The sequence below is a fragment of the Aythya marila genome (genome assembly GCF_965140915.1).
Source record: "Aythya marila genome assembly, chromosome: 1".
Taxonomy (NCBI): domain Eukaryota; kingdom Metazoa; phylum Chordata; class Aves; order Anseriformes; family Anatidae; genus Aythya; species Aythya marila.
Genome location: NC_139042.1, coordinates 25,517,440 through 25,661,618, shown reverse-complemented (window position 1 = coordinate 25,661,618; position 144,179 = coordinate 25,517,440). Strand labels below are relative to the sequence as shown.

Below are 144,179 nucleotides of genomic sequence, written 5' to 3'. Positions count from 1 at the left end.
CTAAGAATATACTCACCAATGCTCACCAATTCTGACAATCTCGAGGAACACTGTACTTGTCTTGAAAGGGTTATAACTGCAAATTGAACATTATATGAAGTCTAGAGAGGCAGATAAACTACAGATTCAAGCAGATCTTTCACTTGCTTTCAGCAGTGGCTGGCAGGGAAACTGCCCAGTGTGCTCAGTGCACCCAATGAGGATGGAGGCACAATAAAAAGGGAAGCTCTGAAGAATGGATTAAAAACTGGGAAAATCTTAATTTCTGGGCAGATTATCCTCACATATATGTGTGTGTGTGCATGTGTGCTTAGGATAAAAGTAAAATACAAAGATTACATAGGAGATAAGTTTTTGACAGGCTTACAGCTAAGACACCAGTCCTATGAAAGTGGAACATTAAAAGGCTCTTGAAATGACAGATTATCCTGGCTCTTAACCAAAATGTCCTTGTAAAATTACCAAGGAAGGGCATTCAATACTAAAAATAGCCAATTACAAGAACATGCATAAAGGATACAAAGTAATGTCAGGAAAGATGTCCACCTTCTATGGATACCTGGAAATTTGGGAGGCAGAAGCTGAAAACGATTCACAAGCTATTCCTGCTCCAGTAAGACCAAATTGCTTGTGACCAGTAAGGGTGCTGCCAATGGTGTAGCTCATTGAACACAATTGCTGAAGCAACGAAGAGACAGATGAAGACACGGGCAGGCACAAGCTGTGTTAGAGCAGCTTAAAGGGTTGCTCTACTACATTTGTTATAATTTCTGAGTTTGACTTAACCATGTGCCAGTTCTTTCAAAAGCAAGGTCATGTTTCTCTGCATGTGGTTTTCTCCATGTTTCCAGCGACACACTGGTGCTAAACAAAAACATGTGGAGTGGTAACTAAGTGCAGGCTACAGCCGGTGAACAGTAAGAAGTTTTTATTACCTTACTTTAGCATATAATTTCATTTCTTTTTAATTCAAATCAGTGCTAAACATCAGGACCTTGGCCTCCATTTCCTAAGAATATATGAAAAATTGGACATGCCTCACTGATGTCCTCCGAGTGTGGAAGCCCACCTCCAGCACTGGATCCAGAGTTGCAGAGTGCACCTGTCTCCTTCAGAGGGAGCATGTGAGTGCACATGCACGTCAGTGTGAAGCCGTAACTTGCTAATAGTAAAAATCAGACTTGGCACTAATACATTCGTCTGGTGATACTGGATGAAGCAATGGGATAAAGAGGCAATGGACATAATTGTCAAGTTCTGGTAGGAGCTGAAGGAGGGACTGAAAAGGAGAAAGAAGAGGGAAAAATGTAGAATCATAGAATGGTTTGGGTTGAAAGGGACCTTAAAGACCATCTAATTCCAATACCCCTACATTGGGCAGTGATCCCCAAGACAGCATCAGAGAATGAGGGTGAAGCCATACCTGGAACAGGGTAGAGATAAGGAAGGAAAGAAGAGACGATGAAGAGATGCTCACTAAGTGCTAAGGGATATACTGAACTTGAGAGAAACACTAATGCAGCCCCTATGCAACACATCATTAAGAAAAAAATGTTTATGAGTATTTGAGGAAGGAGTTACAGTATACAGATATCTACTTATCACTGTATGCATCCAAATGACCCCAGATTTAGAGATTTAACTATGGCTAATACTTTTTCTTAAAACCACAAAGTGAGTTCTGGCCATTCCCAGTAGGCTATCACAAGGAAAGCTGAAAAATGTAGTAGTGATACATACTATAGTATGTATTTGCATTTGCATTTCATGCTAACATTATATGCAATGCTAACATTTGCATTACATCTCATTTGATAGGCAAGTCATCCTCGGAGGGAAAAAAAAAAAATAAAGACAAAGAGCAATAAATACTTCTTTTATTATAACAGCAGCAACATGACCATGAAAACTTCAGGCAACAGAACTCTTAAGAAGCTCAATTTTCCAACTACCCCAGTGAGTGAAGTTCACAGGGGTGCTATGGAAAGATAAATGTGTTATTTTGCAGGGATAGATCCAGGCCCACACTATCTGCTTCAGGGTAGCAGTTATCTTCCAGCAGTGCTGTTGAGGGCTCATATCATGCAGGACTAGGGTGGTTCCTCCTCCCCCAGCACCACCTGTGCTCTTTGCTCAGATGCAGGACCAAGTGCTCAGCTGCCTCCCTCCCTGACCAGGACCCCCTGGCCCACCACATGCCAGGTCAGCCCTGTTTGTACAGTTCCGAGCACAGTGACTCACCGCTGTGAGAGCGCTCCAAGTCATTCATCACAGAGGAATTGAGACTCAGCTGGCACCTTCTTACAGCATAACTGCCAGTAGTGTTTGTGTTCTCAGATTATAATACTATGACCTTAAGTGTTCATAACGTTATATCTTTCCCCTGTGCTTTGCAAGACTCAACATATTCTTTTATAGCTTTCCTCTCCAGTTTCAGTAAGGACTGTGATTATTAGAAAATTTTGCAGTGTCCCTGTTTACCCTTCATTCATGCAATGCTATTGCAATGGTGCAGCTGCTACAGGTTTGGAGAGCTTTGAACCCATTTAAGAACAGGTTCCAATTTTAGTCTTTACTGTATGCAGAAGATTTACAAATTTCTTGTTTAAAATATTTCCTTCAAGTGTTCTTTTCAAATGTTTCTTTTGAGTGCTGACTCTTCATAACTCCTGGATTGTCCAGAGGTACAACACAGGGAGCAAATAGGTGATGTTATCTAAATACTTTAGGTGACTTAACTGCAAGACAGAGTACCAAAATGAGGAATCCAGGCGAGATGGATGTCATCCTGGCAGGGAGCAGAAAATAAAGAGCATCTAGGTCAGATACCTACACCAACATTGAAATCTTCCCTTCCCATGTATTTCATTGTGCATGCTTCAGTCCTGACTTTTCTTTGCTGGTGCCTGTCTTGTATTCTCTTTTGACTATCACCTACAGTCATTGCTATCTCTCACACACAGTAACCTCATTTTTATAAGTTGTTGTGCTATGCCTGTCACCAAGGGTTCAATGAGAAGTATTCTCAAGAAAACCTTGTCATTTCTCTGGCTTGTTTAATGCCCATAAGTCAGAACAACACACTTTGTCAAAGAAACCCGCTAGAGGTTGGTCACTATTAATGCTCATAGTCTGTACATTGACCTCACAACCTATAGCAGCAAATTCCCACACAAGCCCTGACTAATCTAGTTAGCAATAAAACTAGCCACTTTCCTCAGGTAAAGGAGAGGATACAAGCATCCATCACCATGCTTTGGCAAGAAGAAGCAACCCATGAGAACTAGAGCCTTTTACACTCATGTGTTTTCACTTTGCAAGGCATTTGTTAAGGATTATGTCTCCTACATATCTTTTAACATTATGTTTTCTATGTTTCAGCAAGTTCAGCTCACTGATGATGATTGAGTAGACTGGATGTTTTTGATGTGGTGTCACTAATGGGTGTTCCCCCTTGGGAAGTTTCCAAGAGAACATTTTTTCAGTGGAGTTTGCTGTTCTATCATGACCTGATGGAAACCGTGCCATTTCAACAAGACCCATCAGGTATGTCCTGAACACTCCCCCTGGCAGGGTGCTGCACTCCTACACAAGCAGCCCACAGTCCCAGGGCAAGCAGCAGCCAGCTGCACCACTGTGCAACAATAATTCTCCCTGAAGGGTATTGAAAATAGGAAACCCAATTTGGGGATTTCTGGAATTCAAGCAAAATCCATTTGTGAAGTTTCAAAATTTTCCATACAAAAAGGTTACATTGTCCCTGGGAACCTTGTGCAGTAGTCCCAGGGCAACTTCCAGATTCTCAATCAAATAATAACAATATGTTATAAATTTGAATATCATATTCAAATGTGGGAGACATTTCTAAATTTGTTTATTCATCCCTGCCTGCACTGAAGTCATGAAGACATACCTGTAAAGATAGTCCAAGCACAATACAGTCTTTTAAAAACCTTTATTTCCCCAGTTCTGCTTCTTTCTACTGCTTCTTAGAGATGTTCTATCTTACCTGCTACTGACCCTATTTTCTCTTTGCTCTGAACTTTTATTTTATTCCAGGTTTTTCCTTGGTGTAACTATTTCTGACATTTCATGCTGCAGTTTTCAAGGCCACATAAATAGGAATCAAGTATCACTATTGTAGTTCCCAATGGCTTCTCTGCCTCTGCTGGCTCTTCCCCACATACCATCTGTAGGAATTAGAAACTGCTCAGATGGGGAAGCAAGCAGAAGCAGTGAAATACGTGCACTGCTAAATGAGAAAAGGCTGGGGACACAGCTTGACACCGGCTGTCCACACAGCTATATTTTTAGCTTGTTCCACAGTATGTTCCAGCTAGCTCTCTTCCAAGCTCTGGGGATAGTTCAAGGATCCCTCCAAAAGGCAATATGGAAATCACTACATCAGATTTCGTACCCCACACACTCCCATGCTCCCCCTCCCCAGGACATTCAATGTATAATCTCCATTTCAGGTTATGAAAAGAAAACACTATTTGGTGGTTCTGTTTTAGATACCATGAACTGAAGCAGACACGCACACTCATTAAATCTTAGGGTTATCATACAAAGCCTATTAAACCCAGGACAATGAATTACACATGTGATGTGACTGGAATGTTTTGCCCAAACTTAAGCAGAAAATCCATAGTAGGCCAGACAGTCAAACCCAGCTCCCCCAAGACACAGGTTATAGAGTATAACTACCAAATCCTCCTTCCGTACTAAGAAGGAACCTCAACCTCTCTACCTTCCTTTTAGTCCTTTCTGCTGGTCACACAGATATCCCCTGACACTAACTCTTACTTTCCAGGAGTATGGTCACAATGCAGTGAGAATGAAGATGCCACAGACAAATTCCCCACATCTATTTTTATCTCTTCCAGGTTCTCCTTTTCAGGAGGCAATTGTCTGCAGCCTATCCTAGGGTTTTGCACGTGTCTGCCTTCACCCCACAAAGGAGCAAAGCTATTGAACTTTTATGATTGCAGCTCCAGCAGCCTGATCACTGCTCCTAACAGCTGATGTGCAAACCTCATCTCCAGCAGCATCAGATCGTGCCAGACATGAGGTGTCTCATTACATCTCGCTCCCAGTGCTCAGCAGCAGTTGGCACTCCCTGCTGCATTTAAGCCTCAGATGTCAGATGTCACTGGGCAATGGTTCCAGACACATATTGCTGGTCTCCTCCAGTACCTCTACTCCTTGTCAGAGATTTCCCCTCTGATTTCCATTCATCTCTTGGCAGACACCCTGTGACACTGCTTCCATTTGATTTTCCAGTGAATTCTTAGTTCTGTAATACTTAATTGGCCCAGCTTCTTCAGAAGATGTTTCCAACGGGTTTTTAAAAAGAAAGAAAGAAAAAAAAATCTCCAAGGTACCAATTCTCAGTCTGATTGATGAAGGAGTTTTTCTTCCACCTCACCAGACATTGCAGACGTCTGCTCATTGATACATATTCCCTCTGTACTCTCTGCCTGAAGACTGTCTTCACCTTTGTCTCTCTGAATTTTTCCATATGTTGCAAAGTTTCACCTGGGGGCCATGGTTTATAAATCTCTTGCTTTTTTTTTAAGTGATGGTGATATGCTCTTGCCCCGGTGGTGGCTTTATGGCTTACCTTGAGCAACAGTTTTTTGGCCAACTTTCTTCCTCATACTAATTGACCATGGGCCTCAGCTGATATATAATAGCTTTTCACCTGGTTATTCAAAATCATACTAGCATCTTTTAATGCTCAAAAGTAAAGAAATCAGATCTGTGTCTTTATAGCATGGTATATTTTTCAATATCAGGAGAAAAAAATTTCAAGTGTGAGATACCAGCATGCCTTGCAAGCTCTGCAATCTTAAATAGTGTTTATTAGTTGATACACTTTACTCAAAAACAGAACTACAGGATTTTCTTCTTGATTAAAATCACCAGCTTCCTTCATTCATTCTGGGCTGAAGTGCAATAGCTGCTCAACCCAGTTTCAGAGCTAGATGTGAAAAAGTAGCCTTATACCTTCAAAGTAACTGAAAACTGTGTTGTACCAGGCAATAGATAACTAATCTACATCAAAATTTGACTAAAACACAACTAACTGTCCCTGTTTTGTGGAGAGCAGGGTGGGACCTCGAATGCAGGGTGCTGCTGAGACCTGCAACAGCAAAGCTTTGGTTTGAGGGAATGCTCAAGCCACAATGCCCCATCACCCACCCTGGTGGTAGCACTCCTATAACTCACAGGTGGAGATGGAGTAGGAAGAGCTCAGATAGGGTCTGAGGTACCTGGACTGCTGAGGCCTTCTGCTTCCAGCCAGGAGATTGAAGTGAGGCCCTCTCTTTGCATCAGCTGTTCTAGCAGCAGCATTCGTGGTGGTCTGTGAAACGATTGACTGCTATTCTCAGCTATATCCTCAGTTTTCTCTATAAGCTAAAAGCATCAGACTCCCTCTAGTAGGAAGGGATTAATTTGAAGTTGAAAGGGAGCTTGCCATACCACCATCTGCAGCATGTCCCTCAGGGACCTCATGTCCAGGTCCTAATGAGGAAGAGAACATCAGGAGAGATGATTGAAAAGGAGAGCATCTCCCATGTTGCACCTGCTAAGTCAAAACCCCTGGCACGGGAGTAATGCAGATGTCCTTATGGTGGCTGATGTTCTTTGAACAGAACAAAGAGGTCTGAGTGTTCCTCAGGAACTTGGTTTCAGTAAGCAGGTGTCATAAGTGGTCCTATGGAGATCATTGAAATGCATCTGAAACAAAAGTAAGACTTAGCTTAACAGTTTCCCATTAAGTTATTAAACATCTAGTAAATACAGGATGGACAGAAAATATAAGGAAGAATAAATTACTGGTTTTCTGCTTCTTTGAGACAGGAAGAAGTTGTTTTGCTATTTTTGTCCTCTCAAATCAAAGCTGGATAGAAACCAGAATAACTTGAAAAGGGGATAAGAAGTCCTTGAGGTCCACTTAAATAACCAATCAAGACAGAGTTATATGGAACCAGGATTATTCAATTTTAAACACTTTAAAATCATTTCTCAATTCCTAACCTCAGTTTTCCTTTTAATCCCCTGATCCTCATTAGTTAGCTTGGCTTCTATGCACCTCCACTACCCACAGTGAGACAACTTAATGGGGTGATAATGAGACAGAAACTCCTTGCAGTTGAACCCTGCCAACTGAACCCCTGACTTCAGCAGGATGTATGTGCAGAGCAGAGCTCTGAGATGCTGCTCAGAAACACTCGCTGCAATTTTTTTCTTACTCATGCAGGTCAATTATCAGTGAACTCACTCCAGCCATAATGTGTATGGCCCTAGAGAACATTGTAATATCATGTATAAATGTCACAAAAATACATCTTTTACATGTAATTGATGGGTTTGTACTGTATGTGGAGAACAAGTGTTATTCATAAAAGCAAGAGTCTTTGCCTTGCATGGAGCTGCTACTCCCTTTGCTCCTGAACAGATGATTTTCCAAAAATATTTCACTTCTTTCATCAGATTTTTCTAACTGAGGGAATGCCTAAAATACTCATTTCAAAACAATAGGATTTCAAGAAATAAGCCATAAAAGCCTGGAATAAGTCATTATTTCAGTAAAGCAGATGAAAACCAAATTAGCACATATCTCCCTGTGAAGCTGATGAGTTGATGCCCACTTAAACAGCAACTAAATAGCAAGAGTTTCCAAAATTGTCTCATTGTTTCCTTGATTTTCTCTTTATCTCATTTAAGGAGGTAGCAACTGCTATTCCAATGTTACACAGAAGTTCTCTAAAGTCCCACAGTAACCATTGCTGAATGCATCTCACTAAAACCTACCTTTACCTTCAGCCACTCAATTATACCAAAGGGAAAAACATCTCCCTGAAAAGAAACATTTCCATTCCATGAAGTTTTGTGGAAAAATGACCAAATTAAATGCATTCTTATATCAAAGAGAACAAAAGCCATCAGTGAAATCATGCAAGAAGATTGTTAGAGATCTCTGCAGTTAGTATCTGTGATTGTTCTGATATGAGATGAAAAATAGTAGTCAGGCTGCTTTTGCAAGATTTTAAGTGTACATATTCTGACTGGGGAAAATATTAATAACAAAGACGTTGGACAAAAATTAAGAGCAATAATCAGTAATCACTGTGCTATTCCTGCTGATGTGAATTAGGAACACATACGTGAAGTACTAAGGTGCTGGATGAAAGAAGTTAAATGAGGTGTTGTTTACCTGTGAAAGAAAAGTAGGAAGAAAAGAAGTCACATGAAACACAGTGATTTTCTGGATATACACATAAGGACAGAGAGACCAGATGAAGATTTATAGCAGAAGGAAGGCTCTTCCATGCTGGTGTGAATTGCCACTTGCAGCACGAGAAACCACGCTGCAGATCAGCTCTGCTCAAACAGGTGTCCAGCCATGGTGACTAGTTTATTTACATGATTTAGAAGTGCCTCCAAGAGCTGCTTTATAGAAGGAACTTCAGGTGAATCTCAAAACATTCCAGAGGTCCCAATCACCACTCCGGAGTTTGTCTGTCTACCAGCATTCACCCACGAGGAGACAGAAAGACCCAGTGGCTGCTGCCACAGCAATTTTCACAGCATCATGGATGTCACAGGGCCATGCTGAGCCAGCTGTGGCAATGTATGCTCTGCCACATGTTGTCTGCCAAAACCAGGAGGGTTTTGTGTTAATCTCTGTGTGTTATTTTTTCACCAAGAGCTGAAGAGTACCCCTTCCAAACATGTGCTCACTACGCATTTTTCTGAAAGGTATCACTACTATTATGGTGGATAGTCGGCTGAATAAGAGCCAGCAGTGTGCTCAGGTGGCCAAGAAGGCCAACGACATCCTGGCTTGTATCAGGAACAGTGTGACCAGCAGGGCTAGGGAGGTGATCGTCCCCCTGTACTCAGCTCTGGTAAGGCCGCACCTCGAGTACTGTGTTCAGTTTTGGGCCCCTCGCTACAAGAAGGACATCGAGGTGCTTGAGCAGGTGCAGAGAAGGGCGACAAAGCTGGTGAGGGGCCTGGAGAACAAGTCCTACGAGGAGCGGCTGAGGGAGCTGGGCTTGTTCAGCCTGGAGAAGAGGAGGCTCAGGGGCGACCTTATCACTCTCTATAGGTACCTCAAGGGAGGCTGTAGTGAGGTGGGGGTTGGTCTGTTCTCCCACGTGCCTGGTGACAGGACGAGGGGGAATGGGCTTAAGTTGAGCCAGGGGAGTTTTAGGTTGGATCTTAGGAAGAACTTCTTTACTGAAAGGGTTGTGAGGCATTGGAACAGGCTGCCCAGGGAAGTGGTGGAGTCACCATCCCTGGAAGTCTTCAAAAGACGTTTAGATGTAGAGCTTAGGGATATGGTTTAGTGGGGACTGCTAGCGTTAGGTCAGAGGTTGGACTCGATGATCTTGAGGTCTCTTCCAACCTAGAAATTCTGTGATTCTGTGACTACCTTGGCGAGCTTTCACCTCTTATTCCCACTCCTCCACCACAGTTTCTCTACCTCTGCCTCTCTTTTTGTGGAAGGAAAGCCATTTTTGCATTCAGGTTACAGTGCAGACTCTGTACGTTTTTACAGTGGTACAACTGAGGTCAAAGAACTGAGAGGCAGAGGCAAGAGCGACAGACATGGAAAAAACACAAATACTTCCTACAGTTGCTTCAGTACTAGAGAAAACATGTCATCATGGGAGTCTTACATCTAGTAGAAAAAATGGAATTTGGTTTCACATCAATTTAATATCAGTGAACTCCATTAGGTTAAATAGAGTGGCATTGATATCATCAGAGCGAACCATCAGAATGACAGACAGTAGCTCGAGGATTGCCAAAGACTTGCTGTGTGTTTCAGTGAAGCGATGATTTTGGAGTCTAAAGACAACTGATGAATGGTTGAAATGGTTAATGGCTTCATCACTAATGATTTAAGGATAAATGTTCAGCTACTCTGATTGAGGACACCATTTCTGTACAGTAAAATCTTTGATAATCCAAAGTCAGAAACAGAGTTTATAAATGTTTTGAAAATGGTTGTGAAAAATATCTCAAAAAGAGAATAATTTAAAGTGGGTTTCATTTTCTCTATTCTGTTACTTCTTTTTATTCCTGGGGTAACATATCTTACAGATAGAGAAGTATGTTGTACAGTGCACTCCCTTCTGCACTTCTGTACCTGTAAAGATAACAGAAATACCTTCAGTAACATGAGGCATGGTGGTGCTTTATTTTATTTTATTTTAAATTAATTAATTTATTTATTTATTTATTTTGATGTGCAATGATATACAAGCAGTAGGAAAAGGTTCCTGAGAACAAAAGTTGCCAGGGCACAAACAACCATTCCAACACCCTCTTTTCTTGAAGTCTGTGACAGAAGCACAGTGTGGTATATCTGAGGTTGCTTGACCTGAAGTAGTAAATATGTCAGAATATGTCCCTTTCCTGTTTCCTTGAGTGTATCATGCATCCCATCTGGATCTCCATGTTTCTTTAGCTAACCAGCCAGCCACACTTCAGTCAACTAATTAAAAGTGACTTAACAGCTGCAGCCACAATGGAGATCTGCTCCAGAGCGATGACAGATAAAAATACGCCACTTCATTTTTCCGGACACAGTAGTGTAAAAGCAACATAATTTCAGTTAAGTTGTACTTTCATATGGCCATCCCTTTTTCTAGTGTAAACTCCATAGCTCCTCTTGTCCAAGGAAGGCACACCCTTTATCTCTGCCAGAAATCCAACATAAGAAACTTTCTGTCACTGAAAGTGCAAGTCTGAAACAATCACTTAAACCCAGGGAGTTATTCCAAGTTTGCATCAGTGGAACAGAGATCAGAATCTGACCCAAATATTAATTGAGTTTTGGAGTCTCTGTGTCTGGCCATGTAGAAATGCCTGTGGGATGCCAGCTCTGCAGTCCGCAGTAAGGCAGAACAAAAGGAGAATAATGAGGAAATAGCCTCATCATTATATGGATGGTGTTTTCTGACATGGAGTTGTTGAGCAGCAAGTGCCAAGTGTCATGCATGTTGGACACAGAAAAATGGAAAATTGCAAAATTAAATCTCTCTTGTACCAGAGACCACGTCCCAGTATGGGAATGGTTTATGAGAGATTTTTTTTTGCTGTTCTACCTTAATGTGGATGTTCTTTTCCCTTTAATGGAGCAGACTGTATGGTTCTACCCAGAGCAGTGGAGAGTCACTGCTTCCTTTGCTGTCCAAAAATTTCACCACAGTCTCTGTCCTCTCTGTCCTTGGGGCGTCTCGTGTCTTTGCCAGCATCTTCAAATTTGAACAGGAGAGCATGGCAATTTTCAGTCTAGTACAGACAGGGGATACATGTACATGAAAGGGTTGTTAGGCATTGGAATGGGCTGCCCAGGGAAGTGGTTGAGTCACCATCCCTGGAGGTCTTTAAAAGACGTTTAGATGTAGAGCTTAGCGACATGGTTTAGTGGAGGATTTGTTAGTGTTAGGTCAGTGGTTGGTCTAGGTGATCTTGGAGGTCTCTTCCAACCTAGATGATTCTGTGATTCTGTGACAAGACACTGCTAGCAGACTGTGGAGATAATATCCCAGAGCAGTACAGCAGCACTGACACAGTTTTGTACATGAGCTAATGAGGACTTTCATTGATGCTTGTCATCTTAACTGCATCATCATGCTGACCCAGCTGACCTGCTTCTAGATGGGGAGCTAACCGTGGCACGATGAACTTAAGGATCTCTGCACCAACCTTCACTGCATGGTGTAGAGCACCTGAAATCTTGTCGAGCACACAAAGTGAGTTCATGTTGTAACACAAAGTCATGCTGAGAGGATCCGCACTCCTCTTACAGGATTTAGAGAGGTCTCTATACCTTAGGGGAGCTAGGCTGTGCCCTGGCACAACCCACTGTAGATAGTCATGGATTATCACTTAATCCTCACATCCTCCACTCCAAACTGTGTTTTGGAGTGGAGTGGAGGACTGCCTTGCAAAGGCAGTCCTCAGCTACTCCTTGGTCATGAAACTACGCTACCAGCTTCATCACTGTATTGTGAGAGGGAACCAGGTGTGTCCCCCTGAGGAAAAGGCCAGCAGAACCAGCAAGAGTGACAGAAGGAAATCACACATACAAATGAGACACTTATCAACCCTCTCAGCTTCGGCAAAACAAAGAACTTCAGAGAAAAAAAAAACCTTCACAGGAACAACAATCTCACCATCAGGACAAGAAATTAGTCCTTCTTATTCATTCCATTTGCATAGGTTAGACACCCCAAGTTTGAAGAATGCTGACATTTACATGCTGTTTTTTATAAAAATACGACACAGAGCCACAGCTGAGGTAGCCAAGATTTTTATATATTTTTTTAATTTAATATTTCCAGTAATGGGTAGAATATGTTTTGTTGGAGACAGACCTGACCTTCATCATATCACAACCATGAATCAGCCTTTCATGAGGCATCAGTTTGTGAGCCAATAGATACTGCATATACTTTGTCATGATTTACAGTCAGGCTTTCTTGCAGGCACGAAACATTTTTAACAGTTCAAGCCAACACAACAAACAAAACCATGAAAAGGATTATGATTATATATTTTTTTTTTCTTTCTTGAGGTAGATGCAGAGAAAATGAAGGAAGGTCTTTACATTCACCTCACAGCTGCCACAATATAGAAATAGGAAGTTAGCCAACACTAACCCTGTAAAGGAATAGTAATCATTTCCAATACGAAAAGTGACTTGTTTGTCCTGACCACCACTTGAAAACGGAGAGCTATCAAACACAGAATAAACAAGAGTCCGTGCCATCCTCAGAAATATTGGTAGGAGACAACTCCTGCCAATCATTTCAAATCAGCAACATATAAAATTATCATATAAATTTGTCTCCCTCAATGTGTTTTTATGTGTCAAATGCAGAGATCAAGGAAAAATAATTGATGGGAGCTATTCAGGGAGCCATCCCTGAAGCTGCCCTTGTCTTGCATAAACAAATCACAAGACTCTCCCCTTCCTGAAGCTTCTGAAGACAGTTAACAATAAGACCTACCAAACAACATTTGCTCTCCTCATGACTGATATCAGGATAAAAGTCTATTCGGGAGCTCAGCTCAGCATTTCGGGTTATCAGACACCAACTCTGGTGGTGGGAACCGAAGTGAGTTCAGGAGCCCTTTGACAAGGGCAAGAAAGAGAGAACAAGCACACACCATGGGGTTGACATCTGGGCTGTGATCACAAGAGTCATATGTGTGTCTCCACAAAGAATGATAGGAATGAAGAGTTCAATAAGTAGTTTCCACTGACTTACCACAGAGAGATTTTTTTCTATGTGGAAGCAAGCTGAAAGTCTTTCCAAAGTGTTTTTGATTGTTCAAAGCTTTTCCATATTTCAGTAGTCTTTAAATACTCCTTTTAAGGGTAATAAATTTAAGAATGGCATCACAGCAGTTTTTCTTTTTAAAGGCCTTTTTTAGAATCAGCCCTATGTCTTACAACCCCAAATTACACCACCAAGCAGTGTTCAGCCTGCTGAGAGAGCAAGCTGTGAGCCACATTGGTTGCTCTTGTACTGGCAAAATCCCCTTGTTGCTTCCCCAAATCCTCCAGATCCACGAGGGTGGCAGAGGCCACAGCAAAGGGAAGGGGTGCAGAAAGCCTCAGCCAGTACAGAGCAATGGGACAGGACTGTTCAGCTACCTGCTCCCCACACAGGTTTGGGGAAGCCCCAGACCTGTGTCACCCCTCCAGATAGTGTTTCCCCTCTGAGCCTTATGCAGGGGGATGCCAGGCACCTGGCCATATGGTGCATATAGCGTGTCTCCAGGACTTTGTCAGCTGGTGACCTATAGGGCATGTGGGTTATATCTGACCTGTGCAGATGCACCACAGCACACACACAGGAGAGGTGTATGGGAAGGCTGGAAGCAGCTGGAGGCCTTGAAACTGGCCTACTTCAAAACTGAGTTCCTCCATACTTGATGTTACAATAGCTCAGCTGCCTCTGCAAGGACCTTGTCTCTGGGTGGCGTTAAAAGCTCCAGAAGGAAGGCTCCAGAGAGGATGGAGACAGGCTCCTTGCAGTGGTGCCCAGGACAAGAGGCAATGGGCACAAAATGGCACACAGGAGGCTACCTCAGAACATCAGGAAGCTCTTCCTTACTGTATGGATTACAGAGCACTGGAACAGGTTGCCCAGACAGGTTGTAGATGGTCCTGGGCAACCTACTGTGGTTGTTGGAGCAGATGACCTCCAAAGATCCCTTCCAAACTCAACCATTCAGTGATCTGTGAAAACAACAAAAGGTGCCCTAGCATGTGAGCAAGACATCTCCACTTCTCCTAGAGTCAGAGCACAGCTGGGTCTCAATGCACTTGTCCACATCTGGATGTCTAAGACCACTTCAGAGGTCACAGAGTATCTCACTAGCTTCCAGCTCCTTCTACATAAGGATACAAGTCGAACGTGCCAGTCATATGCTCCATACCCTGAAGCACCCTAAAAAGCCCTTGTGTGGGCTGCTGAACTGAATCATCCATCAATGGATTACTGTACAATTCACCTCACCTAGCACAGGAAATCTTAAGATAAAACAGTGACATAGTTTCAGGGTCACACATTGATTATTTCTACACCTACTTCAGGACATTTTTTTTTCCTGCAAATCTCATTTTTCTCAAAAAATATTAATGTAAAGATGCAGCTTTCCTTGCTGAATTTTCCCATTCTTTGCAACATCTATACTAATAACTTTCTAGAGACAGTTTATCCATGAAGACTTCAACTTCTTCCAAAAAGCTTTTTCCTCTTCCTTGTGGTATGGGTTTGTGCTATTTTAGCGCATATGAAGTAATAATAGGACTTCTTCACATGAAAATCCCTGACATCTCAATTTAGTTGACTTGACTAAGTGACTCCATGGTTTATCAATGTTCTGCTCTTTTAAAATAAAGCACGTTATTTACAGATGTGTCTTTGCTTATGCATCCATTTCATATAGAGCAAATCAATTAGTGATCACTCAGATTACTATTATTTTCTTTGGACAGCTAATCTGTAGCAATTAAAAAAAATGCAACAGTTCATTTTAATTAACCTAGCCACTGTCTTCCCATTCTTACCCTGGAACTGGAAGTCTTGCACAGTCATCCAGTTCTGGTTAGTCATTACTCTTGAAAATATGGCTGATCTCCATCTACAGAAATTCAAACAATATCCTTCATTCCAGCAAAATCTCTTTAATTAGAATTTCTCAAAGCATTTTCCCCAAAAATGAATGTGCTGTAGACACAGAAGCAATTTGCATTTCTGGTCCTTAACAATGTTAAGTGCTTCCAATATTTAAAGAGGATGAAGAAAGATAGGGAAAGACTCTTTATCAACATGTGCAGTGATAGGACAAGGGAGAATGGTTTTAAACTAAAAGATGGTCAATTTAGATTACACATTAGGAAGAAATTCTTCACTCAGAGCATGGTGAGGCATTGGAACAAGTTGCCCAGAGAAGCTGTGGATGTCTCATCTGTTCAAGGCCAGGCTGGATGGGGCTTTGAGCAACCTGGTCTAGTGGGAGATGTCCCTGCCTATGGCAGGGGGTTGTAATAAGGTGATTTTTAAGGTCTCTTCCAACCCAAACCATTCTGTGATTCTAAGAAATCATCTCTTCAAATAGAAGAACTGTCTCTCCTCTTTTAGCATTGCCAGTGCAATGAAGAGAATACTCCCTGTGTCTGATCTTTATGCAAGAATGGATACATATGATGGCACCTCACCTGTACCTCCTCATCCCAGAACCAGAGAGCTCTCTGCTCATATAGGGCTTTCTCGGCTGACCACTGGCACTGTGGACCTTTCCCACACCTCCCTGTTGTTGCACAACTTGTCCCTGGAGAGACTGGTTAGGCTTAGCCAGGATGTCAGCCCTGCCCCATGCACCTCCAGCTGCCGGCTCTTTTCCCATAGTGTGCTGAGACATTACCTGCTTTCTTCAGCAACAGCATTCCCAGAAATCTGGTTGCGATTGCCAGCCCTCTTCTGTCTCTCTGTGAAAACAGACCCAACAAGCCAATGCAGACAACTGCCAGCACAACTCTGCTTTGCACACAAGAAACGCTGTGTGGTAACTTATGGGACAGGGGTAAGAAAGAGTGGGGGGCATATGCCTGAAAATAGGTAAGAGCTATCTCATAATTGATCCTCTCTGCTATCATAGTCATAACTAAGTATTAAAATACATTTTCTCTTAAATGCTCTCTTTACTTCATCCTGCATGGCAAACACAGTCCCATTATTTGTGTTTTTATTCACACAAACACTTACCAGCCATCAGCATACGTCTGCTGCTGAGTGCTCGCTGCCATAAAGCATTCCAAGCTGACAGACACAATAAGCTGTTTCCACGGGGACAATTATAATAAGTCAAAGGAAAACATCCTCTGAGCAACTGTGTAATTTCTAAGGAAGTCTTTCTTACCCCATGAAAGTGGAGATTACTCATAGCATGACAAATCTGGAAGAACTATTAAAGGCTTCACTCCAACTTGTCACCAGTACTTTAAACCTGACATTGAGCTTCCAAAAATATTAATAATTTACCTAATATTTCCTTGGAAAGACTTTGCCAAAAGTGAAAAATTTATTCCCAGCCTTTAGGGAAGGGTAGATATTAAGAATACAGCACAATATTTCATTAATGACCTTTCACCTTCGTATCAAACGAACAAGGGCTTTGATCCAATAAAGCACTTATGCACATGTACAACTTTAACCATGTGCATAAGATAAACGTATCTCTAAATACTATTTAATGATAAGAGCACATTTGCTCGTCTGTTTCTGAAGTTTGTTTAAATACAACATACCACAGTGGTACAGGACAGTGATATTCCAATTACCAATACTTTAAATAAAAGAAATAAATGTCTATCAAATTTATAAAGAAATATATTCAGAAGCTGCCCACAGAGGAATAAACCTGACAGAGAGGTATTAGGAGAAATGAAATGAGCAAGATAAAACTAAGTGAGGCTTTTAAAGGAATCACACAACTTCATTGCTTCATATAAAATGAAATCTTAGACTGTTGGACAAATTCACTAAGTCATTCCCTCCATGGGTGTACAAATGCAAGGGGAAGACATTTGATTTTTGACTGCAAAACATGAAACTAATGAGGTGATAGAAAGCAGACAGAATACAAAACCAGAGTTGGTCTGCTGCAGCTTCACTCCCTCTGAATCTCTGTGAGGTTTTGAATCACAGCTGTGGAAACAAGCTGTTGGATTTCCTCCCCTAACCCTCCAGGTAATTTTGTAATTTCAGTATAAATGCTCTGGAAGTCAGGATTAACTTTTGTATACAGCACGCTGCTAAGTGCCTTGTGTGAATAGAGGGTGCTAGTGGGAGAGACACTGTGAATCAAAGCTATGTGGTCATGCAACTGAGAAGGCAAGGAAAAGAGCCAGGCAAACAATCCCCAGACTGTTTTTTCCTGAGAAGGAGATGATCCACCTTGTCTGGACTTTATAGCAAAAGTGAGTCTATTGATTAAACATTTTTTAACATTGCTGTTAAAATTATTAATGGTAATAATCATAGATTAAGAGCTCTGTGTTGTAGTGTTCTGTCTGAATCAGAACAAAATGTTTGCTATTAAAGGGAAGATGACAATGTACTTATTGTTTAATAAGCATTAAAATGGAAAAAAAAAAAAAAAAGTGAAATAGTTCAGTGTGTTCTTGGTGCAGTAATAAAACACCTCCTGGACAGGTTTCCGTGGGCCCCAGACTAGGAATAGAGAGTATTCATTCTCTGTAAGAAAAAAGTAATGGAGTGTACAACAAAACTCCTATAACAGAAAACACTGAAAATCAAAGGGTTAACACCATCCCTAATGATTGTTACCAATGTAATATTATTCTAAAGCTGTTGTGCTGTGCACCATGTTATTTTTTCTCTTTTTTTTTTGTTTGTTTGTTTGTTTGTTTATTTTTAAGGTGCCTTTGTAAATTATTTATTTATTTTTATTACCTAAGGGATAAGATTAGGTATATCTCTCACACTGTTTTGCACGAAGAGGTGCTGGTCTTGGGAATCCCAAGATGTGCAGCATTGACCGGACCTCTGATCCACTGTGCAGACCCCTATCTGTGGAGGCATTGTTCCAGTTGGGTGGATCCTGACGCCCCCAAGTACAATGCTCTTCCCATGTGTATCACTGCAAACACCTGGCGATCACCCACCTTGTACTAAACAAACAGACTACATAGCTTGTAGAATGAACAGAGGCAAATAAATGTCCTTTCATACTTTCAGAGAGACATCATGTCCACACAAGTTAAGCAGCAGGGTCAGGTGGACACAATCTCATTTTTGGAAGTTTTTCACATTATCTATGTTTGTCCATTGACAGATACTCAACATAGGCACTTATTTTAGGATGACTGCTTTATTTAGCACTAATATACATATACCCAGAGCCCCAGTTAGGCAGTATATATCCTAACTATAATTTCTTGCCATCTCCAAATCCATGTTGTCTTGGATTTCCTTGACTTTTCCCCATGGCCACATCATGGAAACCTCTTACCGTAGTTCTTATAACCTCAGTAGTACCTCTACCTCTGGTTCTCTGTCCTACAGCACAGGAAAGGGAAGGAGAACCACAGAAAACTGATGAAGTTCAGATGTAACTATCTCATGACCTACGAATACAGAGGAGAGAAAGAAGCATAGGGGCTCAAACAGTTGGACTAACTCAAATTAAGTTGTGGGAGCTCAAGAAAACACTGCCTCTTCCTGCCCACATCACCTTTCTGCCAGAAACTGAGGCAGGTGCAGAAGGAAATAATCACTGACTGCCCAACCCCTGACATTTGAAAATTGGCCTAAACCATGAGTCTTCAACTACCACTGACACATTTTCAAGTACTACTGGAGTTTATATACAGCACACCAAAACTGCATAAAGTCCTTCTGGGAAAAAGGTAGGGTAAATTTTGATTTGTATAATATCAGTTCCTTGTTGGTTTCATAGCCACCTATCCAAGCAGCTTGCAAGTGCCTCCAGGGGAAGGGTCAGGAAAAACCTGTAAGGGTTTCTTTGAAGTCTCTCTCCCCTTCCCTTTTTGATGGTAAATGCATGACTTAAAGAGAGAGGAGTTAAATTTTTTTTCTCTCTGTTTTTGCTAACAGTTCATTTCCATCAACTGAGTGAAAGCTCTGAGGACCTCTTAGCCACACTCTGTAGCCAACAGCATATAATCACGATTTTATTTCTGGGTATGTCTGCTATATAATTGTTTTAAAGCATAGATCTCCTGAATCCACTAAAAGGTGTTTAACAGACAATGCAGGATTGATTTATTCCAGCTTTCTAAGAAAGAGGGTTATTTTTCTATAATTTATCATAATCTACTGCCTGAAGGCTGGCAAGTGACCAGGGCTCTTCTGACATACAGCGGTCTTTTGTGCTGTCATATTTGAACATAAATTAAAGAATGAAAAGGAGAGGAAGACAGAAACTCCTAAAGGATGGTGTGTTTGGTTCCCCTTTTGAAGTTCTTTGGCAGCCATGCAGGAAAACCTTGTGCCTAGATCACCACCTGTGGCCTCTGGCTCATTTGTCAGAGCTGAAAAAGTCAAAAGGAGGTCAGAAGGGAACAAGAGTCAAGCTTCACTAGAGCCAGCTGAGAAAGGTCTTGCAATACCCTACTGCAAGCAAATATCCAAACAGTGAAAAATGCCTAAATTGGGCAATGGAAGAAAAGCCATGCACAGCATAAAAACTGGAGACTCAATGTCTCTGAGGGATGGAAATGGGCTATGGCTTATGGCTCCAGAAGTAAAGCTAAAAAAAAGAAACCTTTTAGTAAAAATGAATTTTGTACAAATTTTGCCTGACCTGGACACTTGCCAGCCATGCAAATTAAAATTGGGAAAGGAAACACTCCATCCACAAAGAAGGCAGCTGCACACTGGGCAGCAAATAAGAGGTGACAAGCTAAGGGAGACACAAAATCTTCACCCATACTTACGGAAATTGTTTTATATTCAGCTACTGGACACAGGACAAATAATCAAGCATACTAAAAAGAAAGAGGTATGAGACAGACAAGTACAAAGAGTTCAAAATCAGAGTCCAGAAAAAACAACAATTTTATATGCCATGGCAAATATCACAAACCAAGGATGGCTCAGCCTCTGCAAAAACAGAAAGGGGAATCACAACAGATTACATTGCTTGCAAGAATTTGCAGATGCCATCAAGATGAGAGGAGCATGGACAAAGAAGATGACAGCAGTAGCACAAGCAAAAGATTGGAAAATCCTTCCTAGTGTCAAAAAACATCACAGCTGAGCAGAAAAAAAAAAAAAAAAAAAAAAAAAAAAAAGATATAGCCACAATTTTAACTTAGACATGTACATGTCAGTCAGTGAAGTGCAAGAAACAAAAATGAGTGCAGAAAGGATGGGAAAAAGCGGGAGAAAGGATAGGAGTAAAACTCTTGACTTAAAGTATCCATTTTGCCTCACTAGAGAAATATTGGAACTATAGGAAGGAGCAAATAGCAAACTGGAGTAAATACAATGTGTAATAGTATCTCTGAACTGCTAAAAATATGTTCTGCTTTTGTTGTTGTCTAGCAAAAGTACTAGAGATGGAGCCAATATATTTAAGCAAGAGCTTGACACCTCCTCAATGTATGTAAGCTCCCAATTGAACGCAAAATAGAATGGAATAACCCAGTAGCCCCTTGTAAGGACAAGAAGAAAATCAAGCATTAGAAGAAGAGTTAAATAATCTGATTTCTCCAGATATCATGGCCAAGCAAAATAGCCCATACTATTTGTACTCTTCCACGATCATGGTAGAAAAGACATAAATGAAAACTGTCATTCAGCATAAACCTTAAAGGGTTTTAAAAATGTACATAAAAAGACATTGTTTTCCACTGAAGCAATAAATGTTTGGATCTCTGAATTTTTATATTGTTATTGATAGGAAATTTTTTACATGCATGATAGATCAAAAAGGTTCTAAGTTATGCCCATAAAAAACAGGGATCTTGTGCAGTCAGAATACAGTTTGAGATATACTCTTTCCTTAGACTATATCTGGGTAATTAAAAAGTTTCACTGGAAAATACAACCAGTCTTCTAGAGAAGATAGTAAAGTATGTGTGTATTATGTGAAAAGCATACGGAGCCATGACTAAGAGTTTCTGAGCTGCTTTCTAAGAACATATGCCACTCTCATTTCTTTAAGCTATCGTGAAAATAAAATCTATAGAGGGGGAAAAAAGGCACATTGAGTAATGTTGGGCTTGTTGCCTACGTTCTATGGATTGGAAACCATTGCTTGAGAGCAGTGTTTTTCAGATGAGAAGCTCAGATGCTGTGTAAGATGTCAAAGAAATATGACTGGTCTGTGAAACAAGTGTCAACCAATGCATCCATTTTCTCACCATTCGAAAAAGTGGAAATAAATGACAAATAAAAATGCATTCTATTTTTCTAGCTGGTTATAAATGAAAGCCAGTATGATGTATGATGATGTACAATCCAGAAGGGTTGTTTTCAAGAAAAAAATAAGTTTCTTCTCATACTTTCTGAAAAAAAAGACAAAAAAAGGGGGTGGGGGGGGGAGGGAGAAATATTATAACACTTCTAGATTGAAAGGGAAAAGAAAGAAGAAAAGAAGGAAAGAAGGAAGGAAAGAAAGAAGGAAAGAAAGAAAGAGAGAGAGAAAGAGAGAGAGAAGGAAAGGAAGGAAGGAGGGAGGGAGGGAAGGAAGAAAAGAGAAAGAAAGAAAGAAAGAAAGAAAGAAAGAAAGAAAGAAAGAAAGAAAGAAAGAAAGAAAGAAAGAAAGAAAGAAAGAAAGAAAGAAAGAAAGAAAGAAAGAAAGAAAGAAAGAAAGAAAGAAAGAAAGGTTAACACAGTTCTAGATTATGTGAATGCAGTGGAGGTGAGCAAATACCCAAGCTGTATGAAGAACACATCAGATTTAAAATAAAACTTGTGTTGTCTGGAAATTCTCATGAAGAAACTTTCTACCTTGAATTTTAGTCCTTGACTGAAAAAGAAACAGCTTCACAGGTCCATCAAGCTTGTGAAGCTTGTGTATAATTGTAAATGCAAAAGCTGCTAAAAGCAGAAGTTAGGAGCCAAGACAGGACATGCACTGGCTCTAATGCCACTATATGCAAGCAGACTTTGTACCATTTTTTTCATTCTGTACTTTTCTGTACTTCAAAACTTAGTATCAAAGTGTTTGAATTTGGGAAAACAATATGGATGGGCTAACCACCCAGTGCACTGGGGTTCAAAAGAGCTGAATGCTGGTGAATCTCAGGCTTCTTCATTGACTGCTAAGTGAACTCGATCTAGGCTGTTTGGGGCTTTCATTTCACTTTTCTCACTTGGCCTGTATTCTCTGTACTTTTCCTATGAGATCTATAACCATATTATGCAATGTCTGTCATAACAAGAACCACCTTGTTGAACCATTAAGGAACTGCTGTTTTAAAAAATGGTATGATAATAGATAAAAACTTCACTGACTTCATCCACCAACAGAAGGTTATAAAAATAACATCTGAGTATATCTGGAGCCACAATCCTCTGGCAGATAATCCTTGCAACTATTTGAAATGCTGAGGATTTCTATGATAACATCTACAGATTTTAATTACTGTTTGTGAATGTTTTTTTAAGGAAGAAAGTATTAAGTAATATTGATTTCTTATTAGAGCACTTAAGGTCCCAGTCCTGAGTATTATTTTTGCACTGGTTAGTTAACTGGTATTTAGCTTTCAACTTCAAGTTCAGAGGTCATTTTTTTAAATAAGAATAAGCATGTGCCTTAAGAAATTATTTTGGTTTTTTATCCATATTTATACCTTCAATCTTCTGGGACTCAAGAAAACAGTAAAAATAGAGATATGGTATGAGTAAAGCTGAGAAATCATACATTAATAGCCTTTTGGATGTGAGCAGTAAATAAATGCCACAACACAGGAAAATAATGGATTTTCATCCTTAACATTATTAGGGAAATATTGAAGGTAGAAGTAATAATTCTTTTCTTCCTTCAGCTCAACCCCATGTCCCAGCACATTCTGGAGCAGTAATTCAAGTCTGTCTTCTCCCATACACATGCATGGTCTATTAACCGTAATAATGTAAAATTAACCTTTCTACATGAAACATTTGGAAGCATTTACTAAGCTCCAAAGCTCTCTAGCTGTGCCTAACCCCAAAGTAGGAAAGAAACAGATGCTTCTTTTCCTGATCTCCCTCCAAATCTCCTTTGCACTGATAAGAAACTTGGATACATTCACCTAGTAAGAGCTACAAGGTCTTCCAATAGATGAGTGTGGGTGTGAACTATGTACTTCTCTGCTTAAAATCCCTAGGAATGATGTGTGCTCTTTCTGCCGTAGCTGGAAAGAAGACAGAGAAAAATTAAATCTAGCTTTAGTTTTGATTTCAGTGAGGGGAAGCTCCAGACAGCAGACTTTAACGAGTCTGATGTGGGTGTTTTGGTTTTTTTTTAATAATTCCAGGTGATAAAGGTGACAGAACTGTGTGTCTTCCTGTGGTGGGAGAAAAGAGCTGGGAGTGGTTTTGACAAGAGCTAAAGTCTAACAGGAGTGAAGGACATTCATGAAAATATCAAAAGAGGCAATAATTATGAGGTCCACCTATTATTGCTTGGTTTTGAATTACCAAGAAAAGATTACAAATAGGAAAAATATATGAGGTCTTTCCCTGGCGCTTTCATGGGTGACCATTCAACCTGTGCCAAGAGGACTCATAATCTGTTACACCAGCTCTCCTTACATGATTTCATTTACACTGTATAATCACTATTTTGTGTGTCATCAGATATGCAGCTCCAATTCCCATTGTTAGTCAGGCCAATCCACACATTAATTTAATATTTGGCTTATCAAGATGTTAAAGCCTCTATTGCAGCAATTTACTACTTTACTTTTTGTCCAAGATCTCCAGGACTTATAACAACCCTTGCATTTCTGTTTTGCTCTATTGACTAAGGCTTCATGGCCTCATGCCAACATCTACAGCCTTCAGCTTTACAGAAGTTAGCCAACGACATCTATAGGAGGCAGCCAGATGAATAAATCATAAATTATATTTCATTTCATACAGTGGAATGAAATTATTTAAAGATTTCTTGCACTGCTACCAGAAGTATTAAAAGTTTTTAAACAAACAAACAAGGATTTACTAATCTAGCCATAGAAAATATGCTGATCTGGAGAGACGGAAGTGTACTGGAGGAAAATTTTACGGGCAGGATTCCCAAGGCATGGAAAGAGGATGGAAGAGAAATAACCCACATATTGACTCGTCTGTATTTTCATAGTAGTGAGCAAATATTATTGATTCTATATTGCGTAATGCTGGCAGAAGAAATAATAATACTTCACAGACACAATGAAAGCATTTGAATGATTTGAAATTCTCATTTGAAAAGTGCTAGTTCAACGTATTTTTCATAGAAATAAAGATTTTTTAATCTTCTTTTCAGAGAAATTGACGGGCCCACTTCATACTTTCCATTAGCACGAGGTGTAAATGCAATGTATTTCCAATCTGCCATTCTAATCCTGTCAGCAGAAAGCCTTTCCAGGGTTTTAACTTAAACTCAGTGATCTAATTTCACGCTCATTCTGCTACGGTAAGGTTTTGATTTTTGACTGTATTGGTGTGTCCTTAGTTTTTTCCTTGTTCTACAGTGTTCCGGCAGAATCAGGCAATTATCCTTCAGGCAACTGCACTTCTACAGAGAGAACACAGTTCAAAATGCTTAGACAGAACTATAAGAAGAGAAAAAAATTGCTGATCATCTTTAGTTTCAGCAGAAATAAGGGAAAAGCACTAAACAGCCTAACCATAGTCTAAGTTTCTGCACTGCTCAGGCAACTGGGATATGTTGGTTCATAAAATAATGATGATAATAATAATGTAATCCTTCACAGAGTTTTATGGTACATATATGGTGTACATCACACATTAGGTGCATATATGCCATGGAGGAAGATAGATTGTTCACTTTCTTCAAGCACAAGCATTCACTCACACCTACAAAAGGAGTACTTGAAAATTTTTGCCAGATTCCTCTAAATGCGTTCCTGCTTTTCCCTGACAACATATGGTGGATCACGTCTCTAGCTGATCTAATCAGAATAGTTTCACTAAAGAATATTAATTCTAGAATAAATTAACCACAGATGTTCAAAATAGGACCTAAAATGTTAGAAGCACTTTCCCAAATTTCCATGATATTTAAACTGCTAGAAGCTGTATCTGTACAGCTCCAGCCTACTGCATTAAATTTGTGACCCCTTCTGTGTCTTACCTGAGGAAAAATTTCACTTTATGATAACCCTGTGTTACTGATTAAATTAGTCTTAATCTACAGTTTTAATAAGCTTTAGAAAAACTTATCCATCCATGGATTTTTTTCCCAGTATGAAAAGCCACTCAGACTATACAAACCAGAATATGCAGGAGTCAGTGAAGAAATGTTTTGTTGAGTTCAGGAAACTTGAATAGGCCCCCCTTGTGTGCACCAGCCACTTTCTAACTAACTGCAGAGAGCTCCTGGGAAGATGGCTTCTACCAGGTAGAAAAAAGGTGGGTTTGAGGGATTCTTGAGGAGTTTGAAGAATTCAACTTTTCTCCAGGAATGAGAAGCATTCTTTACAAAGTATCAGAGAAAAGCCATTCCTGAGATGAAAGATAGAAACCACCCTCTTGTTAAACTGAGTGGGCATTTTTGTGACCGCTCTTGTGAGTTTTCCTGGTTGTGTTAACACAAACCTGCACTCACACTCATACACAACATGGAGCACAAAGGGACAGGAACATCAGCAGGGAGTACCTGAGCACACAGGCAATGCCTAACAGTTACTGTAAAGGAGTGTCAGCTTTACAAGGACTTTCAAAAACTCTCAGAGGTTCAAAACCTGTAAACTTAGCTTCTATTAAAAATTAAAACACCTTCCATTAGCCAAAATCATTAAGGTAACAAAGCATAAAAGCCAACAGAGCATAAAACCAAAGATGTCTCCAAGTCAACAGATTATGAATTAGTTAAAAGGACCTGTTTGTTCTGTACTGTTTCTTTCTTCTCCCTGTAGTTGTAATAGAAATCCATAATGCATGTTTTTGGAGAGCACACACCATTTCTTGTGTACTGTTAGTGCTCCCAAATTGCTTGGTTGTAGAATAATCACCAGGATCTTTGAGTCAAAATGGGCACTTTCTGAGAGGTAAGTTTTGAAAGACTCAAGCAAAGAACTATTCAAGAAGGAAAAGCATGTGTAAGGAAACTGAAAAGAAATACATTTTACACAAGTGCCTTTTCCATGATTTCTCATTAAGCTGTGTGTGTCCTTTCTATAAGATACATTAAATCACTGGTCAAAAAAGTATAATTAGGCATTCATATAGATAACGAGAACATCCAGTAAAAAATAAAGACATAAATTTTTCTTACCTTAGGCTCACAAGCCAATTAAATCTCTGGGAGGAGGAAGAACTTTGAAACGCTGGTTTTGCCCATAACTATCAGCATGACCGTGCACATATCTTGGATGCTGGCTCTGCTGAAGACTGGATACTGAACTGAACAAGCTCTTCTTATTTCAGGGATAAATAGTGTTCCTGCTACTCTCTCTTGTGTTCACAGGTATTTTTCAGAGGCCTCTTGCACATACATCACATACCATTACTTATCCCTGCACCACGCCATTCACTGTGGTGATACATTGTGCCTACAAGTCTTTCTCTATCTGTCACCTGCCCCTGGAGACCTCAGTGAGATTCCACAACACAGAGCAACACCATTTGATATAAACTCAGTCTGCAAGAGCTCAGTATGTGCCTCACCTGAAGACCTGGAGGGAAAGACCCCATAGAGCTGTGTCTGCAGCCCTGCTCTGTGCTCGGCATGGACAGGATCAAACTCTGCAGCAGCTCAGAAGAGTTTCCCAAGGTCTGATGGAAACCGAAGCACTATATAGAGCAACAGTCTGCCAGAATCATGCACACAGGGCCACGTCTGTGCTAAGGAAATGGGCCCAAACCAAAGCCCATTTGCAAAACGGCAGCTGTGGAAAACTAAGCTAATGTGCAAATGACCCATCTCCTTACCCCAGACTGAACCTAAGTCTCTGAATTGTGGTCTGATTCCAATGCTGTAGCCTGGGTTTATGTTTAAAACTTAGTCATGTTGTGCTTACTGTATCATAGTTTGAAGGTCAATATTGCCTTAGAGAGCCTCTTTTTTCAAGTTGTTCCACATCATGCTGCTGGATAGAAAACAATTTCTACAACATTAGAGTCTCTAGTTTCCAGTATGTATGTGTAAGTCTTCCTTTTTGTGAAAAATCAGACTTATCAAACAATAGTAAGAGAATATTCTCTTTAAGCAAACAATCAAAACTCTAAGTTTTTCTTTCCTAGAGGAATAAGAGCCTGGAATCCTGAAAGATGCAGTCATTAGTAACTTAAGCTACTACAACCACAGAGAGTGCGGACAGTTTTCCAACAAGGGAAGCATAAGGCCTCTCTGTACATGCTTAGGCTCTATCCTCCTGAGGAGTTCAAGCTATAAATGCCAGCAAGACTTTCCCAGAAACAAACTGTGCTTCATAGCAGTGTTCCAGGCTGCAGGAGGGACAACACCAGAAGGCCAAAGGAAAATGAGCATAATGAACAAATGATTTATAGCATCCATCAAAGGCGGTGTTATTACAAAATAAGGAAAATGTCTCCACTTTCAGCACCCCAGTCACTCAGTCTAATGTAGATGCAAAAACCTCAGACCTTCCTATGCAGACCGATAATTACAGGACTTAAAGAGAAGGAAAGAGATTAACAACAGGGCTATGATGAATGTGAATAATTACATCAGCAAAATCCCTCACACATTATTTCGAAGAATCAGGTCAGGAAATAAAAAGGATTAATTCTCAACCTATACAAAGTACTTCTGAATTTTTCTACCCTGCTGCTGTATTCAGCAATAAAAATTTCTCTCTCCCACTAGCATAAGCAATCAGCAGTGGAATAGTGTTGACAAAAGTAACGAGATCAGCAAATACTGCCCGCTTCTTTCTCTATTGAGCCACCCCACATACCTGGAGGATCATTATCTATAAAAGCCATTAACACTGTGAGGTTTTGTGGTCTTCTTTTTAATTGCTTTTAGTAACTCTGTAAAGCCATGTTACGAAAAAGCTTGCAGAAATGTGTTCCCTGCCTGAGGAACTGTGCTGTTCCCTGAGATGTGTCCTCTTCCCTTACAGAACAGAAAGGTACCTATTATCTGTCCCAAAGCTATTATTTGGGGCTGAATGTACTTGAAGAAGGCCCTCTTACTTATCCGAGATTCCAGTAAACAAGCAGGAAATTTACTGAAAATGGCCCAAAACGCTTATAGATAAACTAAGCTCAGGGATGGAGAGCAAAGGAAAATTCACCAACCCAGTATCTGCAAAGTTGCACACCCCACTTTTTACATCCGAAAAAGTGGATACAGGCCATAAGAAAGTGCAAGATCCTTGGTATATGAATTCATGCTCTCCACATTAAAAACATAATAAACTACTTTCATTTCTAATCACTCCTTTTGTTTTGTAATCACTCCCTTTGATACTTGGCTGTGTGTGCTGCCATTCAGACTACTGGCTGAAACTGCAGACATGGATAGGGAGTATCAGAGCTCACCCATGGAAACACCACATTGTGTTTCCAGGTCTGTACTGCACTTGCTGTTCAAGATAATCAGATGTGAGAGACAGGATTCCCCTGCCCCCAGTGCTGCTCAGCATCCTGAAGATCCAGATGTGCCAAAGCCTCCTCTGGGTTTTGTCCTGTCCCAGCAAGAGTGGGTCAAGGCATAGGTAGATGTTTTTTCTTGCAACTGAACAGAAAATTGAAGCACCTGAAACGAAGACATCCCTGGCCCAAAATCTTATGTGTTGATATGTGTGCAAGACTCACAGGATATCAAATATAACCTTTGTAAAATAATGGAGTATACATCAAGAAGTGCATTAATCAATTGCAAAATAAAGACAATTTAACTCTTTTGATTTGATGCATAGAAAGTAAAAAAGAGATTGCCATATCAGATCATATTGCTGATCCACTTATCCAATAAAAACTTGTGGTATAACCTATCCAGAGAAGGAATGTCTTGCTCACCCCAGACAGACAGATGTTGAAATACATTCTGAAGTCCAGGTACTTATTCTTATCCAAAACTAATTTAATGTTCTGTCTATATAAACATGTCTAATCTCTTGATGTCTGCCAAATATTGTTCCAACAGCTAATACTGCTATCACCTAAACTAAGAATTTCTCCATAAATTTAGATGTTTCAGATCCTGATGGGTTGTCCAGACTCACCTCTGGATAAAAAAAAGGCTACTAAAAATTAATTCCAGAACATGAGTCAGCAGGTTAACTTACAACAACTGCATTGGTAAGCCTGGTGACAAGTCAATAGATAAAGTACTAACCCTTAATCATTAAATGTTTCTTAGTGAAATTGAGTGCCAATGGAGTGCAAAAAGAACAAGTCTTGATGTGCTTTTTGCTTCCAACAGAAATTGGGTTTCTACAATTACAAAAGTGTTTCAGAGATTTGCTGTCACTGATGGAAAGTTGGATAATAAGAATTAGAAAGATACTCAGATTGCATTTCAGAGCCAGCAATACTGAAAAGAAAGCACTACTACATTAGTGTATGTTAATGTATGTATTAGCTAATATGTATATATAAATGAATAGAACTAATTGCCCCTCAATCATGAGTCCAACCCCAACCCAAATGAATGCTGACAGAAAGTTAGTCGCTCATTAGGTGATAAAACACATGTAATCAAACACCTCAGATCACTCTGCAAAGAACAAGTTTTCACACCACATTGAACTCAGTGTTATATATCAGTACTGTGATAAGCAGAGGGGCCCATCAAATCATGTACTTGGCAAGAGTGGAAAGATAGCTTGACTGCCTATGTAGAAGAATAACTGCTCCCTCTAGGTCAGCTACAAAGTTCTTGCTGAGGCTGGGATTTACATGATGGGAAAGGAAATAGGACCTATTTCAACCTTCCATTGTTTTGCAAAAGGAAATATTGCTCCAGGCTTTCCTAGAAACCTTTAAAAAAAAAAAATGTTTTTAAAGAGCAGAAGATGCCAAAGAAAGTCTCCAAGGTGCAGACAGAGTGTCAAAATGTTCCCATATATCAGTGAGGTGAGATTCCTACAGAGACACAGTCAGCAAGTACAGTTCCCTGGCTGCTTGATCCCAGATCATCTATTTTGGGTTTACTAGCAAAAGCATGGTTTGGGTTTGTTTGCTTTTTTATTTGTTTGAGGGAGACAAGTTTTGCATAAAAAATAAATAAAAATAGTTTTTGAAGATCTTGTCCATCCCGTCCATTGTGCATCCCATGCTCAGGAGAGGTGATTTGATGCCAAGAAGAAAAAATATCCAATTAGCACTTCTGCTGGCAGGCTTAAAGCGGCCAGCAGCTGACCAAACTCTGCATCTCTCCCTGCTCAGGGCAGAGCAGCAGCACAGAGAGCAGAGCAGCTCTTGATTAAAGAGATGCCCCTTCTCCCTGGAGCTCTTAGGCCAGAACCTGGCCAGGCAGACTCATCCTACCAGCTGTTATTACTGTTCTTCACTGATTTTCAGCCCCTCTTAGCAATTTGTCCAAAGGAACTACAGAGTGGACAGACTATCTTGGGGCTATTCATGGCAGACAGAAAAAAAATAAATGAATGAATAATTAGGTAGATAGATAGATAGATTGATCAACCGATAGATCAATCGACTGATCTTTTGACAATGTGATGGAGATGATCCACTAGCTGCCTTTCCCAAAATCTTTATTAAAGGCTGTATACAGGAAAATGATTAATGGTGTGTTGCTTAGCACCATCCTGTGCTGACTTGTCCACTGCAAAGGAATGTGGCCAAAGTAGAGAAGCACATTCAGTCTTAACAAATAAATGCATAAGATACTTTGGCATTTGGTCTGGGTTTGTTAGTTATCTCACAACAGCAATTTCAGAACATAATCTTTGAAGGCAGAGATTGCCAGAATATGCCATTCATTTCTACAATAGGATTAAAAATGAAAACAAACAAAAAAAGCTGTATAGGCAAGAGTTCATTTAAGTGTCTTTTGATTAGGAATAAGAGGAATAATAAAAAGTGTTGCAATCAATGGTTACATATTGCCAAAGTAAATAGTTTATTATATTTGTGATACTACAGTCTTGCAAAGTTCTTTCCAGCCTAAGCATTTACAGGAAGTAATTAGTGAAATGAGAAACCTTAAAATATTAGCCATATGAAGCATCTGAGTTTACTTATATTAGCAGCTTTTGAAAAACAGAAAAAAATATTTTTGAAGTCTGGCCACTGCAGGGCTCATTCATTGGGTCTGCAGCCTGAACTCATTGTGGCCATGGGATTATACATCTCAGCCCTGTGAAGTGTTCACAGTGATGCTTACAGCCCTCCTCACAGCCATAGCTCACAGCCATGCCTCTGTTCATGCTCAGAACACCTCTTTGAAATAAGAAACTGTTGCCCTCTCTCCTTAACCCAAAGATGGTCCTTTGCTTTAACATAGAATCATACAATCATACAATCATACAATCATTAGGTTGGAAAAGACCTTCAAGATCGTCTGGTCCAACCATCCCCCTACTACAATGTCACCCACTACACCATGTCCCCAAGCAACACGTCCAACCTTTCCTTGAACATCCCCAGGGATGATGACTCCACAACCTCCCTGGGCAACCCGTCCCAGTGCCTGACTCCTCCTTCTGAGAAGAAATGTCTCCAATAGTTTCCAAATGTTTTCAACCTGAACCTCTCCTGGTGCAACTTGAGGCCATTCCCCCTAGTCCTACCTCTAGTTACCTGTGAGAAGAGGCCAACCCCCAGCTCCCCACACCTTCCTTTCAGGTAGTTGTAGAGAGCAATAAGGTCTCCCCTGAGCTTCCTCTTCCCCAGACTAAATACCCCCAGTTCCCTCAGCCGCTCCTCACAGGACTTGTGCTTCAGGCCCTTCACCAGCTTCGTAACCCTTCTCTGAACACACTCCAGGGCCTCGATGTCCTTCTTGTAGAGAGGGACCCAAAGCTGAACACAGTACTCAAGGTACGGCCTCACCAGAGCTGAGTACAGGGGGACAATCACCTCCCTGCTCCTGCTGGCTGCGCTATTCCTGATACAAGCCAGGATGTCGTTGACCTTTTTGGCCACCTGAGCACACTGTTGGTTCATGTTCAGGTGAACATCAGTCAGCAACCCTAGATCCTTTTCCTCTGCACAGCTTTTGAGCCACTCTGCCCCAAACCTGTAGTGCTGCATGAGGTTGTTGTGACCAAAGTGCAGGACCCAGCACTTAACCATGTTGAACCTCGCCTTGTTGGCATTTGCCCATCAACCCATCCTGTCGAGATCCCTCTGCAGGGCCTTCCTACCCTCCGGCAGATCAACACTTCCCACCAACTTGGTGTCATCTGCAGACTTACTGAGGGTGCACTCAGTTCCCTCATCCAAATCATTGATAAAGATATTAAAAAGGATGGGCCCCAACAAGGACCCCTGGGGAACACCACTCTTGACAGGTCTCCAGCTGGATTTCACCCCATTCTCTGGGCCTGGCTGTCCAGCCTGTAATCCCTTGCCCAAAGGCATCTAGCGCAGAGATGTAGTGCTATTACTCTCACCATCAGGTGGCATGACTACCATGAGATATGAGTCCGCATTACTGTGCTTGGACCCAAACATAGGGTTAGGTTTCCTCTTGCACCCAATTGCTTAAGCTGTGTTTAGATATGCTCAGCTCAGTGTGAAGCCTGACAAAACCATGGTAACTTTTTCCATTTGCTTTCCATGGTTCTTGATTAGGTGCTGTAAGAACAGGTGAGATTTCATAAAGAAAATGCAGCATCCTGCCAAAAGCCCTTTCCCCCTTTCCCTCGGGAAAAAAAAAAAAAAAAAAAAAAAAAAAAAAAAAAAAAAAAGCACCATTACAATGGCTTCCAAGACAACTCAGAGTTGGGATTTTTAAGTACTTTTAATTGTAACATGAAATCTTTCCAAAGCCTCTGGGTAGTTGTGAACTGAAGCAAAAATAAACACTTTCACCCGATGTTATAGTATCCTGAAGCACCTCAAGGAGGCCCTCTGCAGCCTGGCCGCAGCACCCTCTGCTCCCCACTCCAGCTGCGCAGGGCAAAGAAGGAAGGCTTTGTTCTATAAACTGTGGTTCAGTCCATAAACAAGTGTCTATAGTACGCGTAGGTTAAACAAATGCCAGCGGGGAGCTGGCAGCTGAGACAGCTTGCAGCTTCCCCAGATCCAAGCCTCCACTGACTGCCTGGAAGAGGTAGGGAGGGATTTCACACCCCTGTCACTCCAGGAACTGGCAGAGATTTGTGCAGGGAGGGAAAGCGTAAGTGAATTTTCCCCTGAGAGAAGCTGTGTTTTCCCCATGCAGATGCAAAGTGAGTGCTGCAATGAAAACTGCTACAGACTGTGTGCAACTTTTGATCACTGCCTGTCTCCCAGGGAAGAAAATCATTTTGTGTGTTATGAAAAACAGTTGGTGCTCAACACAGATATCTTCATGAAAAATTACAGTGTCTCTGCAAAGAAGAACAAGTAAAAAGAAAAAAAAAAATCACCCTCACCACTGGCAAAACAAAGACAACCAAATTCAGCAATTTATATGGATGCCCCTCAAACCTGGATGGAAGCAGAACATCAGCTCAATCAGACAGCAGTGGCCTTATAAAGAGATGAGGTGAATGACACTGCATCTGTTACACTGCTGTGAGTCTGAGACTGTGACAAAATCTACATGTGAAATCATAGTAATAGTTCCTCAGTATTGTTCAGCATGCATTTTAAAGAGAAAACTGCCATTTCAGCTTCAATATATACTCAACCATCCAGACTGACTTGGAAAGATAAACAAGTTCACTATTGATTAAATGCAGCTATAATTACAGACCACTGATAAAGACAGTAACACAGGCCTATCACTTATTATCACACCTTATCTGTCTTCAGTTAAACAGTATGCTTTATCTAGAAGGTTTTGTACCTGATAAATATCAAAGGGAAGCAATGATACAGCAAGTGAGCTGTTTGAGAATGTCTAAAGAATTTTAGATACCACCACAACAACAACAAAAGGTTTTGCGACAAAAAAATATCAGAGGAAATATTTGCCTTTGTGTTTCTACGAATTAATCCTTGTCTAGCCTGTGAAAAATGACATCAAAGCAAAATAGAAGGAAACAGAAAAAGGAAATATTGATTAGCTTAAAATTTGTTTAAATCAATACCTTGCTATTATTTATCAGGCCACAGAAAGCGTTCAATGTGTCATTATGAGGAAATAACTGAAGCTGAAACATGAGAAGCTTCTTAACTGAGTTAGAACTTGAAAAAAAAATGTAGAAATCTACTAATTCTAGCTTACATAAAACCCCATTAAAGGCATGGTTTTGAACAGTTTCCTTTAAAGACCTCTGTTACTCTTGGGTGCAATTTGCAATGCACAAATTCGCTGGCTATCTTAAACATTCAATTCACTTAATGTTCAGTGGTGTTCTCTGGGAAATGAGTCAGACCTCCTAAAATTAGCACCCAATTACACTGGAATGTCAGCAGAAAGTTGCAACAACCCCTGAAAACCTCTCGAGGGAGATGTTGCTCCCTTGTTCTATCTTCACATAAATTGATACCTGCCTCCACTTTGGATCCTGCCTACCTACCTTTCACCTGGAGCACTAAGGTAGCCACACCTCCCACCTTCTTCAGAGTAAGTTACTGGAAAGAACATTGCAATGAACTGGCTTTCTTCGGTCAGAAGAAGCTCAAACCCATACTTTTTACTAGACTGTCCTGGACTTCAAGATTGCAGGTCACTCAGGAGACATGATCTGCTCCAGCCCTGTTAGCTTGCAGTGTGGTCGGGCTTGCAAGAGTCATCAAGCCAGGAGAGCAGATAAGGGAGCATGTGGTTATAGAAAATGCTTCCATGGATCTGCAACAGAACCTTAGGGTTAGGTTGCTCTCTTTAGTTTATCTTTTAAATCACAGGTTACCCACTTACATTGGTGAACAACTCTCTCATGGTGACATCTTTCTCTTGGAAGGCATCAAGTATAATTGAAACAGAGGTTTGAAAATTCTTAGTAGGAACAAGTGATTTTCTACATGGATCCTTAAATAAAGAGGCATGTACTTTTAAAGGAGTGATACCCAGCAGATTTACCATCCCATAATTTTCACATAGCCCACCCAGACCTACTCACCAATGCTGCTCACACAGACATCATTGAGTACGATACTTTTATGTAACAGCTACAATTTCCTGAAATTTAAGGACACACATGATAATTTTCTCTGGTACTCCAGTAATCTAAGGGACACTGGAACTATTCTTCTGGATTGCAGAACAAGGCCAGGTTGGATGGGGCTTTGAGCAACCTAGGCTACGGGGAGGTGTCCCTGTTTATGGCAAGGGGGGTGGAACTAGATGATCATTAAGGTCATTTCTAACCCAAGCCTTTCTGTGATCCTATGATTCTATGCTCTTAGAAAAGTTACATCTATCAGTGTATTCTGCAATGGCCCTGTGATTTAAATCAGCATAACTGAATAGAGAGCCTGACATTCTCATTCCAAGAGTCTGAGGATCTGAAAAAACTTTCATTTTGTTGCTCCTGCATTTTCTGTATGCACTACATCCTTAGAAATCTGTGCCAGATCACTACAAGGTGTAAGGCCACGTAAACCTGATTTGGAAAAATTAATTAAATGTAGGCTCTTTGTGCCAGCAATTACCCTTCTCGTGTGCATGCATGATGACTAATGTAATGGGAGCGAGATCCTGACATAGGTCCTTAGGCAATTAAGAAAAAATAGTGATAAAAAAGGTTATCAGGGGATAGTCATTATTAAATAGCTTCCTCTGTCCTTTCCCTTCAGCTCAAATTCCTCTTAAGTTTCCCAAAAGACAAACTCCCTAGTGTGAAGTGCATTTTGTTCCATCATCAGGCTTCAGCTCATTTTTGAATGATGAGGTTTATTGCAGTGGTTTGCTTTGATGTGATAAGCTGAACTGAAACAAAAGACAGTCTTCTCTTTCAGAGAGACTTTGTTTGTAAAGAAATTGAGTTGTATCATCTGAAGCTTGATTATGACCTGGAAGTGGTGGGTTGGGGTGTATGGGGGAGGAATAGTTTATTTTTGTACATTTGTTTCAGAATAACAAAACTTATATACACATGAACATGCTTTCCTGGACAAAGTATAAACCACTGTTTTTTGTTGTTGTTGTTGTTGTTGTTTTTGTTTTGTTTTGTTTTTTCTATAAAGTGTCAAAACTGTAGTTTTCTTACCAAATTCAGCAATTATATATTATACAATAAATTATCATAGTTCATTTCATGTCCACAAATCCTGTTCAAAGCTATCAGAACACAGCAGTGGCAAGACTGCTCAGGTCACCAGCACAGCCATGAAGACTCACATATCCGTCCATGTTCTTTTACTAATATATTCTGAGGCAGTTGGAAGAGGGTTATTGATTCAGCGTCCCTACTGCTCCACCTGGGCAGATTTCAAGCTTTCTTTCCCTAGCCAAAAAAATAGTATTTGTTAGATCATGTCTAGACATAGTCTAGATCATGTCCAATCTCCACAGACAGGTACACATCCTAGTTCTCAAGCCCAGATGTCCACATCCAAACCTCTCATCCAGGCGGGTGTGTCCCTACCTACGCCCCTCTTTCTCCCACATGCCCTGTTTTTCTTGCAGGGGAATCCCAAGTTCCTGCCCTGGACAGATGCCTTGCAGCCTCCATCACCTGCTGAAAATGCATGACTGAGAAGCCAGCACTCTGGAGAGAGCTGATGTGGTCGAAGTCAAGGCTACCAAACCGGATTCATGAGATGTATGGAAAAAAAAATACTGATTTAGTTGCCTGAACACTGGTATCTACTGTCACTTTTAGTTACGTACAGTATTGAAGACACAGGGCTGGCAGATAAGACAAGAAGCTATGGATGACCCAAGGTCTCTGACACTGTACTACACATCTAAACTAAGGCACTCAGAGCCATACCATAAGTGGAACAAGGTGAAATTAAACTTTTTTTTTTTTTTTTTTCTTTTGAAAACTAGCTTAAAAATTTTGCAAAACAGACAACGAGTGCAGAAGGCATGGTGGAAAACAGAATCTTTTCTCCAGTAGTTTGTGTTGACTTTCACTGCTTATTCTTGGCTCCTCCAACAAACGCCCCAAATTCATCAATAAAATCTTTCTCCCATAGTTCACCAGCACTTCCAAGGAAATTACATGATCCAAGCTACAGACATAAAACAAGTTCTGTGTAAAATGTTTATTGCTCTAATTATCATTGTAAGGGTAATAAAATGAAGCCATATTTATAAATTTCATGGTGATATATTTTTATGAGTTTAGAGCTCTTATTTGTTCAAATTCAATAGAAAAGCTCTTTGGATTTGTTTCAAATTTCTTTAGCTACAGGGGAAGAGCATATATTCCCTACCTCACTTGTTAGAAAGAATGAAAAGCAAGTCTTTTATCTGCTTACTAGAAACTACAGCTTTAATGAAACTCACTATCTTTCTCAGTATGGTTGTTGGAGTTGTACAGAGACAGAATCAGACTGCCTAGACATTGAGGGACAGGGCTGACACATACTCTCTGCAGCCCTTTTTAGAAGGTACAACCTAAAAATGGTTAGACAGATTCAGCTGAAATATTTACCCAAATTATATAGTCACATCTGAATACTTCAGCTGAGAATAGCTTTTGTTGGAGACTGGAGGAAACCAATTTATTTGTGAAATCCTGCCTAGATATTACTAAGTTTCTGGGCTTGATTTTTTCACTAGTTACTTAGCATCCTGGGGTCTGGTTGCATTTGTGGGGTCCCTAGATCATCCTGGCTCCCTGGTTGCAGGAGTGTCCACTAGCAGCCCTCAGACTTGTTAAACACTGAATAGAAAAAGAAAAGAAGAAAAGAAAAAGAAAAAACAACACCCCCAAAATTTTGAAATATCAAAATCGTCAGAAAAATTGGATGACCTTTTCTGCTTAGCCATAATGCATTGTGTCTTTCATAGGGCCATCCGGACTGAAAGGCATCTGCATTGGACTGACTGAAAGAATTATTATTATATCCATAGGACTGGCATCACTGCAAAGTTCCCTTATGGAGTCAGGGAAAAACCCCAAACCACTACCTTTTCATGCTCACTGTAAGAGTAACACTTGGTTGTTCTGGTCTCATTCAGGTCTTGGTCTGATTCCCATTTGAATGGATTGAATGGATTTTAATGTGGTTTGGGTTGTAACAGGTGGTAGTGCCTTTAGGGTGTGCACTGTCTGTATAAGAAGTCAGTGTTCTGGGATCCTTCCTGGAGATTTCCCAAAGTTCCTGGAGAAGCCATATCTTATAAGCTGGTAAGTATTTTTCAGTGACAGAAAAGAAGTTTGATTGTAACTTCACCTGGAACACAAGTCCTGTGAAGAGAAGCTGAGGGAACTGGGTTTGGTTAGTCTGGAGAAGAGGAAGCTCAGGGGAGACCTTACTGCTCTCTACAGCTACCTGAAAGGAAGATGTAGGGAGCCCTCTAGTCCTATCACAGGTAACTAATGATAGGACTAGAGGGAATGGCCTCAAGTTGCACCAGGGGAGGTTCAGGTTGAAAACATTTGGAAACTGTTGGAGACATTTCTTCTCAGAAAGAGCAGTCAGGCACTGGGACGGGTTGCCCAGGGAGGTTGTGGAGTCACCATCCCTGGGGATGTTCAAGGGTGTTTAGTGGGTGACAATGGTAGAAGGGGGATGGTTGGACCAGATGATATTGGAGGTCTCTTCCAACCTTAATGATCCTGCGTTTCTATATGTGCAATGCGTACGCTTTTTTCTTTTCCATTCATTAAGTCCATAAATATCTCCTGATTCTCGGTGTTTCTGCAGACCAGCACAGTTACTGCACACCAGTTTTTATGCCCAGCCATACACACATGAAGTGCAAAACCAGCAACATATGCCCTCACTTCAAGTCAAAACGGCTGCGTCAATACCCAGCTAAACTGCAATGTGTATAAAGCACAGAATCTATGATGAGTAAAATTCAGGTTTGTTCCTCTAATCTGCAACAAGGCAGAGATAGTTGCTTTATTAGGGCTGAATTCAGAAATCAGCCCCACATGTTTTCTGCTACTCCACTGATGTAAAGAGTCCACAAAGTTGTCTTAGCTGTCAATTAGCAGCATTAGATCAGGTCAGCTCAGATTAAATGTTATTAGTCAGAGCATGGTGGGTTCTGGGACTGAGCATACAGTGAGGTTACAGGCATTTAACATCAGGTTTCTTTTGCTTGGGTCAAGCATCTATTCATCTTCTCTCACATTCGGTTTAGTCCTTGCTGCTAATGATTTATGTTTTGGGAGTACATAATGCCCTAGCAAATTTATATAGTTTTTAACATCTGAAATGACAGAATCCTAATCAGAGGTTATACTGCAAATATTTAGGGCAGGGTGCTGTTTATTTTATTTAACGCTATCTCAGTATTTTCCAACATAACACGGGAGTTTGAGAGCTTATAAGATACTGTTGACTTTATGTTATTAATGACAATTTTTTATTAGAAATGTTTTCTACCTGAAATACATATATAGAAATAAACAGCAGAACTCTTCAGGGAAATCCAATGTTTCAAATGATGTAACTTCAATGAGATATAACTTCATTTCATCAACACACAACCCTGAAATTTTTACCGACTACTTAGAGAAAATTAAAGCCAGGGAATAAACAATATCAATGGAATGTGACCTGAGTATCGATAGAAAGCATAAACCTAAATCTAAAACCAAATACTTCATGGCAAGAATGCTTGGTATTAGATGCAACTCAAAACAGGTCCATCAGCCTCAGCAGGTTCATAACCAAGTACTTGGAGCCCACATAATCCATGTTATTTAATTAGCTCCATCCAAGGGGAGAAGCTGTGGTATGAATGCCCGTATCTCGTATCCGTACATCAGGCCACACACATCATGCAAATCCAGTTTGTATTTGCTTCTCCCAGCTGTGTAAAACATCGTGACTGTGGCCACAGGTTGAAGCTGGAGACAAGTAGACATTTTCCATCTGCTGCACAAAACCATTCATTCTTCCTAGTGTAGCAGAAGCCAGAGAGACACTATGATGGCACACAGCTGTTAAGAGACTGTGTGTAGCCAACACAGCAGCATAAAAGTTAGAGGAAGTTAAAACAGGGACAAATGACATCTTACAACTGTGGTAGACCCATGTCTGTTTCCAGCATTTCTAGTTAATTGAGAGATTGGTCCACAGTCCACAGTCTCACAGTCCACAGGTGAGATCTTCATCACAGGAATGTGCGTGACAAAAGTCATTGTAAAGATCACAGGACTTTATTTGAGAGATAGCAATGAAGAAGAGAAGATACTGAGATACTAACATAGTGTTCCAGCATAAACTCCTTCTATTGTAAAGGATCTAGGAGACAGCAGGATAAAAACTATCAAATAAGCTCCAGCCGACAATTTTCTTTTCTAAGAATGTGGCCATCCTCTTTGAAAGTCTACTGTAAAACGGCATCACAAAGTCCGTGCTTACTGGACTAAGTACATTGAACATGTACTGAGCGTGTATATAAGTTTGGAGGTTGGTGCGGGTGTTTGTTTTTACTTTGGTTGGTTGGTTGTTTTTTGCTGTTTTGTTTCATTTTGTTTTCCCTATCACAAATGCAAACAACTGTTCAGCTGCTAGCCTGGCTGGATTAATTCAGGTTCATGTGGCTCAGCAAGAAGTTACGAGGCCAAAAGGAACTTAAAAATTCCATAGCTAGATCACGAGTCTCTGCAGACTCCATTTCTCCCTCCAAGGGATATCAGGGCTTTACTGCTAGACAGATTCAAGTGTAAGGAATGTGTATCCTCAGGGTAAGCTGATATGATACAGATTTATGTTTTTGTTTTGTTTTGTTTGTTTAGCTTTTTTTTTGCTTGTTTTGTTTTGTGCATGTTCCAGTATTGGACTACAGATATATATATCTTCAGGTCACTTTCATTGTCTATCTGGCCTGATAACACTAAGACCATTCCCCCTACAAACAAAATTAGAAGAGTAAATAGTTTTGTATTTATTTCATGGTACAGAAACTTTAGATACATATACTTGTGAACAAGATTATAAGAATGTAAAGACAACTCATGAGTAATCATAAGTAAACTTTAAATGACACACCGAACTACTACATATGCATTTGGGGTCTACAGTGGACTTCCAAATCTCTCCACATATTCTTGCTTAAAAGGGAAAAAAAAAAAAAAAAAAAAAAAAAAGTTATCCCTTTTTCACTGATTAAATGCAATGTAATAACTTATTTTGGCATAAACTGTGACATCTGTCCTGTTTTATACTTGTTCTCCTATGTGATTACTACAGTACAATCTGAGTTATATTCATTCGGACAGAAAGGGGCCAGGCACTGTTTTGTATTTTTCTCATCAGTTTTTCAGGAGCAGCAAAGAACAGAGCCAGAAACAGGACAGCTTTGTCCTGTTGGAATTCAGGTTTTACTTGGTTTGACGTTTGAATTTTCTGAGGGGATTGTTTATTTTCATATTGCATTAGGTTATTCTTTAAAATACATAGTGACATGTATTTATCTTAGAAAAAGCTGGTTTAAAAGAACAAAATATGCTGAGATTTGTAATGATCCTTAGTTCCCCAATGACTTCTTTCCAAATCCTCGAACTTTGCCAGGAAAAGTTCGTGAGTGTTGCATTGTGCAGAGAAGCAAATCATCGACCAGGAGATTTAGGACATCTTTTAGCTATCCTTGGCCTGAGTCACCGAGTGTCTTGGTGAATTCTTGAAACTGATGAAAAATGCCACAGGAAGCCAGAGTTTGTCTGAAGGACATGTTTGATGTTGGCACCTATATAACTGAGAAGACAGTAGTAAACTCTATTATTTCATACATTCTAAGAGCTAAAAAGACATGTCCAGCTAAGTTACACTGCTGTAGTGAATAAAAAATACAATGAAGTCATGATTAACTGCATTAACATTCAACTGTTTTAACATTATTACACTATGTAACAAATATGTCTGATGCAGAGAGATTTTTTCCCGAGCATATCCTTCCAGCTGCTAATAGACAATGGCTTAGGGTCTACCTGAGCCAAAAGTCACATCTAGATTATGAAGTTTACTTGCCATATGCCAATTTATCCTCCACAAACTAGTTGAATTATTTTTGACTACTTCTAACTTACCCTTCCATAGCCCCAAACATTTCATGATTTACTTGTTCATATATAAAAAGTTACTTTCTTCTGTTTATTTTGAAGCTACCATGTATTTATTTTTTTTTTAAAGGCCTCATTAATGAGATTAATTGTGAGAAATTGTTAATAATCACTCTTTACTCACCTTCTCTTTAACATTCAGTCTATGGGCTGCTATCAAATTCCCCCCAGTTACACCTTTTTCAACATTAAGAGTTCTAGTATTTTATCTTTGTAGAGATGCAATTTCATATCTTTGCACTTCATTATTCTCCTCATTTGTTCCCTGCTATAGTTGACAGGATCACCTACCTTAACATGGCAGAAGAAGGCAAGACTATTTTTAAACTACAGACTGAATTGACCAACAGAGACTAGTTATCTTCAGACAAATAAAAATATAGAGTCACTGTGAATTTTCCAGTGGTCTTGGCCTTCCATTCATCCCTGACTTATTCTTGCTCAGCTTCATCCTCCTGAGCACACCAACATGCTCTGCAGCCTCCTCCCTCCTCCAAAGCTTTGGCTGCAGGTACTCATGACAAGCTCTAGCACAGTATGGCTATAACCTTGGATTGAGCTGCTGGGAAAGATTCAGGTGAGAAAGTTGACCCACGGACTTGCCTTCCCAGCTTGGCTTCAGACCAAGTGCATCACGATGGACTTGTCTGGCAGTCAGGAACATTGGCTGCCCTGGTTACCATTTGCATACCTGCTCTGCTCCATTCGGGTACCATGGGATGGAGCTCTTGCCCTTGAATCCAGGCTCTGTCTGCTGCTCATTGTTCGGAAAATTTATCAGTCATTTCCACAAAGAAGGAATCAGTTCCATGAGTCAAACTGCCAATGGGCTAAAATGGAAGCACATATTACATGGATATGTAAACGGCACGGAGACAGCTACTCTATAAACTTGTTAAAGAGCAAAGGATGTTATAAATGTTGTCAGACAGCTAGAAATGATACAACTAAGAGAGGTTTCCATAGTGTTGTTAGATGTTTCGCAGTCCTGTCACTTTTTAATCTTTTGGCAGGAGAACATTACTAGCTGAAAGAGCTTTTGAAGGAGTCTTTATACATAGTTCAAGGAAAACCTCTTGCTGGAGTGGCTAAATCATTAGAAATTCAAGACCTTTCTTTTTGATATAGGACTTTATCTGAGAAGTTCCAAGACAGCATAAAAATCTACTGTGAGACTAGAATTGCCTTTCTTTTCTAATAACACCTCTGTAATGCCAGGTGGCAGCAGATGCAAAACAAGACCTAAATATTCTAAGTCTTCTCTCAAGAATCAGTCTAAAGAGATCCTGCTTATCACATTTTACAAGAAATAAAAAAAAAAAAAAAAAAAAAAAAAAAAAAAAAAGGACTGCTTTCAGATTGAAACGCATCATCATCTTAATGCCTAAAGCTCCACACTCCACAGTACACCATGAAAAGCTGGGAGGGTGTATTGGGTTTATGTGACAAGCTTTTGGTAGCAAGTGGCTGTAGGGGTGGCCTCTGTGAGAACCCAGAAGCTGCCCCATGTCAGATCAGAGCCAGTTTCATCCATCTCCAAAGTGACCCACTGCTGCCAAGAGCTGAGCCAATAAGCAATGTTGTTTGCACCTCTGGGAGAACAGATTGAAGAAAGGGGGAAAAATGGTGTGCAGCAGCATCTGAGAGAGTGAGTAGTGAGATCCAGCCCTGCAGACCCCAAGGTCAGTGCAGCAGGAAGGCAGGAGGTGCTCCAGGCATGCAGCAGCAGTTCCCCTGCGGCCTGTGGAGAGGGCCCCTGGTGGAGCAGGCTGTCCCCCTGCAGCCCATGGGTCCCACATGGAGCAGATCTCCACGCTGCAGCCCCCCCATGGGTGGAGGAGCCCCCGGTGGAGCAGGTGGATGTGGCCTGGAGGAGGCTGTGGGCCATGGAGAGCCCCCGCAGGAGCAGGCCCCGGGCCGGAGCTGCAGCCCGTGGAGAGGAGCCCACACAGGAGCAGGGGGCTGGGGGGAGCTGCCGCCCACCCGTGGGGGAATCGTGCCGGAGCAGGTTGCTCCTGGGGGATGGACGACATGGGACGGAGCTGTGTGGGAGCAGTTCTTGAAGAGCTGCTGCCTGTGGGCAGCCCCTGCAGGATCAGTTCAGGAAGTGTCAGGGATTGAACGCAGCCCCCATTGCCCATTCCCATGTGCTGCTTGGGGGGAGGAGGTAGAAGAGGATGTTGGGAGCTTGTTTTTAGTTTCTCACTGCTCTAGCTTGTTTGTAATAGGTAATAAATTAATCTCCCTATACTGAGTCTGTTTTGCCCATGATGATAATTGGTGAGTGATCTCCCACTCCGTATCTCAACCCTTGAGCCCTTTCCATCATATTTTTTTTCCCTTTCTCTTTGAGGAGGGGGACTGAGAGTGGTTGTGGTGGATCTAGGGTGCCCAGTTGAGTAAAACCACCACAGGGGGGAATCCTTCTGTCTTTTTTAACAGAAAAATACCATTATTATTCTTAGTAGCACAGAAGCTGGAAAAGAACGGGGGGCACGGGGGTGGCAGATGAAAATATTCCTATTTCCATTAGCTTGGATGTCTAGATGGAAAATGAGATAAGCTATCGGCAGCACATTAACTTAACACATGGCCTTTAAAGATTCATATGCAAGTAATGAACTTGTTTTATATTGGTCCCTGGCACCACTTACTGTCATTCTAAGCCAATGGCTGTAGATAGATGTCAGGTTTACAAATATGTTTGGCATTTTTATTTTACTTTTATTGCTTCTCTGCTTTTTACTGTGTTTTGTTTTTTTTTTTGTTTTGTTTTGTTTTTTTTTTCTTCAAGAATTATTTGTGAAAAGAACTGAAAATAAGAACTTTCTCCATAAATTCCTGCCTTAATTCTGAACCAGCCATAATTTAAGAAGCTACCAACTATACATTTCAGGTTAGACTTAGTAGAGAATGTATAGCTCCTGGAGATCTGAAATAAAATAAAGTTTGCCTAAATTTGTCTTTAGAGTTTTTCCGTTAGAAATCTAGCCATTGGAGAGAATTTATGTTTTGTAACTTCCCTGGATCCAGAAGAGAAAAACTAGGGAGAAAATACCCAGAAAGAATTTTATTTGTAAATGAGACAGACTATGCTGTGATGGAAATAGTTGTCATACCAATATGGGGTGAGTAGAGCAGTACAGGCTCTTCCAATTACATGAACACACACAATGTATATGACTGTGTGAGCAAACAGAGAGGTAGCTCCTTCATTAATAAAGCTAGAGCTTTACATAGAAGTACACAGAATATTGTCAGGACAAAGGAGACAAATTCATATCCCTGAAGTGTCAGACAGGATGTCAAAGTTTCTGCTTATGAACTTCTCTGACCTCAATACAAAATATTTAAATCTATACATAGGGTTATCTATATCTATAATCTATACATATGTTCCTTCATTTTCAAAGAAGCTTAAAATTAGCTACATGTTTACAGGCTTATTGAAATTTCAGCACCAACACTGGTTCTTCATTTCCCCTTATTTTAATTACACAATAATTGTTAAAAACTTACATACCTAAAAGGGTTAGTAAAATCAAAATCCTTTAAGTTAAAGGATATTAAGTTTTACTATTGAGAGTCTCTCAGTATTTTTTCTAAGGCTTTAGAGTTGGCTATCTGAGTAGTATTTTAAATGCCTTAAGAAAAGTGATATTTGTGATGCCTTAAGAAAAGGTTAACATTGGATTCGCTGCTATTGCTTGGCTAAGCCCCAAAGTAGTTTATGTAATACAAAAGGAGACAGCAAATAACTTTATAATTAGATATCAAACTTCTTAGTCAGAACTTCATGTTTTATTGGGAAATGTGTTTTTCTATTCATAAGAACTGGCATTTGGATTGATTCTGACATTTAACTTACAACAACCAGTTCTTGTATAAATAGTTCACTTCCACTCTCCTTCCCCATCTCACCATCTTCCTTAGTGCCTGAATCAGTCCTGCAGTCAGACTGATTACTTACCACCGCAAGCAAGCAAAGTTTTTTAGCTGTAAAAACAAAAGAATAATTGAAATAATGGAAACTGATGTTTTTTTTTTCCCTACAGTTTACCTAGGCAGATAAATATTTTAAGAATGCAGACATATGCTTTCACTGGCTGGAATTATTTTCAAGGTCATACAATGCAAAAAAAAATCATTTAAAAAAAATAATACATAATAAGGGTGAGTCACATTACTTTAGGAAGGTCTAGAAAGTCATCAAGGCTCACTATTCCCCACTGGTAAATATTTTGTGGTATACTTCACATTTGTCTATCACAGTAAAGTCAAAATATTACACCTGTGAGACACAATCATTTCTTAGTTACAACTTATATAACCTGGAATTAGTCCAAATCTGAGAAGAATTACTTTTTGCAAATGTTCCTTAAATTTATATGAAACTAGTATTTTTCTCTCTGTTTAGAGAATAAACATAAATCCTTCAAACACAGACTAATAGACTGTAAGAAAAAAAGCACATCACAACACATATACAGCTTTTGCTTACATGATGAAAAGGAAGCATATAAATTAAAGCTCCTGTTCATATCAATACCTCTTCCTGGTATAAAGTTACTGCTGTATTATACATATAGATACAGCTATATTTTCCGCTCCTGTAACATAATTTTCCCCACAAAAGTAGATTAGCAACTCTTAGGGGGTCTTCTGGGGACCAAAACTGTGTCATATTGGGTACAATGGGCCATATCTAAAACCACATTATTCCACACTGTAGGTTAATACCCCAAAAAAATGGAAAATGAGTATTTGGAAGACATCCTTTCTTTAGGGTACAAACCCAGCTCAGATTTTGATGGTGAAAGGACTCACATGTGAGTCAGCTCCACAAAGCAGGGACACTCCCAAGTCCTGCACTTTTGCTTGTTCTGAAAATAGGCTAATGGAATCTCTTAACAATAACCTAGTTACATAGTGCCTTTTTGTAATCGTGTGCAGATGTTCACTAGCTTGTTATTATTTGTATTATCATAGTGACTGGAAGTCCCAGGCAACATGAAGGGCCTCTTATGATAGATGATACATTAAAGTACATTATGAGAGAAAAGCCCTGCTCTGAATGCAGAATTAGGATCTAAGTGCTCTGATTCCTCGATGGAGACATCACAAGAGGATTGTTGGTGAAACTTCCACCTTTTCTTCAGCAGAGGGGAAAATAAACAGTGCTAAGCCACTTACAAATTGCCCTGTGAACTGCTCCAGTAAATGCTGTGACACTTAAGACAGACCAAAACTCGTGATGCTTTAAAACATGACTCTGCAAATTTTAACACTCCAGAAACTGAAAAATAACAAGTTTAGCTGTCCTTACTTCAGAGAAGGTGAAAGGAGAGGGAGGGCAACCTCATTAGACATTTTGCTTTCTGATCCTTCCCTTATGAATTGAGGCTCAAAGTAGAACAGCCTGACAAACAAGGGAAGGAAGGTGGTTTTCCTGCAGACTCACAGCTGGAGAGTGTCAGCGGTTAGAGGCAACATTTTGAACCCAGATTTTTAGACTGACATCTCAGCTTTATAGGGAGGATCCTAGAGCATATGACAACCTCATAAATCAGTTGATGTTAATGTAAGCTTAGCTTATTTAGAATTATAATATGGGGAAGTGACATACGTTGTTTCAAACTAGAGTAGACCATAACTATACTTTTCAGGTCGTTATATTGTATTTTCCTCAGAAAACTACACCAAAAACAAGCAATCAATAAAACAAATAAACAAACTTCTTTACTGTAAGGGTTGTTAGGCATTGGAATGGGCTGCCCATTGAGTCACCATCCCTGGATGTCTTTTAAAGACGTTTAGATGTAGAACTCAGTGATACGGTTTAGTGGAGGACTTGTTAGTATTAGGTCAGAGATTGGACTTGGTGACCTTGAGGTCTCTTCCAACCTAGACAATTCTGTGATTCTGTGTTTCTGTGAATCAAAAACAGTGAACTAAACAAGAGCAGTATGTGAAAACTTGACAGAGTAAAGTACTTTGCTTCAGAAAAAAATAAATAAATAAACTAAAATTTAAAAAAAATCACTGTGGTTACAACAGTTTAAAATAAATATTTGATAAATATTTTTCTTGTTGATATTCAACAAGCGGAAGTGCAAAGTCCTGCACCTGGGGAGGTGCTGGAGGTTCCCCAGCTGGAAAGCAGCTCTGCAGAAAAGGAGTTCTGGTGAACACCAAGTTGAACATGAGTCAGCCACATACCCTTGCCACTAAGAAAGCCATTGGTTTCCTGGGCTGCTTTAGGAGAAGTGTTGCCAGCAGGTACAGAGAGGTGATTCTTCCCCTCTGCTCAGCACCGGTGAGGATGCACTTGGAGCGTTGGGTCCAGTTCTGGGCCCCTGTACAAGGGAGACTTGGACATACTGGAGAGAGTCCAATGGAGAGCCACCAAGATGGTTACAGGACTGGAGCACCTTTTCTGTGAGGAGAGGCTGAGGGGTGGGACTGCACAGCCTGGAGAAGAGAAGGCTCAGGGGGATCTCATCAATGTCTACAAATCCTTGAAGGGAGGCCCCGAAGAGTTTGGAGGCAGGCTCTGCTCACTGGTGCCCAGTGCCAGGACAACAGGCCATGGGCACAAACTAGAACACAGAAGGCTCCCTCTGAGGACCAGGCAGCACTGCTGTGCTGGGCGGGTGATGGAGCCCTGGCACTGGCTGCCCAGAGAGGCTGTGGGGTCTCCTCCTTGGAGATCTTCAAAAGCCGCCTGGACATGATCCTGGGCAGTCTGCTCTGGGTGTCCCTGCCTGAGTGGGGGGTTTGGACCAGATGACTTCCAGAGGTCCAACTTCCAACTCAGCCATTCTATGATGTGTGAAAATAACCAACTATATCAACAACATTTATGAGTGCATGTTCATGTATAACTTATTTCATCTTCTATTATTTCGTATTTCATAGAGTAGCTATAAAGAACGAAGTACTGAAGAAGTTTGTCAGACCACACTATTGTACCAACCTGCCATGTAGATACTTAAAAACTGATTTTTTTCATTTTTGTTGGCGGTAACTATTCAGTACGCTAAGACCAGGATTCATCACACTTAGCTTTCTCTCTCTAGGTAACTAAGTAAATTAGTTGTCTGGGCTCCTCCTATAGGCAGTATAATTCATTCCATACATCATTAACTGTGACAAAATGGGTGCTTTCATGCAACAGAAACCTGAACTGCCACCAAAAGCATTTTTTTCTACAATCCCCAAGCTCCAGCATCCCTCCACAGAGGCATGAAGTATGCTGGACTTTGCCCCTACTCACTCCAGTGGCTGCTAAGAGACAGAAGGAGCAATGGGATGAATGAGGCATGAGAGGACACCTCCTTCAGCAGCAGTCCAAAGGCGTGTTAGCTTAAAGCAGGCTTCTGACCGTGACCTCAGTCTACCTCTCTCCACAGACTGTAGAGGAAGTTCAAAATACTAGTGCAGACTAGGTTGTGTACTAGACGGAAATTAATCCCTCCTGCTGTAATTAAATGCGTTTCATATTAAGTCTCACAAATCCAGCTGTGTCCCAGACAGTGGGAAAACCCTGCAATCTTCAGTGGTTAAACCTTAAGTCTTGTATACCTGCACACAGTCCCAGTGATGAAAATATGCGCACAAAAGCAAGGTGGAATTGCATTATTGTTATATTTCTTAGATACCTTTAGGTCAGTTGTTAATATTTTAAATGTACTTGAACCGTGGTTCAAAACCCTTGTTACTGGGATCTGCCTAGTGCTATATCCAAATAAAAATGAATGTGAACAATGAATCTTCAGAAAGTACCCGCCTAAGAGTTTCACTTTTGCATAGAAAAGTACAATCATGCATATTATAATGATAAGAAAGAACGTGCAAATTATCAAGAATTATATTAAAACAGAAACACATTGCATTTATGATAATAATATGATTCACAACAACTCTCCCAGAAGGAATAAGATCAGATTCCTGTCATTTTAATATGGTCATTTTTCATCTTTTCATTGCTATAATCACTTCATCATTTACAATCACATTTTCATTAAAAGATTTACATATTTAATTCATTGGATATCTGTCTGTTGCTTTCAGTCAAGCTTGTCTTCAAACCGTCTAAATGTTTCCATATGTCAATGACTTCATTCTAGTAAACATAGAAAAGGGTTGAAGATGCCAATGAATATTGCTAAGCTTCTTCCATAACAAAATCTCTGTGGCATAAAAAATAAAATACTATAAAAGAATTACTAGGAATCAGTCATAAGAAACAGCTGCAAACTTCCACAGATCAGATTAAATCAGTGTAGCTGACACTGGAAGTACTGGTGCTATGACTCAATGGAGAAACAGACTGATTGTGAATATCCAGACTACTTCTCAGTCTTTGCTTTCAGTGTTACACATAATAGAGGTTATAGCAGTACCCTGCCATTCTATGGCCCAGAGAGGTGACCTACTGACTGCTGTACATCCAAAAATCCTAGAGAAGTGCCAGCTGCGTGGGTACAAATCTATGATACACACACAGCCACCCTAATGCAAGGGACACAGGAAACCAATAAGTATCTCTAGGTTTCCAAAACTTTCTCTCCAAAGGTCATTCTTGTTCAAAGAGAAGCCAAAAAGAGAGATTAAAACAATCCTACTAGTATTATTACCACTTACCTACCAGAAATACAAATAACTACCTTCACAAAAGTGAAGAAACCTACAGAATCACAGAATCACAGAATCAGAATCACAGAATCACAGAATCACAGAATCACAGAACTGTAGGGGCTGGAAGGGACCTCCAAAGATCATCGGGTCCAACTAACTCCCTGCCAAAGCAGGTTCCTCAGAGCAGGCTGCCCAGGTAGGCATCCAGACAGGCCTTGAATATGTCCAGAGAAGGAGACTCCACAACCTCCCAAGGCAGCCTGTTGCAATGCTCCATCACCCTCACCATGAAGAAGTTCTTTCGCATGTCAATACGGAACTTCCTGTGCTCTAACTTGCAGCCATTGCCCCTTGTCCTGTCCCCACAAACCACTGAGAAGAGGTTGGCTACATCCTTCTGTCCCACACCCCTTAGATATTTATATACACTGAGGAGATGCCCTCTCAGTCTTCTTTTCTCCAGGCTGAACAGACCCAGGTCTCTCAGCCTTTCTTCATAAGAAAGATGCTCCAGGCCCCATATCATCTTTGTGGCCCTCCGCTGGACCCTTTCCAGGAGATCCCTGTCTTTCTTGTACCGAGGAGCCCACAACTGGACACAGTACTCCAGGTGAGGCCTGACCAGGGCAGAGTAGAGGGGGAGGATCACCTCCCTTGGCCTGCTGGCCACACTCTTTTTAATGCACACCAGGATCCCATTAGCCCTCTTGGCCACAATGGCACAGTGCTGGCTCATGGTCAACCTGTCATCCACCAGGACCCCCAGGTCCTTTTCGTCAAAGCTCCTCTCCAGCAGGTCATCCCCCAGCCTGTACTGATACTTCGGGTTGTTTCTTCCCAGGTACAGGACTCCACACTTGCTCTTACTAAATCCCATTTGGTTTCTTCCTGCCCATCTCTCCAGATGGTCCAGGTCTCCCTGAATGGCAGCACAGCCTTCTGGCGTCTCAGCCACTCCTCCCAGCTTTGTGCCATTGGTGTACCTGCTGAGGGCAGACACTATTCCCTCATCAAGGTCGCTGATGAAGATGTTGAACAAGATAGGACCCAGCACTGACCCCTTGGGAACACTGCTAGTCACAGGTCTCCAGCCAGACTCTGCTCCGCCGATCACCACCCTCTGAGCTCGGCCAGTCAGACAGTTCTCAAACCACCTTACTGTCCACTCCTCTATCCCACCCTTTATCAGCTTTGCTAGCAGGATGTCATGGGAGACAGTATCAAAAGCCTTGCTAAAGTCAAGGTAGATGACATCCACTGCTCTCCCCTCATGTACCCAGCTGGTGATGCCATTATAGAAGGCAATGTGGTTGGTCGAGCATGATTCCCCTTGGTGAATCCATGCTGACTACTCTTCATAACCTTCTTCTCTTCCAATTGCTTTGCCATGGCATCCAGAACAAGCTGTTCCAACACCTTTCCAGGGACAGAGGTGAGACTGACTGGCCTGTAGTTTCCTGGATCCTCCTTCCTGCCCTTCTTGAAGACCGGAGTGACATTGGCTATCCTCCAGTCTTCAGGCACCTCACCCATTCTCCAGGACCTTTCAAAGACGATAGAGAACGGTTCAGCGATCACATCTGCCAGCTCCCTTAGCACATGCAGATGCATCCCATTGGGACCCATGGATTTGTGTACGTTGAGCCCACTCAGACGCTCCTGAACCACTCTCACATCCACCAGGGGGGAGCCCTCCATTTCAGACCCTTTGTCCTATTGCCAGGGGCGAGGAGTCCCGGGGGGGAGTCCTTGAAGCAAAGACTGAAGCAAAGAAAGCATTCAGTATTTCTGCCTTCTCAGCATCTCCTGTGACCAGCAAACCCCCCTCATTCAGCAAGGGACCCACATTATCCCTAGTCTTCCTTTTACTGTTTACATACTTGAAAAAACCTTTCTTATTATCCTTTATATCTTTCGCAAGCCTCATCTCTAGGTGGGCTTTAGCCTTCCTCGTCGTGTGCCTGCAGGCCCTGACAACACATCTATACTCCTCCCAAGAGGATAGGCCCTTTTTCCACATTTCATAGACCTTCCTCTTCCTTTTGATCTTATTGATGAGCTCCTTGCTCATCCACACGGGTTTCCTGCCCCCCTTCCCTGATTTCCTATTCTTCAGGATGCACCGATCCTGAGCATGGAAGAACTGCTGCTTAAATGTAGCCCAGCTCTCACAAGCACCCTTGCCTTCTAGCAACCTATTCAATGAGATACTCCCAAGCAGGTCCCGGAAGAGGTCGAAGTTGGCTCTTTGAAAGTCCAGGGTAGCAATCCTGCTTTTAGCCGTACTTCCTTTTCCTAGTTCCATCTGGAACTCTACCATCTCATGGTCACTGCATCCCAAGCTGCTCCCAACCTTCACATCCCTAACAAGGCCATCCCTGTTGGTAAGAACGAGGTCCAGGAGCACCCCCCACCTTGTCAGCTCCTCCACCACCTGCATCAAAAAATTGTCCTCAACGCATTGTACGAACCATAACAGAAGCTACATAATACCTTTTATAATACCTTTTTGAATACTGAAATCACTGATTCTTAACAATACCATATTCTCAGCCTCTGTCACTATGGACTTTGACTATCTTTATTGAATGTTGACTTTGTAATAAATATGAGTATCAGAAATAGAGACTAGACATGGGATCCATCTCACCTAACTTCAGAACTCTATACAGAAAAACTAGATGACGAAAAATAGATACTTCTGTGGCATGATTTTTCTGCTCTGTCTTTGATGAACAATCCAAGATGACTGATCCCTTTTAGGACTGATTGTTTCATACTATCAAGACGAGATGTATCTCATTGTCTTTCACCTACTCAAAAATTTGCATATCTGAACTGAGCAGCCACATGCCTTCAACACCCACTGGGGAAAGAAAAGCATCTCTGAAGGGTGATCCCATCCTGAAATAAACATTTAAGATATGAAAGGTACTAGGCAATGGAAGCAAGTAACGTCATTTCTTAGTTTCATCATTTCTCCTAAGAGCATAGTAGCCACAAGTGTGAACATCTTTCCATGACTTGGTATGAAACAGCTCAAAAAGTAAATTGCCTCTCTACTTACTCAAATTGAGTAAATCTGTGTCTTAAGCACTTTATCTAAAGGTAAGGAACACTGATAGCATAGATAAATATGAATGCCTAATTAATTTAAACAAGCGATGAAAGAAAATAACCCAATTGTATAGGTTGGAAAGTATGGTTTCTTCTCTGAGACTTTTTTTTACTCTATTCAGACCTAATTCATGCACAACACTGTCAAGTAATCCAGGGTAACAGTGTTCACAAAGGGATAGCTCCACTGTTTTACAGATCATTGGGAGCTTTCTGTCCAAATGACAACCTGCAGGCTGACTTCTACTTACTTCCAGCTTCTACACGAACATGTGCCCTATCGATGGCAAGAACACTAGTTTACAGCTTTACCTTAATTTTTAAATAAATGCTTTGTTTCATTCAAAAAAGACTTTGTTGTGATCATCCCTTGGCTGTTTTCCCCAGTTTTTCACATCAAGTTTCTTCATCACACATAGCACATCGAAACAGAGAAAAATATGGCCCGCAGCCAAAATTATTTCCCACTCAAACATGAAAACACTAGAAGATGAAAAGGCAGCGAGAAAGCCATACAGTGACTCAGCAGGAAACACATGATGCACAGATGAACGTGAGTCAGAGACACAGAGGGGCTCACTGACAGCACTGACTCCTACCTATCTCTCTGGGACAGATACGTCAAAGGGTGGCCTCCGACCCATCCTGCTCTGATGCTGGAAATATAAAGTGAAGAATGTTGTTTCATTCATAATGCAATCTGCATGGAATGAAAAATGCAATGTTAGTTAAAGCAGGTACAAACAAATAAAATACTCTGAAAATGAGAGCAGCGTGGGAATCTAAGAACATAAGAATTGACATTCCAGCTATAAAAACAGCTTCATTTAACCTTCTAACCTGTTTCCAACAGTGGCCTCTAGCACCTAATTTAAGGAAAACTGCAGGAAAAATATAAATATAGAGGGATCTTTTAATAATACTTTATTTGTTCCCACAATCATCAGGCACACATTGAGCCACTTTGTATTTAGACCACCATTTCTAACAATTACACATCTCATCCTTCGTCCATTTTACTGATCAGAAATGCTCAGTTTTGCTCTTTTTGTATAATGGGAAATTGTAAAAAGCCATTCTCTACTCAGACTCTCTACCAAGAGATATTCAGAAAGCCTGAAAATTAATGCCTGGAAATATTTTTTCCTCTTTTCAACATTGAATGCAACTGAGTGAAGCTCAGAAGTTTCCCCCAATGTAGAGATACATTTTCTTTCTTCCTGTTCTTTTTTGCAATTTTATCATTTTTCTAATGAAGACATTCTAAAACTTACAGAAGAGTAGAAGGAAAAAATAAAATAAAATAAAATAAAATAAAATAAAATAAAATAAAATAAAATAAAATAAAATAAAATAAAATAAAATAAAATAAAATAAAATAAAATAAAATAAATAAAAACATTTCATTCTAAGACCAAAAAGAACAAAGACTAAGGTAGTGTTGAAAAAAGAACTCTAAACCACTTAGACCACTTCTTCCTGGCTTTGCAAGATAATTGTAGTTGGAAAATTTAGCTATACTGTGTTCCAAGCTATGCAGTTTTATCATTTATCTGTCCAAAGCATAACTGTATCTGCTATGCAAGCCACATGTTATTTGCACTGTGCTATTTTTGGGAGGCCAGGAAAGGAAAATCTATCAGTGGCAAATCAGACATATAATGAGGGAACAACTTAATCTGCTTTTCACTGAAACCTTTCCCCTTCTTTCATGTAATTTTGAGCTTTTAAGTGCTTGGCTAACTTTAAATTCTCTTTTTAGGTAGTGATTTTTTCTTAAAGGGGGACTGATGAGAAAGTGATTTTTTTTCTGGAATAACAACTGGAAATATGAAACAGTTGTTCTTTACTGAGTACATTTTCAACTGCTTTTTCTGTGGATAATTAGGCTAACTCCAAAGCAATGAAGTTAAGAGACAAATTTTACTGGTTGATTCAATTTGTTTATGTGCTGTATGTATGATCAATCAGCTGCAGTAATCATATTACTTTTACTTTGTATTTCAGTGCAGTCATTTCAGTACTGTTTATCTGTAAAAATAAACTACCTTAAACTAAAAGGAAAAAAAAAAAAAGCTTCTCTCTTTTCAACTTTTTGTTACATGGGAGCAGGTAGGTCAAGACTGGGCTAACAACCTTTGTGAGGCACTGCATGTGACATTGATCAAAAGGAGAAGAAGTAAAAATTATCATGAGGAACTCCCAACAGGGCAAGAATTATCAATTTTAGCTAAACAATGTTTTTTTATTCAGTTACCTGGCAATTTTTCCCGACTCTAATAATTAATAATGATTAATAATGATAAAACCAACAGAGTACCAGGTTAGTTAAACTATGAGGAAATGTGGAAATAAACGAGTAAACAATAAACAATTGACCAAGCAATCCAATAAGGAATATTTTTCAAAAAGCTTCTGGAGAAAAACACACACTGTGCAAAAAAGTACATTTTATACACAAGAGAAACCTGCCACTATGTGATGCTGGCTTGCTAACATCTGGAGAGCAGACTTTCCTCAGCCAGAGCCGCCGTGTTGCAGAAACAATGCTTTGAGATAAAAAACACAGTCAGTGTGGCAGTGAAGGTGACCTCAGCTACAACATGATTTCTGATTACCAGATCATGTAACCATTCAATTTCCATCAAATTCTTTGTCACTCACTCTGTACACAGACATCTGTGCCAATGACCAACTGTTCAGTGCTTTGTTTACTCTCTGGTCACTGTCATGCATTATTTATTGTAGCTTATTCAATGCTGTTCTGAAGAAAATACTGTATGTTTCTGGGTAATTTTTCACAGTTATTTATGGTAACTGAAATTGTATCTGTCTCCTGGGTGTATTAAGCATTAAGTGACACTTCAAAGGATGGCTCCCCTCGACTTCCATCCAGCTGTGTCCTCAGCACTTCTGCAAATTTATCTATAAGATCTCAGAACAGGCATCTCAGCCATTTGTTGACCATTATTAGCCACCAGAAAATCACTTGTCTGGTGAGGTAGCACAGCCGTGACAGAGATACTGGGTTCCCCAGGGCCACAGTCAGACATATAATCAATATAATTGTCTTTCTTGGAAATATTTACTGAGAAACTTTCCAATTTCAGTAACAAGCTATGAGTCCAGCACATTCCTGCAGATAAACCTAACTAATTTCCTAAGTAGAATGGGAAAACATTGGAAAATTAGTGATATACAGCACATAAAGTCTGTTCCACTAGACTTGAAAAGCTAATTAAATAGAGACAACTGGGGCACTAGTGGGACAGCTAATGACTAAACCTTTATTTCTTGTGATTATGGTTTTTCCTGTAAGAGTGGTGTCTCTTCAGTCTTTCTGTTTGTCTTGCCAGGAGTCTTCCTACAACATCTTGGACTGTGAGTGACACAGCTCTGAGACATTATTTGAGAGTTATCTGGGGTGGCTCAGTAAGTACTGAACTAAATCTTCAGCAAAATGCTAAAATACAAACTGAATCCAAAGGTGGTTTTTCCTTGTCATTAAGCACAAATCTAGGCCCTTGTCTCTGAAGTCTGGAAACGCAGACTGGATGACCTGGATAAACTCCAGCTGAGGCATTTCTGTTAGTTCCTTAGGCTTCCTCATTTATTGTTATAAAATATTGTATACCTTTTCATATATAGTAAATGCTGCTTTTGAAAAAGGTATCTGTTTGAAATGATATAAAGCTTAGTTATTGTAGAAGGTATTAATTTCAGACACAAGTAGTAATGCCAGAGACTCCTCTAGCTTACATCTGGACTGACTTCAAAAGCTGATCTTTTGTCTAGCAATTCAGAATATTCTTTGCTGAGAAGAAGAGTAAGGTTTTATAATTAAGCCTGTTCATAGCATCTGCAGAACTGGATAGTTGCCGTCTACATCGGAATACTGCTGGAGTTGCTTAAAAGGTGAGGTTATGGAGTCAACAGAAAGGACATCCAGTATTTATAATCCCTATCTTCACACAAATTGCATTGGTGGTAAAATCTTAGTAGTACCATTAACATAAGGTTATTTGCATGACGTAAGCTTAAAAAGTCTGTGCAGAACCAGTACCCAGCTCTTCGGGCACAACACAAAGATTAGAGGTAGATTAACAGTGAGGTGATTAGCAGGACAATGAGCGATAAAGCCTGGAATCGGTTTCAGATTTTTAAAACTACATTGTGGTGTTCACATACCAGGTCCAGGCTAGAATTTAATGGTCTAAAGAGATCTGTAGTGTCATGAAATATCTAAAATATCTGCACAGTGCAGGTACCTGTAGCTGTATCACAGGACTTGCAGACAAATTGTAGAGCAGCAGCTGAAGTCTGTGAACATACCTCTAGCACCCAAAAGGACACTAAGGTTATATGCTTAAGCAACTAAAACTTCCACCAGCCTATTCAATCAATTGAATTTGTAGAATGATGCTGCTCATTTTAAAAGTACCTCCAGGTGATCAGATGAACAATCTTCTAAGACTGTTGGGCTGCACATAGTCAACGGAATCCCACCCCATTTGTTGTATTGGTTAGATCTCTGTTAACTGTATCGGCATCTGAGGCATCTCACACGTATGTGGAAACATCTTCTGAAACACAGAAACCTAGGTGTCTATAGTTTGAATGAGGCTCCCATCTTGGATTCCTGAAGACACAGATACAAGAATAAAACATGCAAACCTGTAAGATTTTCAAACAGAAATAGCACATCCTTTCTGGAGCTTCATAAAGATCACAAATAAAGAGAATGATGGAAACTTATGTGATGTTCTCAGGTATCAAGCCCACTTCACAATCATAGGCCAACAAGACCTAAGCAAGAAACATCCATTCCTAGCCCTTATACACACCAGAAACCATAACACACTTCCTATTTTCCATATCAAATGTGATACTATTAATACAAAAGACAAAAAGTATCCAAAAATCTAATGTGCTTCACAACATACCAAGGGCTTAGGGCTTAAAAGCGTCATCCAGGGGACATTATACAACCATTTATGATATACAAAGACAAAAATTATGCTATTCCCCAGGCAGCAGTTTGTCCTACACATAGGACATAATTAACATTCCTAGTGAAATATATCAAAGACAAAACAAAAGAGACCTCAAATTGTTGAAGGACCCAAGATAGTGAAAGGTGCTCTGTGATTCTTTCAGGGACACAGACCTTGGGCTGCCCAGTTTCTTCAGTTAGCCTACCTGGACATACAGTCTTCCAAGACTGAGTTGAACTCAACATGAAAAAATTCTTAGAATCACGAGGAGTGGGTGGGAGTTGATAAGGCATTTATTTTAATACATAAACAGAAATTACAAACCAACTTCTCATGACCCTAATGGAACAAATTGGCTTTGTTCATGTAAGAAAGGGCCAAATACTCTTGATTTCTGTATCAGTTCAGGATTTTGGATTTCTTTATCATTTACAGAATACTGTATAACAATAATAAATGAAAGAATGAAAATAACAAGCCAAATTGAAAAGGAAGCAAACTCCCATAGGAAAGTTTTCTGGATTATCTACACAAAAAGAAGATGCAGTGATTGTCTTCTATCTGGAAAGTAACAAAACAAAAATGGCTTTGAATCAATGTTCTTCTTAATAGACACACTTGAGGCTCATAAAGCTGAAAAGCAGAGACTGCCAATGGCTGGAAAGAAACATATTCTCAAATAAAATTATGACCTGATATATAAGACAAAGTTACATCATAAGGATATTTGGCCTTCTCACCAGGTGATTTTTTCCGTGCTACATCAGTTTAGCAATATTCAATCTGACTTCTTTTCAGAACTATTTCTTCAAAAAAAATATATTAATCTTACCGAATGATGTTTTAAATTGACTTAAACCAGAGGCATATTGAAAAATTTGTCATTCGGAGGCACACAAAGTGAAGCATAGAATAATGGGGTTATTTCTGGGTTTTAGAAAATAAAATGAAGGACCTTGCTTTCAGATATTTCTTTGATCAGTAATTAATTTTACTGTACTTAAAATAAGTAACAAAAAACTTAATCCAGATTTTCCTTAAATGCCTGTGTATTCTTGTGGATGAGGCCTGACTGCCTTTTTTGATGTGCTAATTGGAACTGAAGCCCAGCAAAATCACAAATTCAGTATCTATTCAGTTTGGAGGGACAGAAACTGCACAGCCGGCCAAGTTTCTGATAGCAAAGTTCATCTGATGTCTAGAATGCTGCCTCTGGGAATCCTCAGGAGAAATGCAATCCTGACAGCTCTGAGAAGCTCAGCACCTCTTTCATGCATATACCAGATAAGGTGGTCATCCAGTCTCAGGACTGTTACCTTGAGAATTCAGTTCATTATGTATGCTCAGAGCACACACTGTGGATTTCTCTGATCAATCTCTATGTAAAGGAGAATGAAGTGTCCTTCTCTCCATCATTACCTTCATGGTTAATGCAATTACCAAAGATGGGGATGATGGGCATTTAAGCCCAGTCCTTGCTTGGGTGACCAGAAATACTGTTCCTGCTCTCCCAGAGTGTCCTCGTCCCACAGCTTTAGAATGTTCAGGAAAATGTGTTTTATAGCATAAGACAGAATGAGGGAAGACTGGAGGAAATACTAATTTTGATAGTTCCATTCAAATTGGGGCATTCTTCATAGATAATAAAGTGTTCTTCAAACCAGAGAAAAGAACAAGCAAGAATGATGAGGAAAAACTCCAGAGTAAAGACTGATAAAATGGGGGGATTTAATCTCTGGTAATCTTTTGAGGTAAAGGACTGATCTCTCCTCAGTTTTGTTACAGGGACTCTACCACCAAAGCAATTTCCGGGCAGAGATTCTGCTGCACATGAAGTGGCAGAAGTTCCAATTAACAGTATCATTGTTTTCAATATTTTCAATAATGTAGCAAACGTGATTTCCCAGTCAGTATGCTGGTACTCATGAAACATCCTTCAGTACTTATCTCTACCTAATTTGGACTTGACAGTATGTTTATACTAGTAAAATGAATGTGCCGAAGCACTTGTTGGGGCTCTCCAGCAAGCTGGTACAGCATGGCCTGCATCCAGGCTAGTGAACTCACCACCTTCCAAAGCAGGGTGACCTCCTGACAGACACAACTTAGGCAGCAGACCCCCTGGCACAGAATGTAACTCACAAGGCTTTGAAGTTACCCACACACCTTTCTAGCATGTCCTATAGGCCACACACATCCTCATCTGCCTCACATGATAGCTTCAGATGCTCTCTCATGAGCAGTTACTGAGCACTCCGTGACTTAACATGCTGCCTCTGGCTGCTTCCATAAAGCCTCTGGATGTTCATGTTCCCAAAGCTCCTACTGCTGCGGGTTTTTGTTACTTATATCCATACCAGATGGCCTCTCAAGATTTCTCAGCTGTGTGAGGCTTGCCTTCTTGGTGGGGACCAATAAAACTGTTACTCAGCAGATGCTCTGTAGTACCTGTGCCCCATGCCTGCTTCTGGGGATTGTCAGTGCCCAAAAACAACCTGCTATTGAGGCCCAGGCTCCTTGCCAAGGCCAATTGCCAAGGCCAATAGCCACAAAGAGGGTCCAAAGCTACTACACATTACCTTTTAACAAAGGGGAGGCCTGAAAGACTAACACTTATTGACAGGTGTACCTTGTGCTATGACTGGGATGACCAGCAATAGGTGAAGTACCTCCCCATGGAGGACGTCTTTGAAGCTCTCTGCAGACAGCTGTCTCTGAATGTCCTAAGACCATCAATATCCATCAGCCAACCCAACTGCAAAAAAAAAATTTGTCATCCTTCCCTTTTTACAGCCTCATTAACCTAACTCTTGCCAAATACTAGGTAACCAATTTAGTTTCAGAAAGCTTCTGACATGCAGAAAGGTAAATGAGATTGCTAAGGCTATCAGATATATTGTCTACACATGATTACTACGTAGCAGCAATGTTTGATATTTCCTTTGGCATGTATTTCAGCATCAGTAATAGGACAAAGCTGCACTGAACAAGTAACTCTTAATTTGGGTGAGCTAAAAGACAGCATCATGGGAAAACAAAATGTGAGAGACAAAAGGCTTAAACCAATGTGCTATAGTAAAAATTAAATTAAGTCTATGATACAAAATAATCCATTGGTCAGTGACTCTTATATCACCTTATTTGTCTTCCCTGCCTTCTAAAACTTCAAAATGTCTTCTAGAGATAATGCTGTATGATGTGAACTTGTAGTAAGCAAGTTCCACATACAGCATAGCAAACTATATACCAAATCTGGTAGAATTCAAGGTGTGAGAAATTTTGCAGGTCATTTTACAATGCTCCTCACAAACTTTACAGAAAAGGGTCTTTGCCTTTTTTTGTCACGGCATATATTATCCTTCCTGTTGACAGAGATAGGTGTGTTTGTTCTGCATCATCCTATAGTTCTGTGAAGAATTTAGAAGTATCCGCACTGCATTTCCCAAATTCAGTTCTCTAAGGCAAGGTGCAAAAAGAAGGCTGACAAATCCCAGTCAAGAGGATTTCCTTTGCTATGGAGTACTACTATATGTGCAAGATCATTGAATTGCATTCTCCCACAAATACTGTCATCAGAGCTGCTCAGAAATACAACTTCCTTGGTAAAATTTAATCAAGCTCTGTAAACATGAGATTTCTAAAACAGTTAAGCCAAATATTATGGAACAGCATTTAGTTGTTCTAGATAAATACACAACTGCATATAATAAATTTAAAATTATTGATTTTTTTTTTTTTTAATGAAGGGAAATAGGGAGGTTTCACCCTAAGAAAAATGTTAAATGTCAATACTAGCAGACCTGCCAAATCTCTCAGTTTAACACTCACTCTTCTGGCTCTGCCATGGTCCATTCAGTTTGTGTTTTTGCAGTTTCATTACTCAGAGCCCCCTGTGTAGGTTGCCATGTGTCACCCTGTCTGTTTTTGTTTATATTTTTGGTTTTTTGTATTCATTTTTATTGCTCGCCCCCACTTGCAGACACACTTCCATCATAGAGGCAGACATCCCTCTCTGACAAATGAATCCTGTATGTCTGAAGTCTGCTCACTTGAGAGAGATGTGTTAGATATTTTAGACACTGATGTCATAGCATGACAAAGGAGTGAGTGCCACTATTAGTCTCAGGATGAATACTAATTTCTCATCTGTTCAGGCCTCCTTTTCTTGACACAAGGAAAAACTAGCTATCTCAGACTTCTAGTCAATTTAGCATGAAAAAGAATGCCCCCTTTCTTATACCAGAAGCAATAGTGGGCTCCCCTGTCTGCTTTCCCTTGACTTGGATATATACTGATTCTCCCTCACAGTTATGTGCTCAGTGTAATTAACCAGTTGTATAGATTTGCCATGAGCATTGAGGCTCCCTTTTACATTAACTTGCATGAATTTTAACAGAAAGATGCTATTAGAGAGCAGAATATAATTATATTAACAAGCTATATCATGTGCTGTGTTTTATTCATTTATACTAAGATACAGTAAGTTCTTACAACCAGCAAGTAAAGAGCAAAACTCCCTGGACTGGATGTCAAGCTGAAAGGTTATTTCAAAGACCTTGCCCATTCTTTTGATTACAAACCATTGCTATTTTAACACCTTCCTTCAAAATGCAGCTGAGAAGGTTGCATGCCTGGAACTAGCTCCTGCTCTACAGAAGTAAGAAATGTTCCTGATATCTGTCTCTGATATTCTTTAAGTAGATACTTAAATAACTAGTATATAAAATGTAATCACAGATCTTCAGATAAAGCTTCAACAGCAATTAAATCAATTTTGGGGGGACCTATGGGTTACAAGTCATATTAGTGTTTGTTTATTGTTGCCAATTTGATCTCTATAAATTTTGTAATAACCATAGATATGTTGAAGGGACTGCTTTTCCAGTATTAAACATGAGGGATTAATTAATATTAACTGAATAATATATATATAATCTTATAAATCTCTATAATTTAGAAACCTCTGACAGAATTTTCACTTCTGTCAATATCTTAAGAGATTTCTTGCTAGTTGATTTTTAACCATCTACCATAGCAGTACAGCCGTGACCTCTAGTGGAATGAGTGAAACAGTCATTGCAAGCAGAATAACATGCTAATTTGGTTCCATAAATATTTTCATTTAAAGATGGAAAATGTAGAAGTTCCAACAAAGCCCTACAAGCAGCCAAAGACTAGCTATTTTATTAAACAGATGAAAATTAATTACAGGCCAACAGCAGTACTGTGTTTGCCTTATGGCAACATCTATCTGATTGATGAGGTGTTTATGACACTCAGCAGATGAACGCTGATTCCTGTTGGGAGCTTTTTGTAAAGCCCATTATTAGTCTCTTAGTTATCTGCATAGTTTGGTTATCTTTTTCCAGTCAACTTATCTTTTGTCAAAGAGGTATCTATCGTTGTATTCAGAAAAACAGATAAGGAAGGTTAGGGATAAGTATATTGCAATTTTTTTAATCTAAGCATACCTGATTGCTGTGAAGCATTATCAACCCCTATTACGTTCAGTGAAAACTGATAGCACTTAACACTTCCCTGATACACACCAGACTTCAAAGATCTTAGGCTTCCTGCTATTTCTGTCCCACAGTGAAAATTAAACCCAGAGCTCTGAATTGACTGCTGCAATGATTTTTCCAATGAAATACAGGAGGCTTCCATATGAAGATGTCAGAAAATATGCAAGATACAATATTTTCATATAGAAGGCCAAAGAAAGATACAAAGTCATAGAAATGAGGGCAGCCTCTCAAATTCCTGACACAGGATAAATGATATATGGACAGTATTAACAGGATGGTCGTAGTTACTGAACTATGTGCCTATATCTATATTCTTTAGTCCCCAGCACGGCAGTGCTAATGAAAGCATCCATACACCTGATTCTCTTGGTTACAATATGCAGCCACATTAATGTAAATAATGTTCTGATTTGCCATGAACTAAGCAGAAGGGAATTAGGTCAAATGAGAAAGACAGAATAACAAGAGCATTGTTTATGAAATAAAAAATAAAACAGATATAACTCTTCCAGAGGGTCATAAATGTGCCACACTTTCACATCATCTGCATGTTAGCAAAATCCAAATATGCAGATATGTGTTCCAGACTCTGAGTGTTGCAAGAGAAGACCAACAAATGTGTTGCTTATGAACTCTGGAAAACTCAGCCAAAACACTTCATCGAAAAATTAATTATGTAGGAATGGTGTATTTCTTTGCTTATTTAATACAGGAGCAGCTCAATAAAAGATGCACTTTTTAAACTTTGAAGAAGAAACTATCCTCTTTCTATCAATATTATAGATTAATTACCTCAATATCCACATTAATTTTGTTCATAATAGAAGTATGCATATCTATTTTGCCAAATGAATAATAATTTGACTATAATTTCCAGGTATTCCTGAAGCTCTCCCAGATTTTGTTACATTGAGAATCTTGCATTCAGACATCATCATCTTAATTAGAGGGCCCCATTTTATTGTTCCAGTATGGTTTATCATGGCAACCTCACTGTTTAGTAAAGCCAAACTGCATACTATGATTTTTCATGATGTACCAACTGGTAATGGAAAAATTCTTTCCCTTAAAATTCTCAAAGAGTAAAGGGATGGTTTAGATGCATTCCTCCTTTCATATGCTAGCATGTCCATGACATAAGGTTGGCATCGTAGACTCAAACCTTTGGCGGTATCTACATTGCCCTAAGTCCTCCTTGAAGTACCCTCAGTGCCAAACTGCACCTCTCCACAAGCTTCTTTCTACAGCACAAGTATGCTCAGCCTGATAACCTCTGGGCCCTGAAGCGCTTTCCAGCACAACTCCTCAGGCACCACACACTTCCACCCACAGGTTCCCGGGCTTTGGGACAGATAAAGATGGTTATCCCAACTCCAACAGAAAGCAAGGTGCTGCCTGGTGACCCATTTGACCTAGAATTCAAACAGAGTCCTAGAATATCAACTATCAAAAGCATGTTTTCATAGAATCACAGAATCACAGAATTGTTGGGGTTGGAAGGGACCTCGAAAGATCGAGTCCAACCCCCCTGCCAAAGCAGGGTTCTTAGAGCAGGCTGCCCACATAGGTGTCCAGATGGGCTTTGAATATCTCCAGAGAAGGAGACTCCACAACCTCCCAAGGCAGCCTGTTGCAATGCTCCATCACCCTCACCATGAAGAAGTTCTTTCGCGTGTTAGTGTGGAACTTCCTGTGCTCCATCTTGTGGCCATTGCCCCTTGTCCTGTCCCTGCAAACCACTGAAAAGAAGTTGGCCAAATCCCTCTGTCCCCTACACCTCAGGTATTTATACACATTGATGAGATCCCCTCTCAGTCTTCTTTTCTCCAGGCTGAACAGACCCAGGTCTCTCAGCCTTTCCTCATAAGGAACATGCTCCAGGCCCCATATCATCTTTGTGGCCCTCCACTGGACCCTTTCCAAGAGATCCCTGTCTTTCTTGTACCGGGGAGCCCACAACTGGACTCTAGGTGAGGCCTGACCAGGGCAGAGTAGAGGAGGATCACATCCCTTGACCTGCTGGCCAAGCTCCTTTTAATGCATGCCAGGATCCCATTGACCCTCTTGGCTATGAGGGCATGCTGCTGGCTCATGGTCAACCTGTCATCCACCAGGACCCCCAGGTCCTTTTCGTCAAAGCTCCTCTCCAGCAGGTCGTCCCCCAGCCTGTACTGATACATCTGGTTGTTTCTTCCCAGGTGCAGGACTCTACACTTGCTCTTACTAAATCCCATTTGGTTTCTTCCTGCCCATCTCTCCAGATGGTCCAGGTCTCGCTGAATGGCAGCACAGCCTTCTGGCGTGTCAGCCACCCCTCCCAGCTTTGTGTCATTGGCGTACTTGCTGAGGGCAGACACTATTCCCTCATCAAGGTCATCGATGAAGATGTTGAACAGCACTGACCCCTGGGGAACATCACTAGTCACAGGTCTCCAGTCGGACTCTGTGCCACCAATCACCACCCTCTGAGCCTGGTCAGTGAGCCAGTTCTCAACCCACCTTACTGTCCACTGTTTTCTCATTCTCAAGTTTCTATGTAAGCACAGGACAAGGAAAAAAAAAAAAAAAAAAAAAAAAAAGGCCAGTGGCCTTTCTATATAAAATATAATCTGGACTGTATATCTTCCTCTACCCCTAGTTTACCCTGCCCCCTGCCTGCCTGCTTCCAGATGATCAGGGAGCTGATCTAGCCTGACCATACTCTCTCTCTCCAGTTTCCACTGCTTTCTTCCCACCTTTCTCAAAATTAAATAGATAAATAAACAAAAATAAAATAAAAAATAAAAAAATAAAAACTGCATCCAAACATCACTCCTAGTAACCTCAGCCTCTGGTTTACTGTCTCTGGTCCATGACATTTCAGATTTACCACTGGTCTGCTGTTAAACATTCTTGCTTTATTGCTTTATTTGCTATTTTAAGGATGATGTTAACTCCTAAATCCAGTGTCTGCTGTCCAGCCTTCTGTATACAGAAATCTCAGCATATTTTTACCCATTTCTTTGTCAGAGAGTGTAGTGATAGGGCAAGGGGTAATAGTTTTAAACTAAAAGCGGGTAGATAGATTAGATATTAGAAACTTTTTCACTATGTGGGTGGTGAGGCCCTGGCACAGGTTGCCCAGAGAACCTGTGGATGCCCCATCCCTAGAAGTGTTCAAGGCCAGGCTGGATGGGGCTTTGGGCAACCTGGTCAAGTGGAAGGTATTCCTGCCCATGGCAAGGGGGGTTAGAATTAGGTGATCTTTAATGTCCCTTCCAACCCAAACCATTCTATGATTCCATGTTTTCATCTCCTATCAACCATTTTGTGCTGTGCCCCAATAGAGTCACCAAGTTCAAGCAAGGTGGAAGTGAGGAAGAAAGGATAGTAATTAGGTTATCTGAGCCAGGTTGCCTTGCCTGATCTTCCTTTGTTTCTGTGAGATGCTGGTAGGTATGAGTCAGTCTTTTGTGTAGGACTGGGAAGTAAAGTGTTAGAAATGCAAATAATTCAGGACAAGAACAGAGTAAGATGGAGTTGTTGGAGAAGTTGAAACAGTCTGTGGAATAGAGGTTGTCTCCAAGTGTCCCATATATCTGTGGTGTTAATATCCTATTCCTTCTCCTAAGCCACCATAATGTCCTGCAGTATAGACAGGGCAGTCCAGCTTTAAGAGGTCTTACTGCAGATGCAATCTGAAGAGCAAATTTAAAATAATTCATGTAGTTGGAATTGAGTAGCATCAGCTATTATATATTTTTTCTGAGAGAAATCACAAAAAAAAAAAAAAAAAAGAAGAAAATAAGTATTTTCTTTAGTCATCAAATCTGAGACCCAACAATGATTTCTAATTTGGAGTGTAAATCAGAATATTCTGAAAATCAGGGCTGTTTTTAAAGTGTCTCTGGCTGAGTATCCCAAATGTGATGCACCAGAGCTCCTGTCATGGAGCAAATGTCATCAGCAAATGTTATGGAGGAAGACAGCCTGAGCAGACAACTAATTTTAGGTATCTACACGTCTCAATTCTCCCATTGTCAGTACAGTAGCCAAGGAAGTCCAACAGAGTGACTCAGATGACCAGCCATGGGCTCATTGACTGGGCCTCATACCATTTCAGACTGTTATGTATCCTCATTGTTTCCTGATGAAGAATACAGATATCCCTTGAGATCTATGTCATATTTGCCAGTCCTGAAAAAGAGTCTAAGGCACCTAAGGTGAATCATAAAAGGCACTAGATACCTACTTTAGAGTGAGTGGAATTGATTTTCTAGGCTTTACTGAGTATAACAGAAGCCTACACTCCTTGGTCACTAGTAGTTACTTTATGTGTATTAATTACGTACATAATCCTATACTAGTCTCTGTGAAAACATTTTTTTTGCACAGTGTTTCCTATTTTCTTCAATTCTACTGTCAGAAAACAAATACAGGAATTCTCTTTAACTTTGTGTGTGTTTTCATGAAGGGAAAATAGATGATCGGACAACAAACTGAACATAAGTTGAGTAAGAATGTTGTTCATCTCTTTTTTCCAACTGTAAAATTTTATTTCAACAGTCATATTACAAATATCTGCCTCCAAAAAGAATGGATGATTGTACTTGAAAGGTGTATATGTCTTTAAAAATAAATAGAAACTGGATCTTCAGCATGTCTGTAAATGATTTGAGTCCTAAATAAGGATGTACATACCCAGGATCGGAAATGTTAGCCACGGGGATTTATGAGAGCTCACACAGAAAGTCAGTGACATAACTGATTTAGAATTCAGGAGTTCATGGCTCTTTGCCCTAAGTTTAACTTACATGCCCACAGTCTGTCTGACTTGAATACAGCTTCTACTTATGAGCATGCTGTCATTTCTTTTTACATCTGTACTCAAATGAGAGGGGCTATACTTGAACAAGTGCCTCAGCCTGAGCACATAAATGTGTTTCAGACTGATACGCCTCCATGCCATTTCTCTGAAACAGCACAGGAAAATGAAAAACAGCTTTCCAATTTTCTGTTGGGACAAGTACATGTATGTCTATAGCTACAGAAGTCAGATATTCCATTCCCATGAATGCACCAAACACACTAATCAAGCAAATCTGTTTATAGACAGTTAAACATTATGAATGAAGGTTTGTTATTGCTAAAGAATAATCCAATTTAGATAGATGAACAATGAGACTGACTTCTCACCTACACAGATTTGCTTTTAAGCTTTATCTTAAAAAAAAAAAAAAAAAAAGTTCCCATACTTTGATCTGAAAATTCTTGAACTGTACTTTTCTGGCTTGTATTTTTATTGTTCTACACAGTCAGCAAAGTGAAACATGCATATTAAAAGTTGGTTTTTGTCTACGAAATTTTGAAAAATACTAATTTCTAAATCTAATAATAGACATCACAGACTCAGAGTCAGTCTTTGACTGATTTTATTATAGATATAGATATTTATTATAGATATCTGAGCTCGCTCTTCATTGTAATATATGTCGTTTATAAATAAGGACACAAAAAGGCAAAGAAGGCTTCACAACAGCTGCTGTTAGTCTCTTTTGTGAAAGCCATTGGCTCATATGATAATTCAGGCTGGAAGGGACCTGAAGAGTCCAACCTCCCATTCAAAGCATGATCAGCAGTGGGGGTACACAAGGGCTCAGGGCTTTGTCCGGCTGAGATAACAGGTAGGTAAGAAAGCAAATTGACAGAGTTATGGCTCTTGTCCCAGGAAGGTACCTGAGGCTGCAAGTATAGGAAATTATCTTTCCAAGTAAATTGATTAACTTTTCCTCAGATTTAGAAAGGAACAGAAGAGGCATTGCAAATACTTCTATTACAGATCACCCTCCAAAACAGCTTTGCAGCAGCCACTCTCTTCCTGTTCCTCCTCTGGGCTATGAGTATAGGATCAGCTGATTTCAAAGCTGAATTCAGTGAAGAAACAATGCTGGGAGAATTTAGAAGTGTCAAGTGTCAAATGTCGAGTTCTGTCAGTATGACAGAACAAAACCAGTTTTGTACACCCAAGGCAGAAAAAACATACCACACTACAGCTGAAAGGAATGCAGGAGGGATAGATCTTAAGGGGAAGTCTGTCCAAATATCAGAACTTAAAAACAATGATCAACATATCTGTATTATCATTCCATATTCCAGAAGTCAGTCTAAGTGATGGATCTCCACTGCAGAGTCTTTTATGTAATCAAACAAATTGGCCTGTAGAAGCATGGGGCAGGTGGAGCCTAATCAGTTTATCTTATCTGTTACACCGGACATGGTACTTGACTCAAACAGATGAAAGGCTGAGGTCTGAAAGGGTTATGTTGCTACAAGGAGAAGGAATTTGGGAGACTAAGTGGACAACAGCTCTTGTTCAGTTGGATTTAATTCAAGTTGCTGTGTTGACTAGAGCCTAAGAGCAACAGATAAGATTGTAGAAGTTGCATTTACTCACAGCCATCTACAGAGTACTCCAGAGGACTCAGGACTGGATTGCCTTAACATGGACTTTTCAGAGTATATAAGAATCAAAAGGAAGAAGAAAATAGCCATTTTCCACAGCAAACCACTAGGGATCCACAGGAATCTCTGGTGTTCAACACATTCATAAAGAAGCTGGGTAGATGAGTAAACAGCAAGGTAGCAAAAATATATAATATCAAATTATTATTCAAAAGGGACTGAGAAGTAAAATTGCATGTGAAATCCAACATAAATAAAGGGCAGTTTCAACCAAAACTTGGAGGATCTGAATCTGAAGGAGAACCTTGCCCTGGCTTTTCAGAAGCTGAAGATGCCAAACATGAAAAACCTGGAAAGTCTGGTCTTTAAATTCAGCTACTGCCTCACATTTACCTCACAAATTTGAACGTAGGCCTTATTAGCACAAAAAAATAAATAAATAAATAAATAAATAAATAAATTTTTTAAAAGCCATTCATCTAGGAAAATGGTGGGATCTTACAAATGTGAAAGTACAGAAAAATCAGTGCTAAAAGGACTTGCAGCAAATGAAATACACAATGCCTGTTTTCCCCAGGGCCTTCCCTTTACAATATAAACACAGCAAAGTGAAGCTAGAGTCAGTCCTAGGCCCACAATATTTGAAATGACCCATCCTGAAATACTGTATTGAGTCTGTTCTCAGTTAACAGGTTCCAGAGAAAAGAAATGCAAAAACACACATATAAAAAGGGAGGTCTGAATTAAAGCATGAAGAAATGGGTGGAAACAGCTTTAATTTTTATTATCAGCATTCCTTATTCTGAAGGAGAAAGAAAACTCATCATTTGGTAGCAAGAACTTTTAATGAAACTTCCAGTAAACTGTAATATGACTCATAGCATAATTTCTTGGGCAGCATCTGTCTTCAAACACTCTGGATGCATAGGAGGAATGGTAATCAAGGAGTTTTAAAAGATGGCTTTTTAAATGACACATGGTGCACAAAGGAGAAAATAATATGAACAAATTTAAAAATAGATTAAACAAATTGGAAGGCAGTATGGATGGACTATCAACCCTCGGGACTGATTTTCCAGTTTTCTCACTGAAAAGTTCATAGGTTTCTAGATCAGGTCCATACCTCCAGCTTTCTTTGAAGACCTAGGTTCAAAATCTTTGGGCTTTTCATCATGGATTTAGAGAGCACAGAGAGAAAACAAAGACAACTGGATTAAGCCAAAGGAAATCAAGAAAACATGTCTTGATGTACGACATCTTAGTTTATGGTTTCCAAAGGCTCAAGTAATTGGGGAAGACAGGCTTCATTATGAATCTGGCTGAGGGCACTCAAGTGGGAAAAGACTATTCAGAAGTTCATATTTCAAATTATTTCAGCCTGATACTCAGAGTGCTTCAGAATGAAAGAGGGTGGTCACCTACCCCAATGAATGGCTAAATGATAAAGAAAACAGGTCTGGTGATCCATAATTAATCACTGAAGTCTGGAAAATATCTCTAAATGCAAAACCTCTTATTCTAAGCAAGTGTAACAAATGCCAGAAACATACAGCAGGATTTTTATCTCCATGACCGACCTTCTCTCTCACAAAACTATCATCACAAATCCTGCAACTTTTCAGGAGGATCTGAGCATGGATAAAATCTCTCAAGGAATTCTTGCTACACAATTACAATAATCTTTATCATTATAATCACTGTACAACAGTTCCCCATATGTTCATCATTTATTCCATCTGTGTATAATAAGGAATACATACTGATTTGTTTCTGGTAATGGGACAAAAAGAGTGTAAATGAGCAATATGTTTAGAGAGTATACAAAACTTTCTGTGATTCTAAGGCATCTAGCTCCTCTCTTAGGAAGAAAGATTGTTTCCAAACTCATCACTGAGATGCCGTTGTAAACAAAGTTTCACCCTGAAGTAGCATTAATGTGCTGGTTCTCACCCACAGCAATGTTATGTTAGGCAAGCTGAAACCCACACACAGATGGGGCCAGATTGTGGCCAGATTCTCCAGTCCAGATATAACCTAACTTGAAGGCAGTGCTGGGGGAAGGTTGTAGGCCCTCCAGAGGGCTCAGCATAGCACATTTAACTGCCTAGGGCTGAGAATAAATTTCTGTCTTGGATACAGGCTATTTTGGGGAGTGTTCAGGCAGATCATGGTTGCGTATAACACCATTCTTGAGAAATTAGATTGCCTCATTCCAGCCTGAACTGAAATGGGGAAAAGAGACACTCAGAACATGAGCCCTCATATGACTTTTAGATAATACTGATAACTGAGAGTAGTAATGGGCAAAACATGGACCGGACATTGTCTAAGAATGAAATAACTGTGAAGAATTTACAACGTAATAATTGTGAATACCATATGTGGTAGTAATGTGGTGAAGGGACAAGAGGTAGAGTGTGTGTAAATTGTCCATTTTGTTGGTGTTGGTGTTGTGATGATGCTATGTTTATTTTGTTGTGAGTTTCCTTCTTTCCCTCCCTCCCTCCCTCCCTCCCTCTCTTTCTTCCTTCCTTCCTTCCTTTCTTCCTTCCTTCCTTCCTTTCTTTCTTTCTTTCTTTCTTTCTTTCTTTCTTTCTTTCTTTCTTTCTTTCTTTCTTTCTTTCTTTCTTTCTTTCTTTCTTTCTTTCTTTCTTTCTTTCTTTCTTTCTTTCTTTCTTTCTTTCTTTCTCTTTCTTTTTCTCTTTCTTTCTCTCTTTCTTTGATGCAAATGGACTTTGTGAAGATGTTGATGATTGGGATATAAGAATATATTTTATTGATAATCCTTAAGTATTCTTTTTACAGAGGCAAGAGAAGGAATGTACTGAGTTTACATGGCAATATTTTGGTAGTAGGGGGGCTGCTCGGACATAAGGAAATCTGTTCTGATCTTTATAACAACAGCAAACCTTTGGCCTGCAGAGGTTTTCAGGCATGTTACTGCCTGGGCTCCATTTTAGGACCAGTTCTCTTTAATGTTTTCAAAAATGACACGGATGCGGGACTTGAATGCATACTAAGTAGGTTTGCAGATGACACTAAATTAGGAAGAGCTGCTGACTCGCAGAGAAGCCTCGCAGACAGATTCCAGTGGCTGAGGTCCCTGGGTTTGCTCAGCCCCGAGCAGAGCAGACTGAGGGCAGGCCTCGTGGCGGCCTGCAGCTCCCTCACGAGGGGAGCGGGGAGCGGAGGGGCAGGCGCTGAGCTCTGCTCTCTGGGGACAGCGACAGGACCCGAGGGAACGGCATGGAGCTGGGACAGGGGAGGGTCAGGCTGGGCGCCACCTTCCCCCGCGGAGGGGCGGGGCATGGGGAAGCCCCGCCCCCGTCTCCATGGCGACGCCGCGAGTCGCTTCCCGCCCTCTCCCTCCCCCCGCCCTCTCGTCTCCACGGCGACCGCTCCCTCCCCTTCCGGCGCCGACCCGGAAGCGGCGGGGCGGAAGCGGCCGGGGGCGCCGCGGGGGGCTGAGGCGGGGGCGGATGAGCGGGCGGCGGGGGCCGCAGCGCGGCGGGCAGGCCCCGGGGCAGGCCGGCCGGCAGGTAACGGGCCCGCCGCGAACGGGCCCCGCACCGGCACCGTGACCGCGGGGGGACGGCGGGGGGCAGAGGCCGGCCGGGAGGGAGGGCGGGCGGGGGCGGCCCCCGCCGTGTAGGGCCGCGGGAGGCGAGGCCCGGCCCCGCTCGGTGCTGGGCCCGGCTCTTGCCCGGCCGCTTTCGGCCCTCACGGGCAGGCCCGTGCCGGGCCGCTGGCCTGGGGGCTGGGCTTACCGTGAGGCGGGGTGGGGGGGCGGGAGGCTGCTCGGAAAGCAGCGGGGATGGGGGCAGGCGGCCGCCAGCAGGTCCCAGCCGTGCCCAGCTCTGAGTCATTCGGCCGGTGTTGTCTGGAGGAGTCGGTACCGCGGTGGAGGAGCTGAGTAAAGGCGCGGGGAGGTGGGAGGGGGCAGGTGGTGGCACCTGAAGGCATCCGTCCAACCCAAGGCTGATGTGGAGTGCAGGTGCAACAGAAAGAATTTCCCCAAACTGACGTGATGCCTGGTGGGGTATCTTAAGTAAACATTTCACGTATACCGAGGCGCTGTAATGTTCAAATTTCAAAGTAAAATTGACTTCAGTTTTCCCCATCTCTTCACTGACAATGCTGCTAAACACAAGGTTTAAAAATCAGAGTTTGTGACCTGTTTTTTTTCTTCATGCTTTAAAGTGAAATGGTATAGGGACAGTATGTGAGGGCAGAAGCATCTAAGGGACACGATGGTGCTCCGCAAATTTGATTTGTTTTTTAATTGACAGCCTAGTGTGAGTCAGTATTAAAATAACATCTCAAAACAGTGCTAGGAGGCACTGCAGGTGGAGGTGTTGTCTGTGGAATAATACCTTCATAAAAGCTAAACAAAAAACTAATAGGGTATGCTAAATATTCTGGCCAGTTGTCATTAAAGAGCTTAGCATCTCTGGATTTGATGTTAGGGGTGTCTAGGTAGACTGCTACAACAGTGTTCTTGGCTGTGAAATTTCAATTAGTTACTATTACTTTACTATAACTAGCATAAAATGATTGTGCATATTAGGAGCCGACATTAGAATAGGAACCCCTGTGCTTACACTTAACAGAATTTTCATGCTTTTGGAGGAGAAAATGCTGTACAGATGAGATTTATGTACAATGAGCCATTTAAGATGTTGTGTTTGAATAAAGTGATGTGTTTCATAGTGATATTTGTTTCTCCTTGATCTTTCAGTACCCCAGGAGTGACCATAAAATATGATTCTTCACCAACTGTACCAAACTTCTTAAGTACTTCTTTTGCCACTGGGTCACCTGGCTTCAACTACAATGGTAAGTTATGATTCAGCAAACATATTTTCAGATTGTTTCACTGTAGCCTGTTGCCTGTCTGGCTGATGAGGAGAAAGCCATCAATGTTTGTTTTTTCTCAAAAATCTGATTTTGCTTATCACTTCAGAGTTTTGTCATATTTTTAATGATGTTTTCCTTCATAGCTTGTGAATACTTCTCCTAAATACTTACTCGTTGTCCATTGCATCACAGGAATCATCACATAAAGTGATGTGTTTTCAGTCATGTATGGTGTTAGACAGCTGGGTACAAACTGCATGTCCTTCTTCCACGCTGTTTTTTTTTTTAGTATTCTTCTATTCACAAATACTCATATTGCCATGAAGTTTACCTGGTGTTAAGCAGTCAGTGAATAGAATGCCTGAAGTCACTCCGGTATCCAATGGGCTTATATAGAAAATGTGTTTGTTTAGATGTTCAAATGAAAATGCCACTTTAAAATGCCCTGTAGTAATAGGTTGCAATGAGTAATAGCACATCATTAAGTGATCTTTTTTCCAAGGACAGGGAAGAAAATTTATGTTAGAGATACTGTAGGTGAATAAAAAAAAAAAAAAAGCCTGAGTAAGTATTTTTTCAAAGATACCACAAAGGAGTTAAATCCGTTAAAATAAATACTATTGAGTATACTATGCCATGGGATATAGGGAAGCTTTTGCCAGGATGGTGGTGTGTTAGGTTTTGGTATATTTCTTAGCTTCTCTTAGTGGATATCTTGGAGTGGAGACTGTTAAATGGTTGAGAAACAGTATATCATAAGAAACTCTTCCTAAATTGCAATGTTCTGAATGTAAGATCTTCATTTCTGTCTTGTAGAAAAATGCCTGATCTTTGGCATCCGTGCCTATGCATTAAATGTTTTCTTCCTGAGCTGCAGTTCGGGAAAATTTTGGTCTAACCTTTATGTGGAGTTAGCAGCCAGCTTAAAGAAGAACAGATTTTCTATTTTTTGTCTGTAATTATTTTTATTAATATTAATCATTACCTTTATTAGGCATAATTTCTATTCCCACTTTTAATTCTAGCTGCCCTTCATTGTTTTAACACTTTATAACGTAGCCAAAACTTCACGAATATAGATGCTTGGTAGCAGGATTAATTACTGCTAATGTAGTTACACAATGTTTCAGCTGCTAGGTTTAGAATCTGTGAAAGAATGCTTGAGCCCATCTTCTATTAATTCATATCAGTAGTAATAGAGGTTTTTGTGATGGCTTTTATGCACGAGATTGTTCAGCTAACGTACTTTCTAAAAAAAAACCTGTTTATAATTCTTGCAGCAACAAGCTTTAGAACTGGCATTGGATCGTGCAGAGGTAAGGAATAGTTACTTGTTTGCATATAATATGTTGGGCTCACACCTAAGGAACATAATGTATGTGTGAAAAGCAGGAGGGTGTGTTTATGTAAATATGTGTGTGTATATAAATAAAGACCCATACATGTAACACTGGTTTTGCGAAATTCTCACTAAAATTACTAGACCAGGTCATTGTCTGTTACCTATTGAACTGAGAACAGTGTCAGGTACAATGACGATAAACCTTGCAGCACTTAAATTTTCCCCTTTTGAAACAAACAAATGTGTATGCTGTGAAATAAGCAGAGTTGTACAGTGGTGATTGCTGTAAATTCAGAGACAGCTGGCAGAACTACGTGGTAAAATCCTGTTTGTGTTTTTTAAAGGTTGCCTAGTTGGTATGAAAAGGCAAGTGCCTTTACTTTTCATGATGACGTTTGATGTAGTGGCTGCCTTGAACACTGTTAGTATATTTTAATTAAAATTATATTTATAATACGTAGGTCTGTAAAACAGAGAAACCTGGAATAAGTGCAAAAGACAAGGATAAAATAAAAATTCCCTCAGCTGGTTATATTGGGGAATACTTGATGTGTTGAGCCATTACACATGAAATTGATTGTATCTGAGCAAGTTAGCTTCAGTATGTTAGCACGTTAACTTAAGCAAATATTAGCTACTCTAATTACAGAATGTGAATGTAAAATCAAGATTTTGCATGCAACTAATGCTACAGTTCTTAGTTTACCTGTTTCTTTCTTTTTTAGTATATCATTGAAAGTGCCCGTCAGAGACCTCCCAAAAGAAAATATTTATCCAGTGGAAGGTAATAAGAGTTTTGGTATTTAGTTTTTAAGTAGTTTTTCTTTGGTTTGATTTTGGTTACATTTTAAGCTTTTTTTTTTTTTAATTTCAGAAAATCTGTATTTCAAAAACTCTATGATTTGTATATAGAAGAATGTGAAAAAGAGCCTGAGATAAAGGTAAGTGGAAATTGCTGAGCAGCTTTTAATTGTTGTCTAAATGGGCAAGTTCAGAAAAGACGTATTTTGCTTAATTCCTCTATTGGGGGAAAAAAAAAAAAAGAAAAGCTGGTGGCTGTGGTAGTTACTGAAGGCTAAGACTTGGGTAACAACAATTAATGACTTTTGTGGACTAAACTGACTATTTTATAGCATTGTAATTCAGTTTGAAATAAGAACATGGTGCTGGGAGGGCTGGTGATTACCTGATAAACCTAATTCTGTTCCTAAAGGTAATAAAGTAGAATGCTGGCATAGAGTTGTGACAATTTTACTGAAGTTGCTTTTTATTATATGAAAAGTAGAATTTCAAATGAACAGTCTAGAATGGAGAGATGTAAGAAGTTTATTAGGCAACAGATAGTGCTATTAAAGTAATTGGGTAATATGTGAATATTAAACCTAGTCTGGCTTGAGTGACCTGTTTATTCTGTTTCAGTCCTGCATCACTGACACAATTGTGAGCAAATGTCAAGCATTGTTGTCAGTATCACTGCTTCTGAATCACTTAATTAGCATGACTGCTGTGGAAAAAATGTGCAATTTTTTTCAGAATCTGTGCTCTGTTGTAAATCCAGATGTCTTTTTTTGTTTAAAGATTCATCAACAGCAAATAAGTAACAATATATTTGAGCAGCAGGGAGAAGATTGGGCTTGCTAGACTGGAATCTGGAGAAAAGTAGGGTTTTAATACTATGGCTGTTGCTAAATCAGAAGGCGCTCAGCAAACTGACCCAACTCTAATAAAATTAAAGTAGTGAGGAAATTTTAGCACCACAGTAGATGAAGTGGATTATTGCTGATACAGATCTGAATTAAAACTTAATCTTTATTTAGTGGCTTATTTATTGATGTATTGGAAGCTTATGATAGCAAAAATTTCTATTTAGAACTCTTATTCACCAGATGTGGGTAGTTAATGTATCTTGGTCATATGCTGTGGATTCTAATTACTGAAAATAGGAAGCTTAAATATTGTAGTTTTAAGTTTAGAAGACGATGCTATTGTGAAACCTTATCCATGACTGCACATTCATCTCAGTTTACAATAACGAGGAAATACTGTTCTGCCTAGAGTTTGGCCAACAACCTTACAGTTTTTGATATACAGAACTGTCAAATCTTCTGTTTGCTACTGCATCATTTTGATGATACGAATTCTAAGTATGTTGTCCATCCAAAAGCAATCTTTTCATTCATATTTAGTATTATTTTTCAGTTGTATCTTAGCTCTTGTAATATGACGTTTCTCCCATGTTCATGCTTCCTAGCCTGCAGTTTATTTGTTCATTTATATTCTTGTTTGCTTTTGGTGTGCATAGGGAACACCAAATTTTCCACACTCATTCGCAAAGGACTAATGCATTACTCATCCCCTATTAGTGCAGTCTGCCCATTTGTTCACATGCATGCTAGTGAGAGTCGTAGTTATGTTGAAGTGATTCTCTAGAGCAGTTTATGTCCTTTAGATTCCTGTGCAGTACTGTGGTACCTAAATGTTGAAACAATAACATTTTAACAATAATAACAGACTTGGGCTGTGGGCTTGAAGGATTTAGGCTAGGTAGGTAGTTGCTACTATGTAGACATGTTAGAAGGCAACATCAGTGGGCAAGCACCAAAATATCTCAAAGTAATGAAAGTTTCACACTGTTAATGAAAATCACTGGAATTAAGTCATTTGATTTCCATGTTGGACTAGTACAAAGATAGCAAATTGCACATCTGTTGCTTTGCTATAAAAGTGCTCCTAGGGACTGCTCCCCACACTGGCAGATGTGGGGAATAAGTAACAATGATACGTGAATAAAACAAATGGTGCCAGATAATGGTGAGGGATTTTCTTTGTTTTGGTGTTGTTTTTTTCCTTGATTAGTCTCTAACGATAATGAATGATGCACACGGTTGGATGTATTTGGGGAATTGTGTAAAATGTTATCTTCATATATATAACTAGCATGTGTGAGGTTACAAAACAGCTGGCGATAATAATCTACTCTGAAGAAAACCAAACCTCATTAGGGTGCAGCAGCCTTTTTAGATCACAGCATTCCTCAAGTTTGATCTGTAAAAGCTTATCTTAGGTGTTACTTAGGAAACTGAAATATTTTCTTGCCTCCACTGTGGAGACTGTGTGGGCCTTGTCTTTAATAGCTACATTAATACTAATCTGTGTACTTAGCTAGTAGTTGCAGTCTTCTCTAAGAATCCAATTTAGATTCAATGAGGTCACAAACATCCTTAGGCTTCAGTATATTCCTTGTGTTTTGTAACCAGTTAACAATGCCTCCATAAAAGGAGGTATCTTCTGAATTGTAGGGTTGGGTTTTTTAGTCAATATATACCAAACTCTGCTTTGCTCTTTCAGTTTTCTGAAAGAACAATGCTTGTCACCATTCACACAGTTAATTTTCAAGTCTTCTGTTGAAATTGACAGGAAATAAAATTGTGATCTCTTTGACTCTGTTGAACAAACCATGCGAAGAGTAGGAAAGAAATTGGTTCTGAATTTCAAGCAAAAATAGTCATATGCTCTTAGATGTAAAGGAATCACGTATGCTTTACTAATGTGAAATTTTAAATTTTAAAGAATTGCTTAAAAATTGTGATAATCTTTAGGTTATAATAAAATTATACTTAATTTGTTGAATGCTTAGTTATCTCTGATTAAAATATATAATTGCATATTCATGTGAGAGAACAAAAGTACTAAGTAACCCTTGTTGTTCTTAGATCAGAACCTTGTCTCATGCAAACAATCATATTTAATCTTCCTTTGTGTATAAGACTGGCCATGTAATTTCCCCTGGTAATTTCTGCAATGAGACTGACTTTTAGTTAGCTACCCTGCTGCCATACCTTAGGGAGTCTGTAAGTAATGCCACCAGGGTTGTGCATCGTATGATTACTCTTTTTCCCCTCAAAGAATAATTACAAATTTCAGTACATGGATTACTCTAAGCACTTTGAAGATGGTAGATTTCATATAAAGCCATCAGAACTGCCTGTGGAATGAGTATTTCAATCCATACCCACCACCACCACCACTGCCTCTCTCAGTACCTGAGAAAAGACATCTATGACGTGAGAAGAAACATGTTAAATGTTTACCCTAAGGGAAGTATTCTGAAATAATTTGAATATAAGATTTGTGATTTCACTTCTAACAAATCTTGACCTCTCAAAATTCTTCCTTAAAACAGAAGAAAAAAAAGACATCTGCTCCCTGAAAATACTCAAAAAAATAATCAAAAATGTGAGTCTGTCTACTGCTTTTTTCCTCAATGCTACAGATGAAAGGAACACAATAAGACAGTATTTTGAAAATTATAGAATAGAGGAGTTATAGAATTAAGGCTGGAAAAGACTTCCAAGATCACCTGGTCAACCATCCCCCACCACCAATGTCACCCACTAAACCATGTCCTTAAGCACCACGTCCAACCTTTCCTTGAACACCCCCATATATTCACCAATACATTCAATACCAACACTCCAATATATTCGGTGACATCTGTAACCCTCTAAGATTTTGAAAAAACGATGACACCAAAGTTATGATGGCTGTTCAGCAAACTTACCCTAAACCAATGATTCTCTGCAGTAAACATAACATGACATGAAAAAGCTTGAATTCTGTTGTTCTCTACTGAACAATCAGATAAAATATATACTCATGAGTTTATAGAAGACTATGATGGTGAGCACAGAGAACCTCTTGTTAATAGCCAAGTTATTCACTTGTCAAGCCCTGCAGAGAATAAATGATGGTGTCCAATCTGCTCTTGCATATTCTATGCATTTGTAAAGTGATGCTAGGGTTAATGAAATACGTCTGAAGTCAAGGGAAGAACCTTCGGTGGTGGGGTTATTGGGTTTTCTTAGACTTGCATTTCACAAAGGTGGTAAATTGCTTCAAGAGCTTTTTTATGGAGATGATCAGTTTGAAGCATTGGTCAGAAGCTGTAAAACAATCATAAAGACAAGTGAAAAATTGACTCAAGATGTTATAGTAAAAGCAGTCATGATAACGATAAAATGAGAATTTTGTGCACTGTCAGAGGATAAGATATTAAAGCTAAGATACAAACATAGCCATGGATTGAGTAATAGCAAGCAAAGCATAAAAACACTGCCTGTCTTGTTAGAGAGTAGTCACTCAGTATTTATTCAGTGGCAGTCTTCATAAGTCACTGGAAGAGGAAGACAGCACCTATGCTTTCTCTGTGCTGCTTCTCACCCATCACAGTCACCGCAGTGTGTGTTTATGGAGGGGAGTATCGCTTTTCTGCTGATTCAGAGAGGGTTAGGATTGTTAGTTTATTAGCTGGTGCAACCGAGGTAGTGTAACTGCCTTGTGCCTCTGTGTCTGAATCCTTCCAATATACCATGGTGAACATTTGAGAAATCTAATAAGCCTCAATCCACTTCTTGATCTTTAAAACTGTCCCAGACAAGATCTGAGCTTAATACCAGCTCTGAGCTACTACCTCCGATAGCCAGCTCAAAGGAGGAAGGTCCTCCTGTGGCTATAGTCATCTTCATGCTTAGTGCAAGGTAATTTTACCTGCTAATTATTTTTGGTATGCCACTTTTTGTAAACCAAAAACACCAATTTACTCCAATGTCTTGGAGTGGTGTTATTATTTTAAAATGTGCCTGGCACCTGGCATGCATCTTAAGAAATTTAGTTCATATGAATTTAGTGCTAAAAATGTTGTCAGGCCTGTTCAGGTCTGTTTGATTGTCCTCTTCCTCTTTTTCCTGTCTTCTGCCATCCTTCTCAACCTCCCCCCCCAAAATAGGCAAGAAAAAACCTGCCAAGCTGTAGTTGGCTAATTACTCCTGAACAATAAAAATAAAAAGAACATGTTGTTCACTGAGTAGTGTGATTAATCAATGTAATAACTTTTACAATCGAACTATGATTATGTATGTTACTTATCTGATGTGTAAGGAGCAGAGGCCTTCTGTAAAAATAACTTCTTACTATTTCTTGTACATGTGAACAAATTTCTGAGGAAAAAGGTAAATTGTTCCCTATAAATTTTTTGTGATTGCTAGTCAGTTTAAATAATTCTGGACCTGTGATTTCATAGAATAATGTCATTAGTTGAATAATCTTTTTTATTAAGCTCATGAAAATAAAGTTGAATTAGAAATGTTAACAGTATTAATAACTTCTAGAGGCTGTTTTAATTCTGTCCCAATGAGATCCAATGGATTTATTTTTATTTGCTTTTTAATTTTTAAAAATAATTTTACAATAAATAGTTTTTTTAGCATGCCTTACATAACCTGGTGATCTTTTTTAAATCAAGCCTTACATAATTCACAAGTCCTTTTCTATTTCCCTCCTAATACCAATGCACAACTGAATATGAAATGAGTGATCTTTCCAACACAGAAATCAAAACTTTTCCATCAAAAGATGACAGTATCTCAATTGTTAAGAATGAAGATATTAGAGGAGTTGAGAGTTGACTTTGTTTTCAGAGGGCAATTACTGTATGCCAGGATATTTCATGCTAGGTGTAAGTGAAGAGACAATAGCTCTATTCTGTACTCAGTGATCTTTCTGAAAATTGAAGCCGTGCACAGTCTCTCCTTCTGGGGTAAGTGTCTTATAGGGTTCTAATAGGAGTATTAGCTGAAGGTTTTACCTAGCAGGCTGCATCTGATATATAATCTAAATCTTCCCTCTTTTAGTTTAAAGCCATTACTCCTTGTCTTGTCACTATACCTGTGACAGAGTCCCTTCCCAGCTTTCCTGTAGGCCCCCTTTATATACTGAAAGGCTGCTCTAAGGTCTCCTCAGAGCCTTCTCGTTTCCAGGCTGAACAACCCCAACTCTCTCAGCCTGTCTTCATAACAGAGGTGCTCCAGCCCTCATCATCCTCACGGCCCTCCTCTGGACTTGCTCCAACAGATCCCTGTCCATGTGCTGGGGGCCCCAGCGCTGAGCGCAGGGCTCCGGGTGGGGTCTCTCAAGAGCAGAGCAGAGGGGAAGAATCACCTCTCTCAACCTCCTGGCCACTCTGCTTTTGATGCAGCCCAAGATACAGTTGGCTTGCACTTGGCCTTGTTGAAACTCATGAGGTTTGCACAGGCCCACCTCGCAAGCCTGTCCAGGTCCTTCTGGATGGCATCCCTTCCCTCTGGCATGTTGACCACACAGCTTGTTGGCAAACTTGCTGAGAGTGCACTCCGTTTTCTTGTCCGTGTCACTGACTAAGATGTTAAAGAGCACCAGTCCCAATACTGACCCCCTGAGGAGCACCGCTTATCGCTGGACATTGAGCAATTGAACACAACACGTTGAGAGCAACCATCCAGGCAATTCCTTATCCACCATGGATGGATGGAGTGGTCCATCCATCAAATCTATCTCTATGCAATTTAGAGACAAGGGTATCATGCTTTTCTTTGTGGTAGTTTCCAGACTTCTAAACGCTAAAAGGCAGTAAGATTTTAGTCTGGAAAAGGAACATTTGCTTGCTAGGAATATTTGAGAGTAGTAAAAACTTTGTTGTTGTTATCAAACAGTGTATAATGTATAAATATGTGCACATAATAATGATACCAAATAATGTTCTGCTGTAGATTTGCAACATTGCAAATCTTAGCCAAGGATCATTCTTGCTAATTGTTTTGTGTGGTCTAAAAGTTTTTTGAACTGAAATGAGTGTTTCTAAAAAAAAAAAAAAAAAAAAAAAGGTGTGTAAGTATGTACAATAATACATAATTTATATATTGTATTGAATTCTGCTAAATTAAATTTAAATGGGCTTGTTTTGATACATACTTCAACATTAAAATAAATATTTCTCATTCTGGCAACTGTTTTAATGCTTCTAATTACTTGATAGTATTATGTTCATGAGCAATGTTTACTTTTAAAGCAGAAGCTGAGGCGAAATGTGAATTTACTTGAGAAGCTGGTTATGCAGGAGACGTTGTCGTGTCTGGTGGTGAACCTCTATCCGGGAAATGAGGGTTACTCACTTATGCTCAGGGGAAAAAATGGTTCAGGTAACATTTTTACTATTTAATTTTTAAAACTATTCAGAGTGCTCTATAAATAGTTGGAATGTGTTGCTGTTGCTAATGTTTAACTGTTTATAACACAATCCCTTGTTTAAAAAAAAAAAAAAGAAATAACACCTGTACTTGAACTGCAAATCTGCACAGAGTTGTGAAGTGCTTGTAAGCAATCTCTAGCAGTGCAGTATAAATCAATACATATGAATGTTTTTTATAGCCTTCCTCCCTTATTTCCAGCTAGCTTTGTATCTGTTCCCTCTTTTTTCTGTGTTCCTTATCTGAGTTTCTCTTACTTCATGTACCTTCTGGAAAGAAGAGTGAAAGAAATTATATAAGTCTAGCGAAAGCCATCTGCATTCCACTTTGATTGCATCTTTATGCTACCTGGTACTGTAGTAAGCACTAAGAATATATAGCGTCTCACTTGGGAGCAAGCATTTGTTCCATTGAGCTATAAAGGAGTTTTGCTTTGTAAGGAAAAAAGAAAAGAAAAAGTGTTCTGGGAACAGAAATGGATGTAACAATTAATATTATTAAAAAAAAAAAAAAAAAAAAAGCAGCAATTTTGATATTTTCCACCAGCCCTGCTTTGTTCTGCGGCAAGCTCGTTTTAGATTTCACACTGTTATAGTCAAAACTTGAAAGGCAGATGAAAAGCAGTATGTTTTGTTTTATTCAAATCCAGATTCTGAGACCATACGGCTGCCTTATGAGGAAGGCGAACTGCTTGAATATTTGGATGCAGAGGAGCTACCACCAATTTTGGTTGATCTTTTAGAAAAATCTCAGGTTTGAAAGTTTTGTTTTTAAAAAATAAATTGTTTTGTACCTAAATAGACTTTGAATCATGAATCCTTCACATATGTGATTCCAACAACAGAACGTGAAACACTTGCTCATTTGGAACCAAAATATTTAATGCCCCAAATAAATACTTGATTGATCACTATAAAAAGGTAATTCATAAATACTGGGGAGAAAGGAATAGAAGGAGTTGCTCTTGTTTCGACTGCCAGACAGCTTGGATTCTGTGTTCTAGCAAAATGTCATTTGTTCTGTCATGAAATATTTGGCATGGAAATTTCCTAAAACTACATTTCTGGTATATGAAAACAAAACATTTGAAGCTTGTATGTTAGGTCTGTCTAGGTATGTTATAAAGACCTATGATCTTGTTAAAATTAGTAGTTTTATCCATAGTATCAATAAATACTGTATAATATATAACAAACTATATGGAGGCCAGGGCTGAGAAAGATGAGTAAATATTTGGATATTTACAAGTTGATCTTTTTTTTCAACTAGGTTAATATTTTTCATTGTGGATGTGTCATAGCAGAAATCCGTGACTATAGGCAGTCTGGTAACATGAAATCTCCAACATACCAAAGCAAGCACATTCTTTTGCGTCCTACAATGCAGGTAAGAAGTGTTTTAAGTCATTTCTCAGTGTTACAATAGTTCCCAGAGTTGATAAGAGCTACTACTGAACATATATTAAGAACTCTTATTACTCTGTTGAAAGCTAACTGCAATTACGTCTTTCTCATCAGACTTTAATTTGTGATGTGCATTCTATAACAAGTGACAACCACAAATGGACACAGGTGAGTCAACAGTTATTTTAAAACTTCACAGTAATGTGATGAATATACTTTATTTCATAAATTCTGATAAGCAAAATTGATGATATTCTAGACGTATTCAAACTGCTAGTGATGCAATAGTGTCTTTCTCCAAGATGCCACAGAAAACAATAGTTGTTAATTGAATCAGACATTATTTTTTGGTAACCCAGAATGACAGTGTTGGTGTTAGTGTACCTAGTTTACCATACTTCGTTTGTCTTCAATATAAAGCTCCAGAGCAGCAGGTATAATCTAATGGCACAGTTGCTCCTTTAATGGAACTTTCCTAATTATATTATTATAGTAAAGAGAATTTTGTTAACTAGGATTGGAAAATTAGAGTTAGTTAAATGCTGAAGAGCATGGTGCTGGCAGTGTACTTGTTTGTCTTTCAGAGCCACCATCTCGCTCAAATCCATTTCAAATTGTAATCTAAAGTTCCAGACAGATAATCTTTATGGCACTATTGTTAGTCTATCAAGATAAATCACTAAGATAAAATTAATGTCTTACCATTACTGCTATTAAAAAAAAGAAAAGAAAAGAAAAGAAAAAACACCTTTCGGTAGGTTCTCTTTTCCTATTAGAAACCCCTAACCAAAGCCCTGTAACTCATAACTGTTAGTGATATTTAAGCGTTATTTTCTGTTGTTGAGTATTGACAAATAATTTCTTCAATTTCTTTAAGATAATGTGCATGTTATGCATAGGTGTGTATTAATGTGAAAGTCTTCATGATTTTACATTTAATAATAACTGTATATTATACAGGAGGACAAACTTCTACTTGAGAGCCAGCTTATTTTGGCTACAGCAGAGCCTTTGTGTCTTGATCCTTCAATAGCAGTGACCTGTACTACAAACAGACTCCTGTACAACAAGCAGAAAATGAATACTCGCCCCATGAAAAGGTATTTTTCAGTTTGAAGCATGTTGAGACTCCTTCAAGATTTTTTTTTGGGGGGGGGGGCGGGGGCGGGCGGGGTTCAAAGAGAAGTATAATCGCATCTTAATGTCTACTTAAATACTTGGAATAGTGGGAACAGTCAGATTATCTTATTTTCAAATATTCAGTTTTGTAGTGTATTTCACTTAGTAATAAATACTGCAATATGCTTATTTTTGTATATCAAAAACGTGTATGTTATTTTAACATCATACATCATATGGCAGCTTTAATCTTGTCCTTTTACTTAATTCAGGTGTCAAAAGGCATCTCAATTTGAAATATATAAATGGATATTTTGCATATTGTCTGACACTTTAAAAACTGTAAAATTTTGCTGCTAAACAACGAAATCAAATTAATTATTTATTTTTGAGGTTTATAGACTAAACAGAAGTGTTGTCTTATTTGAATCTTAATAAATTTATAAGTAATGTGGAACATGCTATATACAAGATATCAAACTTGTTTAACTTCTGTGCCTGGTGGTTCACTTTTTTTTTCCACAAAAGCTTGAAATGGTTTACTCTTTCTTAGTAAAAGAGGTACATTCGTTCTGTAGAATGAAAAGTGCTAATGGTCTGTTAGAATTAACAAAGTATGTTTAAAATTAGAATCGCATTGACATACTATCCTAATGTACAGCTAGTGGTGCTAATTGTAAATAGACAAATTGATCAAGCTGCTCTTAAAAATTAGAGTGTAGTGGTAAACAAGCATTCCATTAGAAAAGTACACAGAGGTGTTAAATGGATGTCCCAGATAGCTTTAATGTGCCAAAGGGTTGGGTGTGAAACAAAGAATGAAGAGTAGTTCCCATGATTATAACTTATTAGTCACATAAGCAGTATATGGATCTTCTGGCAGAACTGAAATCTTTGAAAATATGCAAACCAAAGGCTCAGTAGCCTTTCGTATAGTTAATTATTTTGACAATGTAATTATGCATTTCAAAAATAACCCCATTCTTAGCACTGAAACATATAAACAGAATACTAGTATAGTATTCGTAAAAATACAAAATTGAGTTTAAGTTGTATAGTCCAGAACAGTGATTTTAAACTAATATTTCAAAACCTGTTTTCTAGTCTCAATGTAAATAGCATTTCCCTGTGTGTTTTTGTGCTTGTACTTAGGCAGTGGGAAATTCGGTTTTGATGTTCTTACAATCGTATCTGTCATTTTACCTTAGGTGTTTCAAAAGGTACTCAAGGTCATCTTTGAACAGGCAGCAGGAAGTAGGTCACTATTCAACGCCACCACAGCTCAGAATACTTGACTACTTACAGAAAAGGAAGGAGAGGAAAGGCACCCAGCAGTATGACCTCAAAATTTCTAAAGCTGGAAATGTAAGTGTTCTGAGACACTGGTAGGTGAACTTCTTAACTGTTTATTTACAAATGTGGTACACTAATACCACTTTATTCATCTTCCAGTGTGTAGATATGTGGAAACAGAACCCTTGCTACTTGACTGCACCTTCTGAAGTGGATGTAAGTTTGGTTGTTATCTTTTAGCAATTATTAGCAATTGTATTCAATGTTGTATTGCATGAAGAAGGAAGTGACTAAAGAATATCCAGTATCAAACAACAAGAATTTTTAAGAAGGTTGTAACATTTGAAATTCATTTTCTGTAGTTTAAGGTACAAACACAAGCTAAGCGACACTGGAATACGTTGCAACTGCAGTGTGATAGTTTGGATAAGACAAACAGGGCAAACTGAGCTTTAATATTGTTCAACTGTAGGATCCATTTGAAATTCTGTTGATAATATTTGAAATTTAAAAACAAAAAAAAAGGAAAGTATTTTACAAGGAGTTACTTCTCAGCCTGGTAGAAGTTTTTCTTGACATGTTATACTATAGGACATACTATTTTCAATGGTTTATTATATAGAGAATTCTAATTGGGAATTCTTCTGATCAGCCTATGTGTGCATTCTGATTTCAGCGATATGTATGTTATTGTTTTTTGGCACTGTCAGAATACATACTGTTACTAGACAGAAGGGGTCAGTGGATTAGCCAAGGCTGTAGGTTTGGGCTTAATTGGGAGTGGCAGTAGTGTACATTACACATCGAATGATGCTGTAGGTTTGCATATGATTTCTCTCCCTTTTTGCTTCAGCACTGTTGTAACTCCAGACTCTGATTAGGTCAAGTACTAATATTGTGAAATTTCTTAGCCATTCCACACTGCAGGCAGTAGTTTAAATCTGTTCTCTTAACAAAAGTGTGAAACATACGTTTAACATGTCAAGTATGATGTAACAGAATAAACATAAAGTCCTGAATGTTCTCCAATTCACTTTTTCTGAAAACTGCACATATAGATGAGGTCTTACTCATTTTTGAAGACTCTCATGTTAGCCACTGTTAAAAACAAGCAGCTGTGTTAGTTTGACATTAACTCTGGCCCAAGATGACCACTGTTATTTAGTTTTTGTTTTCTTTTTCTATCTCCATTTTCTTTAAGGTGGAAAAATATGCCAAAGTGGAAAAGTCTATCAAGCCTGACGACTCACAACCAACTGTTTGGCCAGCACATGTGAGTAATTTAGACCTTTGGCAAACTTTTCTGTCTCTAGTTAAAATGTCATGTATTTCAATAAAATGTAAATAATGTGGGGAATACTCCTCCTTCCACCAATTGAATTAACCTTCCATTTATTATATAGACATGGAAAGATTGTTACAGAAACTTGTAATTTCATACAGTGATCAGTGTTGTAATTTCTTCAGATCTTCCAGAAATGTAATGAAAAACACCGTCTCCCAAGTAATGTGCTGTCACTGTGTAGTAAATAAAACAATAATTTACAGGGATCAAGTACTCTGATCAATAAATTGTTTTCTTCATGCAGCTCATATAAAGATTGACATAAAAATGTTTCTGTCAAAATCAAAATGGCAAATTTTGAAAGAAATCATGTAATAAGGGCAGAAAGCCCTTTCAAAATTGTTATAGTCAAACCTTAAAATTTCACACAAATGGAATGATTTGATAAGGAGAGGTCATTTTAATATAATTAGGCATACATTAGTTCATTAATTCTTTGTAATTTCTGAATTGATATATCATTCTTATTTACAGCATGTATCATGATATCCTTGCTTCATATTACCAAAAAGTAATACTTTCCCATAGAACTCAATTTTCATCACTGACACATTTTTGGAACATTTTTGGCATTGCTGTAACTTATAGAATTCTATATATGTTTACCCAGTCTGGCTTATGGTATCTTCTAACATGGTTGGTTTAAGGTTTGCAATATTTTTGAATTTTTAATAGATGGTAAACTTATTTTCCTCCCATCTCTTCAGATAATTTCTTCTCAAATAATTTTCATTTTAGCAAATGCACCCCATCTTTTATTTTGTTATGTATCTTTCGTATTGTATAGAACTGGCATATTTTACTAGCTATTTCTCCTACTGCTTTTGTAAGACTTAAGTGGTTATTTTCTTCTTCTAGGAAATAAAAGATGATTATGTGTTTGAATGTGAAGTTGGTAATCAGCTGCAAAAAACAAAGCTGACCATTTTTCAATCTCTTGGCAATCCGTTGTACTATGGTAAAATTCAGACACTCAAAGGTGATGAGGAAAGTGACAGCCTATTAACTCCATCACAGTAAGTTATATGTTCTTTTAAAATGTGGTATGATGCAATACGTAAAAGAAGACAACCACTACTTACCATTTTCAGGCATAAAAATATTTAGGAGCTACAAATCTGATTTTAAGAGGGTTTTTTTGTTCAAAAAAATCATCGGATAAACCTCAGATTTTTTTTCTAACAAGTAAAAGGACACATTTTACCAACATCATATCTTGAATATTCTTTTACATCAAAACTATATTGTAAGAAAATCTCGTATTGTGAAAATCTTTGTGTCTCGTACTGCAAGACATTGTTAGTGTGTGTTTTCCAGTTGTACTCATAATTTTGATCACTGTGTCAAAATCTGCCTGAAGCTGTGAAAACATTAGTCTTTATTATATTGCATTTACCCCTATATCAAGAACTTTAGGCTAAGTAAATAATGAAGGAAAATACGAGGTGCAAAGAAGTTACATCCTGTTCATACTACTGTTTTGAATCTGCTATTTTTGGCTGCAGTTCTAGAAATATTCTGTGTTCTTATCTCCTCTTGTTATGTCTGCCAATTCTTTTTATGGAGGAACCTATGCAGCAATGTATACCCTATACATTTCAGTAAGGTGGGGAGCAGTTAGCTTGAGCAACTGTATTTCTGTTAGCAAAAAAATTTTGTCTGCTATATAATTGCTATGTGATGCTATTTTTTTAGTATACAAGGATCTTCTCATATTCAGGGTATTTTATCCCTAAAATCTAAGCTATTTAACGTTTCTGTACTTACTGCTAATCTACTTAAAACAGCAGCGTAGCTTACAGTTGTAATAAGGTTGGGAATTAAGAGGATATAAAGCTGTTGTATGTTTGTTGGTTTAGGGTTTTTTTTTTAGGGTTTGTTGTTGGATTTGTTTTGTTTTGTTTTTTTCAGGTGGGGGATGTCACCGTTTTGGTCCATTGCTTTTTAAGATCTTACCCGCTGATCTTTGAATTTCATTCGTTGATCATGAATTTGTTTTCTTTCTCATAAAACAGTATCATAAGAAGTGAAAGGTGCAGATGATGTTATTGTCTTATTAAACTTAATATAAAATCTGATCTGGAGAAACTGAGAAGTTCTGTAGTGTTTAAAAAATTGAGTAAAAAATTAATAATTTGCAAGCCATGGCATTAATCAAAAAAGAAATGTTTAGTTCTGGAAAAACGTGGGGAATTGGAATTTGGACAAGTGAAATCAAACAGTGGAAACTAAATGTTTAGTTTTATACACTAAAGTAGGGCTGGTTTTGACATAACCGCAGGACACTTATGTTTGTATTTGTGGGTGAGCAGATTGGGATGTTGATTCATGGATAACTTTACCATTGCTACTTTTCACAGTAGCAATGCTGTAGCAGTTATTCACTTCCATTTTTTTGAAAATAGAAATACAAGAATTCCATATTCTGCCTTTTATAGGTAATTTTCTCTTAAAGGAGTCTATATTACACAACATATATATTGTGCACTGTTATGAAACCAAGTTTTTATTTCAAGTACTAAATACTGAGTCAATCAAATGAATCAAATGTCTCTTGTCAGTGGGCAGATCTGAAAACAGAATAGTATTGATGTTCTTTGAGCTTGTAATTATAAAAATAGTATTTTACAATCCATGACTGAAAATGTGTTATACTTTCTAAATTTCAGGTTCCTCATTGGTTCCAAGACTGACGCTGAAAGGTAAATTCATACAGAATATAGAACTGTCTTGATGCCAAATAATTCATTTTGTTCCTTTTAGCTAATATGACTGTTAATGTTGTGGTTATGGAAACAGGTGCTGAACAGATAAGCAAAATAAGAAGAATTAATTATTGTAATAAGGAGAAGGAGATAGTGTGCAGTTCATGCATTTAACATGTAGGGAAATATATAGGAAAGCAAGTATGTAAATACAGCCTGTCCCGCTACCTAAATCCCAAGTATGTTGTTAGTTAGCTTCACAGTTACCCGATTACACAAGTAATTATAAAATTCTGAAAGCATGTAAGAGGAATTTCATCTTGGGATTTTGTGTGGTAAATTGGCAATCATGGAAGTTTTTAATTTGAGCTCAGTGTGATATAGGACTTTTTTTTATGCTCTTCATTATTTGATTCAGCTTTCTTAAAAAGCAAATAAATCAGTGTTCTAGTATTTTTAAGTCATAGAATAATTAGGATTAGCAATCTTGGCATAACTGTGTGGCAGCAAATTAAGAATTTCTTCAAATATTTGCCTGTAAGCATCATGTTACAGATACCTGTGTGCCTCTGTACACGAGGGCAGAACCTGTTGAAAGCACTCTCTCACAAAGCTGTTCACATGTTTGTGCCTTCTTAGGAGACTTTGAGGTGATGTACGTGCCATAGCCATTCCCCACTACGTGGTTCTCTCTTCTTAAGTGCCTGGCAGGGAGATGAACCCTTGATTTGGTCAAAATATCAGTAATTCTTTGTTTTAATAGATAATTTTGATCAATAAATTATTTGCTTGTCTTTTTCTCCTGCTTTTTTGTGGTGATACATACTTTTTTTTGCTTGTGCTGTAAGCTAAATTGGGGGATTGGTTGGCTGAAAACCAATGCAACAGTACTATGGGGTTTAGTTTTAACTGGAATTCATTTCCTGATCATATTTGCCACTCTGCACAAATCCTCCTATCAGAAAAAGTAGGTATGTTTCAGGGACTAGTTCAAGAAGTATCAACGGAGGAAGGAGCACAGCAGCACCTTTCTGAGCACACAGCACTTTATTACTCAGATTCCACTGTAACTTTAAATTATCTAGATCCTATATACTGGAAAAGGTGCATCTTGGGACCCTTGCTTACGGCAGCAGATTACATCAGTGCTATGCTCATATTTAGGTGCAAACTGATGGAAATAGTCCAGCACTTCTTCAGGGCATAAGGAACAGCTCACAGGTCTTCAGTTTGGTTTTCAAGTCTGCTAGGTTACTTTACCACAGCCATGAGCCAAGTATACAGTGTTCCCTCAAATTACTAGAAATGTAGAGATGTAGCGTTGGATTTCTTAGAGCAGTTCTGCATTTGTTTGCCTGATGCTGTTGATGCTTTACACCACTGGGTATGTCACTGCTTGCTAGTCTCCTATAATAAAATTCTGCTGTCCCAGTGCTGAAAGAAGAAAGTCTGGTCCCTTTGGCTGTGATAACTGATTTTTGGATATACCTTCACTATGAACCTCCCCTGCTCTAAGGAGTCTTCATCTGACATAGACTTCAAGTTAAAGGAGGGTTGACTGTTCTGTAAGGAACATAGCAGAGAGGACACAGCTTTATAAAAGATTCTGGACTCGTGGAGGAAATGGCTGGCTGACATCCTGAAGAACTGTACTGCCTTTTGGGAAGGGAGCTGTTAGGTCTACTGTTTTGCATATTCCTCTGAAAGAGTGTTTCCTAAACTTAGATTAAGTAGTTTGACTGATTCAAGCTTATTGCAGGAAACTGCTTCATGTAAGCATTTGTAGTTGGCATTAGAAAAATCAGTGGTTTAAAAACCAAAGAAACAAACACAAACTTTAAAACAGCACTAATCTAAGAACAGAACCCAGGAACATAAAGTAGGAAGATGGATATATAAAAATATGTTTAGCCTGTTTATCTAGGTTTTATATAGGTGTATATTTAAAGGTATATATTTTATGCATAATACATATATTTTTTATATAACATCTGTATTTAGTATATACATATATACATTCAAAATTGTTAATCTTTAAATGTTTTTATGTATTTGTTTGTTTCAGAGTGGTGAACCAGTATCAGGAGTTAGTACAAAATGAAGCTAAATGTCCTGTGAAAATGTTTCATAATTCAGGTGGATCAGTCAATCTCAGTCATCTTTCTCCAGGGAAGGAAATGGAAGTGAGTTTATCGAGATATATATTTCTTTTATTTGCCCTTGTCGAATTGTTAGAATAATCAATCCTTGTTGTTCATATTTGAAAGTAAAATAACCTAAAAATTCATTCCGAATTAATTTTTAAACATGTTATTGTCATAATCATTCAGGGTGAGTGTATCAGAAAAGCTAGAGGAAAGCACTTTTGTTTTCACTGCTGGTATATTTTATCTTTTAGCCATGGCTTTTTTTTATGGCCATGCATAGTACAGTTAGCTCTAGGGTTTTGTTTAGAGCGTTTTTCTCTGTTCAGATTAACCTTTTACAAAGCAGTATAGTAAAATACAGCCATGCATTTTTTAATACACATCAGTAAAACAGAAGTAGAAGGAATAGCTGAGCTTTTCTTTTACCTCTATAATTTATTTTCCCCTTAATTCAAGAGGAAAACTTTCAAAACGAACAAAGCTTTTAAAGTGTATATGTTTTTGTATGCATGTCATAGAAATTCCTGAATTCTCATGCTTGTGGTATTGCCCCTGTGTTTTACTTCTGCTGGCTTTCTCGGTCAACTGTATTTAAGCTCCAATTAGTAAATGAATTTGTGACAGCAGGGGCTATTTGCTTTGCTGTGTCTTTGCTGTAAATACATCCTCTGAAGTGCTATAACCTTGCTCTGAAAGAGATGGTTCTTTGTGTCAGCCAGAAGAATAGCACGTTGAAGACAGTGGTTGCAGAGAGGAATATGAATGTTTGTGTGTGTACATGTACACTCATCTGCATGCGTGTCTGTATATGCTATACACACAGAACATATCTAAACTGTGTACACACACACTGTAAAATCACAGAACAACTTAGGCTAGGAAGATACTTTATCTTGCCCATTTGTGCAAGTCCCCACTGAAAGCTGGACCAAAGTTACTTAGATTACTTAGTTTAATGATCTTGTCTCTTTTCAAATGGGGCATTAGTTTTTGTTCTCAAAATGAAGAAAAGAGTTTTTAATAGAAGAAGAAAGAACTAGTACTCAGGGTATGTTTTTTGTTTGTTTGTTTGTTTTGTTTTTTTTTTTATAAGAAGACAACTAGAAACACATGGAAGGAGTGACTCTCAGTGGTAAGAGAAAGTGGAGGCTAAGCTCTCCAGAAAGATCGACACTACACAATAGCAGATGCTCTGATTTGCCAGCCCATGATAATTTAAGTTAGGTTCCAGCACTGAAATACTCTATTTGCTATACTGAGAGGCTGATTTTCTAATTTCAGACAGTTTGTGGAATGCATGCTTTAGAGACTATCTTCATTTATGGGATGTTTTATATGTAAAAATATAGCCTATAACTGTAAATATGTTTCACTGAGTCTCTTGTTGATGGCAGCTGTTTAAATTATGGATTTAGGGTATGTTGTGAGTGACTAAGATTTACAGGTTTGATTAGCTGAAGTTAAAATTGTGTTTAAACACCCTAATAAGCATGTTATAAGAAAAAACAATAAGGGATTACCTTTAATTTAAAGAGATTAAGGAAGTTCTAATCCCATTGAAGTCAATGGGAAGACAAATTGATTTGTAAGCGTTGAGGATTTTCCTGAATGTGTTCAAATTCCTGCTCCCAGGATCAGGGTTGGAAATAGCAGGTGGTTACAGTTAGTGAATGAATGGAATGATGTAATTTTTCAAGGCCAAATTGTCTTTTTATATGAAGTGCATCTGTCACTTGCATTTGTGAAAAGTTACTAAGAAGCACTTCAGAATTAGGAAAAAATAATTCCTTATTTTTTTTTTGGCACAGTTTCAATTTTTCAGGAACCTTAGAATTTCTTCATAAACTAAAAAGAAAGAGTCCATTATCTAAAAAGAGTTGGTCCTAGGTTGTTTTTCAGATACATACAAATCTGGAATATTTCAAGGGAATTTTTGCTATGGTTTGGAGAATTAAAACACAAATTAACTGAATTATGTCTTCTGTTAAATATATGGAAGCTCATATTATTGCTCTGGTAGTGTTAATTTCTCTTTCCTCCTAGCAGCCAGAAAGTATATCAGGCTCTGTTCAGTCTTCAGTACTGGGGAAAGGTGTAAAACACCGGCCTCCTCCCATCAAATTACCTTCAAGTTCAGGAAGTAGCTCTTCAGGTAATTATTTATCAACTTGAGCATCTTCTTTCTGTGTTCTGCTTAATGTAAAGTGATATGCTGACGCTTCAGTAAAGTTTTATTTTTTAAAAAAGTCAGCATTATCTGTGAAAAGAGCTTTTCAAACTATCACTTTGTTAATTTCTGATTGTCTTTTTGTACGAATATATATCCTCAAAAATACTTGAGTAAACTTCAACTCAGTAAAATAATTTATTTTAATTGTTATTTTTCAGGTAATATTTTTAGTTCACAGCAGTCAAGTGGCCATCTAAAATCCCCAACTCCACCTCCTCCTCCTCCTCCTTCTAAGCCACCTGGTCTTTCTCGGAAGCAATCTATGGATCTTAATCAAGTTAGCATGCTCTCTCCAGCTGCCATGTCTCCTGCGAGCTCTTCACAAAGTGAGTCACGACCTAAATTCTCCATTAAATCTTAGGCTTTTGCTTAAATGCTTCCTGAGATAAAACTTCTTAACCTGTGGAATGATGAAACTTAAGTGTACAGTGTACCCTAAATTGTATAAGTTGTGCAGCTTTAGGCAGGTCTCTTGTTCACTGTATGTATTTTTATGTTTATTGTAATTGTGTTCGTTTTTCTGTATATATGTATGCACCCTTTGTGTATACGTTTTAATACATTTTATGCAATTAGTATGATCTCCTCTTTATCAAAGGCTGGTAGATGATGTGATAAAATTCCAAAGTGTAGATTTTTCCTCCAGTGTACAAACAGTATGTTAGATCAGTTTGCTTTTACCTAATTTAAGCATCTGGTTTTTTAAATGTTATAGGAGCTGGTGCAGTTGTATCTCTATGTATGTATATAATCTGATTAGTCCCAAGGTGGTGATACAATAAACGATAAGATGATTTTTTAAAACACTCCTACACTGTTTTACAAATCATTGCTGATTGCAAGTGTGGTGGTGATGCTGATGATGATAGCACCATATTCTCAGGTGTTAAAATGTAAATTTCAATAATAAATGCCATCCTAGTTTAATTATTTTCATTAACACCGACAGGATCATTGTAATCATAGCTATAGATCATATGCAGTCTTTAAAATTTGTATGTGTCTTGAGACGTTTTGTGAAAAGATTTGTACAAAGAAATCACAGCTGCAGTTATTCAATTTTTAATGAATTATTGTGTACTGCACATTCCAGTATCCTGCACAGTATTATAATATGCTTTTTTCATTAAATAATTTAAAATCTGGATAGCTCAAAAGGTGTAACTTCTCTGCCTTCTTGTTTTGCACAAAGAAAAAACAGAAAGCTGACAAAAGTTTTCTTCTAACAGATTTACTCAGTGCTTATTTTAGTGCTATGGATTGTGTAAATCTACTGCTCACAGTTGTTCCTTTAAGTAAGGCCCTGACCACAACAGCTGGACATTCACGTTTCTTTCCTTTCTTTCTGCAGGACATGAAAGCTTAAAAAAAGAGAGAAAAAAAACACTTTGAGCTTTTTGGTTTTTTTTGTTTTTGTTTCATTTTTGTATTGATGAGCTGTGCTTACTGCATCCACAACAAATACAGCTACACATACTACATTTAAGTAGAAGGCACTACACAGTAGCTTTTAAAGATGCAGTAGTATCCTCTGGTTCTTATTTTTAAAAGTTATTCTTTTTATTTGATCAAAATTTGGCAAATGGGAGTTTAGTTATCTGATAAAATTTAGACTGACCCTCATGATTACTGCAATAGTATCTGTTCTTTGTTGAATCTGTTGTTTTCCATGATATGTTTTTTAACATGGTGCTATTGTGCAGGCAGTGCATATAGACTATGTGTTTAGCATTTTAGGGCAAAAACATTAATTAGGGTAAAATAGTCACTAAGAAATGGCTTTATTTTGGGTTAAATGTTACTGAATATAGAGTTATGACTTCCTGTATGATAAATTATGGAGGAACATAATGGAGGATGCAAAACTGTGTTTGGTTTAAAGAATTAAGGATGGAGAACAGGGTTTTTCTGTGATTATACTGCATCCTTAACAATGAGTGCGTGCTGCAACACTCGTGTCGTGTAGAAATTAACACTTGCAGTTTAAGAAATGGGACAAATAGTCAGTGCTAAGTAAGATTCCATTAACCTTATTATACAGAAAGGGACTGGCCTTTTATAACAAACTAGCACTTTTTATTTTTCTCAATGAGCAGGGTCTGGAACTCCTAAACCATCTACTCCTACTCCAACCAACACCCCTTCATCGACCCCACACCCTCCTGATGCTCAGAGCTCAACTCCTATTACCCCTTCTGCCACCCCTACTCCCCAAGATTCAGGCTTCACCCCTCAGCCCACTTTGTTAACCCCGTTTGCTCAGCAGCAAATGTCTCTGAGCCAGGCATTGCCTGTAATGACCATTCCTCTTTCCACCATGGTAACATCCATTACTACAGGAACAACCTCCACCCAGGTCATGGCAAACCCTGCAGGACTTAACTTCATCAATGTAGTGGGCTCTGTGTGGTAAGTGCTTTGTTACGAGAGCTTCTTAATTTGTCCTGGGTGGGTTGGTGGTTGGTTGCTGGATTTTTTTTGGCAGCCAGTACGGTAGATATTTTTCAGAATCTGCAATACAAAAAGACCATTCACCTTGTAATTATGAATTAAAAAGCCACTAGAAGTTATTTATATTTCTCAAAGTTGAAGGCATCTGCTTTGAGAATACTGAAAGAAGTCTATAAAGAAAATTGTACTTTGAGCTTTTCAGATGCATATAATTTAATTCCGTAAGATGTGCCTCATGTAAGTGTGTTTCGAGGTTTTGCTCTTTAATGTTGAAAACTTTTTATTAATCAGAGAGAAGGTGGAATGTTGTATGCAGACCACTAAATGAGAAATGGAAAGAAATTCACTATAAACGTTCTATGAATAAAGGTGTGTGAAATTTAAGAAAAGAGCAAATATGTTTTCTAACAATTTCATCAAATACTTAGATTAAATATTCTTTGTAAAACTCATTTAGCTGTTTTAAAAAATAATGCTGCTGGCAGGTGTAGATTATATGGTATGAAGTGAGCTGCTTTTAGACAAAATAAAATTCTGTAGTCAGTATAATATGCTCAGTGTAAGACACGTGGTGTGCTTCAATGGAGGGATCAGGCACTTGATTTATTTATCTAAGATGTTCAGGAGCTGATTACCAATGATTAATTTATTAGACTTTTATGACACAAAAGGAAAACACAAACCTGTTACTTAGCTTTTTGTTATTATAGCACAACCATTTTGAAGACTGATCTTTCAATGTTTCTAGAATAAAAGAACCACTTAAGTTTTATTTTCCATGGGTTATATATTTCCATGGGTTATTTTCCATGTTGAACATGGGTTCAACAATCGTTTGAGAATATGAATTTACATATTTGTTTTACACTAAGCATAATGATCTTTTAAGCTACTTTGATGCTTTATCCACAATCCTAATTGCAGAAAACAATTTAGACAGAGGACAAAAACATAGTTACTCAGATTTGCTTGTACCACTTGGATTTGATGTGTTGTCTTTCCTCTTCTACAGTGGAGCACAGACATTGATGAGTGGTTCAAACCCTATGTTGGGGTGCAACACTGGTGCCATAGCCCCTGCAGGTATAAATCTGAGTGGCATTTTACCATCAGGAGGTCTGGTACCAAGTGCACTGCCCGCTGCAATGCAGTCTGCCTCTCAAGCAGGTTAGTGTGAATAAGTTGAAAAGCCATCCTTCAGAGAGGGACAGTGTAAAAACCTGTTGTGAGGACAATGGACCAAAGTGGCCATTGTGTGAATGGATTATTGTTTGTTGACTTGAACTTAGGAACAACATAAATATTTTTGCATTCTAACTGTAAGCTGTGATTAAGATGGTTTCTCTGAGAAACTGGAGTGGGGAAATGTACTATGCACCCAGAGTACCTTTGGTATGCCCAGCAGGATGTTTGAGATAAAATCTGAATTCAGATGCAATTTTGATAATGATGACTGCCAGAAAATAGACATGTTTGAATTTAGAAAGAGGCCTCTGATTTTAAATGTGCAGGGTATTTCATGCTACCACTGGTACTGCTTTATTCTAGATGGACAAGTAATTAGTTTGTTATTGCTTTTAAATATGAGTATATTAATGTATAAGTTTCAATATTCATTAAAGCAACATTTGAATTCTTTATTATGCTTTCAGAAAAAAAAATAAACTAAGACAGAGAACCCTAATACATGATTATTGAATCAAAAGGATAGAAGGTACATCAAGGTATCCAACCCTTATATTGAGACAGTCAAATCGGTCTAACCCATATTAAACTGTCCATAAATACCTTCACTGGAGAAGATTCCAGTCTCCCTCAGTAGCTGTTTGGAGTAGTTCATTATCTGTATAAAATGTTTCTTCCTAATCACAGTGCATCTCCTCAATTGCAGATTAAATTATTTTTTCTCCAATTCCTTGCAGACGTATAAAATAGTTGCTTGCTCTTTCTCTTTACTTTCTAGGTATCAGAAACATGCTGTCATGTCCCACATTTGTCTTCTCTCTCTGATAGGTTGTATTTTTCAAACCTTTCATAATCCTGTCACTCTTTTCTAGACTGTCCAATTTGCTCACATCCTTCTTAAAATGTGATATCCAAAACTGGACACAAGCCTGAGCTTGGCTGATTTACCGCTGTGGAGCACAGCAGAATAACTGCATCTTACCTCTTTCACAACATTCCTGTTAATATTTCCCCAAGTGAGGTCTGCCTATTTTTGTTCATATTTTCTTGCAACAGCATTACATGAACCTAAGAAGGGCTATACTGGCTTAGGCCAAAAGTCCATCCAGTTCATATTCTGTCTCTCACAGTGGCCCATTAGAGGATATTTAGGGGAAAAAATCTAAGTCCAGGCAAATGTAAAGCATTACATCCCTTGGTGTACAGCTGTACCTCTTATGGCAGTCTCCAGCTTTGAGACTTTCTCAGCTGAAGACTATCCATGTGGATCTTTTTGCTTAATAGCTTGTGCTAGACTTCTGTTCTGGGGACTTGTCTAATTGTTTTTTGAGTCCTTTTGTATTTTTGTTATCTACAGCATCTTGTGACAGTTCTATAAATGTAAACTGTGTGAAGAAGTTCTTTTCTTCTGTGTGTTTTCTAATCTGTGGTACGGGTTATTCGGGTATGTTTGTGACCTCTCTAATTTCTCACATCTTTTCTTGCTGTGTAGATGCGGAGATAGTTAACTCAGTTTTGTACTTGTTTGTTTGTCTTTTTGGAATTCAGTGTCATTGATTTTGGACCTTTTCTTCAATTCACTATGATGACTTCTAGTTCTAATCCTGTCCTTTCAAGCATTATCAACCTTTACCGGTTTTGTCAGATTTTTACTTCACACTATCATCTATGTAACAAATGGAAGTAGGGAGCTGATCTAGGTCTGTGGCAGACCTCAGTGGGGATTCTGTTTGAGAGCTACAGTTTTACTGGAGCATTTTAATCACTTCTGTTCCCACCTCACAGATAACTACATATACATCCTTTTAGTCTATCTTTGAGGAGTGCTGTGCGGAATAATGCCAAAAGCCCTACAAGTCAGATGTGTCTTTGCATTCGCCCTTCTAGGGTAGTACAGCTGCTAAGATTTGGACAAGGGTTGTTTGTTGTAATGATCAAGAAACTGGGAACCCACTACTTCCTTCTGTCCTTGGACATTTCTAGGTTTACTGTACAAACAGTAAAACTTTGCAAAGCCAGAAGGAGAGTTGCTGAAAAAATAACTTGCACGAAATTCTCTATGTTGGTCTTTACAATAAATGCAAACACAAGTTAGAGGTTACAGTGTACAGTGTTTGACAGTGATTCAGTTTTCTTTCTGCTCAGTCAGCTCTTTAACTTTGAATCTGGACAACTGTGAACTTGTCAACTTCATGGAAAATGCAGCATTTGTGTTAAAGTACAAAATTTAAGCTTGCCAGTTTTCCAGCTTCCAAATGTTTGAAATAATCCCAGTGGAAAGGTGTATTAATTGCAATACACATATATAATTAAGTAAAGACTTCCTACTAATAAAAAGATGTTTTCTTTAACAGGCAGCCCTTTTGGTTTGAAAAATGCATCAAATCTTCGGCCCTTAAATCTTCTACAGGTAATTGATATACTTGGACACAATAATACTTTCTTACATTTCTTTAGAGACATGCTTAGCACTGCTTACAGTATTGGCTGCCACAGATCTTTGAAGCCAATTGATGAAACCATATACTGCAAATTTCATTTGCTTTTTTAAAACACTTAAAATGAGGAAAAAGGTACTTCTGTAAAGATATCAGGTGGAAATGATATTCTCAGCTCACAACAAAGCAGCTAGTTTTCAGTAACAATGTAAAAATGCTGACATTTGAATTCAAGAGATTAATCCTAAAATACCATCTTCAATTTTCTGGATTTACCTAAGCTTTTATTTGCAAAGCATTCTTGAAACTGAAGTTAGGATTATATGAAAAGCACAAAACAGTACGGCAGAGTCACTCAGGGTTACGCATACAAGGCCTGAAAGTCTGAGCTAAACATGCACAGGTAGGTGCAATAATAACTTGAAAGAGCTGCTGGTAATGAAAGTAGAAGTTCATATAAGATAGGATGTCCAAAAAGGATTTAAATGTTTCATTTCCTTTAAGCATACATACAAATAGAAACTTGAGCAAAGGGTGCTTGTTATGTTTGAGCTCCATTAAAAAGCAGAACAGGGAGTGGAGCTGGGTGTAATTCCTGGATCTTGAAGTTGCCTGCAAGTTAGAGCTGCAGAGGTGCAGCTTCAAAATGCCACAGATGTTGCACCATGCTTCAGAAAATCAATAACCAGTAAAAGATCATCTGTAGCTTTGCTACTTCATCCTGCCTCTCCTGCACAAACTCCAGAAACACGGGAAAGGAAAGGCACAGGAGGCAGTGTAGAGCTCTTCTTTAAAATTAACTGCTTGTATTTATGCAATTCCAAATTGAAGTATGACCTTTCGGGCTATCTCTGACACTCAAAAGACAAGAATAATTTGGCTGAAAGCACAGCACTGCAATTAAAATGGGTTAAGGGAGAGGAATTGAGACTTTTTCACTTCAGAGACTTCTTCACAACAGTTCTTGCTTCAGGCCTTCAGCCTTATTGGAAGCATCTATTAAACTTCAGTGGCATACTCTGTATATGAAACTACTATCCAGTGCTTTTGAAGGCTATCCTATACATTTCCAGTATCAGTGCAATCTCTGCTATTTTAGTTGAAATAGAATAATTAAAATGTATTTTACTGTTTAAAAAAAATCCAGCTACAATTGATGCAGGTTTATTTTGAGCATGGGGCTTCCTCACACAACAGCTGTTGTAAATCAATGAATTTTAAAGGATTTCCAAAAGAAAATCCTCCAAGAAATACATCATTATCAATGTCACACTCATCCTAGGATGGGGGAAACGCAACAGTTCGATTGAAATATGCCTTTTGTTATTAATCTTCAACAGCTTACATGAGGTTCACTTATTTTAACCCACTCCAGCAGCAGTTGTCACAGTTTTCTCCACAGCAGCAATCTCAGCAGCCCACAGGAATAAGAGGTGTGTTGCTAACAGCCCTCAGTCTGGGGTACATGGATGAATCAGTTTCTCCTATTCTCCCCATCTCCACACTAAAGGAGCCTTTACACAACAGATCTGAAATGGGAGAGGAAAGTCTTCCTCCCAAACCTTGGTGAACTGAAGAAGACTGCAATGGAGTTGTTGCCACGGCTGGAGCTGGGTTATACTCCTTTATTTTCATCCTGTATAGAAGAGCTGTAACAAAGCACCCAGCTAACTAAGCACTGCCTCACTCCACCATGGAGAGCCAGCCCACTGTGAGTGGTGTAAAATTAGCCTCGTCTTGCTCTGTTTATCCTAACGAGCAGATACCATAGACATCAGATGAACAGAGAAGAAACACAGACAGGATTACCAGAGTAACTAAAGCTCCGTAGCTCACAACTGCTATGAGCTGGCATATGATCCTCACTCCTGTGGTGTAACAACACAGCTCTCTGCCCCAGAGAAATAAATCTGTCAGTAGGCTTTAAAGTTATCCTAAGACACTTATTGTTCTGCTGCTTGTAACTAGTATTAAAGGTGTTAATCACTGAAGAAGCGTAAAGACTTGACGGAGACCTTTCTGTCTATTCTCAAAATGAAAAATTTAAGTGGTTAGTTGTACCTGTGTCTAAAGGTCTTTCCATCATTGGTGCAGCTATTTGGGAAAACCAGCTGCTCTGCTTTTGTGTTCTTTATAACTACAAGCTCTTGTCTTTCCAGACATGCAAGACTTTTGTTTACCAAATTGTCTCTATGGATACACAACTCATTTTGTCATAATTTTGCTTGTGCTGCTGTAGATTGTTCATAAATAAGATGAATCTTTAAAACATTTTCATGGTGTAGTCTCCTGTGTCACAGGCCTCGTTCTGAAATGTGTGACAGTCTAATAGGAGACTTCCAGACTTATTCTCAGAATCCAAATGTCAGTTACTAGACAAATTACCTAAATATATATCTGTATCTATGCATAAAATTCAAGCTTATACTCTTGTGTTTTATTTTCTACATGCTAACTTTACGGGTGTTTACACAAAAGCTGATTTGAGGCTAAGTCCTTTCTGTGGCAGAAAGTTTTTTTTGAAGAAATCAATCTCTGCATTGGCTAACTTGCCCTAAGGAATGGTTTTCTTACTATGCATTATAATTCAGGGTTATAAGGTTGTTTAGTATTCATAATAGCTCATTTTAACTTGGTTCCGTAACTCATGCTACGGACAACAATGTGTATGTTCACAGTGCTGTAATCCAAGTGCTTAGTGGAAAAAACTTTAGTCCCAAAAGACAAAAAAAACCTCTGTGCTACCACTAGTATACTTACTTTTTTCATACTTAGGGTTGTCTTTTTCCACATGCTGGTTCTATGACTTTGTAAGTCTGTCTTCATTGTCTTCATCAAGATGATGATGTATGTCTTGATGTCCAGTCTTTTGGCCAAGTTTACCCAGGTCTTAGTGACATTATTTCATATGGGTATTCTTAAGAAGCATTGCAATTCCTGGAAATGCACCAGCTCAAAAGCCCATGTGTTGTTTTTTTTCCCCCTCCTTATAACTGATAAGCCATGCAGTTTGCTTAAATCAGGTGTAATATTTTATTTCCCTGCTATTTGAATCAATTCAAGAAGAGGTCGTAATTCAGCACTCTTAATGTCACTAAACACTAGATCAGGCTCCAGTAATTCCAGTTGTGTGATTAGTGTCAGGGCTACTTTGTTCTGAAAACAAAACTTAAAAAGAGTTCATATTTTTTTTTGATGATGTTAAGGCATCTGAACATGCGAATGTAAGTTTTCACACCTTTCACATTTTGATTATGATTAGGACCTTTGCATGTGGATGGTTACAGGTGTCACCTGAAGGCTTTGGGGGTGGGGAGCAGGAGAGGAAATGCGCTAAGATTACAACCATAAACTAATCTCTACTGACTGACAGCACAATTCTGTTTCTGCCAAACAGCTGTTTGGAAGCATTCAGCATCTGTTTGTTAAACTTCAGTAGTGACTACATTGTAGCCTGTATCTACATGCACTGTAAAATGTAGAATTACATGTTTTTAAATGGCACTTCAGAAGCTTGTCGTCACACTGGCTTTACTTATTTACTGGTACTGAGTTTGGTAATAAGGATCAAGCTTTTCATTTTTGCTAGGGGTCTGACCAAGGTCCATCCAATCAAGATCAGGCATTATCTGCCCAACAAGCTGCTGTTATTAACCTGACTGGAGTAGGGAATTTTATGCAACCTCAAGCCACAGGTATGTGCTTGCTGAGCCTCCTTTTGTATTTAAGTGTGTATGTTGATAAATTCACACTGAAATGAAGTTTGGTCTTAGAGAAGTCTTACAGAACAACTTGCTATTTATTATCAGCACATGAATTTTACAAGAAATACTGGACTTCCACTACCAACGCATGCACTTCTCTGCTTTGTTTGGCAGTTAAGTGTAATAAATTGGTTATATCACATGAATAAGCCACATTTGATACGATAAAAAAATATAGGAAAATTCCATGCCAGGCTTCATTGAAGAATGTTTCTTTAACTGTGTGCTTAACATCCAGTATGAGAAACCTGTTTGTGTCTCCACAAGCACTTCATAATCTAATTATGTTATAACTAACCAAGTATGTATATCATGTATATTTTATTCTGCACTGCTTCCAATTTTACTTAAACTAATTCTGTTGATCCTCCCTTTATGTTACACTCTATTCCTATGTCTTCCTTTCCCAACCCTGACAAACTCAACCTGACCTCTTTGACCTGCCTGCTTTCCCCTTCTCCTTTCTTAGTGTTGTCTCAGCTTGGCTCTGCCGTGAACAGACCTGGGCAAAGCCTTCCTCAGCAGAGACTCCAGCTCTCTTCTGCCTTACAACAGCAACAACAAGCCTTGCAGCAGCAGCAGCAACAGATACAAGTAATCCAGCAACTTCACTCTGTTTAAAAAAAAAAAAAAAGAAAGAAAAAATACGATTCTCAGCTCCAAAACAAAGAATCTCCTTTTTTTTTTTAAACTGTCTTTACAGTCTGAAATTAAAAAAAAAAAAAAAAAAAGAATTCAGACAAACTATCGTGAAAGACTTAAAATGTGTAGTTCTCTCAGCTTGGAGCACTGCCTTTATTTTTATTCATTTAAGCCATCCACCTTCCTGATTTGCTAACATTCAAGGAGTGCTTGTGGCACGTTACTAAATAAGCTCTGCCAGGTGCCATTAGGCTTGCAAAAGAAAGACACTTGAAGCACCTGTAAGTTCCAGTGTAGCACAGCTACAGTCAGTATGTACATCTCTGATAAAGCATTTCTTTAGCATTCTGTTATTCAGATGCTTTATGAAAATATTTAAATACTTTTAGCACACGGTCTCCTTGTGATACACAAAGAAAACACCACATACACAGGAAAGGTATGATGCTAAAAATGTACCACATCACCAAACGTTCACTGAAGTTGCTGAGTTACTGCAGTTACTGCAATGGAGAGAAAGGGCAAAGAAATAGCTGTCTGAGAACGTGTACAATGTTAGATATGCCCTTAGCAGGCTTCTGTGCCACTGGTGCTGCTTGACTGTACTCATTGCCCCAGTACATGATGTATTCCTTTTGTTAACCTAGTGCCTCCTCAGTTTTGTTTTTTTTTCCACCTTCCTGTCATTCTTTCTGATGTGAAACATAGCTTTATAGCTAACACTAACAAGCTTTTTTTCTTCCCCTTCTCCTTCGTGGCAGCAGTTGCGATTCTTGCAGCATCAAATGGCTATGGCAGCAGCAGCAGCAGCACAAGCAGCTCACCTGCGACATCAACAGCATTCAGGCAGCCACTCAAAAAGTAAAAGGAAAAGAGGCACACCAGTCCCTCCAAAATCCTGAGACTTGCATTTTTTTCCTCTATAAAAATGATTCAGAGGTGATTTTTATTTCCAGTTCAAAAAGGAGAAAGCTTAAAACAAATCAGTGTTTTATATTACTGGTGGGAAACCGACCTTTTGACCTTACACTGAAATAAACTGTTTTTGGAAGCTACCCCTATATAACGTGGCAACTTCATTGATAAAGCAGCTAGGGTCTGGTTTCCTTTTAAGTCACTTAATTTTTTAACAGAATGTTTTATCTTGTATTTTTTACCATTCAGCAGCATTGTACATAGTATAAGGGTGGAAAACATTTTAGAAAAAAAATGAACTTTGTAAATGTAGTATTGGTATTTGTTTATTTAGTATAAAAAGGTTTGTGAACACTGTAACAAATACAATTTTTACAAATCCACTTTTGAAAAGATCTTGCCTTTTGTTCAGTTGGGCTTTATGCTTTTTGTTACTTTGTCTATCAGCTTCTTTACTTCTTTGTGTCTTGTGATGGCTCTGGTGATACAGTCCTGAAGCTTGGCACCTGTCAGAGGACTTCCACCTAAGAATTGAAAGGAACAACTTGAATTTCCACTTATGCTTCAATTAAGTATCCTTAAATGTGTTTTCTAAGTCAGAGTATTAATACAGTAATTCTCTCAACTTTCGCCTGAAGAAAACATACAGCTTCTTCAAATATAGCCTCAGGCACAGAAGACAAACACACCAGACCTAAACAGTAGACACGCTCAAGATTTGTCGTTTGCTATGTGTAGGGTAAGCTATGACAGCAGTCATGCCACCTCTTTCAAAGTGAATTTCAAGAGTAAGTGATTTAATCAGTACTTAACCCATCTGTTATCATAAAGTGCACACATTTTACAAAAAAAAAAAAAATGGGGGGGTATATAACATATAGGTCAAGAAGAGACCATCCTCTTCATAGGTTCCGATGCAATGAGCTTGGAAGTACCTGGCTTATGGACGGAACAGAGTCTATCTTCTTCATCAGTTACAACAGTTACTGTTCCAGTTGCTAAGTCTTCTTCTTCAGCAGTTGGATCAACTATGAGTAACGTGCTTTTGAAAGAAAAATATATGCAGACGTTAGTACATGATGTTCCATTAACATGGCTGCAAAATATATTTTCTAATTAATTTTAATGTAGTGTTATAAAATAATTCTAGATTGATTTAGTGTTCAAACTCATCTGTTGTTTTTTCCCCACCACGTACTAGTTTAAAAAAAAGGGAAATGGTGTATACATCTGTTAAAATACCAGCTGTCAAAATACATCTATATGTGCAAGTTTTATAGACCTGTAGTATTGCAGGAGAATACTGTTAAAACTGTTATTTGTAGTATACAACCACTTATTTCATAGTTTAGCAAAGACAATGTTTTTACATGTAGCCTTCACTAATCTATACCAGACCTTAAGGTAAAATACATTTTTAATGGTAAATTCACCAAAGTGGCTCTCAGTTGCTTGTCAGAGAGCTCTAACATCACTCAGACAGTGAATAGTTCAAAAATGGTTACTGAGTTCCTTAAGAAAACCAAAATAAGCTGTCAAATACGTCAGACAATGCAGATCATTAAAGGAGAAAATATTAGTTTTCAAGTTAAAAATTGAGCAAACCAATGAAAAGAAGGGTATCAACTAAAAGACAACTTTGCACAATAAGAGCTTGAACTTAAAAAGCCAAACAACAACACATTAGCCTTAGGTTTCTTTCAAAAACAAACAAACAAAATGGTAGTACAAACATTTTGCTTCTGAGTTATGATATAGCCAAACAAACTATACCCGAAGTTTTTATGAAGCCTCAGTTTACATGGGTTAACTACGTTTTGTGTGAGAGTTTGATGTAATCAACTTCAACCTACCAGCTACAGTGCACCTAAACTGAATGATTATGGCAAGTTTTGGGGGAATAGCAGTAAGGCTGAATGCCCGTTAAATAATTGGAATAATTTTTTGATTTGAGCTCATGCAGTGCATAATTTTTAAAAAGGATTTTCTGGGTAATTTACACTTGAACCAACAGTTTCAGATTGCTCTTTCAGAGCTACAGTTTAATAAAAATATCAGTCCTTAGCTATGCTACTCAAAAATGCTACTTTTTTATTCTACCCACACACACTGTGCAGCATCGGTCTTGTGCAGCATGACAAAGGAAACCTGTACTCACCGAGAGTTGGATGCATCAGACCTGGCTCCTATTTATCTACAGGAGCCATGCTGTGGAGCTCCACAGTGCTCTGCACCAGCATGCCTGTAACTTTCTGCTTTGATTAATTTGGTAATCACCTGGTCAGCATTGGAGCTTAGCACTCCCCTCACCCCATCCCATCCCATGAATCCAAGGGCCTATCAGTGATTTCTGTGACTACAGATAAATGTGCCATAAATGCCTGACCTCTCTAAACATTTAAATGGATTGAAAGCACAGTAAATATCGTATTTTTGATTCTCTACTTTTCTTCTATGCAGCAACAGAACACTTAATTAACATACTTACACTAATGAAGAGCCAATAAACAATTTCAGGTGAGGAGTCAAGTTACCAGATGGGATTATTTTGACTTCTCATAATCAGATTCTTTACCTACAGGAACAATGACTTAAGAGTGCTGGTCATACTTCATCTTGGGTAATTATGTTTTAATTTATCCAGAGGTTTTGTTGTTCTGAGTGGACCAGTACTTTTTACTTCATCTGTTGACTAAACCCTTCATATAATCAGTTCAAAAAACTACCATCTTTTATATCAGCTACGTACATAAACTTTTAAAAGATGAACTCTGTTAGTACCATTATTTCGTCTAGAGGCTACTGCATAAACATAAATCAATACCTTTTCCAAAACCTTCAACCCTAGAGTACTTTTATGCCTGTCCTTTAGGCTGGGAAACAGCTCTGCTTTAAGTCACAGAAGGAAGTTGGACAAACTGTTGTTTGTTTGCTGCATACTCATCCATACTGCAGAACTACAAATCAGTTCAGCAAGACACGCCTTGGATATAAGAGATAGCAAAACAGCACTGCCTGAACCCTCGTGTCCTTCACCAGCAGCGGATAAGTGCAGAAACACCAGTAGCATCCTCATGTTTTCACTATTTCTTTTAGATTCACACTTGTTTTCGTAAGTACAAAACAGTTAGGAACTTACTCATCAAATATAGCAAAGGAGGTGGCAACTGGATGCTTTCTGATAACCAGGGGATTCTTCTGTTTTAAATTAACTTCCGACAAACCAGTTTCTTCATTTATAGTAACAGATGGCAACTGGACTGAAGAGGTGAAAAAATGACAATAGAATAGTATTAAACACTGCTACTTTCAGTAGGCCTAAAGATGTCCTAGACCGCTGAAATATTCAAGCTGTCCTTTTACCATATTGGAAAGCAGATGAGAATGGGATTTTGGTTATATTAACAGTGTTCCATTTTTTTGAATTCAAGCAACCTGTTTAGCTTAAAACTACCTATTCAAGTAACTATTTCGCTTTTCTCTTGAAAGTAACATTCCTCCCTAGCATTTTCTGCTTCCAAAATACCATACAATTACAACACCTTTACAATCTCAAATTGAACAAAAAACATTTTTTCCCCAAAAAATGCCTACAGGACATGTAAAACCAAATATATACATATAGTCTCATCTCATGTATTTTATACAGTTGTAGAAAAAGTACAATCCAATCTTAAGGTAACTCACACTCTAACAACCCAGTAATGGAGACAGGGAAATCAAGAGCAAATTAGCTATGGGAATTCAAAGGCAAGCAATTCAACGCTTAGAAAAGGAAGCCTTCCTCTAACTCTTTATGCTGTCTCCTACATGCATATATAACCCACACCTTGTGAATAATCATATCTATATAGCATGCATGAAAACGATTCTTTCAAACTATAACACATGAAGCTACAAACATTGTGTTTTGACAAAATAAGCTAAGCTCCCAACAGCTTGTTCTGCCTACGCAACACAGATGAACAAGGTAAGGTGCTCTACTAGACATTAAAGTTGTTTGTGACCTCTGCTGAAAGATTCTGATTTCTGAGACAGAAAAACACTCAGAATGGCTATTAATCTTACAAGACAGCAATAATATGCATACAAAAAGATCTTACTGCCCAGCTGTTACATATCTATGGAATCCTTCCCATCAGTTCCACTCTGTATTCCCAATTTAGTAATTTAGGTGACAGAAAAAAGCAGACTTAAGGAACTGTGAGGCAGTTATTTTCCCTCATGATTAAAAACTAACATATTTCTCCAAGCAACAGCAATCAGAGTGTTTCTTACTCTACAGAAGACTTACCGTTTTTTAATGCTGCTAACAAAGCAAAGACACTGGCATCCAAGATGTTTCCATCGTAGTCCAGACATATGATGTCACAGTATAACACCCAAGCAAGCTATCAAAAAAGGTTTGCACATGTGAGTTACTACAGCAGCTAAGCAGATGGTGCAATATCTAAGAGAACACTGGCCACACAAACAAAGATACTTCTTTCGTAAGAACAAAATTTTATGCTTTAGACCTAAACCAAGCTATGTAAATTGAAAAAAAAAAAAAAAAACAAAACTATAACCCCCAATACCTTCTATAAAGTCTTACCACCATGATCTTGCTAGTATGTATTTATATACAACTTAAGATACAACTTACCTTGCCATTTGCAATGCACAGATCTTCTTTCGCTATTACCTGTGAACTAAAATAAAACGAGAAAGTAAAACAGCAAATAGAAAATTGTCTTTCAGAGTTGTTTGTGGTGTAAACACAGTAAGAAGGTCCTTACTTTTCAATCACATCGGCAATGAACTGGCTTGCTGCTTGAGCCTCTTCACCAGGAGGTCCAGAGCGAAACCTTGTTGAACAGAGGGATGGCAGTTCTACATTTGGAACTACGTAACAAAAATCATCAGTTATAAACTAAAGAAATCATGGCATGGGAAATCAAAATAAGATACTATGCACTTTCAATACCATTTTACGTACTTCAAACGAAAAGCAAGACCAAGAATTCTTCAGTCAAGCCTTCCTACTTCACCCCTCAAAAACAGTTACTTATGAATGAGTTTGTACTCAAGAGCTTGTAGAAGTCTGTACTTGGAAAAGGTATGTTCCACAGAAAAGCAAATACTTGTACTTAACCGTTTTCTGTTTGGATTCCTTCTGTGAGTATCATGACCTCACACACTCTTCCCTAAGTGTTAAGCATTCTTAACTAGCTCAAGGAACAGCACCATTTTCATCCCACTGCCTGACCTTACTGGTATGCTATCTGCTTTTCATCAACCATTAAAACTTGATGCTTTAGACTGGAAGCAAAAACATGCATATACTTTTGTGGAAAAAAAAATCCACATATAAAAAGGGGATTTCACATGAGCTCTCTGTTCCGCTGAATGGTTTTATTTCACAAGAAACTGCACAGGAGTGAGGATGTTGGGATTTCTACAGTTCCCTGAGAAACAAGCAGTTTGTGTAGCCTTTTTTGTCTATTGGGACTTCAAGACAAAAGTTAACATGCCTTTGCACAACCTTGCATGGCCCAATCTTACAGATGAACTACCTTTCTCCCCTTAACAAACATCCCTCGCTGAGGGTTTATTTTTATCCCGGTCTGGAAGCAGGAATGAGAAAGTAGCTTTGCATAGAAAACTCACAAGCAGAGCAGGGGAATTCTGAAATTTCTGAATTAACATGTCCCAAATGTCAATTTGAAAACTGATTTTACGGAAAGTAATACAGTTTCACCCGATTTCTTTCCGTTAATGAGGCCTTCACAGCACACTTCATCTTTACTTTTAGCTGAAGCACTAAAAAAAATACTAGTAAGAACAAAAAGCTTACCAATATATCCTTTATTAGCAGAATCTACTGCAGGTGCAGCAAGTTCCTGGAGTAAAAAAGGAAGAAATGAAGAGCTTAATTTTGTTCAAAAATATTTCCAGCTATTCTAAGTGCGAAGTGTCATTTTCTTGCCAGATATCATAACAGTTTGATTTAAAAGAGCTATTTTTCATCAGTCAGTTGCAAGTTCATGGGTAACAAACTGTATTTTGCCAATGGGAAGACTTCTCACTGCATGCAGGGGTGTGAAGTGATTTATCTCAGGGTTCACGGCAGGCCACCAGTAAAGCTGAGGCAACAAGGCACTTCACAGTCCGGCCAACTAATTACCAACCCACTTACTGATCAGTCTCCAGAAACTCTTCAATTACTGTTATTTCTAGATAATAAAAGCTCTGTATTTTTGTGCATATCTTTCGCCATACACAGTACACACCACAAAAATACACATTCTCAGAATGTACAAGCAGCACTAGACAATGAAATAATAATATCTTTGACGCCTGAAAGTAACTCATAAAATAATGTAATTGGATCTGACTGGCATATTATTGTAAGTTGGCAGGAGACGCATTCTACAGACAAATAAACAAATTCAGCTAACAGCCAAGTTAAAATCAAAACCAACCATACCGCCTTAACTCCACAAATTACTGTCGTATTTCCCAATTTCACCAGGGCAGACCCGTCCGCAGTTGTAATTGAACCTGAAGAGAGAAAGTGCTGTTCAATAAAATCTTTCATTCAAAGGACCTTAATTAACATCCACCTTCATAAAGTGCTTAATCTCCGTCATTTTAAACTAAACACAGGCTAAACAAAGTTGATGAATCAAGGATGGGAACAGATCCCCTCTCTCTATCAAAGTCAGAACACTGGATTATTAGCATCCTTAAAATTCAAGCTAAGGATTGCTGAATCCATTATCCAAAATATACTGCTAGCATTTTCTCCCAAAATGTTACAGAATAAGCCTGCCTCATTATTACCTTGACCAATTTTTTTCATGTACAACAGATTGTGTTTTGTACATTGATGCAAATTTGAACTAATAATATTCTTTACATTAATAGCAGTCAATGCTCTACTAGATGAAAATGTACCTTTTACCACACAAGCAGGTAAACCAGCTCTAGATCACAGATCCTATCGACGGAAAATTTTTAAACCAGTAATCAGGGATGGTTATCACAAGATGACTTTTTGAGTGACTTACAGCAAGCCCTCATGAAAAGACAACATTGTACAATGGAAAAGATCTGCAGTGTTTGTTTCAGCAATAACCAGCAACCATTCCATGGTGGCACATGCTAATCTATGTATTTTTTTCCAGAAATCACAGCAAGGTCTAACAAAGGTAGTTAAGGCCTGCTGCTCACTGCACATAAGGCATCTTGCCTCTACTTGAGCCAGCTGCTCATCGAGCTTAGAACAAAGCGCAGGCCAGGAGTCAGCACCTTTCAAGATGCCAGGGATCAGCTGTGCACTTATCAGTATGTGGATAGACGCTGCCTTCAGCATCCAGAACATGAAGCTGCTGGTCTTAAAAGGAGCCACACTTCTAAGACCACCTAAATTTTGCTGTGCATACCAGCCCAGGGCAGGCCAGAGAAAAATGCTCAAAAATATTACTGTACCATGCATTCTTTTTAATGTTTGTTGGAACTATAAATAAAAATCCTTCCTCTTCCTTGTTTCAAAATTCAAGCACCAAGATAAGTGATAAGCAAGTCATTAAGGGTACTGGCTATTGCAATGAGAGATTAATAATACCCACATTATCATTATTATTCCACTTACCTATGTTGACAGTGGTTGCCCGGAATTCACCTAGCTCCCTCCCATCAGGTCGACAGTTCTCTTTCTACATAGAAATTACAAATTTCAAGTTAGAAAACATATTCTTATCAAATAACACACCAGATATATTTTATCAAATAATACATTGGTAAGTTTATATAAAAAGCATTCTCCATTTTGGTGGAAATACACAGCTACAAAATTGCTAGGAAAAGCTTGATCACGTTCCAGACAGTTTTTCATCAACAGATGCCCTGTTTGTGATTGCAGGATCAGCATTTTTTTTATTTATTGTAACTTCTTTAGAAAATAAATATAACAATAGATTGATTGTCTGTCTCAAGGATAAGTACTACAGGCTAGATTCAGAAAACGAACATTAGAGTGAACCAAAATGAAACAAAACAAAAAACACCTCTAAATATTGTCAGTCAGAAGCTGTTCAGCAGAACCCAAACCTTAAGTTAGAAGCAACACCAATTTGTTATCACGTTAGATCTGAACTATTATTCATCACAATTTCAAGCTTCTCAAAATCAAAACTTTTGGTTCAATTACAAGAACTGAAACTGATAGAAGTAATGCCGTATTCGTTTCCAAATCAATACTATTTTAGTGTAAAGCATACAGAAAAAAAGAGGCTCTCCTTCACAGTTACAGTGAGCACAGTTAGTAGCAATATTTTTTATTATTTTTAGTAGCAACTGAATGCCAAGTCGCTTTGCACTAGACACAAGCCTGCAGCACCACCTTGGTCAAATTTAACTCAGACTCATTTTGAGGCCAACAAAAGCATTTTCACATCTGGAGTTAAACAGGAACACAACCTGCCACAGAATCAATGACAGGGACAGGAGGAAAAACAAGTTCTGAAGAGCTACAAGCATTTTTCCTCAACTTAGTGAGTTGTTTTTCCCTTACAGTTTCAAGTTTTCATGCAAATTAAAAAAGCTTGAGTACACAAGAATTGCTTCCAACCAATTTATAAACGACATCATGTTTTACTCACCAAAAATCTTCTATAGTATTCCAACGGTTCCACTGTCCTACAATAAATAAGAAAGGATATTTACACACAAGCTTCCAAGGAGAGCAAAAAGAAAAAGCAAGTGCTATCCTACAATAACAAATAATCTAAGAATCAAGATGGCTTGCAAAGCTGCTTAGTAATACGAAATAAGAATACGAAAAACTTGGAAACTCTAGACTGATCTAAGAAACAGTAAAGATGAAGAAACAAACTTTTTTTGTCATACATTTTCCAAAATACTTCTTCACAAGGAATCTGCATGCACATACACCTAGCACAAGCTACCAGCTTTCACCTCAATAATATTAACTAAATGCCTATTAATTTTAAGGTCAAAGTGAATGTTTACTGAGGAAACAATATAGATTTTTTTTGAAGAGTTGCAGAAAGGGTAATTTTATTACAGTATCTGTAATATTTGGTAGCTCAATGACTGCATTCAGATGCACAAAACAAAAAAAAAAAAAAAACACTACATGAAATATTACATTTTTTAGAATCTTCAGGAAAAAATAAAAAATTGTGAGAAATGCTTTATGCTTCAGTTGAGAAATAACTGATGTTTATTATTACTCAGATACTGCCAACATAGTTTGTGCATTGGGATTTTAAGCACAGAACATTAAGGTTGAAAGAAGTGTTGTTTCATATGTGTTGTTTTAGTATTTGAGCAATGCTTTCACATGTTTAGAATCACAGAATCATTCAAAAGACCTCCAAGATCATCTGGTCCAACCATCCCCTGCTACCACTGTCATCCACTAACCCATGTCCCCAAGCACCACGTCCAACCTCTCCTTGAACACCCCCAGGGACGGTGACTCCACCACCTCCCTGGGCAACCCGTCCCAGTGCCTGACTGCTCTTTCTGAGCAGAAATGTCTCCTTATTTCCAACCTGAACCTCCCCTGGCACAACTTGAGGCCATTCCCCCTGGTCCTGTCACTGGTTACCTGTGAGAAGAGGCTGACCCACAGCTCCCCACACCTTCCTTTCAGGCAGTTGTAGAGAGTAATGGGGTCTCCCCTGAGCTTCCTCTTCCCCAGACCAAACACCCCCAGCTCCCTCAGCCGCTCCTCACAGGACTTGTGCTCCAGGCCCTTCACCAGCTTCGCAGCCCTGCTCCGGACATGCTCCAGGGCCTCCATGTCCTTCTTGTACTGAGTGACCCAACACAGTACTTGAGATGTGGCCTCAGCAGAGCAGAGTACAGGGGGTCGATCACCTCCCTGATCCTGCTGGCCATACTATTCCTGATACAAGCCAGGACGCCATTGGCCTTCTTGGCCACCTGGCCACACTGCTGGCTCATATTCAGGCGAGCACCAGCCAAAACCCCAGATCCTTTTCCTCTGCACAGCTTTCGAGTCACTCTGTGCCAAGCCTGCAGCGCTGCAGGGGGTTGTTGTGACCGAAGCGCAGGGCCCCGCACTCAGCCATGCTGAGATGCAGGCACTGACAGCGGCGCTGTTACACACAGAGACACAGACAGAGACAGACAGACACACAGGCACGCACGTTTTATAACGTGTACGTAGAACAAAATAAGCAGGCGTATCCCCACGGAAGCCAGCACACGGAGTCCCCGCGTCTCATGGGGGCTCCTCCGCTCTCCTCCCCCCAGCCCCGGTAGAAGGGTCCAGCACCCCTCCGCACCCACCCCCCACGACCAGTCGCGACACCCCGTTTCCCGATCACTCGCGACACCCCATTTCACGCAGCAGGCAGAACCCACGGTCCCAAGACGAGGCGAGAAGCCGGGGGCTCCCCCGATCCGCCTGCAACCCCCGGCAGCCATCCCCTGGCAGGGTAGAGCCGCGAGGGGCCGCCCCAGCGCCCCGCGCTTACTTGAACGCCGTCGCCATGCCGCTGCCTTTCCCCTCCTTTCTCCTCCCTTCCCCGGGTGTGGTTCCGGGGTTGCAGCGCCCAGAAGCCTCCGCTGCCGGCCGGCTGCCAGCACGGCGGGGCGGGGAAGGGAAAGGAAGGGAAGGGAAAGGAGATGGCGGCTTCCGCGTGGCTGTAGCCTCGCCTCAGGGCGCCGAGCCGCTGCCTCCCCCCCGCCGCCGCGGGCTATGGCGCTGCCGCTGCCCCTGCCCGAGGCCGTCGCCTTGCTGGCAGCCTTCCTCCTCCTCCTCCTCCTCCTGGTGAGAGCTCCTGGGGTGGTGTGGAGGGCTCGGGGTGTGTGGTGTTTGCAGCGGGGGTGGGCTCGCGGGGGGTGTGATTTGCCCCGGGGGCTGTACGCCTGCTGGAGGCACCCGCTGTGGGGATCCTGCCCCAGCCGCTCGGGGACAAGGGGTGTAAAATGGGGAGCTGCTGTGAAATGGGGAGCGAGGTTGAGGATTTTCGCATAGAAACCGAAATTCTGCCGCACGACACTGCTGCCACGTCTGTGGTGCTCCCGAGGACTTGGGGAGACAGGTGTCAGCTGTGTTTCGGCTGTGCATAGAGGTGCTCTGACAGAGGCGTGCTGTACTCCACAGCAATGCCACCGCTTCCAGTGGCTCAGCACAGGACACAGGTAACGCCAGCTGGCTGACAGATTATTTGGACAAGGTGCGGCAAGGCGTAGACCAGCTCTTCGAGGGCATCCGGAGTCGCAGTTGACTTAAGACCATCTAGTCTAACCTTTAACCCAGTACTGACAAGTTCACCGCTAAACCACGCTACCAAGTTCTACATCTATGTGCTTCTCGAACACCTCCAGTGATGGTGACTCCGCCACCTCCTTGGCAGCCCATTCCAACGCCACACAACCCTCTCAGTGAAGAAATTTCTCCTAATACCCAGCCTTGGGCTTGTTGTGCCCCCAGTGCAGGACTCAGCACTCAGCCTTGTTGAACCTCATGCAGTTGGCCTCGGCCCAGCCTATCCAGATCCCTCTGCAGAGCCCTCCTACCCTCGAGCAGATCAGCACTCACACAAGAAGTTTTTGGTCCTTTGCAATTTGGTTGGTGGATGAAGCAATGTGCTATTGACCCATCGCATTACTGAAATACGTTTGGTTGCCCCTTGTAACGTATTCAGCAGCTAGATAAACCTTTAATACAATGCTGGTATATAAACAATGCTCAAATATTTTCTCTTTTTATCTTTTTTATTACAGATTTGTGTGATTGCTCATGTAACTGCCATAAAAATGCCAGCCCTTCACCGATACGAAGAAGAAAAATTCTTCATAAATTCTGAAGGCAGGAAAGAATCTGTACCAAGTATACACGATCCCCCCACAAAGGAACTCTCTGTTGTTGTGCCTTCATACAATGAGGAAGACCGGTGTAAGATTTTTCTTGTTTTGAGAAAAAGAAGAAAATCTATCTGTTGTTCCTCTGATAATGCAGAGGTCAGTTTGTGTTGGCAGTAGACTGTAGCTCGCCAGATTATGTGTCTGATTTTCTACGCAGTTTCCAAAAAACAGTCCAAGCACATTGAATTTCAAAATTAAGTTATTGTGTAATTTGACTGTTGCTGCTAAAAGTAGGATGGAGCACTTGTAAGAATCTGCTTTATTTTGCTAAAGTATAGCAGGATAGCTGCTCATTGCCCCTGTAGTTGCTGTAAAGCTAGGCATATAAACAGACTTTTAAAATTAATTTCAGAGCTTGCTGTAAGCAACAGCAGCAGTTTCAGACAAGCAGGAAAGGAATGATCTCATGGCTTTAATTCTGCTGTTTGGCTTTTGGCTTGGCCATATGTATGAGGACATGAGACTAAAAAGCAAAGACTTTCCAATGTGACAGAAATTGTCAAGCTGTAGAGCTGTACTTCTGCTTGATGTGGTAGCATACCTTTCTATTCTTGGTGAGTGAAAGTAGCGAGCTGTCTGGAATTCTCTTGAGGGATATTGACAAATAATGTGCATCTGGACACAAGGTAGGCCTAGTTCTTTGAGTCCATTGCATTCCTCAGTCCTGGTTCTCATTTAAGTTCTTGCTTACTGCAAGCACATGTATATTTAATGTGCTTTTCATTTAGTTGTCTCTCTGGAGACAGAGTAAGCACCTGCAATGAGTTCAGAAATGAGTATGTCTTGCAAAGATGGCCATAAAGTCGAATGTGTTTCTAACCTGCAGATAAATCTGCTGCAAAAATAGTGTCGTTTTTTTGGCTGAAGCATCACAGCTAACAGCTGTAGTAGGAGAAGGCATGGGACTAAGTAGCGTTAGGAATTTCTCTGTCAGTTGGCTTAAATAGCTTGGAGATTTTTTTTTTTCTTTAATACTGCTTAGAGAATAGCATTTTAAAATGGAGACCTGGTTCTAATCTTTAAAATAAATTTTTGTGTCTGTCTTACGTGTGTGAGATTTTTCATTGTCCTTCCATTCAGAAAGGATGAGGCTTAGAATTGCAGGTGCTAAGCTTGTCTACTGAAGCTGGTGTAGTATGAAGAAAGCAGTTTGCTCATCTTAGCTTTGTGGTTGTTGTCAGCTTGCATGTACAGATGCTTTTTGGTGTTTAGCCTGTTAAAATCTACTAACTTCATATTTGTGGTTTTTTTTGTCTAGTACCTCTTATGATGGATGAAGCTATGGATTTTCTGGAAAAAAGACAGGTATTTTCATTTTGCATTCAAAATATATTATCTTTATTTACTATATGTAATAAGTCTGTGATCTATTTGCATTGGGGTTTTTTGCTGTATGTTAAATAGCGTAATTTTAGCCACTTGGAAGTAATACTTTGTCTCTTATCAGTTATTTTTAGATTGAATACTGGATGGCATTTTTTTAATTAAATTTAATTACTACTGTGTGATGCATGCTATCTCTCCAAGATGGAAAGTAAGGATTAATGATCCATTTAACATTCTAAACTATATAGTTGTTTGTCCCAAAGTTTTTTAAACCTGTGTTCTTCATTAGGGTTGTTTATTTGGGTAAGAAGCACCTTGTGCATTTTGTTTGGTTTGTTTGTATTAGCAGTGATGTTGTTCTGAATTTTCACCTCTTATAAATTAATTTTTTTTAGTTCTAAATTATAGTTGAGGAACAATATGACAGCCAATATAATGGAACAGGCATCAAATGTGGCAAAATTCTTTGACTAAAATTGCTACCGTAGCAAATTTACTGCGTTATATTGGTGCCTGTCTCAACATGAATGAGTTGAAAACTGATAGAGGTAAGGTATGCTGATGTTCAAAACACCGACTTCAGATATTGGATGAAATAAGTTTTTTCTGTTCTTCTTTTTAAGAAACAAGATCCTTCATTCACTTATGAAGTAATAGTGGTTGATGATGGAAGTAAAGATCAAACCACAAAGGTAAGAAAAAGAAATGTCTTACCAAGAAATCAGAGGTATGGATTTTTACGCTGCAGTTTCAAATAATGTTTTGCCTTTACGTTTTGTTACTTGAAATACTTGACAATTCAAATTCAAGTTTCTGAATACTTTCTGTCATTGTCCTACCTGCATTACGGATGTCACATATGCATAAGCATACACATACAATTATTTTTTGAATGCCAGTATTCTTGACTGGCTGATGTGCTCCCCACACGGAGTTTTTTTCTGCTGCTGAAATTGTAAAAATTCAAATCTTAGCTTCAATAAACTTCTGAAATACTCTGTGTGCACAGTGATGTGAATAAAAACTTAAGGAAGCATTAGAAACCTTTTAAAATAGCAGATTCATACTGTAATTGACAGAATGGCTGACACATTGTGTAGCTCTTTATTGTATCCTTTGTGGTGGTGTTCATTTTAAAATCCTAGTGACAGTAACTGTTTTCAGAATAGTTCTGCATTCTTCTCCTCCTACTTTGATGAATGTCACTGGAAAGGAAGGCTGGCCAACTTGGGATTTTTTTTATTATTATTTTTAATTACTTCTTGGTAGACTTTGGGGTCAGATACTAAATTGAATGCTGCTTTTTCATTTTCTTCTTAAGCTTCTCAAGCTTAAGCTTGTCCATTAAGTATCGTTCAGATATGTATTTATTGACTTTGCGTACTTTCTAGTATCATTTCTAACTGACTGCACTGTGGCCATGAGCCTCTGGACTTGCAAGGACTTGTGGCAGCTGTTAGAAAAGATTAGAGGAAAAAGTTCATTTGTTTGTTCCCTCATAGCATGGAAGAAAACTGCACATCAATGTGAATAGGATTTTAGATCACTGATTCTTTAAGACCACAGAGAGCAGCAAGACAAGTGAGAAATAGATAATAGCAGTAAAGAAATATATTTTTTTGATTAAATATTTGTGTTAGTATAAAGGGTCTGAAATAGCGTGGTATAAGTTACATTGGTATTGTGAGTCTTTTGGACTTCAATGAATGGAGTTTAGAATTGCTTGGAGGAATATCCTGTTCTACTGAACATGCCTAGCTTCTCCAGTCTTTTTGTGTTGACTGTGAACTGGTTTTTATTTTCCCCAAACAGACTCCAGCAAACACTGGCAATGTATTTATGGAGACTGAAGTGATTATAGCTATGTGCTATTAAATTAAAACAAAAAAGAAAGGGTGAGAAAATGTAAACTTCTACCTTGATTCCTGTTTTTGTTTTATGCTCGTTTTTTGTATGTCTATCAGGTTGCAATGAAGTACTGCAAGAAATATGGAAGCGACAAAGTGCGAGTCCTTTCTTTAGTAAAAAATCGAGGGAAAGGAGGAGCAGTCAGGATGGTAATTAATACTTTAATCTCTTTCTCTGTTTGAACTACCTGTGCCCAAATATGCAGAAGGTAGAGCTATGCTGATCTACACTATGATTTCAATATATTGACAAAATGATTGCTAGAAAACTAAGTATGGGTTCCATGAATTAAAATAAAAGCTCTTTATAAAAGAAACATAACTAAATCTTTTAGATATCTAAATTTTTAATTATCTGATTTTTTTTTAGATCTGAAATCAGATCTCAGAAATGGTATTTTATTCCTGGGAAGAACAATTACAAAGAATTCTCTTATATGATGATTCTGTGTGTGATACAGTTTTGCACTTTATAGTGGGGCTTCATTGCCTTTTTGTTTTTTTTTTTTTTCCCAAAGTCACATATGTTCAGTTAAGACAATGCATTTGGCAAACCCACCATTAATTGTTTCCCTGTCTGAACCCCATCAAACATTGTCAAAGATCTCTGACCAAGAACGTGACAAAACCTGCAGCATATATGTTTTGCAGTGACACTGTGACTTAGGGCTTATTATTCCTCAGACCTAATTTCAGATTCTCTCTTGAATTCTCCTGAAATTGTGTTATTAAAAAGTAGCACTGGATCCTCCTTTCCATAGTGTAAATGACAAAGGAAGGCTGTTCAGTGTGTTGGCAACTGCTAATTACTGCTTTGTGCTCCCCTGTTTAGCTGACAATAGCAACTTGTCATGTCTCACAATTTTAGTTTGTAAAGCTTTTAGTTTGCAAGCTTCTCCAGAGAGGGTTTGTTAACTTTTCGTGTTTGTGCATTCCCTGTTTTGGGACAGTGTGCCATGTGTAAAGTCTTTAGATGTTGTTAAAATATAATTTAATAAATTGTTAGTGGCAGAATATTAAGCCTCACCTGTTGTGTTGAGTCTTTGAGATATCACTGTTCTGGTTGCTACATCAGGTGCTTGCAGTGTTTGCAGCTAGCTTATGACAAATACTGATTTGGAAGGTGTAGATTTTTATTGACTATTTTGATTGTAGGGTGTCTTCATTTCTCGAGGGAAAACAGTTCTTATGGCTGATGCAGATGGAGCTACAAAATTTGCAGATATTGAAAAAGTAGAAGAAGGTCTAAACAATCTTCAACCATGGCCTGTGAGTATAAACTGTCTATCTTAGTTTAATACACATGCATACAGATAGATTTTTATAGTTCTCTTTACCTTAAGCTCTTTGAGATCCAGTTGAAGATGTAGCTGTCAGTCTGAAGACCTCACGCTTAGAAGTTGTGAGAATGGGCTGCAGGAGGTAGCTTCCATGGAGTTCTTACCTCCTTGGTACTCACTGTGCCTATTTCAACGCAGCACATAACATTCTATTTACCAGTTTTCCTTTTAAATGTTATTCTCTGTATAAATACCATGTTTTATTCACTTAAAAATACTGTATTTGCTTATTTAACTGTAGTATTCTTATCTGATGTCATCCTATATAACTTCAAGGGTGCATCTTAATTTCATTTTATTTTTAGAGGTTTTATTTTCTTAGAATTGTTTGTTTAATGACAGTATTTGGAAGAACTCCTGTAAATACAAATTCAGAAAACTGTAAGAAGAATCCCTCTCTCATGGTCATTGTCTTTCACGTGCTTGACCTGAAAGAACTGAGGTTTGTTTTCATTAGCCTGGGATTTAAGTGCAGAACAGAGGGGTACATCTAGCTAGGTTCCCAATATGCAAGAAATGGTACACAGCTTTCCAGTGGGAACTCTCTGATGGCTGCACCTGTACAAAGGGCAGCAGCTGTCCATGAGTGTAGGTACAGAAGCGCCGGGGCCACCGGGTGGCAGTGTTTCCCTGATGCTTTTCACTGCCCAGGCAGCAGCAGCCGCTGCTGGTCCTTCAACATCAATCCCACACTAACACAGCAGGTTTAGGGGGGGTTTATGTGAGAAGTACTAGCGTGAGAATAACTTTAAATATTCTATTTTGAGCATCGCTTTTGATTTAATTTGGGATTATGTTTGTGACTGAAACCAGGGTGTTTTACTTGTTTGAAGATACATCAAAGGAACAAGTATTCTGTTACCATTCACAATGTAGTATCTAAGGGAAAACATACATTATAACTTTAGGAGCCTTGGAACGCTCACTGCATTTCTGTGCTGTTTAATATATTTACTGTATGCATACTTCAGAGGAACAATGTAAACTAAGCCAGATATGAATAAATTGTACCAATCCGTACGTACCATATAGAAAATGTAATAACCTTTAGATGATCTCTTAGTCGTAAAAAAGATTTATTTTAGCCTTGGAATATAGCAGCAGAAAAACTGCAGCTACAGGACACAGAAGAGTATACACCTCTGAAGTTTTTATTATACAGTTATCATCACTCGTAAAGGTTTCATGTGGAGACTCACATAAAATTCCAATGATTCAGAAAATGTTAGTTTAACTAATAATTCTTTAATTTGAATTCCTGCACAGAACCAGATGGCTATTTCCTGTGGTTCTAGAGCTCATCTGGAAAAGGACTCAATAGCAAAGGTTTGTTCCTTTTCTTTCTGTGTACCAGTACTCAAAATATTTCCATTATTTGTATCTGCTGTACAGGTTTTACAATTAAATAAGCAAGATCTGCAAAAGAATGGAAGCTGGAAAATAGGAAATGTTTGCCATTAGTGGAACATATGCTCCATCACATACAACGGATGTGTTCTAGATTTCAGGCACCACCAACTTTGAACTGGTTTCAGTTATTGTTATGATTGAAGGATTCCGTTTTCCTAGTTGAGAACATCTTACAAGCAGAGCTTCAAATTCCTGACTTAATTGGTTACTAGAGACAACTTTGGTTTCCTGTCATTAGGAAGTAAAGTTTCAGGCACAGTCCTCAGAAGTTAACATTTTGTAACTGATGAGTTAAAGCTGCTGCAGTGGAATGGTCTCTGTTCAAGTGTACATTTTCTGCCAGTAGTGGTGGTGGAGTGGAAGGCAAATGATGAGTTCACTTTCATTGATTCTCTTCCACAGCAGGAGCTTGTTATCTACGGATCTTGAGGGCTGTTCAAAGTGAGTTAGGGGTAATTAGCAATAAACTTTGAAGAGTATCTCAATCAGTGGGGAAAGTACTGTACTGTAATTTTTCTGTATTACAGTAAAATTTTTGAGTTTGTACTCAATCTACTGAACGGTCCTGTTCAGTGTGTGGCTCTTGTGGAATAAACAGGGATGCATAGGCACAGTCTTATCTTGCATCTGGTTTTCTGATGTCTTGGCTGACAATAGTTGACAAAGCACAGGCATGGAATTTGTATTACAACAGACACATTGCTGGACTAATATTTTTGAGCATCATTAGATATGCTCATCATGTTGAATGTTCTCAAGAGTAAGCTTTGTGTATGCTGATGTTTGATACTTGAAACTGATATATATACCCAAATAGTAAAAAGTCCAAAAAGTCCTTTAAAAAGTCCAAAAGAAGTTACTCTGGTAATGTTCAGCCCCTGGTAGATCTTGAACTTTTTTTCTTCTGGTTTATCAAGTGGTATTGGAGCAGTGCACTGGAAAAGAGTTCTTATAAATACTGGTGTGTTTATGTCAGCATCCTCACAGAAAGAAAAAAAAAATAGGAAAAAAATAATAATAATAATTTTCCCAAATAAGAACAAATATTTGACATGGTACTTGCATGCTTGTGGGACAGAATACACCGTTTACAGTTAGTCTGAGTCCTAGAAATGTTGCTGCTATATGAAGACCATGTAGCTAGATGGAGACCATGTGGCTAATAAATTGGAGCCCACAGAATTCCTTCATGCTGTGTTGAGGCACTGAGTATACATGAACTTTCATCTCATATTTCACTCATATTTCTTAGCATCTTTGAAGGGTTTGCTAGGTAAGGGAGAAGAATCGGAACAGCGTTTTAGCTTTTAATGCAGAAATACAGTTGGCAGGATGAGAGTATCCCCCCTTTGCTTCTTGTTTCTCCCCCTATTTCTGACTTTTTTATGAGAGCGTCATCAACTGATTAGGTGGCAATGTTCTGTTTAAAATATGTAGCACATTTCATCACTCTACCTGTCCCAGGTCTGGAAAGGAAGGACTACCACATTGGGGAAAAAACTGCTGAGTAGGCAATAGGTATTAAAAATAAAAAAAGATGCAAAATAATGTTTGAGAAGTTGGGATTTCTCTCTGGGCTTAGTGGCATCTAGAACAGTAGAATAAAGCTGTGATAAGAAGCCATGTGGGATTTATTAAGACCAGAATTTCACCCTTAATTTAATTCTCAAGACATCAATATTGCTGTTCTGCTTCTAGAATTGTTAATGTACGTTAATGAGTCCATAAATAAAGGCATAAATAGTCCTGAGAGCAATGAACATAACACAGGAGCTCCTTTTTGCAAAGTGCACGCTATTACAGGATGGCAGTCATGCAGCCTCTAAGAGCTTTCCTTCTGGGACTAGTAAGTAGTCTTGTGTTACTGGGTATAGGGTGGCTCACCTTCACCAAAAGACCCAAAAAATCCACACCATATCCACCATTAACTCAGGGCTAGAGCTCTTTTCTAAGAGGCAAAAGCTATAAATTTCCTTAAGCCAGAAGCTCTTACATAATAAGCTGAACATCTTCCCATTTTTTAACTGAGGTTTGCAATTACTAGCTTTAAAGGAATCTCTTATCACCCAGAGATACTTAACAGATGAATTGCTGGCTCCTAAAGATTTTGCGTAGTATTTGGCTTGCTGTCCTAGATACAATCATCTAAATTCAGCTTAATTCAGCAGTGAGTTCAGAAGTGATTTGTGGGTCTGAGTCCTGTTTGCTTAGGAGCTGTCTTGAACACAAGACTAGGAGTGATCTCTGCAAACCCAGAAGGCAGCCTCCGGATTGCATGGACAAACACATCTGTGTGATTATTATGTCAAGGCCAAAAGTGTAACCAAACAATAGACTGGGAAAACTTGTAGCAGGAACATAAAATACATTTGCAAAAGAACAAAAGAGGTGACTAGAACATTGCTGGAAGTATAAAATGAAAAATTACCTTACACAGCAGCTGTTACTTCAGTCCTGTTTGTTACTTGGACCATCACATGCTGGAAAAAAAAAAAAATCCATTCTTTAATTGCATTCCTTTAAGTGCCTTAACACATTGTGTGTAATCTCTGGAGATCATTGAATCTTTAATGAAAGAAGTGTTCAATGCAAACAACAAGGGATGCTCCTGGTTTTTTTGTTTGTTTTTTTTTTTTGTTTGTTTGTTTGTTTTCAATTGTTGTTGTGTGGTTTTGGTTTTTAGGAATAATAATAAACTTTCAAAAAAATGTTTTGGGGTAGCAGCTGGAACCTGCATAGTTTTTACTGTGTATTCTTAAGAATAACAGTCTTTATGCAGCCCTGTTGGGTTATTCTCCAGTGTTGATTGTGTTAACTTGTGAATTTGTTGGGCTTGTTCAGCCAACCAGACAGATGTACCCAGTGGAGCAGAGGATGTAGCATGCCATTCCACCTTCCTCCTTCACTTTCCTCTTCCTGGTACCCCCAGTTCCCTGGAAATCACAGGCTGTACTGCTCAATCTGAGTTGAAATCCAGGTTTGGATTTCTGCTGTGCTTGATACGGTGTTGTCCAGAATGGAAAGCTGCTCTGAATTAGGTAAAGCAACAAGAACTTGGACTTTTCATACCCTGTGCCTATATTCTAAATGTGAACTTGACTGGCAAGTCGTTCCCTTTCAGCTCTAGCTTTGTTTCACTGTAAGAATCCAAAAGTTCTGGTTTGCTTCCAGTGCAAAACAAAAATAGTTTACAGCCTTTGAAAGCTGTCACAAAACATGTTTATTGTCCTGTAAGCCAGCTCTCTTGAAACACTTCACTCATCACATAAATGAAGCCATCTAACTACTTGTCATTTGTTCACAGCGTTCTTACTTTCGAACTCTCCTTATGTACGGGTTCCACTTCCTTGTATGGTTTCTGTGTGTCAAAGAAATCAGGGATACACAGTGTGGATTTAAACTCTTCACCAGAGAAGCTGCCTTGCGGACTTTCTCAACTCTCCACGTAGAACGCTGGTAAATTCTCTGTTTTTGTTTTTTTTGTTTGTTTGTTTGTTTTGTTTTGTTTCTCATTGAACGTGGTTTTGAAAAAGTAATTTCAGCATTGCAGCTACTATGAAACATGATGTCTGTGCATAAATCCTAGCTGCCCAGTTTCTTGATGAATTACAGTACTACTTGTATAGTAAAAATACCTTGGTATTTGCTAGGAATTCTATTTTATTCTTAAGGTCTACTTCAGGAATTAGTTCATTTTACTTTTTCTTTTTGTGAAGGTAGGGATAAGGGAAACAGATGGACTTGCTAAGTTTTAAACTAAGTTTTGACTTTAAAATAGCATCCAATGTAAACTGCAGGAAGGATTGTAAGACCACGTTGCAGAGATTTTGGATAACATCCTTGATGCCTTCCTTGCAAGTCCATTTTACTTTGGCATGTGGTGTAGAAAGAGTTTTGTAGTACTCAGAAGTAGTACATTTTGGTTTTGCTTTGTCAGACCAATAGGTGATTGATTAGGAAAGTGGACTCTTCTCCTCTCTCTTCACATCTAAAAGCAAGAAAACCCAATCAGACTTTTTTTGTTGTTGTTGTTGTCTTATATTCAATTATATTCAATTACTTATTTCTGAGAGTCCTCTCTCCTTTTACAGATATGAGCCCTACAGGCAGAGTAAGAAATGGAGAGAAGCTCTTATTTTGCTATGGAAAGTTGATAGTTAATAATCCTATTCAAAACTTTTAACAAACTATTTTTATGCAATACAACCTCACAGTTGAGTGTTCCTTAACCAAAGCATTTTTCCTAATGTTCATATCTGACAAGATACTGGTAATTGCTAAAGGCTCAAAGAAAAAGGAAATACCTTTATTTTCTGGCTGGAATATCTAACGAGAGGACTACTGATAGATTTCAGTCATTTAAGGCACTAGAAAATGATGCATGATCTTTGAATTACTTTAGAACTTTCTTTATAATTTAGCTAGAACAGTTCCCTTATGAGAGTGACAGTCATGATTATTGTTATGAGACTGAAACGCTGTTTCCCCATAAATACCAGAATTTCTGTAAACTTCCTAGTCCACAGTTATTGCTTAAAAGCATCATGACAGTCCCCAAGTTTAATTATCATCAAATCTTTTCAAATTACTGTGTTCATCCCAAAAAAAACTCCACAGGCTACTGCATGCTACAGGGAGAAGAATTACTGACCAGTGTTCCCAAAAAAATGCCTAATCCCACAGTCTCAGTAAAATCCATTACATCTCGTTTTAGGTTGAGTTTTGGCAGTGGTAGTCACGCTTTATCACTCCTAGAGATGGGCTTGTGAAGGTATTGTTTGAGCACACAAATTTGGTGTGTATGATGCAGCTTCTCTTAAACTGTATCTGGAATTTTATGTGTTCAGCTTCTGCAAAATCACTTTCCTGGCTGAGTGGTTTCCTGATTGCCATAAAGAAAACCGTAGCTGAGCTAGAATCTTGATTTATGCTGCTACCTCCAAAACCAAACATGATTTATAAAACTGTAAATTTCATATTCAGGAATTTTCTAAATACATGGCTAAACATGTATCAATAGCCCAGAAGTGCACATCTCAAAATTATCCTATTTAACTTGACTCTTTAAGTGGTTCAAGAAGGAAATCTGAAAGGAATGAATTAAAACAATTATTTTAATCTGTGAAAATGCAATCATCAATTTTTATCCAAGAATACAGGCAGTGATAAAGGGATATTGTTAATTTACTTTATGGTAATTTTATTGATAGTGTGGAACACACCAGCACTTCAGGACTTGGTGTGCTAATACATCGTGCTTTTATATGCAGCTGTAAAATTAGCCTTCAGTACTTGCTTTTTTATTTACAATAATCCAGAAACTAATCCCGTAAATGTTTTCCTTTTTCTCTGAAGCTTACTGGTTCATGATGAAGAATATTTTGTTAGTCAAAAAAAAAAGAACAGCTCAAATTCTTCCCAAAAGCAGCTCTTCAGATACTTCCAAGTCACAAATCTGCCAAAAGTAATATTTATTTATTTATTTCCTTTAATTTGCTGCCAAAACAGGCAATATACTGTCTGCTTTTCTACTCCTCTGTCTTTCAGGCAGTTCTTGTGCTTCCCTCCCTTTATTTTCATACCTATTGGCTAATTTCAACCAAATCTGACAGAACAGTAAAGATTTTAGGATGAAAGGCTTTGCCACTGCTGAAGAAAATACTACAATATGGACTCAAAAGTTACTCATCAGCTCCATAGCTAACATCCAGCTTGTGCAAGTGGAAGCTAACATTTCAGTGCACAGAACAGATTATTGTCCCTTTCCCAGTCAGTATTTGTAAGATCTGGAAAAAAACTGGGGGAAAAAGAAATAAGAAAGTGGGCAAAGTGAGTATATTAAAGGAAATAGTTGTTTTAAGTGAAATGTCCATGGTGTACAGACAGTTGGGACAGCTGCAGTAGAAAACAGTGTAGAGACATCAGCCATTCATCTCACAGAACTATGCACCGGATTTCTTTGTATTTAATGATGTAATAATCTGAAGTAATCCAATGGTAGAAATTCCTTATGTTAAATAAAACTGGCTTCTGATATGTTTCCATCACTTAGCTTATGTGTAAAAAAGGAAAACAAAAACTGGTTAGATGTGGAAGTTCTGTCACCTCGTGAGTATGAAGCTGTCAGAGGAAGGACTATGGGGCCTTCTTCCTACAGCTGCCTGATGAACACAATATTCCGCATTATATAGTATCCCTAAATGAGTCGCAGAACAACTCATTCGTACTGAGACCATTGGCAAGGGATTGGAGAGAAACCTCTATGTTGATACTGGACAAGAGGCTCTGAAATCTGTCTATTACCACGCCTGCATCATGTCGGTGGTGTTACTTGGCATCTAAAGAAATCATTTGATTCTGTTTGAATCTTAAAATCCCATTAGTTAAGTACTGCAAGAAGAATTCATTTGAGTGCTCAGATACTTTGGTAATAATGGAGGAGAGTGCTAGGAACTTGCAGCAAACAAGCAGTATTTAATAGGATGATATCCACCTGAGAGCCAGCAGCATGGTCATAGAGTCTGTCATGGGTTCCCCTGCTGCTGGACCAGCGTGTGGTGAGTTGTTTAAGGGAATGAATGCAGGTTCTGCAGGAGCCTGGTCTGTCCTTTCTGCTCAGGTTTTGTGAGGCTTCAGTTTCTGGAGGTGCTACGGAGTTGAATGAATTCTTACATGGGGTCATATTTAGACTAAACACTGATATATGATATATAACATTTAATAAGATGTTAATATAAAATGGTGTACAATTGGTTTTCTAATAATCCCTGCCTGAACTGTTAAGTTAATTGCTCAGCTGTATTATAAGTACGTGCACCTGAAGGACTGGGTTTCCTTCTATCTCATCTAGAGTGCATCTGCTTCTTATCTAGCATCTGAAGCAAAAGAACAAGGGACAATATTAGGGTATCATTCGCTTCCCTCTAGTGCAGGACCTCTAAAACATGCCAGATGAAATGTGGCCGAGAAGTGCCCACTTCCTACCTCTCACTACAGAGGGATGCTGGACAATTGGTACAGGAGCTATCTCTGTAGGTGACTGAAGTTGAGCAGGGTAAATTCCACTCACGGTGTCACAATACATAGCAAAAATGTCAGGCTGCTTGTGTGTGAATTGCATCAAAAATATAAAACTATTCAGGAAATACTGAAAGTCATGGATTGAATGTGAATTCAATCAAGGGTGAATACGACTAACCCAATTTTGTATCTGAGGCAGGTCAATTTCTGGGCCATATGGGCAGTGTTGCTTGTTTCTGTAGACAAAAAGCCCAGAGAATTCTTCCCCTTGGAAAAAGGAATTCTGAAGTGTCTTTGCATACCAGGGAGTAAGTAAGTGCTCAATTAAGTGCTGAATTAGCACTGGGTAGCAGTAGACTGCACTGTAGTGCTGGGTTTTGTCAATACTGCCATAAGGCAGAGCAACACTTATCCAAGCAATAATACAGGTGTTTTGTCTGTATGTCTCACAGCAGGCTGATAACAAACCTCACTCAAAGACCCAGTGCTGGGAGCACAGTCTCTTTCTTAGAAACTGAACGTCTCGCACTCTGGTCAATGTAAGCAATGTAGCTGTCCTGCTGCTAGGTAGGAGGGAGCAAAAGATTTTTTTAGTTTCCATACTTCGATTGTTACCAGAGACACAAAACACAAATGCTTGTGGTGTTTCAAGTGTTTAACTTGTACCACCTTTAAATGGAGCCTTGTGTTTCCATACCCACTTTTCACAGGAAAAAATTGCAAGGGGGTAGTGACAGGACATCACGATCTTCCTTTATATGATTCTATGTCTGCCTTTGACAGATTCAATCATGAGGAAATAAGCAAATTTCAGCTGCAGCAGAAATGAAAAGCTAGTTGCTCAGACCTCCACGTTTTTCTGCTTTCATCGTGCTTTTCTCTTCCAGTTGACACCGAGTTGTATATCACCTCTTTAACGTTAAAAATACTACAAGATTAAGACCACAGTTGTCTTCTTGCTACACTGAATTTAATTTATAGATGCTTATGTTTAGGAAATCTTAAAAGCAAACTGTTTTATTGTTACAGTGATGAGAATCATAACTATTTTTCAAAAGAGACCAAGATATTTCCTGGAATATTTTATTACTTGAACTCTAAAGTTCAGAAAGCATTTGAAAAATTAATAGATGCTGGAAACTGTTTATATTTTTGATACTGAGAAGTCATGCTTGCTTCGTATACAAGATTTTTGTAAGTGGTTTCTTCTTGTATGTAATTGTCCGTCAGAGAGATGGCTGTATGTATATGAATGCAAACTTGAAATTTACTTTCTACATAGCAAAGTTTTGACATTAGTTTGAAATGAGAGCAACCTTTTGAACAGCGAGCATATGCTTTGTGTTTTAGGTTCTGAATCTGATTATACCACTAATCTATTTTTCACAAATGGATGGAGCACATTTTTTAAATTAAAACCTAAAAAAAATTAAAAGAGGTATTTTAAAAACATAATAGAGACGGTTGGAATTACTCACTTTCAGATTCCAAAAGAAGCTTTACTTCTGCATCTACAGTTTTGACCTGGAAAAGTGTAGCTTTCTATGTTAAATTATAAAGTGCAAGAGGAAAACTGGGAAATTCAATTGCCTCACTGGCAGAATTTTCCTATCCAAAATTTGGTCGTTGATATTTTTTCTGACTACAAAAAAAAAAATTCATCCAGCCAGAATTTTTTCTTTCCTTACACAGAAGAGCTAGACGTGGCAGCAGTTATTATCCTACCTAGAATATTGATAAAATAAGAGGAAATTCAAAATACAGTTTTTGTTCTGGCTTGACTGACATAATTTTGTAAAGTAGCAATTTATAATGATATTAAGCAACTTAGAAGATCATTGATTAGATAAATTGATTAGATTAGAATCTTGACAGATCAGAATAGATGAAAATGTTATTACTTTTGTCTAAAAAAATTGTCTTGTGCACTGAACAAGCCATTTTTTCACATTTAAAACACAAAAAATTCAGTATAAAAATGTCACATTTGCTTCTTCAGTTTATCACTAACCTCTAAATGTGAGTCTGTAAAATATATATATATATATATACAGAAAAAGAAGCATTCATTGCTTAAATAAACAGATAAATACTGGTATGGAAGGATGTGTTTCCACCTCTTTGGCATTGTAGATGAACACAAGCAGTGGAATGAATTCTTTTTTCCTGTTTTTATGCATGACAAGTAGAATTGTTTATGGACATCTAATCAACACAAAAATATTTTGGTGTTACAACTATCTCTGTTTTGTCTTGTAGAAATAAAAAAATGCTGCTCCTAGCAGGAACATGTGGGCTTTCAAAAGCCCCAGTACAGCTGGAGCATGACAGTATATTTCATTCTTTCTTTGGCCATCGAAAGTTTTGTCTGCCCTCTAAGTTTGCTGGAACAACACATCATCTCTTTGTTGTTGAAAAGTTCTAAATTTCTGTTGCAATGGTATATCAGAATGCCAAATTTTGATATTTGAAACATTTAGTATTGGAGCAGCAAAGCCAAACAGCAATTTCAAATTAATTACCAGATATTTATTCTGCAAAATTATTTTTTTTAAGAAGAAACATTTTACAGGTTCAGTTTAAAAGGGATTGAATTCAGCTAAACACCTACCAACCTGGTGTTCAACCGAGTTTTAGCCAGCATAGCTTTAAATTGTAACTTAATCAAAAGTATTTAGCATAAACACAACCACACGGAAAAGTTTTTCTGTGTTTTATACTTGATGTTTGTGTTAATTAACACATAATGGAGCCACTATTAGGAGTAGGTGGGGAAATGGTTCACACCGTGTATTTTGGGGTAACTTCAGGTGCTTAAATTAGAGCCTGAACTTTCTGCGTGATCAAGGAAGAGTGTTAAGCTTTTCTAGGAATTCATTCAAGCTGGAGCCAAATGTAGGTGCTCTGAACTGTGTTCCACACCCAGGAGGCGCCTACATCCACGTTCTGCAGGAGGATCCCCTGGAGTACACGGTGGGAACAACTCCTTGCTGTTCCCAACAGTGCTTCTGTCACACGTGAACTGCTCGCAGGTGGCTGACGTGCTGCTTCATGTCAAAGCGCGTGTATTGCACTCATCAGCTCATCCACTGGTGTTGCTTTGATCTCTACAGCTGGCTCCAGCTAATATACCCACACCAAAATCCTGGCTAGGGAAACTGAGTACTTCTGTGCTGCCTGCAGTTGGTGGTCTGCAGTCTGAACGTAGGATCAGCAGTGTACTGAGTACCCTACAACCTAAATTCCCTCATTAACTCTTCTAGCACGCATATGGATTGTGCTGGAAGGTGATAGGGAACAGCTGAAGGAAAACAGTACCCCAGCAGCATCCTACAAAAGTCATTCTCCTTTCAGCCTCGAATCGAGTTCTTTATATTTCAGGATATGTTCACTGTCACACAAATGACAACCACATGTAACAGTATTAGCGTTCAACTTGATTAATTCCTGTCCTTTTAGTCCTATACTTTGAGCACTGTAGTTCCCCAAACTATTTAGTGTTGCTCTACTCTGATGTATATTGCTGACATTCCGGTAATTGGTTGTCCATAGGAATTGTTGCAAATAACCATTAGTTCACCAGGCTAATACTTCATGGAGTAATATTTTTAGAGCAGTTCATATAGTATAATTCATCAGACAATTATTCTGTGTCTCTTAAGATTTTTAGTCAGTTAAGTAGTATGTATTGCAAAATTAGATTTACTCTTAATACACATGACTCATAAACATTCAAAGGTGAATACATGGGTTTTTGGCTTACAAAGATAAAATGTCAGCAAAAACTCAAGTAGTACAATTTCAGTAAAGGAGACCGTGGCATAATTAATAAAATGATATTCAGCACTAATTTAAAGAAAACAGCAAAATGGCAAGGCTGCTTGGCACAGATACAGTTGACTGAGGAAAAAACAATAAAACAAAAAACATTAATTTATTCCTGTAACTATTTCTGTGACAATTAAAAGGTGTGTGTCCTAATCAAAATCGAGTAGTGGTTCTAAATTCTCTGTATAAAATACCTAGTCTCTGTAGATAACTTTTGTTTATGTTGCCTTTGCATGTTTTAGTGCTGTTGAGAGTACTATCAGTGGTTCTGTTTCCACGTACTTACCGTGTGAATTCAGGTTGATGCGTGTGTGGTAACGATTTCACCAGCAGGCCAGTGTGCTTCAGTGGGAACCTAAGTGTACCTGTCATACCTGAGTAATTACTTCAAAGTAGCTTCTCTTGTTGTTGTGTTCATTAATAATTTTGCAGAAATAGCCTGCACTGCTTGAAGGAGAGGGTGGATCGAAGTACAAGGTTGTATCGAAGTAGAAGGAAGTAATGTCTGAATTTGGCTAGTCACCTGCTAAAGTATGTCTTTTTGCTTGCTCTTGGCCACCTTTCTATCCCACAGCTGTGGTGTCAAATGGAATTGCTAGGGGCTTGAATTCAAACAACACTTGAAGTATGAAGAAATAATGTTATTTAATTATTTTATTGCATACATTTTCTCCAATGGGAACAGATGATTATTTTTGTCATTTTAAAAAACAATCAATTTGGAGTTAGTAATGAGAATTTAAGGAGATTCTTAAAGTATGAAGTTACGGAGAGAAAACATGGGTTAGTGTTGAATTGTGTTTGACTGCCTCACAGCGGTATTTTCAAGACCTAAATAAGTTGTTTTGCAACTTCTGTTCCGTTGGCTTCAAACTGGAAACCTTACCAATAGCTTGGCTAGAACATTTCTAATTCCTTGACCTTCAAGGTTTAGTTCCCTGGGAAATGAATTTGTGTTTGAATTTATCTTGAATCTAACAGAAATCAGATATGGATGGCCACTGTTGTGTTTTGTTTTTTTTTAATACAGGCTAATATCTTTAAAAATCAAAAAGGTGGTGGTTTCTGTTTTGTTTTGTATTTTTATGGGAGAGGAAGTCTTTAGCTTGAGTTTCAATGACCAGCAAGGAACAAGAACAGCCCTACTGGTAACTGAAGACTCCAGAGGGGGAAAATAAAGACCTAGCAATCAATAAATTTAAGAAATGTGACCAGCATAACCAAAAACTTTATAATTGTGATTTGCATTCACCCTTGTCAACAGCAACTACCAGTAACTTTGTATGCTGATTTCTACAGAAGCATTATAACCCATCGTTGCCAAAGCACTTTTCTAATATCAATAGCCTCAGTGCCTTAGGCTCAGAGGGTGTATTTGAGCATATACTTGTAAGAATGAAGCACACAAACAATTTTCTGTGCAGAGAACAGTGAGGATTAAAGCTCATTTTGGAGAAACTAGACAAGGGGGTTAGATGACTTAATTAGCGTAGGATCACTTCCCCAGTTCATTTTGCTGCACAGCCTGTGAACAATTGTGCAGGGGAAAAAAAAAAAAAAAAAAAGACAGGTCTTTAGGGTTTTTATGTTGTACATTAAATGGTCACTGGGTGAAGTACAGCTGTTGTTCAGGCTCTGTTATGCACACTACCTTCTCAAATCACTTCTGTGCTGCTGCCTTTATTCTTCACTTAGAAAGTACAGGGAGAAAGTATCAGATCAGCATAAAAACACAGCAGGTAGTCTTCCTCTTTGGTGAAAGTAGTAGAGATGTAAATTGACATCACACATTTGACTGCTTGGTCTTCAAAATTTTCTAAATCATGATTGTGGCAGAATGAAAAGTGAGCAGTGGTCTGAGCTCAGCATGACACACACCTTAAGAAACAGAGTGCAGTGAAGTATTGTTTTCTGTACATTGGCTATTTTCTTAGTCATTCAGTCAAGGAAATTAAATTCCCTTTCATGTGCATCAGACCTGTAGGGAATTGGTACCAACTTCATAACTGAGTGCCAACCTGTTTTAAATTACGCTAAGGATTTAATTAACAGTACCACCACCTTCCTTCTGGAAATAAATATCACTGTATTTTGCTATTTCCTGTTCTATTTCAGGGCATTTGATGTAGAACTTCTTTACATAGCTCAGCACTTGAGAATACCTATAGCAGAAGTTGCTGTCAACTGGACTGAAATTGAAGGTAAGGAAATGGTTTATTTTCTTGGTAAGATTCCTTAAGTGTCACTCCCAAGTAAATAAATAAATAAATAAATAAATAAATAAAATCTGAAGATGAGTCTTCCCAGAATGTATCATTTTATCCAATTTTGATAGTACACAGCCTTCTTTCCATAAAAATTTTGAATTTCATGTCTTTGCCTGCCTTCTCACATGGCATGGTAGCACAGGCACAGGAAGAGTAGGTGAATAGGTAACACTGGAGAAAAAGGTAGGTAATTATTCTGCTAGGATAAAGCACTACTTCAGCAAGTCCTCTTGCAATAATGTGTTAATAAAAATAGTGCAATTATAAAATGCTCTGCAGGAAGCCTGACCATCATTGTTTATCGATTCAGCTCTGTTTCTCTGTCTCTCCTTCCAAAATTCTCAACCCATCTATTAAGTCTCCTCTAGAGCACCCTCTCTTAAGATTTTGTTTGATTCTTTGAAACTTGTACAGAGATCTCTTACTGGGGTACTAGAAAGAATAGCTTTATATATTTTTCAGTAGCAAAAACAACTTAAGAGGTACTGCTTGCATACTTCCTCCTATCAAGTGCAGTTCCTTCTTTTTTTCTGTATTTTTTAAGCTGAACCTTTTCTCCTCAACAAAACCTCCGAACAACAAAAAGTATAACAAACCGTAATGGTGACAAAAGGTGCAAGAAAACAGAGAACATCCTAAACCAACTTAACTATAAAAGAGACTATTTTCTTTCAATGCAGTTCCGTTTGTGCTTCCTAGCACAAATGTTAGCAGAGATGGAAGAGGAATTGGTTTCATGGTGTGTGTTCCTTACCTTGTCTGAAGACTGGCCAATTCATGTTACTGTCTTTCAAAGACAATTTCCAAAGAGTTTCCAAAGTTGTTCAGAAATCATTTCCTTAACTATTGGTATTCAGGTTCCTATTTATTTGAACAAAGCCCTGTCTCAGAGAATACTGTGCATCCTGTGGCATGCATTGAATTACTGTACTGCTGCCACTCATGGTATAGTGTAATATACCATGCAATACATTTTTAATATATATTTTTGTGACATTTTTTATGACAAGGTGTAGGTTGTAGGGCTGAATGTGCTGAGAATGCAGAGGTTCATGACTAGTAAAAGTATGTTTTGCCATTGCTCATTTTTTCTAACAATGTCCTTCTGATTTTCTTCTTCATTAATCACAGGTTCTAAGTTAGTTCCCTTTTGGAGCTGGCTGCAGATGGGCAGGGATCTTCTTTTTATACGACTGCGATATATGACTGGTGCCTGGCAGCTTGAAACAAGAAAATGTAATTAGGTTATTTACATTTTCCAAATGTATTATTATACTTAATGGAACATGAGAACAATTTCAATCAAGTTAAACGGTGATGAAAGCTGAGGTAATTCTTCATTGCTCCTGCTGTAGGTTTCCTTTTTGCAGCATGTACGTGTTTTGTAAGATTGTCAACAGGGAATTTCTGCAATGTTCTGAAAAGAGAAAGCATTTCCAAAAAAAGATTTTCTTATCTGGTGGTCAGGTTTTTATTTTATTAAATAGTAGGGGTTTTTTTAACATGTCTTATCAACTCACTCACAGAGATATGTCTGCTTTTGTCTCATCATACATTTGGAATTTCTCCTAGTGAAATTTATACAGATTAGAAAGAGGCATTCTGTTCTACAAGGTGCAATATTGTGTTGTGAATGACCACAACCACTTATTTCTGTAGTATCTGGAAATATATGGCCATATTGCAACTTGGAATGATCAATCATGGCTCGCTCTAATGTGTATTTAGATTCAGTGTTATGGGAAACATTAAATGGGTTTACTGAGTTGTAACAGTAATGTTCGTTAAGCCTGTTCTAAGGACTTTCAGTAGTCTCTTGACATTCCAAGTGTCGCTGTCTGAAGCTGAAATAGTTTCTGAGATCACACTGCAGATCACCTCCAGGCTGTAGGAGTTCCAAGAGAAAGCACACTTCATTCTAAAATGTTGTCTTTTATAAATATGTTTTGTTCATACACACTAATTAAGACCGCATTCTGAAGGCTAGGAGTCCTTGGCATCTCCGAATGTGTAGTGAAAAGGGTATGGAAAACTAATGCAGAGCATGCAAAAATGAGACCCTAGGCACACTGGGGGCCTGTGCATTGACAATGCCAATTTCAAATTCTCGTACTTCAAATAAGATCAGAGAGGGAGAGAAAGATCTCAGGCCTTATTAGTAGTGCCATACCTTATCATAGTACTCACCTTCAGTGCTTTCAGAACAGTTGTGGACTGCCAAAGACAAATACAAATGTGAACAGATTTAAAGAATGAAGGGTATATGGTTGTATTTTCACATTTTTAACTGGTGATTCTTATGTCTTCTGCAATGGTGTACTGCAATATTGAGTTTTGCTTCTGTTAGGGTTACCTCAGTTTTCTGTAAATTGAAGTGCTGGAATAAATTCTCAAAAATATAGTTGTTTTTTATTTTGCAGATTTTACTGTGTCCTGGTTCACGTATATCTCTGTCATTTCTGTAGAGTCAATCATGATTCATTGCTGACATTGCTTGAATAGAATACAAGCTTCTCAGTTTTGGTGAAATAAATTGCCCTGATCAAGCTTGAACAATAACAGCCCTGCCTATAATTAATTCAAGTTGCTAAAAGCAGTTCCCAAAAGCAGATTCCTAAAATTTGCTTCATGTCTTATCTTAAAATTTGAATTTATTTTAACTTTTAACCTACATAGTTCACATTTTTCAAATGATGAGACTGAGGTCATGCATTGTTTTCTGCATAATAAGTAAACATCTGGGGACCTCTTCTTTAAGAAATTCTGCTTTTAGATGTTGGATGTTAGAGCTTGGAAGGGGAGTGCTAAGTTTATAATTTTTTTTTTAAATATATATTCTATGAGGCCTTTTTTTCTTTAAGAAAAAAACTCTGCAGATTAACACTCCAGTATCTCTCTTTATTAAGCTGTCTCCTTTAGCAACTGTGCATAGGTCATTCTAACAACAACACCAAAAAAAAAAAAATTAACTTCCACCTCAGAGATGCAGAGGTAAGGCTAGATTTACCATTTTTGAGGTTTTGAGGGTTGGATAGTGGAACATGTTGGCAGGGAAATCTTTTATGGACGAAATGGGACAGAAGGAGTGTGGGGAGAAACTGAAAAGGCGGTCAACCGAGGGCTGAGACTACGAGCCACTGAGTAAAATGGAAAATGGCCACTGAGACTGCAAAAGGAATGGGCAAGGCACAGCAGTGGACTCAGCAAAAAGAGTAGAGCAAGGGAATGGGGAAGGAGACAGATCAGTTAAGGATGGAAAAAAGAAACATGGCTAATGAGGGAAGGGGGAGCTGAAGGGGTTCAGTAAGCCAAGTCCATGACAAGAATAAGGTTAGGACAGAAATGGCATGGTTTAAAACAAGTAGGGACTGGGGATAGAGCAATATTCAAAGTCTGGAAGTCAGGTTCCTTTTCTAGGTTTCTCAGTTGTTATCTAACTTCTGCAAAACCCTTTGGCAAATCATATCTCTTACGTGCTAATCCATAACTGGCTGCTTGTGTTGATTATTCTTCTACCCCTGGTCACTGAAATCTGCAGTAGGCCCACAGCTCCCAGTTGTGAACAGCATTAAGGAGCAATGGAGGAATCTTTCATGAAGATGCAGGAGACTATACAAACCAATCTTCAATACAAGTTCGATATTCAGAATTAGAAAGCCAGGTAGGAAGAACATAGGAAAAAAGAAAAAAAAAAAAAGTAGCCTTTCTGAGATTTTCCAACATTGTGCATGTGTGCTATGAGGAGATATTTGCTTGTATTAGGACTGTTTTTCCTAAATACATATTTTTAGTTCATTGGATTGATTCAGGAATCAGTAAGTTGAATGGCAAAAACAATTTGATTGACAGACTTTCTGTTTGCAAGTTGGAAGTTTGGATAGCATACACATGAGACAAAGAGGGACGGTATGCTATCCTTTATCAGCTAAAGTTAAAACAAAACAGGCATTTTGTTTTGTTTTGTTTTTCCATCTTGGTGGAATGGTCAGCGCATCCCAAGGGAGCGGTATGATACGGATTCAGTTCCTCTATTGTTTAAGGGAAACCAAGCTCACAATGTCACACGAGCCCAGGACTCCACCA

General features: G+C 38.9%; 3 protein-coding genes across 12 annotated transcripts; 2 read left to right on the top strand and 1 right to left on the bottom strand.

Moving 5' to 3' along the window:
- Positions 1–74,642: 74,642 nt before the first annotated feature.
- SUPT20H (SPT20 homolog, SAGA complex component) lies at positions 74,643–109,440 on the top strand. Of its 9 annotated transcripts, none has more exons than XM_082783507.1 (23): positions 74,643–74,731; positions 75,931–76,028; positions 77,330–77,365; positions 78,117–78,175; positions 78,266–78,332; positions 85,277–85,403; positions 86,101–86,204; positions 86,721–86,837; positions 86,969–87,022; positions 87,815–87,954; positions 89,182–89,338; positions 89,426–89,482; positions 90,468–90,539; positions 91,470–91,627; positions 93,281–93,313; positions 95,382–95,499; positions 97,510–97,615; positions 97,852–98,019; positions 100,033–100,102; positions 101,157–101,311; positions 103,684–103,739; positions 107,357–107,462; positions 108,935–109,440. In XM_082783507.1, the coding sequence occupies exons 2-23, from the start codon at positions 76,026–76,028 to the stop codon at positions 109,036–109,038; spliced, it is 2,067 nt and encodes a 688-aa protein (XP_082639633.1). In that variant the 5' UTR covers positions 74,643–74,731; positions 75,931–76,025; the 3' UTR covers positions 109,039–109,440. The 9 variants fall into 9 exon arrangements, with proteins under 9 accessions (XP_082639633.1, XP_082639632.1, XP_082639630.1 ...); XM_082783506.1 differs by having other exon boundaries at positions 97,507–97,615; XM_082783504.1 differs by having other exon boundaries at positions 97,507–97,615; positions 99,790–100,102.
- EXOSC8 (exosome component 8) lies at positions 107,553–119,652 on the bottom strand. 2 transcript variants are annotated; one of them, XM_082783588.1, is made up of 12 exons: positions 119,603–119,652; positions 117,734–117,770; positions 116,725–116,788; positions 115,558–115,631; positions 114,925–114,970; positions 113,867–113,972; positions 113,734–113,779; positions 113,383–113,479; positions 112,228–112,348; positions 110,024–110,130; positions 109,490–109,612; positions 107,553–108,144 (listed from the first exon to the last, which is right to left on the bottom strand). In XM_082783588.1, the coding sequence occupies exons 1-11, from the start codon at positions 119,617–119,619 to the stop codon at positions 109,497–109,499; spliced, it is 831 nt and encodes a 276-aa protein (XP_082639714.1). In that variant the 5' UTR covers positions 119,620–119,652; the 3' UTR covers positions 107,553–108,144; positions 109,490–109,496. The 2 variants fall into 2 exon arrangements, with proteins under 2 accessions (XP_082639714.1, XP_082639713.1); XM_082783587.1 differs by lacking the exon at positions 107,553–108,144 and having other exon boundaries at positions 109,481–109,612; positions 119,603–119,651.
- Positions 119,653–119,719: 67 nt separating this feature from the next.
- On the top strand, positions 119,720–142,577 carry ALG5 (ALG5 dolichyl-phosphate beta-glucosyltransferase). Its single transcript, XM_082759381.1, has 10 exons — positions 119,720–119,898; positions 120,858–121,029; positions 122,257–122,303; positions 122,948–123,016; positions 124,289–124,381; positions 125,387–125,500; positions 126,838–126,897; positions 130,286–130,437; positions 139,945–140,030; positions 141,228–142,577. The coding sequence occupies exons 1-10, from the start codon at positions 119,827–119,829 to the stop codon at positions 141,338–141,340; spliced, it is 978 nt and encodes a 325-aa protein (XP_082615507.1). The 5' UTR covers positions 119,720–119,826; the 3' UTR covers positions 141,341–142,577.
- Positions 142,578–144,179: the final 1,602 nt, after the last annotated feature.

Bases quoted from the DNA above. Each gene is read 5' to 3' on its own strand.
- SUPT20H (XM_082783500.1), top strand. The intron at 100,103-101,156 runs GTAAGTGCTTTG...CCTCTTCTACAG, and splicing joins AATGTAGTGGGCTCTGTGTG to TGGAGCACAGACATTGATGA. The intron at 103,740-107,356 runs GTAATTGATATA...CATTTTTGCTAG, and splicing joins GGCCCTTAAATCTTCTACAG to GGGTCTGACCAAGGTCCATC.
- EXOSC8 (XM_082783588.1), bottom strand. The intron at 114,971-115,557 runs GTATGGTTGGTT...TTTTTACTCCAG, and splicing joins TAATTTGTGGAGTTAAGGCG to GAACTTGCTGCACCTGCAGT. The intron at 110,131-112,227 runs GTAAGTTCCTAA...TTCTTTCAAAAG, and splicing joins TCCTTTGCTATATTTGATGA to CACGTTACTCATAGTTGATC.
- ALG5 (XM_082759381.1), top strand. From the start codon at position 119,827: ATGGCGCTGCCGCTGCCCCTGCCCGAGGCCGTCGCCTTGCTGGCAGCC. The intron at 121,030-122,256 runs GTAAGATTTTTC...TTTTTTGTCTAG, and splicing joins ATACAATGAGGAAGACCGGT to TACCTCTTATGATGGATGAA. The intron at 126,898-130,285 runs GTTTGTTCCTTT...ATTTGTTCACAG, and splicing joins AAAAGGACTCAATAGCAAAG to CGTTCTTACTTTCGAACTCT.